Source organism: Gigantopelta aegis, chromosome 8 (genome assembly GCF_016097555.1).
Source record: "Gigantopelta aegis isolate Gae_Host chromosome 8, Gae_host_genome, whole genome shotgun sequence".
NCBI classification, from domain to species: Eukaryota; Metazoa; Mollusca; class Gastropoda; order Neomphalida; family Peltospiridae; genus Gigantopelta; species Gigantopelta aegis.
Window position 1 is genome coordinate 27,956,403 of NC_054706.1, and position 128,708 is coordinate 28,085,110.

A 128,708-nucleotide genomic window follows, 5' to 3' on the forward strand; every position below is an offset into this window, starting at 1 on the left:
ATGTGCTAACTCGAGACCTTTTTACCATGTATTGACATCATCCTAACCTCAAAATTAGTTGTAATCCATGTAGAAATGCGTAGTGATTAATTTGCAACCCTATACAGCCATTTGGTTGGAATGCTAATATGAATAAGCATCGTTATCCAGATTGGGGAAAATGGGGAGTCCGTACACTTACGCCTGTCTTCCACACTGTCTCCCAACCAGTGGGACCTCGAAGGGCATCCCTGCAGCTTTTTTCAGGAGTGCTTATGTGACAGGAAGGAAGAGAAAGTGCACATACAAAACATTCCCTGCAGCTTTTTCAGGAGTAGCTTATGTGACAGGAAGGAAGGAAACGTTTTATTTAACAACACACTCAACACATTTTGTTAGTTATATGGCGTCAGACATATGGTCAAGGATCACACAGATATAGAGAGGAAACCCGCTGTTGCCACTTCAAGCTTATGTGACAGAAGCAAGTTTTCTTTTTCTTGATGAACAATAATTATAATTATGTTAGATATCAAGGAATTTTCATAAACCATCTTATCTACAATGAAAATAAAAAATGATGTTGATATAAATTTTCACAACTTGAGATAGGGTGCAAAATATATACTCAAGGATCCTCAACCCCCTACCCCAGGGATTAAAGTATATATGTATTAGATCATGAACACCTATTATGTGACGGCTAGTTAAATATAATAATGGCCACCAACAACTTATTTTAACTGGCCCTGCTTGCAACCATGATTAAGTTTCACGCCCGAAAACTACTATAAATACTACCAACTTATAGTCAGGGTGGATAGCTGCTTATTCTTGAAAAACAACAACAATAAACATCAAAATTGTTACGTCTTGCGGGTGGGGGGGGGGGGGGGGGGGGACCACATCTTGTAGTGGCTTACAGATAAAATTGTTAACCACGTAAATTTATTTTTCAATTCACGATATCTACAATAAGATGAGTAAGGACTTTGTCAGACCTGTCCTTTTTTATTCTTTTTTTTTTTCATTCACTGTAGATGAAATATTGATGCACTGGTTTAAAATGAACACTCCAAACATTAATGAGTCACACATGCAGATAAAAATAGTAATAAAAATTAATAAAAATATATATAAAATGAGCTGGGGTGTTTTGTCTATTAAAAAAATGTTTGTATTTTGTATTTTTAACAGATAGTCTGTTGAATCCACATTTTAAAAGAAGACCAAGTAAAAGTTTAAAATATTTTTTTTTCATTTTAACAGTAAGACCCTTCAAATCATCAATCTACATGCATGTGGTATAGGTGCACACAGATAGTCTGTTGAATCCACATTTTAAAAGAAGACCAAGTAAAAGTTTTTTAAAAATTCATTTTAACAGTAAGACCCTTCAAATCATCGATCTACATGCATGTGTTATAGATGCATGGTTCTTTGTAACACGGTCTAAAACTTAGTTCTTGACTTTTTTTCTTTCTCTTTTTTGTATCTACCTGTAGTCATGTGAAATGTGTTTCTCAAAATATAATCAAGGGATTGTGAGTCGGACACCCTTGGTGTTTTACATCACAGTTATTGTCTGTTCATTATCTTTGATGCATTACAGGATTACAGATGGTATTCCTTAGACTTCATGTTGCATTACCAGTATTTTCTATTAAATAAGCACTTTATTGGAAAATTACGGTGCAAAATATTACATTTTAAAAATTCACTTGTAAGTCCGACAACTGGGCATACCAATTTTAACAAATCTTTTTTATATTTAGAGTAAAAATTGCTGACATTATGTGACATACAAGGACATAAAAGTATCTAAATAGATACTGTAATATTGTAGACAAGTCAGGTTCACATAAAGTTCCCATTATATCCCCTGCCTTGGTGGTGCAATATCTGATATCACGTCAGAGATTCTGAAATAGTGTGCCATGCAGGGCAATAGAACGTATTTCTAAATAGTATGCACACAAAAAAAATCCAGTGCCACCAAAATTTGTGTGTGTGCCGAACATCCAAATCATGACAGTGTTGGAATGTTTTTTGGACATTAGGACAGCCAGAAATGCACCAGATGTACAGACATGAATAATGTAAAGATGAATCTGTAAGTTTCAGCCAGCACTAGAGTACAATGTTTTTAAGAGAACTTTGTACTTTTAAACAGTGAGAAATCCTGCTATATTCACAATTACGATTATATTAAATCTAAAAAATGTCTTGATGCTTGTAAATATTAAACCTACACCTCAATAGTTAAAAAGTAAGTATTTGACTAGACCCAACTGCCATTGTTTGTGACCAATATCTTCCATTACACAGCAAACTGATCTTGTGCCACAAGTTTCCGGCAAAATTGTAAAATATCTTCCAAGATGCTAGAAATATTTTTGAAATCCTTTTCAGATCCTAGGAAAATTAAAAGGTTTAACCTTTAAAACTCTTCTTCCTTGATGAATTAATTAGTTTTTCTATATTGTCTTTCTTTATTCTTTTTGTTTTTAATCCTAGAATGTTCATTGTAGGATGTTATACGACAGATTTGTATTTTCTTTCTGAAAAATAGTCAATCTGCTTGCGATGGTGATGTGTGTGTGATGTTCTTCCCTCTTTCAGATTCACCCTGTGAATAACCAGATTAGTCCATTACAAATTTGGGAGAATACGAAAAGGCTGTTAAATAAACATAAATTATATACTGAAAATGTTTTGTTGTGACCTAAACTGAAGAAAGGCACATCAGGGAGAAAAACTGTTGATGATCTATTCTAAAAATTTAATCAAGATTTACTAATTTCGTATAACCGCCCTCAGTGGTGTCATGGTTAATCCATCGGACATAAAGCTGGTAGGTACAGGGTTCGCAACCCAGTACTGTCTCCCACCCAGAGCGAGTTTTAACAACTCAATGGGCAGGTGAAAGACCACAACACCCTCTTCTCTCTCAGTAACCACCAACAACTAACCTACTGTCCTGGACAGACAGCCCAGATAGCTGAGGTATGTGTCCAGGACAGTATGCTTGAACCTTAATTGGATATAAGCAGGAAAATACGTTGAAACGAAATAAAAATTTCGTATGATTAGCTACTTTTCAGTATTTTAAAAACAAAAATGTGGAATTTATGAAAATGGACTGAAATGAAATATTTTTCAGAGCGAATCCTGCTGAGTGTTTTGGTGTTTAGTTTTTCTTTATGTAACATTCTCTGTGACGCTTTCCTGTGATTCCTCCTGTTGATCATGTGAATGGTGCCTTGACCGCTTCGTTCTCTTACTAGCTTTTTGCGGTTCGTTCTGGGGATTGGTTTGATGTTTATTCTCCTGGGCCTTCTTCTGTGCCCTCTGCTGCCGTGTATTCTGAGCCACCGCGCTGACGTGGGGGAACAGCTTCGTGGTGTTCCCTACCGCCTTCGTTCTTCCCTCTCGGAACACCATTCTCATGCCAGGCTTAAGGTATTCGGGATTTTTAATGAAACGGAAACGCACTATCGCTTTGTCACCAGTTCGTAAGTGTTCTCTCGTCATTTTGAGAATTGTTGCCGTTTGCCGAACACTTCCAACATGAACTGAAATTATAAAAATGGTTTGATTTAGATGGAGAGAAGAACGGCCACGGTTGTTTATTTATGATAAAAAGTGAACAAAAATGAAGTTACTTTGGATGTCAAGACAAATAGGTTTTTTTTGCACATATAAATGTATTACCGGGAGAGGTCAACAAAAGCTTTAGTACAATATAATTATACAGAAATTAAATTGGCAATGGAGATATCTTTCCTTGCAATAACTTTTGACCTCAGTCAAATAGGTATCTTCATTTTTAGCAAACACCAACATTAATTATCAATTTACAGTGTACATCACTTCTTTTATACAGTGAAACCCCTCTAAACTGGACACCCTCAGGACCAAGTAAAATGTCTGGTTTAAAGAGGTATCTGGTTTAGAAAGGTTAATTTCTGTACTGAGTTTTAAAAAAGGTCCATGAAAAATGTCCAGTTTACAGAGGGTCCAGTTTTGAGAGGTTTCACTGTAATTAATATTTCTGTAAAACGTTTACGGTCATTTTTATTAGAGCATGGCTGTACTACGTTCCAAACAATGAGGTTACACATCAGCTGTTGACTTGGAATGCAGTGAAGATTTAAAAAATAACTACTTTACTGACTAAACATTTTTAATATAGAGTTTTAATGGCTGAAATGCAGAGATGTAAAGCTGCAACACTGACTTCCCTGTCGCTAACCACCAACAACTGACCATTAATTCTCAACATGGGCACACAGTCCACACAGATGAGATAGGAAGGAAATGTTTTATTTAACGACACACTCAACACATTTTTATTTACGGTTATGTGGTGTCAGAAATATGGTTAAGGACCACACAGATATTGAGGGAGGAAACCCGCTGTCACCACTTCATGGGCTACTCTTTTCGATTAACAGCAAGGGATCTTTTATATGCACCATCCCATAGACAGGATAGCACATACCACAGCTTTGGATGTACCAGTCGTGGTGAACTGGCTGGAGTGAGAAATAGCCCAATGGTCCACTGACGGGGATCGATCCCAAACCGACTGCACATCAAGCAAATGCTTTACCACTGGGCTATGTCTTGCCCCTTGACAGATGAGGTATGACCAAGACATGGTGCTTGAAATATAATTGAATAAATATCCACAAACAATTTAAAAATTAAAAAACCTCAGTGAATATTAATGAAAGTTACCCATAGCTTGATATCGAACACTAATTGTTGTTGGATGATGTAGAACAAGAATTTCTCCTTCAAACTCCCAGCATGCCTTGGGTTCCAATTTTGGTGAAACCATTACCATTCCTTTTCGTATAGACGATCTTTTAATCTGTTATAAAGAGACAAACAAACACAACATATTTATAAATCTTATTAAATTTTATTTTATTTTTTCAAAGCTAATGCAGAAACATTTATTTTAGTTTAGTTATTTTACCATCAGGTAGAATTGTAAACATATGTATAGTAAGCCGATTGTGAGTTAACATTACCTTTTTCAGAGCAAACGATGCTGTCTGGCCCCCTCGGACTTCCTTAACAGGCATTCTTTTTCGATGTATGCTCTTGATGACGATTGGCTGGAACTGGCCGAGTGCATCAGGACCCAGTAATAACGTGTCATTCAGCTTAATGTACCCTTGTAGCAATGTGCCAGAAACCACTGTTCCCACTCCCTGTAAAGATTACCAAGAAATAATATTAATATTTAATTATATTACAACTAAAGACAAAGTTAATTTTCATTATGGGTGTGAAGTAAGAAGCTGTTTATTTAAAGTATGTAACCATGTTAAACTTGTTCCTAAACAATGTAATCATCTATAACATAATCTATAAAATGTTGGCTGCAAGGAAGTTACAATTATAGCTGATGAAATTTGACAGTTTAAGAGTTACTGGAATATTTTGAGAAGCCCGACATATCCACACGACCAACATACCCTTGAGACAACTGCCACACATGACCATAATCCTTCCCTGAAGAAGCTGGACGTCCCTCTATCCCATGAACTTTAGTGGTACGGTTAAATAAAACAGACTTAAGAAGGAGGGAAGGAAATGTTTTATTTAACGACGCACTCAACACATGTTATTTATGGTTATATGGCATCGGACACATGGTTAAGGATTACACAGATATTGACAGAGGAAACCCGCTGTCACCACTTCATGGACTACTCTTTTCGATTAGCAACGAGGGATCTTTTATATGCACCATTTCACAGACAGGATAGCTCATACCACGGCCTTTGTTACACCAGTTGTGGAGCACTGGCTGGAACAAGAAATAGCCCAATTAGTCCACCGCAACTTCAGAGCAATCACCACATCAGCCCTCCGTGGCACACGGATCACAAGATAGATCATAGAGAATTGTGCTAAACTTAATGGATGAAATTAAAGTAATTTTTCACTAGCTACAAGAAAACCAAACTTACCCTTACCACATGCACTAGCTTAGTCAGAGATTGGTCCTGGGAGAGACGCTGTCTACTAACAGAATTGCAGATGATCAGGGCTAGTTTTGCCACTTTAATTTGGCGAGAAACAATTCATGCAATAATTGATATTTGCTTGAAAATAACTGAGTTTTGCATTTTTGGACATAATTTAGTGAAATGTTTTGGACACCCAGAGATAGCCCTGGACGATCCGCATCAAAAACATTACATACTAGAATGTCATCACAAGAGATATCTGTGTACTTACTGGGACCGAGAACGTGTCATCTATCTGGAATTCTGGTGGTTTTGACATGTCACACTTCACTCTTGTGGACAGAAGGTTGAGAAACATTTTTAACAGATCTAGATTTAAGCCTGTTACATTGGACACCTGGAAAATTGGACACATCCTGAAACGAAAACATTTTAATTTAAATACTGCCCATCATTTCATTTCAAGTTATTTCCGTGCTTATATCCAATTAAGGTTCAAGCACGCTGTCCTGGGCACACATCTCAGCTATCTGGGCTATATGTCCAGGACAGTGGGTTAGTTGTTAGTGGTTAGTGAGAGAAAAGAGAGTGTAGTGGTTTTACACCTAGCCACCGAGTCGCTCTGGGTAGGAGCCGGTACCGGGCTGCGAACCCAGTACGTATCGGTCTTATGTCTGATGGCTTAACCACAATACCACCGAGGCCGGTTTTTCCCATCAAATACAGTGATAACATTATATTCTTTGTGCTCAAGTATTTTTATTACAAAAAATTTAAAAGTTCCAAATGATTAAAACATCAAGTAAGTCTCAATATCTATAATATTAAGCACAAATTTAAACTTACCTTAATTTTTAGTACAAACATGTGTGTGTGCATAGGATGAAGAGAGACAGAAGGATTGAGAGAGAAAGAGAGACTGAGAGACAAATAGATGGAGACACATAATGAATTAATTCAGTAATATGCTAAGACATTATGTTTTCTCATTTATTTTTGAATAAACATTTTAGGATGATCTGGATTAACAGTAAACTCCAAATTTTATTTAGAAATAAATACATTCTGGTTTTAAAAGATTATCCTTCACAGTGCAAAACAAACAAAATTAGTGGAATAATAAGATTACTCAATGACAAAACAAAACAAAATGTGAATAAATGCGTACCTCTCGGACGTGAAGTTTGTTGCGGAGACAACCACGTCATCTTTGTTGTGGACTAGGACGGGAATCTTGCGGCAGCCCGGTGACTTGAGGATCCGCTGCAGCAGTTTTAACGTGTCGTCCAGGACGTTTGGTGGGCACATGTCGATCTTGGTCACAACAACAAATACTGGAACATTCAAGGCAAGGGCCAGTCCTAGATGCTCTTTCGTCATTCCTATAACACCTGCATTAGACCCAATCTGCCAACAAAAATAACACATGAAATTTTTAAACCAGGCCTGGTGCTTATAAAACTTTTAGAGTCTAGACTCGAGACTAAACAGAGTCTGAGATACTAATGTCATGACAACGCAATACAAATTGTGTGTGTGTGACGTCATTAAAGATTGAGTCTGGACTCTTTAAAAGTGTTATAAACATGGGCCTAGTACATAATATCAACAGTGATGAAAGATTGAAACAGGCTAACATATTTAGCAGTTTACCATAGGAGGACAACTCCAGGTATGTCTTAAAGTAGCATATAAAGCAGAAATGAGAGTACTCTTAAAGAGACAGACTCTACTTTTTAAATACTAAGGCATATTTTTCACCTAGACCCAAGTTTCAACCAGTGAAAATGGACACTAAGTTTGGTTAATTTACAAACCTGTAACAAATTTGGATAGGTCTACAACAGAATGAAACAAAGAGTCTGTGATGTTGATATATATACCCTTAAATACGGACTAAAACAAGACTCCATAATCATTACTTCTGACACACGTGTGTTTTTACAAATATGAAAAATGCATTTTGTGGTATTAGAACCACTAGGATGACCAGAAACACTTCGGTTGTACAGAAATGAATAAATTAAACAATAAAATGTAAGTAAAGTATGATTTCAGTGATCATAAAGGGCTCTAATAGTGAATAATATGCCTTAGTGTTTAAAAACTAGAGTCAGTCCCTTTAATGCAATACATGTCCTCTAACCGGCGCTAAGTTCAAAGTGTTAACTCTGTGAAACATTTATAAAAAGTGAAAATAAAGTCAAATTTAATCTGTAACAGGACATGATAAGGCTATACACTAAATTTCAGCTCAATATCTGGTGGAATTAAAAACCCACAAGTCCGGAAAACTGTAGGCCTATGTGGAACAGATTGGCAGACCGACAAACAATAACAGAGATGAAACCTACAGTCCCTTCTGGTAAGGGACTAATAATCCAGCCACTGTGTAAACACTTAATGGAAAATCAAAAGAGATTTCTTGAGGCCACTATTGCAGTCTGTCATTCTTAACCAGCCTCAGTGGTACGGTGTTTAAGCCATTTGAGACATGAGTTAATTTTCATGCTTGTAAGTTACCTAAGATTATTTTAAGACTTTAAAAAAAAAAATTCCCCCAACATACCGGTACTTGCATCAATTGCGGGGTTTTTCTTCATTTTACCAGTGGTTCAGAACAATCTGAATCATTTATCTGTGGTAAATATATAATTACTGACCGACCTTTCACAGTCAAATTAATTCCTTATATAGCTGCTGAACAAACCAGACAGATTATCAAGGCATAATTTTTACATTTGCAATGTTTACAAGTTGTCTGGAAATGAATTGGACTATATTTAATGGCATATACAAAACTAATCTGAAATTAATATACAGGTAAGACATTTATGTGAAGGGATATAACTCCATTCAAAGGGAGATAAGTCTGATGTAAAAAGCTAGCTAAGTAAATTGTATGCTAAATGTATTGGGCTAACTATGCTGGATATTCATCTAGGAAGGGTTATACAAATTGTAATAGCTCAGTTTATAGGTGTAAGACCACTATGCTGACTTTTCTCTCACTAACCACTAACTTCTGTCTGTTGTTAAATAATAAAGCCAAACTTATGAACGGAGTAAAGAACATGCAGACAATTTTAACAATTATAACTAATTTTTATGGAAATGTCAATTTGCAAGACAAGATTGAATTTGTAAGCATAAATATTAAATGGAAACCCACGCTAAGTATTTTTATTTATTAATGTAGCCAACATGTAAACTGAACAATTGTTTGTTTCCTTCAGTAAAATTTGATAATCTTTTGACATAGATGTTTTTCTTGATATTAATAAACAGTCTATTTTCAACAATGGTTCTTTTAAAAACAAAATTCAGATCAAAATGTAATGCCATATTATAATTAATTTAAATCTAATTAAATCTGGTAACAACATAACTCATCCCAAATCATCTTCTTACCATCAACATAGCGAAGTCTGGAGCATGGCCTGTCATTCCAAATACTGTGGTTTTTAAGTATTTTTCGTGACCAGCTAAATCTATAAATGTGATCACCTGAAAAAGAAAGCGATTTACAATTATCAAACAATACCTAGTTATACAGTTTTATCAAACAATACCTAGTTATACAGTCTTATAAAACAATACCTAGTTATACAGTCTTATCAAACAATACCTAGTTATACACTTTTATCAAACAATACCTAGTTATACAGTCTTATAAAACAATGCCTAGTTATACAGTCTTATCAAACAATGCCTAGTTATACACTTTTATCAAACAATACCTAGTTATACACTTTTATCAAACAATACCTAGTTATACAGTCTTATCAAACAATACCTAGTTATACACTTTTATCAAACAATACCTAGTTATACAGTCTTATCAAACAATACCTAGTTATACACTTTTATCAAACAATACCTAGTTATACAGTCTTATCAAACAATACCTAGTTATACAGTCTTATCAAACAATACCTAGTTATACAGTCTTATCAAACAATACCTAGTTATACAGTCTTATCAAACAATACCTAGTTATACAGTCTTATCAAACAACACCTAGTTATACACGTTTATCAAACAATACCTAGTTATACAGTCTTATCAAACAATACCTAGTTATACACTTTTATCAAACAATACCTAGTTATACAGTCTTATCAAACAATACCTAGTTATACACTTTTATCAAACAATACCTAGTTATACAGTCTTATCAAACCATACCTAGTTATACAGTCTTATCAAACAATACCTAGTTATACAGTCTTATCAAACAATACCTAGTTATACAGTCTTATCAAACAATACCTAGTTATACAGTCTTATCAAACAATACCTAGTTATACAGTCTTATCAAACAATACCTAGTTATACACGTTTATCAAACAATACCTAGTTATACACTTTTATCAAACAATACCTAGTTATACACTTTTATCAAACAATATACAGTCTTATCAAACAATACCTAGTTATACACTTTTATCAAACAATACCTAGTTATACACTTTTATCAAACAATACCTAGTTATACAGTCTTATCAAACAATACCTAGTTATACACTTTTATCAAACAATACCTAGTTATACACTTTTATCAAACAATACCTAGTTATACACTTTTATCAAACAATACCTAGTTATACAGTCTTATCAAACAATACCTAGTTATACACTTTTATCAAACAATACCTAGTTATACACTTTTATCAAACAATACCTAGTTATACAGTCTTATCAAACAATACTTAGTTATACACTTTTATCAAACAATACCTAGTTATACACTTTTATCAAACAATACCTAGTTATACACTTTTATCAAACAATACCTAGTTATACAGTCTTATCAAACAATACCTAGTTATACACTTTTATCAAACAATACCTAGTTATACACTTTTATCAAACAATACCTAGTTATACAGTCTTATCAAACAATAACTAGTTATACACTTTTATCAAACAATACCTAGTTAAACAGTCTTATCAAACAATACCTAGTTATACACTTTTATCAAACAATACCTAGTTATACAGTCTTATCAAACAATACCTAGTTATACACTTTTATCAAACAATACCTAGTTATACACTTTTATCAAACAATACCTAGTTATACACTTTTATCCTGCAACCACCAGTTCTACTGACAGAATATGATGACGGATAAAGCAGTCATATCCTACTACTAGCAGGATATGACTTGACGTCACTCACATGATGTCACATGCATAGCTACATTATAATATCGCTCAGTTGACCTCTAGGTCATCATAAAATGTGGCCGAGATAACAGAAATAATAGCTTTTCCAAATAATTTTTATGGTCTGCAGGATAAAGAAAATAACTAGTTAATGACGTCGGATATCGGCTTTATCCTGTTCATGCTGAATGAGAATTTCCCATTCTTACCTTCACAGGATAAAGCAGATATCTGACATATAAGGATTTTTTTTTTTTTCTCTCTTCCTACCTTCTCTTCTCCCTCTTTCTCTCTACCTCCCTCCCTCTTTCTCTCTACCTCCCTCCCCATCCCTCCTCATGCTGACCCTACTGTTAAAAAGGTGGGTTAAGTGACAGAAAACTAACATCTGTTTTAATTAGTGTAGAACATAACCCACTCACCTTGGCTGCCTGTTCACATATTTTAATCCAATCTAAATGTCCATGGTCTGGTTTATTCACCACATTTCCGTACGTGTCGAATCCTAGAATATCGTTCCCAACACTGCTTGTTCTGCCGGACTCCATTTCGTGTTTGTGTCGGAAGAGTTTCTGTCGAGCCACACCTCTGCCATTGTCGAGTTCACCGTGGGTTAACACTCCTAGTAAAGTACTCTTCCCAGCATCCACGTTGCCGACAACTGCAACTCTAAAATGGCGAAAAATACATATATATATATTTATTCAAGAATCTTTGCTGTGATGATGCACAATATAAGGACATTTATGAAATGGATAAAACTGTGTTATGTCACCTTACACCTTCATGGTGATCCTAGATGTGAACTCATTAGTTGAATCACAAAAAAACATTCTCGAAACAGAAGTTATGCTTGCTATTTGTAGGTAGCACTAAACCAAATAACTTCTGGCTGGGTCAAAGTCTGAGGTGCACCAAACTTTTGACAGAGAAGTGAACACCACAAGTCCTGTGATTGGTTATAAATGTGTGTTGGTTGTAAAAAAATATTAGTTTCATCTGGGCTAAAAATGTATACAATTTTATTTGATGTAGTACCACCATGTCAAGTAGCCTTGTGCTTGGAACATGTATGGGGTACCTGTAAAACAAAGTACTCAAAAGTACTCAAATTTTGTGCGAAACTAGGGGTGTTGTGGAAACATCTGGTTATACCGAAAATGAAAGGTACCATTTTCTGCAGTTAATACTTTGAGGTAGGGGTTGTAGTACTCATAGTTTGGTTGATATATTGCATATAGTGTTTTTAAACACAAACATTAACATGGTTGCCTATGGGATTTTAATTGGTATAGTCCAACCTGTAGGTACATGTAGTGATAACAAACTGAAGGGGAGACAACCAATGTCATCTTAATAGGAAGCACAGAAACGTTGGTTGTCAAAATAGACATGTTTATGCGACTGTCCAGATGTCCTAAAAAATATTGGATAATGTAAACCTGTAGGTACATGTAGTGATAACAAACTGAAGGGGAGACAACCAATGTCATCTTAACAGGAAGCGCAGAAAAGTTGGTTGTCAAAATACACATGTTTATGCGACTGTCCAGATGTCCTAAAAAATATTGGATAATGTAAACATGTGACAAAGGATATAACGAATGACTGAATGAATGAATGAACGTTTAACAATACCACAGCACAAACTATTGGGTGTCATAAAAGGTAAGTACAGTCAAACCTGTCTTAAGCAGTCACACAAAGGAGTAGAGAAAAGTGACAGGTGGCCGCTGATGACAGGTTACCACACATAGAAAGAAATGAAAGAAATGTTTTATTTAACGACGCACTCAACACATTATTTTACGGTTATATGGCGTCAGACATATGGTTAAGGACCACACAGATTTTGAGAGGAAACCCGCTGTCGCCACTACATGGGCTACTCTTCCGATTAGCAGCAAGGGATCTTTTATTTGCGCTTCCCACAGGCAGGATAGCACAAAACATGGCCTTTGTTGAACCAGTTATGGATAACTGGTCGGTGCAAGTGGTTTACACCTAACCATTGAGCCTTGCGGAGCACTCACTCAGGGTTTGGAGTCGGTATCTGGATTAAAAATCCCATGCCTAGACTGGGATCCGAACCCAGTACCTACCAGCCTGTAGACCGATGGGCTGCCATGACGCCACTGAGGCCGGTACCACACATAGAGTCTTACATTTATTGATGTTTCTCTCTCTTTTTATTTTACTGTCTGTACTGCTTATTAATGGTTGTCTGCTCCACAGTTGACTATAAATCAGCTTTGAACATATCGCCTCCTTCAGAATTTATACGGTATTTGGAATGTATTAATTTAACCGTTCTCAATAATTTTGTTTTCTTTTTCCATTTTAGCAGTTGGTAAAATATCCTTTTTATATAATAGTAAACATTCACTTAATAGAGGAATTTTAGCGATTTGGGATCCGATTTAGGTGGCTGTTGGTCATGTTAGACAGGTGACTGCTTATTAAAGGTGCATTTACATTAAAAATCGTTTGGGAGGAAAAATGTGGCTGCTTAAGGTAGGTGACCGTTGATTACAGGTGGCTGCTAGGACAGGTTTGACTGTACATGAAAATATTATTTATACAATTATGTAAAACCACAGTTTATGGTGCTGTGGGGTGGGTGGGGGAGGGAGTATAATACAATACATAAATCAAGATAAGTATATTTTAAAATTTTGTATAGAAATTAAAGTGATTTAAAAACTTTAAAATTAATTCTTGGTAGAATTTAAAAGATTCCAAAACATTTTTGTTGCCAAATATATCATTTCTCGTGGGCTTGAGATGATCACACTCCACCAAAATATGCCACACAGTCAGTATACACTGACAATGTTCACACTGAGGAGGAGGGTCCTTTTGCTTCTGAACAGCTTTTGCTGCCCGTTTTTGAGCCGTCTCAGTATCCGATATTTCCTTACACCGATCAACACCATTAGGCCAGGTTAAATCTGTCTGAAGTGAAGTGCTTGTAGTAGAGACCTTAACTTCTGCAGCATAGTATTTCCCCACTGCAACAGTTGACTTGGTCTCCACCAACATTCTGGCTTCAGGAAACAACAGATCTTTTTCAACTCTAACCTGTTGTATCCATTTCTCCAATTTCCATCTTGGGCACTCCCGGCAATACGCAAAATGGTTTCCCTTGCAGTTGATACATGATATATCAAACTGAAAATGACCGCGACATGCCGCCATTGTTGTCAAGCAAAAATACTTGCCGAAAACCACTTTTTGACCTCAAAATTCCAAAGTATTTTTCACTGAAAAACAATAAACAAAAGCCACCACCGTGTCAAGTAATCTGTTTGCTGTATTATATATTCCTTTCTGGTGAGTGCTGCTTGCAAAACAGCGGGAAATATGAATCGGGGAATGCACTGTATACAGTGTACAGTATGTCGACTGGCGTGATGTCGGGCAAGAAGTATTTCAGAATGAAAAAAAAGAAAGGATCGGAAATGTGTGAACTATTTCTAACCTGATTTCCATGAAATCTTGAGGTTCAAGTCTCTTTCTGAGCAGGAACTCCCCCACCTTGCCCTCCTCCAGGATGCGCTCTCTAAGAACAACGCACTCCATCTGTAGAGTTTCTGTTATGCTCCTCAGAGTAGCCACAGACGCCTGGTAGTCTTCCTCTTTCAACCCCGGGGTCTCGCCATCAGCTACAAAGAAAAGAAAGAAAGAAATGTTTTATTTAACGATGCACTCAACACATTTTATTTGCTGTTATATGGCATCAGACATATGGTTAAGGACCACACAGATATCGAGAGAGGAAACCCGCTGTCACCACTTCATGGGCTACTCTTTTTGATTAGCAGTAAGGGATCTTTTATATGCACCATCCCAGACAGGGTAGTACATACCACGGCCTTTAATATACCAGTCGTGGTGCACTGGCTGGAACGAGAAATAGCCCAATGGGCCCACCAACAGGAATCGATCCTAGACTGACTGTGCATCGAACAAGCGCTTTACCACAGGGCTACGTCCCGCCCCCCATTAGCTACAAAATACAAATACAACAAGCATTTTTAGAGTACTGCTAAAGCTATCTGACCCAACAAGTTTTCATATCTCCTAATTTCAAGGGCCAAAACTCTGTCAAAAATGGGTAAATTGCCATGGAAGTTATTAAAATTCATCTGTAACAGTACATGATAATGTTATATACAAGATTTCAGTTCAATATCTCAAGGCTTTCTAAAAATATTTTCACACTGCCTAAGTTCAAGGGCCATAACTCCGTCAAACATGGGTAAATCACCATAAAAGTCAAACTTGATCTGTAACAGTACATGATAAAGCTACATGTATACACCACATTTTTGCTCAATATCTCAAAGCCTTCTGCAAAAAACATCCGGAAAACATGTGGGACAGACAGACAGACAGAAAGACGGAGATGAAACCTATAGTACCCTCCGGTTGGACCGGTAGGGGACTAATAAACATGAGAAAAAATACACCAATATAAAAATAACAAGAGAACAAGCAACAGCATGTCACTGGTAATTGGTAATTACTGCATTTTGTTATATCCAATTCCTTTGTAGATCTTTAGATTAACTTGGAGCATTTTAAATTTCATTGTGTGTCTTACACTTTACAGGTTTTGCATATTTTATTTGCATTCATTTTTGAATAGCAGTGTGTAAAGATGAAAGGTCACAACTATATTACTATATAGTCCATCAAGAAAGTAAAAATTTAGTGAGACTAAGGTGTTATGTTATGTACACACAAATAAATGAAATTTAGTTTTCTTTTCAAAATTGCTTGCAACTTATATAATTTATAGTCCCTAAATTTACAATTTTTATCCCAACTTCAACTATTGGTTTTATACATCACACTGTATAGAAGATACAATGATGTCATGTCTAAAATGCATGAAAATAACACACACAAAAAACCTAATAAAAACAAAGAGAATATAACTCTACCTCCAATGCCTATTTCATACATTGTCTCCCCTTGCCCATCTTCTGCTCTGAGTTGAATGCTGTCCATCAGCATTTCATATTCTTCACTGTTGGGACTCACCAGAATGTTCTGTTGATAAAATAAACATCAAACAAATAAGCCCATAATTTAACATCCATTTACTTCAGGGCTAGCTCTGGAGTGAGCAGAAAATGTTCCCAAGTTATCTTTAGAAATATGCAAAACCTACAGTTACTTTTTAACAAAATTACAATCATTATACACATTTTTAGTACCAAACTAAAATAAAATTTACAAATTGTTCTTAAAATTCGCTTCATGGTATCTCACTCAGGTTTAACAGAAACGTATTAGTGGGAGATAATCCAGCTATAAAACTTAGTAAAAAAAATAAAAAAATATGAATCATTAATATGGTGTTATGCAGATATCCCCATTCACTGTAAGTACATGTAGTTTAGAAACACATTTACAGCATTTCATTGATTTTGCAGCATAACTTTAAAAACTGTCTCAAGTCAGTATTATGCAGAGACACAAGACTGATTTAAAAAACCAAACAACATTTTTATCAGTGGTACATAAACAGTTACAAGGTTTTATGTTATTACAAATTACAATTAGTTTAATTAATTTAATGCATAAAAATTATTAATATTATTGTATACTAGTATATGCAACCAAATCAGTACCAATGAAGAGGATTATCTAATAATTAATATTTTATTGAAAAATAACTGTGGGTTTCTACAATTTTTAAAAGTTTAATAAATAATTTAGTGAGATTTTCAGCTCGTACTCAATTTGTATCAGCATTTGCACTTTCAGGAAAAAAAACAAAAAACATGTAGATATGGTAATTTAAAGGTAGGGTCAACTCAAACAAGAGCCTTATGTGTTGGAAAGATGCATACCTGGACTATCAACACATACTGACTTTAGCAAATGAAAAACGCGTAATTTTAGAGTTAATAAAAAACCATGATTATTCCTGCTAACTGGGGGCAGCCATTTTGTTTTGTTTTTGTGACGTCCGGTGGGATAGCTTGAGGCGAAGTGACGTCAGCTCCTGACCATCTCCTGTATGTACAGTGTAAACAAAAGCAGTGATTTTTGACAAGGCGCTTCTCTTTGATCAACCTGACTTGTAAAACAGCATAAATGACGTAATAATATAATAAACTATTTAACTAAATGTATTTCAAGTTGCATTAACGGAACAAAATGGGGTTATAGTATTTTTCTCTGTTAAATAATCCAAAGGAAAAATGTACACTATTAGGCCTATTGATATGCTACATTGGAGCAAAAACGACAACCCACGATACCCAAGTGATAATTTTCTTTTCTTTGGGACTACGTAATTGGTCAGTTCTGTGGTTTTACATGGAATAGTCTACTTAATCAGTAGTTTTACAGAACTATTTACAGTAATAAACCATGTCCATTACAATTTTAGGGGCGACAGGTAATATTCCACAATACCGGTATGTATTTTTGTGTCTAGACAGCATCAATTAATTGGCTCGTCTGATTACCAAACAAATACACACCTGCCAATTAGGAATCACAGGTAGAAGCGACTAGCGGCATAGACCAATTAACTAAGAAAACACTCTGTGTATCATTTCAGTACGTATGTTAATGCATGGGCAAAACATTGTTAATAGTTTCGACTTGTTGTGTAGCCACTTTGACAATGGTATTTTATTTTGTATTGAAAAATAATATATGTATATATTGATATACTTATTGCTGGCTTATTGGGGATGTGTATTATTACAGAACATTGCAATGCTTGACTATTTATCATCCCGCAAAAACCAGGTAGATTGTGTTTCTCTAGTTCTAAGGCTCATTCCTGACGTTACGCGTTAAGTATTACGTAACCACCAGCTCGCCAGAGGGCGTACTCTCTGTGAAGGTACAAAATGGTTGCGCCTGTTATATATAATAGCCGTCACATTTAACCATTTTATTAATTAACTATACGATTATACATATTCATATTAAGCAATAATGTGCATTATATATTGTTGAATATGCATACAAGGCATACAAGGCCAAATGCCGTAATTGTCCTCTCCTTTAATATATATCTACAAACGTGCTACATGAGGTAGTTTATACTTTATACAATATACATACATGCACAGCTCACCCACTGTAATGGTGGTTAATCTAAGGATTCATCGACTAACCTTGGAAGTAAGACATGATGTGTCCATATCAATGTCAAGCTCTTCATCATCGTAAAGGTTGACTTTCTTCTCAACAGGCGATTCGAGGCCATCAAAATCCACTGCATATGCCATCTTCTTTTTTTTAAACAGAACACTTTCAGTTGCAGAAAAGGTTCTCACTAAATTATCAAAGAACTTTATTTACACTTAGATGAATATTTCTTAGGAGTGGTTGAAGTTGATTAGATGTTCATATTCTTAAAATCATCTTCTTTGCATGTGCCTATGACTGGTCAAGTTAACCAGCTTGTCATCTTGGGGCTTCTTAATTTCTAAGAAAGAAAAAGTATTTAAGGTTAGTCTCTAAACATATATAAATTTACAATGGGCATTGCAGTATGAAACCAGGCTATGCTACAATTATCTACATTACTTTGATAAAAATGTTTGACTTTTTCATGTCATCATGATTGAATTCAAGTTATCCCATCTGTCACGTATGCACATTTGAAGTGGACGCACGTTACTCTTATCTCTACACTTCTCATAACTATAGTATTAATTGCAGTGGATAGAGCAGTTGTTTTATAGATTTTAGAATTTAGTAATACTGATGCAATGTCACTTTAACCTACCATAAACAATATCCTTGGTTACACAACTGCTTGCAATCTATTTCGGCAATATGTCATCAGTAGTTTTTTTAAACCCGGAAGTTAGGATGAACAGGTGCGAGCTTACAGATGTTAATAAAAGAAATTAATAAAACGTGCCACAGATTTCACATATTCTGTATAATGTATTAACAAATACATTTTAAGCACATAAAAAATACTAGTATTTTATTTTTTATTAATGTTTAAAATATTAACTGCGTGACTGATACACTGTCAAAAATTATTTCCGGTTCCTTTTTCGGTGTCAAAAACAACTGTCAAAAGATTTTTGGTTATTAGAAATGTTTTCAATTAATAATCTCAACCTCGTCTCAACATGATGCTACAACGATTGTGTATCTTACATTTTTCGTAAATTGGTGTAAGCATCAGCATATATTTTTATAAATAAATTACCTTGACTTCGAGAATATTACCACAGTGACAGTCACCTGAATCATCCTGAATTATGATTCCCATCATCATTTTGACTGGAAGGACTTTCCTATGGCACTGTTACTAACCCTAACCCTAACCCTAACTCTATGATAAGTATTTATAATGTGCTTTATACGTGACGGTGCCAAAGGTAAGTCCTACCTTTTGGATTTATACTCAGTAAATATAACTGTGTCTTACTGTAATTTCACTTCACATTCATATTTCGTAATTAGTACAATTTCGTTATTACAATATTGTCTTTAAAAAAACTGTGAGAATGAGATTTGGTTCAACTTCCAGGGTTGTAACTTAAAGTTAATGGTGGCTTCAACACAACAGCAACTATTGTCCGAACCAAATTGTTAACAACTACGAAAAATTACTCTCCTACCTTTAATTGCCGTTAGATTTCCTCCAGAGTTTGTCCAGACACAAATCGCAAAAAAGCCACTACAAATATACAGATTCCACACACGAGACTGCAACGATATCGCCGATATTGTCTTTGCTGAGATTGCATCTAGGGAAAAATACATGCAGTTTTCTGCCGTCTGCCATCTTGCTTCTTTATGGAATACTCTTCAAGAGGGGTGAAAGCCTCCAAAGTATGTGACACAATTAATATGAAATCGATGATCTCTAGTGGTATCATTAAAATAATAATAATAATAATTTAAAAAAATAATAATAATATGACGTCATCACGTTTGCTTTTATATCATAACATATTATGACGTTGTTAGATTAAGTCCTGTCCTTTCACCCCTCTTGAAGAATATTCCATAAAAAGTCAAAATGGCAGCTGATACAAAATTACATGCTTTTTTCCCTATGCGCTCTCAGCGAAGTCGATATAGGTGACATGGTTATCATCTGGTATGTGGAATCTGTGTCATTGTAATGGGTTTTTTCAAGATTTGTGTCTGGACAAACTTTGGAGGAAATCTAACGGCAATTAACGGTAGGAGAGTAATGTTTCGTAGTTGTTAACAATTTGGTTCGGACAACTACCATAGCTGCAATACAATATATGAATTACCATAGACTGGGTTTTACGGATGGAAGTTTCTTACTAAGGAATATTAATTATTGCCATTGATTGAAGGGATTTATTATTTTAAAAAAAAAATTGATTTTAATTGTGTGTTTATTTGTTGCAAAAGGGCAAGATCAAACTGTAATGGAAAGACATTTTAGCTATTTTTATATATGTACATAAAATTGTTCATATTCAATTATGTTTTTGTCATAACAACTTACTTTTGGATTAATTTTATATGTGATAGGTTCGTTTACACTGCTGCATAAAAAAAAAAAAAAAAAAAATGCAACTCTTGTGTTACATGTAATTGTCATAAATGGGGTTTTAATATTCAGTAATGGTGAGACATGAAATGATGGGCCATTTGTTTTTTTTGTGTTTTTTTGTTTTGTTAAGTCTGCTCTGCTTGGCATCCAATATTGGAACTACTATAACAGAAATCAGGCTAAAATATGTTTAAAACAATAATATAAATCTGAAATACATCACTCAGTAATGATATTTTTAATAAAAATAAATTCATGATAACAGAGAGACTGTCTAGTACTTTCTAGAAAAGGTACATTTAACAAAAATTTACTCTCGTTGAAGCCTAAAATATTGATTTGCTAAAATACAGTGTAGGCATAACTTTGGAATGACTTCGTATATCTAAGAGTTGTAAACAGTTTTGGAAACTAGATATTAATAGCTTTTTGATCATATTGATCCTCCAAGTTACTGAATTCACAAATAATAAAATTTCAAATATGGCACTTTGCTTTATCGTGCCCTAAAGTTACTTTAAAACTGCAGTACCATGTGCAGACTCATACTTACCACAAGTGAGCATTTTGCCTATGGCAAAAACTTTTCAAAACTGATATCTACGGTCGACGACAGCAGGGAATAATTTGTACAGAAAAAAATGGTTAGCAGTTGCTGCTAATCATTTTGTGATTTGATTAGCACATTTGTAAATTTAATTAGCAGTTTCCACGTAGGCTCAAGCATGTAAGTTATGGACATCAGAGCCCAAGAGATTTTGTGATCTACACGTCTTCAGGATGTATTCTAAGCAATAAGATATATTGCAGAGTGTGAATAAATCATCATTTGATGTGTACCGTAATAAAATTATTTGTGTACCTTGATTGAAAGTTCCAGTGTTATCAGTTTTGATGTACATGCTAAGTATTAGAGGACATATCAACTTCTCCCTTGGGTCAATTTCGTGAATCCATGTGCTTACCGTTGACAAATTAACAACCATTTTGATCCATGTTTTGCACAAGTGATGTCAGCACAAAAGTTATTTTTAGAACACAGAAAGTCAACTACCGGTATTAATTCCGAGTTTTACCGAATACACGTGACGTCATTGAAATTTCGATTGAATACTGAATGTGACATTCTAACATTGAATTATTCAAGCCGATCTTTGCCAATTGAAAGAGTGAAAAAAACACAATGGTAATTTTGCTACAACCGCGAAAACGATTAGATTGTTTGGTTCGCAGTAACAGCGATCCATAATGCGAAATAGGTTCGCACGTGAGCTAGAATGACTAGCAAACTGTGATGCGAACCCCAACAAATTATTCCCTGCGACAGTCACTTTTTCCACCCTTGTTTTGGCTTCGTACACAGTAAATAAAACATCCAACGGTAATTTTTTGATATGATATATTTGACAAAAGGTACTTTTTATTTCTTTCATCTTTTGAAACTTAAAATTAATATTTTGTCCAGAATTATGAAAAATAACAAAATACCAACCTGTAAACAACGTCGTCCGCTTGTTATAGAAATTTGACAGGGGTCAATGTTAGTAGACCAGTTTTTATTTTAATGTGGCAAAGCATTGTAATAATATAGCTAATTTTGAATTTGAATGACGTCAGTATTCCAATGACATCACTTTGAATCGCCTTACAATAACCATACACTGGGTACATGACGTTTCCGTTTTAAGAATGCTGGAAAAATTCCAATGCAAACTTGCTATTGAAATTTTTTTGTTTGAACATTACTAATGTATCTGAATGTGTTTGAAGAAAATCTTGTGATTAAAAAATTGTACCTTTTACGAAATATGGATTTCAAGTGAAATTATGGTAAGATATGCTATATTTATTGTGTACGGACCCAAAACAAGGGTGCGAAAAGTGACTGTCGTTGACCTTGGGTAAAAAACTCTTAAGTTTGTGCCCTGAGTTCATTCCATTACTGTAAAATGTTTGGTAAAGATTTAGTTTATTTCATAAAAATGTGCAAACACCTATCCAAAAGCATCCAAATTTAACTAGTTCATTCAATTCATGCAGTCTCTACCAGGTGTCTGACATCTAACAGCTGATGATTAATAAACCAATGTACTTTAGTGGTGTTGTTAAACAAAAAACAAACTTTGCTCTAAATTTAGGAGAGTTATCTACCATTCCTCCCCCATGAGATCTGATGTTGCAAAGATCCTTGATCTTCATAAATTTTTGTGAAAATCTCTTAGACCAATAGTCGCCATATTAATTTGTGTTTTAGAATGGGCTTACACATTGCTCGTTGTCACTGTGGAACTATGAACGGTCAAGATGAGAAGCCGGGAAATGGTACCGATAGCGGAATCTACCACGAACGCCAGCAGAAGGAACTGTGTGCCATGCATGCACTGAACAACCTCTTTCAAGTACAAGGGGCCTTCACAAAGAAGGATCTAGATGAACTATGCAACAAGTGAGACATTTTAGTAAATTATTCAGGTAGTAAATGTTTACTGCAAGTCTTCACCATTTGCAGCAGTGGCGTCGTGGTTAGCCATCGGTCTACAGGCTGGTAGGTACTGGGTTCGGATCCTAGTCGAGGCATGGGGTTTTTAATCCAGATACCGACTCCAAACCCTGAGTGAGTGCTCCGCAAGACTCAATGGGTAGGTGTAAACCACTTGCACTGACCAGTGATCCATAACTGGTTCAACAAAGGCCATGGTTTGTGCTATCCTGCCTGTGGGAAGCGCAAATAAAAGATCCATTGCTGCCTGTCGTAAAAAGAGTAGCCTATGTGGCGACAGCGGGTTTCCTCTCAAAATATGTGTGGTCCTTAACCATATGTCTGACGCCATATAACCGTAAATAAAATGTGTTGAGTGCGTCGTTAAATAAAACATTTCTTTCTTTCTTTCTTTCACCATTTGCAAAAATATAGACACGTTGAAGATCACTTTCTAGAAGTGATTCTAGGCGAGCAGTCACGTGAAGGGTCAAATAAAATGTATTTACAATTTTATTGTAAGGCAATCACTTTGCTGCTCACCTAAAACTTTTACAGATGAATATGGAGAGGAGCATTTACCTTTCCTATTGAAAACTGATCTTTTAAAAAAAAAACTACCGGCCTTGGTGGCGCAGTGGTTAAGCCATCGGACTACAGACTGGTAGGTATAGGGTTTGCAGCCCGGTACTGTCTCCAAACCTCAGCGAGTTCTTAAGGGCTCAATGGGTAGGTGTAAGGCCACTACACCCTCTTTTTCTCTCACTAACAACTAATCCACTGTCCTTGACAGACAGCCCAGATAGCTGAGGTGTGTGCCCAGGACAGCATACTTGAACCTTAATTGGATATAAGCATGAAAGTAAGCTGAATGAAATGAAACAAAAAAACTTGTTATTATCCTATAAACCTCTCATTTGAAGCGGCCATTATCGTGAGAATTAACTTTAAACATTTTATTGTACTGAGGGCAGTTGTCCACCACCACTGGATGTTTAGTTAATCTGGTTGAAATCATATTAATATTATAATAAATAAGTGTCAGTATTCACAATGGGTTGTCTCCGGATGTTTAGTTAATCTGGTTGAGATCATATTAATAAATACATGTAAGTGTCAGTATTCACAATATGTTGTCTCCAGATGTTTGTTAACTTGGTTCAGATCATATTAATAAATAAGTGTCAGTATTCGCAATAGGTTGTCTCCAGATGTTTGTTAACTTGGTTCAGATCATATTAATAAATAAGTGTCAGTATTCGCAATAGGTTGTCTCCAGATGTTTGTTAACTTGGTTCAGATCATATTAATAAATAAGTGTCAGTATTCGCAATAGGTTTGTCTCCAGATGTTTGTTAACTTGGTTCAGATCATATTAATAAATAAGTGTCAGTATTCGCAATAGGTTGTCTCCAGATGTTTGTTAACTTGGTTCAGATCATATTAATAAATAAGTGTCAGTATTCGCAATAGGTTGTCTCCAGATGTTTGTTAACTTGGTTCAGATCATATTAATAAATAAGTGTCAGTATTCGCAATAGGTTGTCTCCAGATGTTTGTTAACTTGGTTCAGATCATATTAATAAATAAGTGTCAGTATTCGCAATAGGTTGTCTCCAGATGCATTCTTCAACCCCCACCGCAGCATCCTTGGTCTGGGCAACTATGATGTGAACGTCATCATGGCAGCGTTACAGAAGAAGGGATACGACACGATTTGGTTTGACAAGAGAAAGTGAGTCACAGCTGTTTTACAGACAGTAAAACCTATTTCAAGACCTCTACATACAAGAATAATTGTAATAATTTATACTAAAATTTTGACTAATACACAATTAATTTTAAATTTAAATTTAAGAAAAAAAAGAGTAAAGTTTGTTTTATTTAACGACGCCACTAGAGCACATTGATTTTTTATCTTATCATCGGCTATTGGACGTCAAACATATGGTAATTCTGACACTGTTTTTAAGAGAAACCCCGCTGTCGCCACATAGGCTACTCTTTTATGACAGGCAGCAAGGTGTCTTTTATTTGCGCTTCCCACAGGCAGGATAGCACAAACCATGGCCTTTGTTGAACCAGTTATGGATCACTGGTCGGTGCAAGTGGTTTACACCTACCCATTGAGCCTTGCGGAGCACTCACTCAGGGTTTGGAGTCTGTATCTGGATTAAAAATCCCATGCCTCGACTGGGATCTGAACCCAGTACCTACCAGCCTGTAGACCGATGGCCTAACCACGACGCCACCGAGGCCGGTCTTAAATTTAAGAATGACAATTCTTAAAACATAAAACCACCATATACATGTATCCCAAACAAATGCAAGAACTGGAATAGAAAGAATTAAGACTTTAAAGAGGGAGAGAACAAACTGTATCCAATAAGAATACTTTTTAGACAACACCATGACTGATGATGGAAATGAGAATTTCACCCAACCATCAATGCATCTCAGAACATTTTAAACTATGACTACTCTATTTGGTGTCAAACATGAGTATTTTAACATTTGGTCAATAGAAAAATACAAAAACCCCTCACTGCTGCTATATAAACAGCCCTTTCCAATAAAGCTGCAAGGGATTTTTACATGAAAATTTTTACAGACAGGGTAGTACATACCATGGCCTATAATGTACCAGTAATAGGGCACTGGTTGGGATGGGGGGGGTGGGGGGAAGAATCCCCTGAGGGCGATCCATTGCACCTGAGTGGGTGTTTATAATAATAAATTGTTTATTTAATGTTGGTAATAATATAGTTATAAGCTAATTTTCCCTGAGGCCTCCTGGTGTGAAATTTGGCAAATTACATCATTTTGGCAATACTTGTACCTTGTACATTTTAAAATTAAAACACATGCTTTTTATGATTATCATTTCAAAATTATTTCACTCGGGACATAAACGTTATACTAAATGAAGCTCATTTAATATCCTATCATTCTTAGTAGGGGGTCATTGGCTATTGTTTATTGGAGCAGAATCCCAACAAAAACATCTACAAAAATGAAACAATTACAAGCACAGGTTTTCTGAAATCTATGTTAATTTTCATCTTTAAGGAGTATCGACTGTCTGCAGTTTGAAAACATCATGGGCTTCATTCTGAATATCCCGACGGAATACAAGTGGGGCTTCGTCCGACTTCCCATTCACCGGAAACACTGGATCTCCATCAAGTGCATCAACAATCAATACGTGAATCTCGACTCGAAGCTCGACTGTCCTGAAATCATTGGCGATTCCGCCGCACTCAAGGAATTCCTCCACAATCAGCTGATGGACAATGATAAAGAACTGTTGCTGGTCGTCGCCCAGGAGGTGGGCGAGACCGGCGCGTGGCGCAAGGAATGCTGCGTGTTTCCTCCGGTGGCCACGGCCGATGCTATATGTGATTCCAATGCCGAAATGACTTGCGTTTCCAACGGATCGATGAAACAGAAATCTCAGGAAACCTTTCCAGGCTCAAATTAACAAATAATTTACATAATACATTATTATTATTATTATTATTATTATTATTATTATTATTATAACTATTATATGCATGAGTGCCAACCTAAACCCAATCATGTGGATTCATTTGTGTTGTTGACATCATTTTTCTTCTCTATCTAGAGGAGAGTATGCGAGCAGGATTTGTACAAAGCATGTGTTCCTTAGCTTCTTCTGCTTGACAGCGTACTAATCTATAACTTCCAGACGACAGTAGCACTAGATGATACTTAACGATACATAGTACTTTATACTAGTACTAATACTACTTTATTTTTAAAATTCAAATGCTGTGGGGAGCCAGGGCCCATATTTTCGAAGCCATCTTAGCACTACGAAATCGTAAAACTGTCGTAGGTTGTGACGTCACTACAACACACGCCATAGTGATGTCATAGCTTACGACGATTTTGCAGGCTAAGATATCTTCAAAAATATGTGCCCAGGGCTAGCTCTGGCACTCGACAATTGCGAATTTTGAAAACAGTTGGCGAATTTTATTTTAGTTTGGCGAAATAATTTCATGTAATAATTGACATTCGTTTAAAAAATAACTTGACAATTTCTGCTATTTTTAAAGTTTAATAGACAATTTGGCGAATTGTTTGCTCACCCAGAGCTAAATATTGCTCTCCTTGAACTGGTCTCAGGGGAGTGATGAGGAACCAGAGGGATAGCTCCCCTGACCGGTCTCGCTAGTGTCGTGGTTACGCCATCGGACATAAGGCTGGTAGATACAGGGTTTGCAACCCGGTACTGGCTCCCACCCAGAGCGAGTTTTAACGATTCATCAGTGGGTAGGTGTAACTGTAAGACCACTACACCCTCTTCTTTCTCACTAACAGCCCAGTTAACTGAGGTCTGTGCCCAGGACAGTGTGCTTGAACCTTACTTGGATATAAGTACGAAAATAAGTTGAAATGAAATTAAATGAAATAGTTCCCATTAAATGGCGAGAAACATTGCCAAGGGTGAACATTTAAATGCATCTTTGTGCCCCCTTTATAATTACCGATTATAGATAATTATCAGGATAGATAATGTAGTAGTTGCTGATTTATTTGTTTTAGGAATTGGAAGATATCAGCAATGGAAGGGTGGGTGGGGTAATTCACCTTACAACACGGGGGGGGGGTGGGGATGCATGATCTTTAGGTTTATGAAGTCCTAAAAATTAGCAGCCTACAAACACGAATGAATTCACTAATAAATTGTATAAATATTTCCCACATTTTGTGTACTAAATGTAGTTTGTAACTGTGTGCACAATGAGGGCCGAATTTACAAAGCCTGTTTATGTCTTGCACGCGTGTAACTACATACATTTACAATGCTTAACCACCTGTTTATGTCTTGCACGTGTGTAACTACATACATTTACAATGCTTAAACACCTTTTTATGTCTTGCACGCGTGTAACTACATACGTTTACAATGCTTAAACTCCTGTTTATGTCTTGCACGCGTGTAACTACATACGTTTACAATGCTTAAACTCCTGTTTATGTCTTGCACGCGTGTAACTACATACGTTTACAATGCTTAAACACATGCGTCTAAGAAAAACACGCTTCGTAAATTTGGTTCTATGTTTTCTCGACACATAATAGGTGTATTCTTCAGGGGCCTAATTCACTAAACTCTCATAATTTGCAAAGACAATGCGATGTTGCTTAAGACAGCTTAAGAGAGTTTTGTGAATATGGTTGCAGATTATTGTAAATATATTGTTATTAACTCCTAACCAGAATACTGTATATATATATATATATATATATATATTATACAATCATGTATGTCACTAGTATTGTGTTAGCCTGTTAAATTCAACATGATCATTTGTGTTAGTATTATGGACTCCTGGAGTTATGCTTTATTTTAACCACCTGTGTTCATAGATAGATCAAATCTAAGTCATAACATTGTTTATTTTGTAAATCTTTTTATTTTGACTCAAAACTGGAAAAATGTCAGGTGGTTCACATAAAGATGAAATGTTAAAAGATGGCTTTCATTTCCTTCTTGTATACCACGAGGAACAGACATGAATGTTTGTTTAATGACATAATTAGAAAAAAAATACAATATTGCTGTGGCTTTAATGACACCTTTTTAAACTAGGTCTCAGGCCCTAATCTTGCCAGCAAAATGAGCTTTTCTTTTTGCCGAAAGTCAGCTCAAGTCGCCAAGCTATTAGCAGTAGTGAGAAGTCGAAATGGCCATAATATTCGGGACCTAATGCAAATCACGCCGTGTGCTGCAACTAGTCAAGCGTTGTTAATCCTCGGTCATATGTTCATTTCAGTCATGCCAGAAATGCTAAATTAATTAACACTTTAATTTTAATTTTAACGTAACGGTACATTACCAACTACTTAAGAATATCATGTTTTTAATGAAACATACAACTGTTTTGTTTAAATTTTATTATCAGAGTAGTATTTTATATAGAAATATTACCATTAGAACTGAGTGTAAAATTCTGATTTTTTTTTTTAGTGAACACGGAAACTGGCCAAACGTTACAAAATGTACCGATAAATGTTCACTTCACCAATTTTTATCAAACATCTCCCCTATTTTCTGGGAAGGGAGAAGTCACTTCTCCTACTTTTTTAATTCTAGATCAGGGCCTGGATTTGGTTATAAAGATGCAAGAGATCTTTTATATGCACCTTCCCATAAGCAGGATAATACATGCTATGGCCTTTGATGTACCAGTCAAGAGTCACTGAGTGAGACAAGAGTCCACTGAGGGAAATTATTCTTGCAACCCATTGCAATTGATGAGTATACAGGGCTGTCCTGCAGTATATGGGGGATGATGGGGTGTCAAGAAATGTTTTTATTACTCATATGGGCAGTGAGATGCAGGTGAATATATTTTCTATCTTTCTTCAGGGAAAGATAGAAGCTATCTTTCCCCACTGATGTCATGACGTGAGTTTGGTGATGTCATCAGTTTCCTCGACTGTCAAGTCTCTCGTTGATGAGATTTTACAAACAACAGTGAATGTTTAGATAAATAAATTTAAAATAAAACAAATCAATGGCATACACCAATATTTATTTATTTCGAATGGTACCTTCCCACTAGAAACATCAGTTCATTGCAAATGTGACGTCTCTTGCTTACATTACATTAGATTTGTGTACCTAAAGATAGCAATTGATGTCATTGCTTTTCTTTCGTGACGTCGTCAGTTTCCTCAGACTTTCACTTCTTGTATATTTATATAGCTTGTGTCATGTAAGAAGTTTAAGTTTCTAACCTATTTACACTATGGGTAATAAATACAATAACCCACTCGATACCTGGAATTACAGATTATCTGTCCCTCGTGAAATTAATGTTGTCGCTAAAGCTCGTGACTGACAACATTAATTTTACTTGGGACAGATAATCCATAATTCCTCGTAACTCGTAAATTATCGTCTATGTCCCAGACCAGTTTAATGAATAAAGCCTCACTACATACTCTGCTATGGAGGTACCGATTTGTGAATTTTTTTAATGCTATCATGATTGTAATTGAAACATGGCACCATTTCACTTTACATCTTTTCACTAGTTTTGAGGAATAGCTCAATACATTGTGTGTGTGCAGGTTCACATATTGATGGACTTTTTGTTGTTTTTATATCACATAATATATTGACTTGAAAAGAAAAACATAATTTATTTTTAAAATGTACACTTTGAATTTAGTCTTTAACATGTTATTAAGACAACTAACATGTTATTGATCCTTTTCGTTCTTTTCTAAGATTAAGTTGCATCTTTAATCATGGTTTCTAGATTATGGTAGCCCCACTCCCATGGCTAGTGATATTCAGTGTTGGGCTAGTAAATAACTACTATTGCCATGCCTGACAGTTAGTGAAACAAATGTTGCAGTTAAGTCTATTTTGTAAATATGTATCCTGCCCCCAGCCCAACCCCCCAATGTTAGTGTTTTTAAGCTCTATCACCCTCTTTAGGTGACAAATCTGATTATTGCTATTATTTAGTAAAATTGTATTAACTTAAAGTAAAGTAGGGCTAGTGAATTTTTAATCATGGCTAGTATTTTTTTTAAATCACTGATCCCAATGGCTAGTGGATTTTATAAAAATTCTAGAAGCCCTGTTGATATTAGATAGGTTTTTTGTTGTTGTTTTTAAAATGTCAGCAAATTTGAGCTAGCAATTCGCACTAGAGTCTATGTGTATTGTTGCTTTGTGAATTATGTATTTGTATATGCAATGTAAATACAGAATTATATTTGAAAGTGAATTACGATAATTGCTAAATTATACTGCTTTCTGAAAGCTGTTATATTTGTGAGATCTGTTGATATAAAAAAGAAACAATATTTTCAAATTTATTTTCCTTTCATTTGTTTGAAGAAAAAGTTGTACAGTTACTGAAGATTGTGAATTACTGACAGCTTTATTTCAGAAAGCTCACACTACCAGCCATCAAGTCTGCCAAAACATCGGAATCTTATTTGTGGCAAACCATTTTGTAAAAGTCATTTGTTACTTTTACCAAGTTTATATGCTACAGTATGCTCTATAGAGTATCTTATTTTAATTTTAGGAAAAGAATATAAAGATTTGTGAATTTGCTTGAGAAGTTAAAACCACATATACAATTAGTATAGTCTTGCTTCAGCAGTTCACATTAAATTGTTGGGTGGGTTTTTTGGGGGGGTGAGGTTGTTGTTTTTTGGAGATGATATGACAATTTTTGTGATAAGATATCACTTTACTATGGATTTGTTATTTACATCATTATATAACCTATGTAAAAATTAACAAACCTTTTGTATATACCTGATTCAGTCACTAAGTGAACTACATTGTTAGACTAGGCTAGAGATTACTGTAGATATGCATCCCAGTCAGGAAAAAGTGCTGCCCATAAGACAAGCATGGTTCGTGATTTCATGAGCATCACATAGTAGCACAAGTAATTCTTATCATTTCAAACCAACAAAAATAATCAATTTATATCAAACTACAGAACAAATATCAAATTGTGTACATGTTTGTACTAATACTAAATCAATGTATCACTAAATGTTATATAATAAAGTTATTTAATTCATTTTTAATTTTATGTGGATTGCAGGATAAATAAAAATCAAATAGCTGGTTACTGTCTTAAGATATAAGCTTTATCTTGCTCAGGTCGAATGGCGAATGTTGCTTGGCAGAGCTTTGTGGCTTTCACCATTCTAACTTTCGAAGGATATTGCTGATATCTTAAAACAGTAGCCAGTTATTCTATATATTTGTTTTTCTCCTGTAGTCAGTATCTGAATGTAAGCAGCTGTTTGACATAAAAATGTTAGTCTCTTACAAATAATAGTGCTACGTGGATGACAACATTAAAAAAAATTCTGTTTATGTTTGAAGTATTGGCAAAACAAAATCATGAATAAATATGATTCCACTCTTTTGTCTGTTATGGATAGTGTAGGTAGAAATCAGGTAACTGGTTTATAGCCGTTTAATATTGGTGTAGAAGCTGTAACTGTGCAATGGGGACTCTTCCTCTGACTGATGTATGTTTAAAATCTCATGCGAGACAAACTTTTCTCCCATCCCTAGCCATGCAAGACACCCATTCCATGACGTCAGCCCATGCAGAATAAATCTGTCTTGCATGGGCTATTTATCGAATGGATGGGAGAAAAAGACTCCATCATATGCAGTCATGTGAAATAGAAAAAGTACACCCTCGGTGGTGGAAATTTCGACCCTGGGACTCTGCAAGTCTTATCCCGGGTTGAAATTTCCACCATCTTGGGTGTGCTTTTTCTATCCCACATGACCGCACATGATGGAGTCTAATAGTCTGTGCTGATATGGATCATAATGTTTTTTCATGCATTGGTAAATGTCATTTTTTTAGACTTAACCTGACCTCAAACTAATGGCATCTTTCGTTTAGACTTAACCTGACCTCAAACTAATGGCATCTTTTATTTTTAGACTTAACCTGACCTCAAACTAATGGCTTCTTTCGTTTTTAGACTTAACCTGACCTCAAACTAAGGCCAAATAAAACAAAAGAGTTGGTGATCGTCCCTGCCTGTACCTGAAAAATGTGCCCGCCCCTGAATTAATTTTATTTTTGATTTTGTTAAAAACTTAAAAATGCGTCGAGATAGCAGCAATTCAACTTTCGTAGGCACCGTAATGGGTTAAACCATCACCAGGTCCATCTGGCGGCCAGTGAAGGAACAACAACATCCAGGCGCATGTGCTGTTGGCTGCTACTTCCGCAAACAAAATGGTCTCCAGGGTTTTATAAAGTTTTTCACACAAAAAAACCCCAAAAATCCCTCCCCCTACCCTGATTTGTGTGATCAAAAGGACGATCACCAACTCTTTTTTTTTTTTTTTTGGCCTAACAGCATCTTCCAAGTTTTTATACAGATCTTTACATATAGGAAAGGAAAGGAATATTTGTTTAACAACTCATTTTAAACCATAGTTATTTAACATGTATTTTGTATCTAACATATGGTTATTTCAATACTTGGCCGAGAGAGCAAAAGAGAGAGAGCGAGACACACAGAGAGCTTACTGCCACCTCATAGACTACATGTACCAAATAAGCAAAGGATCTTTTATATGCCCTTTCCCACTGACAAATCAATACAAGTCGTATCACACATTTTGGTATACAAGTTATGCAATACTGGTTGGGACACAGAAAAATCCAAGTCAATCAACAGAGATTGATCTTACAACCTCAGGCAATCGCTCTCTCACTGAGTTACAGCCCAGCCTGCATCTGTGTTAACTTAGGGGCGGGATTTAGCTCAGTCGGTTGAGTGCTCGCCTGAGGTGCTTGCATCGCAAGGATCAAATGACCTCAGTGGATCCATTCAACTGATTGGGGTTTTTCTCGTTCGAACCAGTGCACCACAACTGGATAAAGGCTGTGGTATGTGCTTTCCTGTCTGTGGGAAAGTGCATATAAAAGATCCCTTGCTGCATTAGAAAAACTGTAGCGGGTTTCCTCTGATGACTACACTTCATAATTACCAAATGTTCAACATCCAATAGCCGATGATTAATTAATCAATGTGCTCTAGTGGTGTCGTTAAACAAAACAAACAAACTTCTGTGTTTATCAAATCATAAATGTATTTTTACTATTTAAGTATTAAACATCCACTTTTGATTTCTTGCATTGACTCACCATTTTTCAATTTCTGCTGCCTGACCGTGCAAATTCAGTGTTTACTATATTGATACTCATGAATGGTGACATACCTCTGACCTGTTCAGTTGGCTTAAACATTGGGGAACCCATTTGGTTTTCCCCCGTCCCAACCAGTGTTTCATGACTGGTATGTCATAGGCTGTGGGGTTTGCTATCCTCTCTGTGAAAAAATGCATATATAGAGATTATTATACGAGCTTTCGTGTCATACTGATTTTACGAATTGAGTGTCGGGATTCTTGTATTTCCCTTGTGAGAGCTAGGGTAATACACGAATCCTAAAACAAATTTCGTAAAATCAGTATGATTCACATGCGAGAGTAATAATTTCATTATTATCCACATTATCCATAATATTATTTTATGATTAACAAGGACCATACATGTCAAAATGTTTTAAATGTAAATAAAAGGAGATGACATAATGACATCATTTTCACAAATGACATCATTTTAGTAAGATTGCTCAAAGCTATAGGATTGGGGAATCCTCATTGTGTTATGGCGTTGCTTTCCAAAATTACGTCATTTGTTGTGTATATGAAATCATTAGGACACACGTGTCATTCTGGTTATATTTCCCTGTATATCTTGAACTATGTGGATAATATAAATGATTTCTTCCTATTAATGGGAAAATGTGTCGGATCTCATCTGAAGACTGTGAGAATTACCAAATGTTTGACATTGTATGGCTCATGATTAATTAATCATTGTGCTCTAGTGGTGTCGTTAAGCAAACCAAACTTTAACTTTGTATTTAAAAATGGTAATGCTATCCATGTATTTGATGGTAATGAAAACACACAAGTTTGTTTATGCTCATAGTTGTGTTTTGACATTCAGCAGATGATGATTAATTAATCAATAAGCTCTAGTGGTGTTGTTAAACAAAAGATACATGTATTTTAATTTTGTATTTAAAAATGGCATTGAGAAAATGGCAATGAGATATCTTTTGGTAATGAAAACACAAGTTTGTTAATGCTGTTGAGTTTTTACATCAACTACCCTGTAGCTGACGATTAATTAATCAGTGAGGTCTAGAGGCGTTGTTAAATAAAGAAACTTTTAACTTTGTATTTAAAAATGGCAGTGAGATATCTGTTGGTAATGAAAACACAAGTTTGTTAATGCTGTTGAGTTTTTACATCAACTACCCTGTAGCTGACGATTAATTAATCAGTGAGGTCTAGAGGCGTTGTTAAATAAAGAAACTTTTAACTTTGTATTTAAAAATGGCAGTGAGATATCTGTTGGTAATGAAAACACAAGTTTGTTAATGCTGTTGTTGTTATTGTATAAATGATGTTAACTGATGGGTAAGCAACACCAGGAACTGTACAAGTATTTTTAGTGTAGACTTTACACAATATCCAAAGTGATGGTTTTACATCACTTAATTTTTGGGGCTGTAATTAATTTTATCCTGCGATCACTGTATGCATTGTCAAGGTGACTAAATAACTTTCTATATTTTTCAGCCACGGACAGAAAAAAAGGAGAAAAAAAAAGCTTTTTTGAGCTGGAACTTCTATTTAAAGTTATTGTTTTGATGTTTAAAAACACTTTTAAAAACTATTTTTAATTTAAAGATTTAAATTCCATTGTTGTTATTTAAGAACTATTTTGTTTCGGTGTATTGATAACGTAGGCAACAAGGCATTCAACACATGTGGACATTCTACTGTGGAAAATGGAAAAGTTGTGAAATAAAATGGTTCATTGAATTAATGTTTGATTATATATTGATTGCGGGATAAATAAAATAATTGGTTTCTGTCTTAAGACATTGGCTTTATCCTGCAGAGCTGTGTGATATTCACCATTCTAACGTTCGCAGGATAAAGCTGATGTCTTAAGTCAGTAACAACTTATTCTCTGTATAATTATATTGTATGATGTTTTGAGATATTCTTCAGGAAGATTACACTAGATAAGTAATTTTCATTGGTGGTAAAATATAGAATCATGTAATTGTAGACAAGCTGATCATTTGTATTCCCGGTTTTCTGTTTCACTTGGTTGTGTAAAACATTTTAATACACATATGCAAGCATGTACTTTATACTTACAACTGGAAAGAAGATTATTGGACAATCTATATTTTTCTTTCAATGCATTAGAACTGGGTACGTTTCTACATTATGGATAGCTGACTATTAAACTGTTTTCCCTCAAATTGCTTGGTTACTTGACTCTCAGAGACTAGAGTCATTGAGGAAGGTACATGATCACACTTTATTGGTGCCACATGAACATTATTTAGATATACTTTACTTTGCATAATAGATAGTATTTAAACTTAGTTCATATTTCATATTGCTTACAATTAATGTCTGATGATGTGTCATCTGGGTTTGGGGGGTGGTGGTGAGAAGGGAACATACAGATGTAGAAAATACCAATTTTGTTATACAGGTATATGCTGGACTATTAAGCACACACAGAATATGTGCAACTAAACAGTTTGGACCAAAAACTGCATCTACTCAAAAAGTATTTTATGCCAAGTTAGAGAGAGAGAGAGATAGAGAGAGAGAGAGAAAGAGAGAGAGAGAGAGAGAGAGAGAGAGAGAGAGAGAGAGAGAGAGAGACACACACACACACACACACACAGACACACACACAGACAGACAGACAGAGACACAGACAGACAGACAGATAGATATATACATGTATATATATAATATATACATTTTGTATATATATGTTATTTCATATAGATACTCCTAACGAAAAAGCAGCACTGACTGTGGCGGGGGGGGGGAACCGTCTCCATCAACGGTGATCGATCATGTGACCCACCACACCTTAGTCCAGTACTGTACCACTAAATGATATATACACACACACAGTCACACACCACCGCAGTCAATAAAAATATGGGTTATCTCAGAATATTTATCCTGAAACAAATAAGGGAACTATTGGCATTTGTAGACCTAATTTAATTCACTGATAGCATCCTAATGTCTGTAAAATACAAAGATGTAATATGGGATTGTAGAATGTAAGTAATGTGGGATTGACATCCAGTAATGTGGAATTAACATCCAGTAATGTGGGATTGACATCCAGTAATGTGGGATTGACATCCAACAATGTGGGATTGACATCCAGCAATGTGGGATTGACACCCAGTAATGTGGGATTGACATCCAGTAATGTGGGATTGACATCCAGTAATGTGGGATTGACATCGAGTAATGTGGGATTGACATCCAGTAATGTGGGATTGACATCCAGTAATGTGGGATTGACATCGAGTAATGTGGGATTGACATCCAACAATGTGGGATTGACATCCAGTAATGTGGGATTGACATCCAGTAATGTGGGATTGACATCCAGTAATGTGGGATTGACATCCAGTAATGTGGGATTGACATCTAACAATGTGGGATTGACATCCAGTAATGTGGGATTGACATCCAGTAATGTGGGATTGACATCCAGTAATGTGGGATTGACATCCAGTAATGTGGGATTGACATCCAACAATGTGGGATTGACATCCAGTAATGTGGGATTGACATCGAGTAATGTGGGATTGACATCGAGTAATGTGGGATTGACATCCAGCAATGTGGGATTGACATCGAGTAATGTGGGATTGACATCGAGTAATGTGGGATTGACATCCATTAATGTGGGACTGACCATCCATTAATGTGGGACTGACCATCCAGTAATATGGGATTGACATCCAGTAATGTGGGATTGACATCCAGTAATGTGGGATTGACATCGAGTAATGTGGGATTGACATCCAGTAATGTGGGATTGACATCCAGTAATGTGGGATTGACATCCAGTAATGTGGGATTGACATCGAGTAATGTGGGATTGACATCGAGTAATGTGGGATTGACATCCATTAATGTGGGACTGACATCCAGCAATGTGGGATTGACATCGAGCAATGTGGGATTGACATCGAGTAATGTGGGATTGACATCGAGTAATGTGGGATTGACATCCATTAATGTGGGACTGACCATCCAGTAATATGGGATTGACATCCAGTAATGTGGGATTGACATCCAGTAATGTGGGATTGACATCGAGTAATGTGGGATTGACATCCAGCAATGTGGGATTGACATCCAGCAATGTGGGATTGACATCGAGTAATGTGGGATTGACATCGAGTAATGTGGGATTGACATCCATTAATGTGGGACTGACCATCCAGTAATATGGGATTGACATCCAGTAATGTGGGATTGACATCCAGTAATGTGGGATTGACATCGAGTAATGTGGGATTGACATCCAGTAATGTGGGATTGACATCCAGCAATGTGGGATTGACATCGAGCAATGTGGGATTGACATCGAGTAATGTGGGATTGACATCGAGTAATGTGGGATTGACATCCATTAATGTGGGACTGACCATCCAGTAATATGGGATTGACATCCAGTAATGTGGGATTGACATCCAGTAATGTGGGATTGACATCGAGTAATGTGGGATTGACATCCAGCAATGTGGGATTGACATCCAGCAATGTGGGATTGACATCGAGTAATGTGGGATTGACATCGAGTAATGTGGGATTGACATCCATTAATGTGGGACTGACCATCCAGTAATATGGGATTGACATCCAGTAATGTGGGATTGACATCCAGCAATGTGGGATTGACATCGAGTAATGTGGGATTGACATCGAGTAATGTGGGATTGACATCCAGTAATGTGGGATTGACATCCAGCAATGTGGGATTGACATCGAGCAATGTGGGATTGACATCGAGCAATGTGGGATTGACATCGAGTAATGTGGGATTGACATCGAGCAATGTGGGATTGACATCCATTAATGTGGGACTGACCATCCAGTAATATGGGATTGACATCCAGTAATGTGGGATTGACATCCAGTAATGTGGGATTGACATCGAGTAATGTGGGATTGACATCCAGCAATGTGGGATTGACATCCAGCAATGTGGGATTGACATCGAGTAATGTGGGATTGACATCGAGTAATGTGGGATTGACATCCAGTAATGTGGGATTGACATCCAGCAATGTGGGATTGACATCGAGCAATGTGGGATTGACATCGAGCAATGTGGGATTGACATCGAGTAATGTGGGATTGACATCGAGCAATGTGGGATTGACATCCATTAATGTGGGACTGACCATCCAGTAATATGGGATTGACATCCAGTAATGTGGGATTGACATCCAGTAATGTGGGATTGACATCGAGTAATGTGGGATTGACATCCAGCAATGTGGGATTGACATCCAGCAATGTGGGATTGACATCGAGTAATGTGGGATTGACATCGAGTAATGTGGGATTGACATCCATTAATGTGGGACTGACCATCCAGTAATATGGGATTGACATCCAGTAATGTGGGATTGACATCGAGTAATGTGGGATTGACATCCAGTAATGTGGGATTGACATCGAGTAATGTGGGATTGACATCCATTAATGTGGGACTGACCATCCAGTAATATGGGATTGACATTCAGTAATGTGGGACTGACATCCAGTAATATGGGACTGACATCCAGTAATGTGGGACTGACATCCAGTAATGTGGGATTGGCACCCATTGACATGGCTGATACCCTATGAATGAGGGTTTTGGTTGAAGTCATATTTTGGTGTTAGTGTTGGTATCATCCCTTCTTTTCTTTTTTCTGTCAGTACAGATGAAGATATGCAACAAACACGGTCTGACCATTCAATTGTTGCAGTTCAAATGTCCAGGTTAATATACTAGTGGAAAAATTGCATTTAATTGAAGTCTGGTCATGAAAATTTCAAAAAATTATTGTGTAATGATTCCCTGCAATATTCCAGAGGTGTTCTGTCAGTTCTTATGATAGGACTGCAAGACGATTGTATCACTCAGAAAAACGCTTTTGGTGGTATCTGATGTCACACCTCTCATAAAATGGACATCTTCTAGCGATTGCTATGCTTGAAGGTGGAATGGCACAAAACATTGTTGTTAGACATTGTGATGTCCATTAGTGTTCATCAGAACACCATACACTGTATGTTGAGATGTTATCAACAGTTAGCAGTATACTACAAATCTTCTGTATGTAAGGAGCCTATGTATGATGTCACAGAATCATACCTGTGGAATCATTTAGAAATAAAAATCTAACATCCCGAAATATCCCTCAATTACGACCAATTAGTGGAAGAACTGTACACAACTGGTTACGTGATTACAAAAAACAACCAAGACTGTTCAGCAATATGTTGTCCTGTTACATCATTGACAATGCATCAAGCATGGTGTAGACTGCACTTTAGGTTCAGAAGTCACCGTACTTTTAACAGATAAATAACACATATATGGCAAAGAAAAGGTTTTGATTTATTAAAAAATATAAGTACATTATATATTACTGAGATTTTAATGATGCATAGAAACTTTTTTCCATTAGTAGGCCTACATGTACATGTATATTTAGCTTTATTATTTTAACAGCACATATTTTCACTGTCTAGATGAATGTACCAAGTCTTTAAAAACAAGTGTGTACTGTTAATTGAGAAAATAATACATGCATTTAAATTTTGCAGCATTCAGGTCCAAACTCAAGTTGCAAAATTTACATGCACACATTATTTTCACTGCACATATGCAACACCGAATAGCCGATGTGTGTTTTTGTGCTGGGGTGTCGTTGAACATTCATTCATTCATTCTGCACATATGCATTGCAGATACCAACAGTTGTTTGCAAACATCCTCAAAGGTGCATATTCGGCTAAAAAACCAAAATCCCACATTGCGTTATTAATCCACTTAATAGTATGGGGATTAACAAATTATTTCTGTTAAAAAGAAAGTTTTAAGAATGTTAATGTGTCAGTATTAAAAAAATAAGGCCTCAAATACCTCCATCCTATTTATTAGTCCCCAACCTGTCCAACCAGAGTGGACAATATGTTTTGTCTCCATCTATCTATTTGTCTGTCTGTCCATCTCTCCTACATACAGTTTTCCACCTTTTTTTCCCTCCTTTTTTTTGTGCAATATTTCAAGATATTGCGCTGAAATTTTGTATATAGCTTTATCATATACATGTATTTACAGATCAAGTTTAACTTTCTTGGGAATTGGCCCATTTTTGACAGAGTTATGACCCTTGAATTTAGGAGACCTGTTGTGCCCCGGTAGAGGACAGGTATTGCTTTGTCAGTACTCTCAGAATGCTTGTTAAAACAACTACATACACTAACACTTATTGCCCATATAACTACCTCCCCACCCTCCCTATCACATCCACTCCCATCATTTCTGAGACAATATATTTTAATTACACATTGTTTTATTTAAGATTAATGTTCCTACAACAGTATTTTTAAAAGTGTATGCTTTTTTATGCATTTACAGATCTACAAGTTTATATTTTAACCAAATTAACATCTTATTTGAATTTTTTAAAATGTTTTTTGAATGATCAAACTTTTCATAATCATATTTTAACCATATTCAATATTAACTTTTTCTCTGTCTTTTTAAGAATCCACATTGTGAATATCTCATATATATATGTATGCATGTGCATCTCTATGCATATATATGAACATGTATATAGCTCACCAATGGTTGTGAATAAATCTGCTTTTATCTACATGCATATATTGCATGCAAACTGATTTTTAATGAGAGTCAATCATGAATTTTTAATAGAAAATTCTGAGGCAATGTTATAAGGACCTAAACAAGATAAAATGTGCCAACAACTGTGGACTGTTTTTGCAGTGATATGGTTTTATAAGAGCCGTGATGTGCAGTTTTGTGAAAGCCAAGTAGAAAACAAAGATGGTTCTCATCCAGAATTTTATTTTTCGTAAAAGAAAGATGGAGGCCAAGCAGAGAAGGAAGAAAATGTTATATTTAACGACGCACTCAACACATTTTTATTTATGGTTATATGGTTAAGAACCACACAGATATTGAGAGAGAAAACCTGCTGTCGCCACTTCATGGGCTACTCTTTTCGATTAGCAGCAAGGGATCTTTTATATGTACCATCCCACAGACAGGATAACACATACCACGTTCTTTGACATACCAGTCGTGATGCACTGGCTAGAGTGAGAAATAGCCCAGTGGGTGAATGCTTTAACACTGTGCTACACCACGCACCACCAAGCAAAGAAGGCTCATATGGTTGCTGGCCTGCTAAGGGTTTTGGCTGCAGTCAGTATTTGCTGTTGCTATTTAATGTGTTCCCTTATTTTTTTTCCCCCATCAGTATATACATGAATGTAGCTGTAAATCAAATAAATTAAATCTTTCATTTTCAGTTAATGCTAGTTTGAAATGTTTTTTTCCTTTACTTGGAATAATATATAAATTTTAAATTAATTTTTTTTTTTTAAATTAAAAGCTGTTAATTATCTTTGTTGAAGGAGGACAGTATGGCTTATCTTTAACAGAAGCTGTTACTTTAACACAAAGAATTCATGACTGATTCTCTTTAAGTGGGATACGGTGTCATGCTAAATGTATGTCCTCATGACGTACAATTACAGTATTTTTAATTCAGTCTTAATCCAGTTTGGCCATATGTTTTGGCATCTATGTTACATCATGTTATAATAACATCAATAAATTTCTAATATTCACATTCTCTTTATCTTATTTTAAATATGTACATTATATGTGTATGCTTATACATTCCTGCAATTTATGAGCTTTTTGTGACATTGAGTCAGCAGCATAAGACAAGAAGGATAGAAGGAAATGTTTTATTTAACGATGCACTCAACACATTTTATTTACGGTTATATGGCGTTGGACATATTGTTATAGACCACACAGATATTGAGAGAGGAAACCCACTGTTGTGACTTCATGGACTACTCTTTTCGATTAGCAGCAAGGGATCTTTTAAATGCACCATCCCACAGACAGGATAGCACATACCACAGCCTTTGATATACCAGTTGTGGTGCACTGGCTGAAACGAGAAATAGCCCAATGGGCCCACTGACAGGGATCGATCCAAGACTGACCATGCATCAAGCCTGCACTTTACCACTGGGCTGGATCCAGCCCCCAATCAGATGAAGTCGGATCAGTAATACTTATGACATAAAAGTGTGGCAACTACTAGTGTTATGCTGAATTGAGGAATTGTCATTTATGCATAATTTTGTTCATTCATCTTAAAACTAAATCACCAACTGTTTTTGTCTTTGTTTTTTTGTTGATATAGAAACTACATGTACTACAAGAGTGATCATTAGATATTATTAGTCATGAAGGGGACTATGGATTTCATCTTCATCTGTCCATCCGTCTGTCCCACATATAGTTTTGTGTATAGCTTTATCATGCACTGTTACAGATCAAGTTTAACTTTCATGCCTATTTCAGCCATTTTTCGCCCTTGAACTTAAGATATACACTTTTTTTTTTATGACTCTTTTTAGCATGCCTTGAAATAATGAGTTCAAATTTTGTGTATAGCTTTACCATGTACTGTTACAGATCAAGTTGGACTTCCATGACGATTTACCCATTGTTCACACATTTATGGCCATTGAACCTAGTAGATAGGAAAGAGTTGTTAGGCTTGGTAGGGGACATGGATGTATTGCTTCAGCAGTACTCTCAGAATGCTTGTTTATCTTACAAATTGTTTAAAAAAATACATGTATCTCACAAGTTAAAGCGAGTGGGTATCTTTTTGATGAATTGTAAGGTAAATGGTACCTAACAAAGATGAATGTAGCATCCCATTTCTTACATATAAAAAACCCACAAATTTGAAAAGAAATTTAAACTTCTCTTCCTTACAGCGCTTATGGTTTATGTTAACATGTCACAGAGCATTCTGTGTCAGTTTGACTTTAACGTCAGAGTAATCAACTGGGTCATCTCCTAGGCGCAACCAACCATATATCTTTAAATTGATAACACACATTATTTCCATGTCATATATTAAATAATTAATCATGTTCTCACCACAGGGTCTGTAAGAAATGTATTTAATCCATAAAGTGTAGTACATGCAATATGCCTTTCCTCTACCCAGTGTAAAATGGTATTCTTGTGTTTTAATGCTATTAATGGCACACAACCGGCCTCGGTGGTGTCATTATTAAGCAATCGGACATAAGGCTGGTAGGTACAGGGTTCGCAGCCCGGTACCAGTTCCCACCCAGAGCGCGAGTTTTAATGACCACTACACCCTCTTCTATCTCACTAACAACTAACCCACTGTCCTGGAAAGACAGCCCAAATAGCTGAGGTGTGTGCCCAGGACAGCGTGCTTGAACCATAATTGAATATAAGCAGGAAAATTATTTTAAATGAAATGGCACACACTTGTAACATAATACTCAAAGCAAAATCTTTTTAAAATTTATTTAATTTTTGTATACATTGTGTAATATATAATTTATATTACAGGTTGATAAATTATCAAATGATACAAAAATTCAATCTTTTTATTCCCGACATTTTTTTTACACAAATTCATACAAACAGTAAAATACATAATCATGTACATGCATCTTTCAATCATTTGATAAAATTAATAAAAGTAAAAGGTGCACAATTTCCAAAACATTAATGCTCTCCGTCCCACCTCTCACCCCAGAAATTTATATACAGAACTGATTCCATATTAACATTGAAATTAAATGGTACAAAACTGCTTAAACAACAGCCATTTAAGCAGGGCTGGTTCTGCCACTTGCCAATTACAAATTTTAAAAACAATTTAAGAATTTTAGTTTAATTTGGCAAACAAAAATTGTGTAATAATTGATATTTTGTTGGAAAATAGCTGTAGGTTTTGCATTTTTTAAGATGACTTGGCATAATTTTCTGATCGACCAGCCCCCGTGCTTTTAAACCTTAAAGTCTAGACTTTAATAAAAGTCCAGACTTTAACGTGATGGCAACGCCATTCAAATAGCATCACGTTAAAGTCTGGACTAAGTGTAGACTTTAAGTTTTATAAGCACGGGTCCTGAGCTAGTCTGGATTTAATTGACAAAATGTGACCTCTTAAGACAGTTGGTTCTTTAATACAGTCAGTGTGGAATAGTATGGGTGAATGTTGTATGGCCTAAGGTTATGTGGTAAGAAACAAAAGCAGATTTTGTCATGATTTACCAGTTATGACATTAAACAAACTGCTATCCTTTATAGTAAAAAATCTTCTCTGTGTTTGCACACCTGATACAAAGTCATTTAAAGATTCTTCAAAAATCTGTATTTTATAATTGGTAGAAAAGTTCTAAAACAAAACATTATGAGAATTTAGCACAATGCATTTCTAAAATGTAGACTTCATTTCATACAAAAGATTGGTGACACTATTCGTTCCATAAAATATTTTAAACTTTGCGGCTATAACAAACATCACAATAACCAGCAATTCTAAATACCGGTACTAATATCCTGAGTAAGAATCTATAAGTACTATAAAATTGTGAAAAAATGTTGTTCACACCTAACCTGTATCATGTATTCGAAACTGATGCAGAGAATGTATCCTAAAGATTTCGAAGAGACGAGAACGCATGCATGCATGATCTCATTCTTAAATACCACACTACCTCGCATAGTGGTGTGACGAGAACCTTCGTGAATGCAGTTTCTAAGTTGTGTACTTTGTAAGCAGGCATTATTTTCATTGCATCTATGCACTTCAATATTGAATTTTTATCTTGATGTTGAACAACACTTAATGTTTTGCATTTACCATAGTTTGACATCCAATAGCCGATGTATTTTTTGTGCTGGGGTGTTGTTAAACATCTATTCTATTTTATGCACTTCAGATACAAATGGTGGTTTGCAAAATTTATACATTGGCTAAGACTAGCTAATTGCTTTGACACTAACAATATTTCAATATTTCAAGACACATTTGTTGCTTGACTTTATATAACAATGCATTTTTAATTCTCAGTATGTACCAAAACATCAAGCTAAGTATTCATTGCGGTATTATTAAACATAGCATATAATATACATTCATACAGAATATTTATATTACATTTTGCTATGTCTTTAAGCATCATTTGTGAATCCATAGATTAATTTGATATGAATCACAATATATCAACTGTTACAGTATTCTTTCACCCATTTTGCTAATGCATGATTTTTTTATTATTATTTGAATTATAATTTTAATATTTAATATCAATATCTATAGAATCTGATGATCTACTGAGAGATCACTTGTTATGGCAAGCATGCAAGCAAACAAAACAAAAAACAAATAAACAAAAAAACAAAACATCCAATGATCTCCATTTAATCCTGACTTCTACTGTAATAATATTATGTATTGGTATTTTTGAAGTAGAATTTTCATAACTATTTTAATTATAATATTATATATTATATTATTATTTAGGTGTTTTTTTGTTGTAATTTCATTGTTTCTGCACATGAGATGAGAAAGTCATTTATCACATATTAACACGTTAATTTTTATCATATTTAATTTTCTCATTTTTCACATTGTCGAAAAATATTTAAAAATCATTGTAGTTACAGTAGATTTGACCATGTTTTTATTCACAAACTATAACAATGCATGTATATTTTGTGATGGCAGGACAGTACTCATATTAATGTTAATACATTACTGGTGTCGTAAGACTGTTCCAGTTAATACCCCAGTTTCCACTGTAACACGTGCAAATCCAACAAAATATACAGCTTATAATTATATATATATAACATTCATATTGCACAACTATAAGTGAAACTACAGGGCACCAGGAAAGATAATCGTAAAATTACCCTTGAAGCCTGTATTTTCAAAATTAAACCTCAATTTCCACTAAAGAGACCAATTTCAAACTGGTTCATTCCATTTTAATGGGAGGTATTCTGAACTGAACAATCCATCATAGCAACATCAGTAGGTAGTGGATCCATGGGTCCCCCCATTTTGAAAACCAACCATAACCTTTAAGGGGAAATGTGATTATATTAACTGTCCTGTGAAAAAGGAGAGATCAGTCATCAGATTTGGACCCCACCCCCACCCACCCCTTCAAAAATCCTGCATATCCATGCCTGGTCCGTTCTGATTAAATTGCACTGCATTAATATTTCATGATATGGTACAAGAGTACTGCAACATTAGCCCTCATTGTACTATCATTAATATTTTGTCATTTACATAAGTACAAAAGTTTGGCATAGCAACATTAACCCTCAATCTACTATCATTAATATTTTGTCATTTACATAAAGTACAAAAGTTCAGCATAGCAACATTAACCATCAAATTAATGTACTATCATTAATATTTTGTCATTTACATAAATACAAAGATTCAGCATAGCAAAATTAACCATTAATGTACTATCATTAATATTTTGTCATTTACATAAAAGTACAAAAGTTCAGTATAACAAAATTAACCATCAATGTACTATCATTAATATTTAGTCATTTACATAAAGTACAAAAGTTTAGTCATTTACATAAAGTACAAAAGTTCAGCATAACAAAATTAACCATCAATGTACTATCATTAATATTTTGTCATTTACATAAAGTACAAAAGTTCAGCATAGCAACATTAACCATCAATGTACTATCATTAATATTTTGTCATTTACATAAAGTACAAAAGTTCAGCATAGCAACATTAACCATCAATGTACTATCATTAATATTTAGTCATTTACATAAAGTACAAAAGTTCAGCATAGCAAAATTAACCATCAATGTATTATCAATAAATTGTTTTCATAACAGTACAAAGTCCAGAATAGCAACATTTATCCTTTAAAATGCACTCATATATTTTGTTATTTACGATACAATACACAAGTCCAGCATAGTACAACTGTAATATCACTAATATTTCTTAATTTACATTAATGTTGATATAAACAAATTTGAAAGTATCGACGATATTATTTTCACATAACTGTCAAAAAAAACTAAATGGAATATACTTAGCAAGTAAACCAATTCATAAATGTAAGCAATGGCCAGTTATAACAGTTACTATGAATACCCTGCAGGGACCTACCAACTGAAATTGTACAAATACTATAGTCCGTCCCATCATTAAATAAAAAAACAATTTGCAAATATTTTCTGTTTGGTTTGACGTAAGAAGAACAGTAAAAGTGTTTTGAAAATAACAATAAAGTACTATTTTTGTGTGCAATTTACAAATCAATCGGCTCAGAAATAAATAACCTGTAGTAAATTCCATAGTATGAAAAAAGGCGTTCCCTTTAATGATAAAAATTAACAAATCTTTGGAGGATAGGGGGAAATTATGCAGAAGAATTGGGCTCAGCAAAAGCATACAATTGTTTTGAGGATTAATTTCATTATACAATAGACAGAACCACATACCAGTTGTTTTGTCATATTATTTACCACACAAGCTTATAGTGCAAAAGAATACTATATTTTACGAACTACAAATGAGTGCAATAAATAACATGGAAAAACAATGTTACTTCGTCAGGAAAGTTGGTTGAATTTTATGGAATTGACCGAATGCCGAGCATCCTGGCTAGGAACATGACGTCATTTGGTTAAACACCAAAATATTTTATATTGAATGGTCAGAATTGTCTTTATTACTATAGTAAGACTAAATGGGTATGTAATAAAACGAAAACAGGAATGGCTGCTTTGCAATATATCTCAGCACAATATATATATATATACATATATATATATATATACATGTACTGGTAATTAGTCACAGAGTCATGTAATAAATAAGACTTCATCCATTTCATCCATGCAAGTAAGCACTTTCAATCAAACAGAATAATAAAAAGCAAATTCTGAATCCATGTGCATGTACAAACATAGTATGAACAAAAAATAAATATGCAAATACAGTGGACTCTTTATCTAAAGCAAATTCAAGAGGGACTGACAAAATGTGCTGAAATACACAAAATGTGCTGACACAAAGTGTACTGACATACACAAAATGTGCTGACACAGTGTACTGACATACACAAAGTGTACTGATATACAGTGTACTGATATACACAAAATGTGCTGACATACACAAAGTGTAGACATACAAAATGTGCTGACATACACAAAGTGTAGACATACAAAATGTGCTGACATACACAAAATGTACTGACATACACAAAATGTGCTGACATACACAAAGTGTACTGACATATACAAAATGTGCTGACATACACAGTGTACTGACATACACAAAATGTGCTGGCATACTCAAAGTGTATGATAGACAGATTTGACCCAGACAATTATCACTGACTGGGACTCCCTGATCTTGTCAGTTTACACAGAAATCCACATTACACAAGAGTCCACTGTATGTGTACAAGAATCCAACATTTCAACTTGCCAAATGGAATGTTCACATGTTAAACTTAAAATCTGCGTACACATGAAATAAAAAGCTAGGTTCATATTTATTACGTTTAGCCTCATATTTCCATTCACATGTAAGACATCCACAATTTATTATAAATGCTTAAAGCTACACATACAAAAATATCTTGATTTATGTAGAAAATACCACACAGTGCACAGACAGGTAGCACTTTTGCAGGGGTTTCCACTCATTTTCTGCAATCAAAATTTAATTTATTTTGATATATTAAGATGTTCCATAGTATTTACTACTATTATTCTCAAAAATATTTTTTCCATCAAACAGCCATGATTAACTATAACTGTCAATTATTACAGTTAATTCTAATATTAATAGTTTTAATAATTATTACAAACATGAATAAATTCAGAATAAATTTCACAAACTATCTATTAAAAAATCAGGTTTTACTGGAGTATTACTTGATGACTTTCATGTTTTCCAGGACCAGTGGAATCCTGCTTTAACATGTAAAGACAAAACAAAAAGCATTTTACATACATCGAAAATTACACGTGATTTACTTTCTTAACATATTATAAAAAAATAATTTACATTCAAAAGTAATAGAACAAAAAGGAATATTTGTTTAATTACACCTCGGTCAATTTTTAAATTCAAAATAAAATGAATTTAAATTTTAAAAATGGATTTATGAATATTTTCATCCAATTTGTTTTCAAAATAGGAGTGGGAAGTGAAATTTTATTTAATATTTTCAAAACACAAAAAAATGTCAACAAGTATCATATATATTTAAAGGACAAAAAACAAAAGAAAAAAAGGCAGACTTTAGCCTCCTGCAAGTGAGATGACAGTCAAAGATTTTTAAAATTATGACATTAATAAAATATACCGATAAAGGTACTCTGTGTGGGGTTTTCATTGAATTTGTTTCTATGCACTTATCCAGTTAAGGTTCAAGCATGCTGTCCTGGCACACACCTTGGCTACCTGGGCTGTCAGTCCAGGACAGTGGGTTAATGGTGAGTGGTTTGTTGTTAGTGAGTGCTTTGTTGTTAGTGAGAGACTAGTTGGTGTACTGGTCTTGAATATCACCTCATAGCTGTGGTGGAATCTTGTGAACGAATGAATGAACGAACGAACAAACGAACGAATGAATGTTTAATGACACCCCAGCATGAAAAACACATTGGTCAGTGGATGTCAAACAAAGGTAAGTACATTTTTATGGGTGGGTGTTTGACGTGCTTTTGATATCAAGGTTATTTCAAGTCATAATTGCCCATTATGAAATCATTTTGTATTGAATTTTTTTTTTTTTTTGTGACCTTGACCTCTGGTAGTTAGGTGCAAGCAATTGGTGCTAGCCTTTATCTATGGTATATGTATGAAATGTGGCTGAAACAGTACGTCTAATCATTAAAAACAAGATGGCAGCATGAACTGCACAAATAACCTATGTTGATGACACTGGCACAGTAACTGGAATTTAGATCAAAAGCCCCTAAGACTGTTATTTTCTTGTATTACCGTATCAATGATTTGACTAGACCTAACAAAATGTAACATAACTTGATGTCATTGCCATTGGGGGGTTACTGGACTAGCTATCTGACTAGACCTGATCAAATGTAACATAACAACTTGACGTCACAAGTCAGGAATCAAGTCTATATGTTATGTTATTGTACAAAAATAATAATGGATTTTATTTATCAAATTTGTTTGACATACAAGTCTTAAGCACAATCTCTTGGTTCCCATGAAAAAACTTTTGTTTTGTTTGACGACACCACTAGAACACACTGATTTATTAATCATCGACTATTGGTGGTTAAACATTTAGTAATTTTGATATAGTCTTAGAGGGAAACCCACTGCATTTTTCTATTAGTAACGAGGGATATTTTATTTGCATCATCCTACAGACAGGATAGTACATACCACAGCCTTTGATATACCAGTCATGGGGCACTGGCTGGAACGAGAAATAGCTCAATGGGCTACCAAAGGGAATCGATCCTAGACTGACCGTGCATCAGGCGAATGCTTTACCACTGGGCCACATTGCACCCCTTGGTTCCCATGACAAGACCAAAAGTCTCCTTTACCAGTACATAAAATAACTGACAGTGACACCGACTTCCTGGAATCTATATTGATTTGATTTACACTGGCTTGTTCAAACTGTCTAAATGTCCACTTGTACATACACTGTACATAAACAGATAGTTATAATGACTTTTATATCATTTCAATTATAATATTTTGAAACAATCCAATTTTGAACAGCAGGTAAAATTTTCTACTTTACATATTTTCCTAATCATATGAAATGTTTATTATGGGTAGAAATTACATGTAGAAATTAATTTTTGATGAAATCTAAATATAATTATCTTTCATTTATCAAATACATGATTTGTGTGGTGTTTTATAATAAAAGGTGACAACACTTATATAAGAAACAAAAAACTAAAATAACATCAATAGTTGAGCTGATAAGACACAAAATCATGAAACCATCATTAACAGCATGCATACATTAATGACGCCATTAAAATAAACCGTGATAGCAATCTATCAAGTGCACTGTATATTCATAAAACCATTAAAATACACTGCAACAGACAGGGGCGTAGCGTGAGTTGCCAGCGCCCAGGGCAAGGCAAGTATTGTGCCCCCTAACCAGTGGACCGTTAGTACTGCCCTGGTGGCCCCACCCATGCTACGCCACTGGCAACAGCAACAATCAACCAAGTGTTTTTTCAATGAACCATTAAAATCCACTGTGATAGCAATTGAGCAAGTATATGTTCTTGACACCATTAAATACAAAATACCCTGAATGTGTCCATTATGTCATTAAAATACACAGTCACAGCAATCAACCAACATAACCAACATCATTAAAAACACTGTGACAACTGTCAACCAAAAACACATCCATAATGTTATTAAAATACACTGTTAGGGTAGCAATCAACCAAAGGTGCATTCGTAACCAACCTTATTAAAACGCAGTGACAGCAATTGACCAAAAACACATCCATAATGTTATTAAAATACACTGTTAGGGAAGCAATCAACCGAAAGGTGCATTCATAACAAACTTCATTGAAACCAGAGACAACAATCGACAAAAAATACATTCATATCATTAAAATTCACAGTGGTAGCATTCAAACAAAAGTACAATGTTACCATAAAGTCATTACATACATTGTGGTAGTAACAAGCAACCAAAAGTGCATCCATGATGCCATTAAAATACACAGTGATAGCTTTCAAACAAAGGTACAACGTTACCATAAAGTCATTACATACACTGTGGTAGTAACAATCAACCAAAAGTGCATCCGTGATGCCATTAAAATACACAGTGGTAGCTTTCAAACAAAGGTACGTTATCAAAATGTCATTACATACACTGTGGTAGTAACAATCAACCAAAAGTGCATCCATGATGCCATTAAAATACACTGTGATACCAAGAGTGCATTCATACAATAAAATTATTTTCAAATTGGTAGTTCAATCTCAGTGAAAAAATATATATCATGTCGTTTTATATTTTTAAGGTTCAGAGGATGACTGACACGATTATGACACCGAGCCACACATAAATGATCCCATCCTATCACAGGAAGTGATGTCATAGGCCGTTGTAATCTCCAGAGGTAGAGGGCACTTCAGACAAGGGTTCTGTGGGTGCGGCTTCCAGCTGACTGGCAGCGGGTGTTTTGCTCTTTCTTTTACCCTTTTTACTGGTAGTCTCTGGCTGATCACTGAAACAAGTAAAATAAAATAGGTATCATTATATTCTAACATGAAAGAAAACAGTCAAGATATGACAATACATCCCATGGCCTTTGATGTACCAGTCGCGGAGTACTGTTTATGACTGGATGGCGAGGGAGATCGATCATGTGACCCATTTCAGGTGATGACAGGTACATGTGCAGGAGGGGAGGGATGAGGGGGGGGGGGGGGGGAAGAGAGGTTGGGGAATGAACACATCCAACCCTGCTAAAACAAAATTTTGTTCACCTTTTTTTTTCAATTTTCCAGGAGTATGATTCAACGCACCTATAAACTTTGTTTGCCAGTCTAGAACGTGACCAACCCCAATCCCCCAGCCCCACTAAAATTGCCGCACACATGCGTGGATGGAGCTATAATGTAGTGACTCACCAGAAAAATGGAATAATTTTGGACAGGTCCTCCTTGCTCACATTGTTAGCCATGTCTGGGTTCTTCTCCACCAACAGGTTGATCACCTCGCGCAGGTAGTTCTGCAAAATCCTTCGTCTTGATTCGACAATTTTCGCATCCTGCACAGAAACATACATGATTGAAGATAGATAACCATGTTCATAGCATATTTTGAACAGTTACGATGTAATATTATATTATTGGTATTTTTTGTATTTCATTTTGGAGAGACAGATTCATTGTAACAGTGCTTTGCTATATTATTACATAGAGGATTCGTCACGAGTATTTTTTAATATAAGAAATATCAACCAAGTCTATGTTAACCGATTAACTAGAAGAGGTTGATATTTTACATATTAAAAAACACGAGTAGCGAATTCTATTTATCCTATAACACTTCTAAAATACCATTTTAATTTGATTTTTAGTAAATCACAGTATTAAAATTGCCTCCATCAATAATATGACATCATCACGATTAGCACAAATTAGTATGTCACACATTTTTAACTAAATCTTATGAAAACATTACACTCAGGTATACAGGTCTTGTTGGCTTGTAATCAAAATGACCCATTCACAGCAACATGCAACATATCACCTATTTGCAAATTTGTATATACCTTTAAACTTGCATACCATAATTAACCGGGTTATTACACTAAATTATCACATGGATATCATGGGTAAGATATAGGATAAATGATTTTATACAATTTGTGACTGTTATACATTGATATATTCTCTAAAAATTAGAAATGAAAAATTAACAAGCATTCTGGAGTACTGCTAAAGCATCACATGTCCCCTACAGGGCTCAACAAATTTTCGTATCTCTTAACTTCAAGGGCTATAAATCTTAAAAATTAAAATTGGGTAAATCACCATGAAAGTCAATCTTGATCTGCAACAGTACTTAATAAAGCTATACACAAAATGTCACCTCAGTATCTTGAGGCATTTAAAAAAAACACCCCCAAAAACCTGTAAGTGAGACAGATGAACAGATGGACAGAAAGACAGACAGATGGACAGTGAGGTGATGAAACCTATAGTCCCCTCTGGTTGAAGACACAGGGGACTGAAAATTTAGAAATATCTGAATTTATCACCAACCTTTTTACCAAAGTTTTTCTTGGGTGGAAATTCATATCTTCCAACAATTGGGTAAACCTTTTTTAACTTTGAATGAAGTTCATGGAACTCCCTGTACCTCCGATAGATGTTCCACTCCTCATCTTTGATTCGTATATAAACCTAAAACAATAAAAAATATGAAACATTTCTACTTTTATTTTCTCAAAATAGAAAAGTAGATAAATACAATGTATAGCAGTGATAAATAAGTACTGCCAATAAACCCCTAAAAAAAAAAAAAATGAAAGGAAGAGAAAAAAAAAACAGAAAAAAAGGAAAAATAACAAAAGTTAAGGCAAGTTTCCTAAACAAAATGGGCATGCGGTCGGGAAGTACTGTAGGCTAATTATTACTGTTTATCTGGTTGGTCTGCCATGTCCCTACCCCATGTATACTTGGTTTTAAAAAAAATTAAATATTTTGTCGGTGGGTGGTTGGTATATTTGTTTATTAAAAAAGAAAAGAAAAAACGTCCCAGTCCCCATCCCTGCCACCCTGCAATCAATTCAGGAATAACTCAAAGCATGAACTTTGATTACATCATATTTTTTCACCAAAGATGCCTTGGTCTTGACAAAGCATTCTGAGAGTACTGCTAAAGCAATACATGTCCCTTACTGGGACCAACAAAGTTTCAAATCTCCTAAATTCAAGGGCCATAACTCTGTGGAAAAATGGGTAAAACACCACGAATGTTAAACTTGATCTGTAACAGTATCTGATGCAGCTATATACAAAATTTCATCACAGTATCTTCAGGCATTGCAAAACCAAAAATGCCTGAAAAACAAATTTTCATATCTCCCAAATTCAATGGTCATAATTGTGAAAAATGGGTAAATGGGTAAATACTTAGACATTATTTTGTGTATGTTTTGTTTTGACTGCAAATACAAGTGTTCACCACGTAAAGTCTACTGCACATGGACCTATGTATCTGTTACTCGAACCATTACCTGATACACATGGTGAGAATTGGTGGAAGAACCACGGAGAAATGCTGAAGGAATCCAAATGTTGATCAGAGTCCGCGACTGTACACTGAAACTGTAAAATCCACATACAACTTAGCACTATTTACTTTTTATGTAAAGTTTCTCAATATACAGTTAAATAAAGCTTATTTGTATTACCATTACCTCTTTATTTTTAAAGAAATTCAATGTATTTTATTGCACCTTGAATTGGCATAATTCATAGAAAGAAAATAAGCCTAAAATGACTGAAGAACAAAACACATACCCCTCAAATGCACTCGGAACACTCATTTCAGAAAGTTGGCCATCATGTGGTAACTGAACAAAAAAGGAAGAAAAAGCAGGTCATTAATATATATTTTATCATCAATTTCTATTTGTTTTACTCGAATCTAAATTGGAAAGGTTGTTTATCAAAAGCTGTTATGTGTCACGAGTTAATTTTTTTTAAATGTTCACAATTAAAAAACCCAACAAAAAATGCAACTTTAATACCTAATACATGATAAAATTCAAGATATCAACTGATACTTCATATTATATGATACTTTATGAAATGATAATTGGCATAATCTTTTAATGGGCAGAGACTAAAACATTTTAAACCTCATGGGTATTAATATTAGTACTTTATCTAGTTTTCTTAAGGGCCGTCCATAATTTCAACATTTTCACGAGCATACAAACGGTACACTTTTGAAACCCCCCCCCCCCACCACCACCACCACCACCCCTAAAAGTGTACATCCCAAAAATGAAAAATGTTGATCGACATTGTTCATTTTCAAAAAAAGTGTACGCTGGCCCCTTAACTTGACTATAAGTGCTAGGGCCGTACATAGGTTTTAGTTGGAAAATGCGTTTAAATTTATTTTAAAACTGTTTTCTGAAGATATGTAAGTAATAGAATACTACATTTGTGTCTATCAGATACCATTTATTTTACAACTCGTTGTTTAAAAACGTATCCATCTCGTTTTCGCTCATTATTGATATTAAGATACATTTTAAAACAACTCGTTGTGAGATAAACAGTATCTAACGGCCGCTTGTGTAGTATTCCCTATTTCAGCAATGCGGTCAGCACAGTGGACTCACCGGACCCCTGAGTTCGATGAGCTCCTGTCTGAGTTGTCGTAGATGCAGATCCTTCAGGTTGAGCTGGCGGTGTAGTAACTCATTGAACTCCATCAGCTCACCGTGCATTTCCGCAACCTGAAAATCGAACAGTAAACATACGGCTTTAGTAGAGGAATTTTTCATCATCACAAGCCAAACGGCATATTCTGTACTGATACTTCATGGAGAATGAGAAAGGAATATAATCTGTGACAAAAATGAAGAAGTTTGTTTGTTTAATAACACTACTAGAGCACATTGGCTATTGGATGTCAAACATTTGGTCATTTTGACGTATAGTCATTGAAAGGAAACCTGCTATATTTTCCCATTAGCAGCAATGTATCTTTTATATGCACCATCCCAAAGACAGGATAGCACATACCACAACCTTTGAAATACCAGTTGTAGTGCACTGGCTGGAATGATGATGATGATGGTGACATTACTATTATGACAATGGAAAGTACTTTAAAAGATCCCTTGCTGTTTTACTGACTGGAGTAGCCTACATGGTGACAGTGAGTTTTGCGTGGCTCTTTTTCTTGCTCAGGAGTTGAAATAACCATACGTTAAGACATCAAACAGCATTGCCAAAGTATTGTTAAACAAATATTCTTTTCCTTTCTAAGTCACCTAATTTATCAATAAATTGTTTTTAAACTAACCTAATCATGTACAAAATTAATAGTCAACATTTTATATAGAGACTAGCACATAAAGGTGATGAAGAACAGCACACGGTAAATAAATAACACTGACCTGTATGAGTTTCTTTTCATACTCAGAGGCTTCAAAACTGTAGTCGATGTTGGGTTTCTCAGGAGGAATCACAGGCTGCGGCTCATCCAGCTGAATCCCCAGACTCTCATCTGAAAACACAGCACACAGTACAGTGTCAACAGATGAACATGTGTTGCAGGATAGTCATTTATTTAACCTTTGTCTCAAATGCTGGCAACAGAAACAAAGATACGAGGGACACTCAAAAGGTTCGTAGAATTAGATACCATAGCTTGGTACACCATCGTATATTTAAGTTTTTCTGAAAGCTTGTTCTACAAAAATTTACAATCACTTGTGTGTATTACGCTCATTTTTGAAAAAATTTATAAAAAGTAATCAAGGAAAAAACCGATGGATGTCTGCAGTTGATGTCCTGCTGTACCAGAATAATGCTCAGCACCCCGTTCCACGAAGCGATCTTAGCCCTAAGATCAACTTAAGTGCATAGGGTAGCTATGCGCTTAAGGTAATCTTAGGGCTAAGATCGCTTCGTGGAACGGGACCCTGGTGCACAAGTTCATGATTTCTCAAGCAGTTTAACCAGCCACTCTACATAATTTTACAACATACACTAACATACCCTTCTTATTGGCTGCCTCGGTTCTCAGCATCTGCACTGCACTCACGTACTTCCTGAGCTGATGTTTCAGCAGCTCATTCTCTCTGATAAAGAGGAAGCAAAGAATTAGTCTTGTCTTTTCAAAAGTTTAAGGAATACATTCCCCGCACCAGAACAGAGTTTCAAATACATGCTAGATTCATGAATGCATCGCAACATTTCCAGAGCCTACTTATCAATAATTTTTCAATGAAAACATTAACATAAATTTTTTTTATTAATAAGCTTCACAATGGCTGTCATAAAATGTCCCAGAATGCACCTAAGAACATCTAAAATTCAAGCATCACCCACCATCACCCTTCTCCATGTAGCTTGTGGCCAATAATTTATATTTATGGACACTCCAGTTCAAATTTCACTATGATGGGCTTGCATAATAAGAACATTTTGACCTAAATTATTAAAAATATAATATTCATGACTGCAGGTAATTTATTTTATCATATTTACTGCTCACTGGCCTGATTTGATTTACAGCAACTAACAACTGACTAACCATGGTACATCTGGGCTTGTGCTAACAAAATAGTTTAAATGTCCATACTTTTGTACTGCACTGCCAAAAAATTAAAGTCTCCAAACTATGTGGAAGCCTAAATCTGAACTTATTTAATAAGCAGAGTACCTGAAGATTAATCTTTCTCTCATCCTTAGGTATATGGAATAGAGCTATTTTATAAAAGAAAGCTATGTAAGAAATTTTTATCTTACATGGGATATCACACACTTGCGTTTAACATGATGTCGTTGGTAATATACGACGTCATATTAATATGACATAGTGACGTGAGGTCATTAGACACAATTATAAATTAATATTTTGTTATTAAAACCTTCATTTTAAAAGATATCTAGTTAATTTGAAGTGTTAAATTTTATTTAATACATGAAACAAACATGGCAAATACGACAATAAGTTTATTTATGATAAAATGGTCAAATAAAAAAGTTACTTGTTCAGCCACCTTTGTTGGTGTAAAATAATGGTTTATTTACTGAATGAATGAGAGAAAAATACTCCATCATATGTGGTCATGTGGGATAAAAAAAGTACACCCTCAGTGGTGAAAATTTCGACCATGCCTCGTCCCGCGTTGAAATTTTCACCACGTCGGGTGTACTTTTTCTATCTCACATGACCGCATATGATGGAGTCTTATAATCCAAAATGGCTCACTGGTAATTCATTAATATATTCAACATGGTGGCCCATGTCTAATATGACCAATCAACTACATGGTGACCTACTTTTGCAGTGCCTGCATCTTAGCAAGCTCCATCTCCTGTCTAGCCAGCCGAGCGACTTTCATGTCTTCAATTTCTGCTCGTAACATTGTGGAGGTCTCCATCTCGTGGTCCATCATTCCTTTCAGTGTCCTGCACGAGAAAGCAGAATGTTTTGTTTTATGTGCAATGTCACAGGGCTCGAACTTAAGAATTTGTCTCCCACAACAATTGTTAAATGAATTGCTATGGGTGAAACTGCCCATTGATGGCACATTTTGAGCCTGCCTATGGCAATTTTTCTTTAAAGGTTATTTTGCTGTATGTAGACATATTTCAAATGTGAAAATATTAAATATTGACATATTATGTACACCAGGTGTATACATATTTGCCATTGTTGAGAAGCTTTACCGACGGCACAAAAGTGCCATTGGTGATGATCTCTACCTATGTCAATATACATCTTAACGATGGCAATTGTTGTCGTAAAATTTGAGCCCTGATGTCACGTCAAGAGAATATTTTTTCCTCTTTTTTTTTTCTGTTTCCCCCACCCCAAGTATGATTTATATCCCATCAAGATACGTTTACAATCACATCACAGAAGTTGGGATGACCCCAGTAGTTTGCTAGGGAGTGGCAAGACATAATGGCACATGTTTAGCTGACACTAAAAAATATATATCTAAAAATATTTCAGATACAGATCCAGAGACACTTGCCTCCATGGACACCCATGAGTGTGATATCAAATTTTAGACACCACAAGATATGATATAAATCATATTTGACAAAACAAATCATTACAACTTTGTCTTTTTATTATATCTAACATATCTTACCTTTATTCTAAAAACAATAGCACAAAAAAAAATAACCGGTTACTGTTTTAAGATATCTGAATATCCTGCAATGGCCGAATTGGCGAATGCCACTCAGCAAAGCCACGTCGCATTCACCATTCAACTGTAGCAGGATAAATCTGATCTCTTAAGACAGTAACCAGCTATTCTTTATATAAAATACAGAAATGCCTGTTCGAATCTTTCTTTCATTATTACAAGTAGGCCATTCTCTGGTGTATTTAAATAACCCAGTGTTCTGTTATTTGCTATTTTTATTACTAACTGATAACAACTGTGCATGTGATATGCTGCCACTTACATAACAGCAAAATGAGCACACCAAAGATGATCTATCCTAGACCAATGACACATCAGATGACAGCTTTTCCACTGGACTACATTCTGCCCCTTCATTTGGACTGACGAAATAAAATATTTTGAAAAAGAAATATACTGAATGTACAGCTCTCACCGATCTATCCCAGGAGAATATAAAAAAATTAGGTTTTGTTTAACGACACCCCTAGAGTACATCGACTATTGGATGTGAAACATATGGTCATTTTGACACATAGAGATGACACCCACTATATTTTTCCTTTAGTAGCAAGGGATCTTTTATATGCACCATCCCACAGACAGGATAGCACATACCATGGCCTTTGATATACATGTACCAGTCGAGGTGCACTGGCTAGAGCAAGAAATAGCCCAAAAGCCTCACCGACGGGGATTAACCCTAGACTGACCGCACATCAAGTGAGCGTTTTACCACTGGGTTACGTCCTACCCTCCAAGAAGAATACGATCTACTACAAATTAACCAACTGCACTGCAATACAAGTATACACACTGCTTCTTACTTATTCTGTTCTTCTACTTCGTCTTTCCTCAACATCATAGCAATCACAGCCTGTTTCAAGTCATCTGTAAAAAAAGGTAACTTACATAAGAATAAAGGTCTCAAAAATGGTTTTATCTTTCAACTACATGTATTAACAAGTGAAGAGTTCAGGCGCAAAACGTGATATAAACCATTTTCTTTCTTTTTTTAGTTAAAGCCATTATTGAATGTCAGTAAGGGTTAATCGTAGGCCTGCTGATTTGCTGCAAAATGTGATTGATCCTTATGAAATTGTATTGGGTAAATGCCTTTTTTTATATTTATGAAAACGCGATATATGCCAATTAAAAAAAATCACTTTTACTGAAAATGAAAAAATGGATATATCGCATTTTGCGCCTAAACTCTTCAAGTATTTTCTCTGCTCAAACATGAATTTAGATTTTTTTTAGTTTTAACTAATTTTCTGAGTTTTAAAAGACTTGAATAATTTTTGTAGACTTTTGTTAACAAATACATACTATTAGCATTTTCTCTAAAATTAGTTAAGGCATGATAGTGGCATTGTCAACGCAGTTTTTATGCCAAAAAACAACAACAACTAAATCTAATCCTGCACTCATAGGTTGCTGTTCCATACTAAGTATTGATAGTAGTTGATTATCATTTTCTAATTAGCTGTGAAACTGTAATCGGTATACATAGCTGTACATTTGCTGGGCGTTTTATAATGAATTTTAATTGTTTAATCTCAGGGTAAAATAGCACTGATGGTGTGCTAATTAGAGCAAAATGGAGCTAGACTTTTAAGGCATGGTGCCACGCCATGTTAAAACAAGCTAGGAAAAACACTATTTATCATAATTTCATTTCAATTAAGGTTTAAGCACGCTGTCCTGGGCACAGACCTCAGCTGTCTGGGCTTTCTGTCCAGGACAGTGGGTTAGTTGTTAGTTGGTTAGTGGTTAGTGAGATAGAAGAGGGTGTAGTGGCCTTACACCCCTACCCATTGAGCCCTTAAATACTCGCTCTGGGTTGGAGCCGCTACCGGGCTGCGAACCCTGTACCTACCAGCCTGTAGTCTAATTGGTTAACCACTGCACCACTGAGGCTGGTTTTATCATAATGAACAGTTTTATCTCTGTCGCTACTACTCCATCTGAGACATAGTTCATTAGCACCATATGTTTAACACAATCAATAAAAATACAATCTTAAAATAAACCAGGATAGATGATTACCGTATTTGACCAGAAATAAGCCCAGGGGGCCAAGACAACTCATTGTGAGCTTAGCATGGGGTGGGCTTATTCCCAGACAAGGGGCCAGTTTTGTTGAGAGAAAAAAAGAAGATAATAATTAAAATAAATAATAATAATTAAATGAACTAGGAAGAAAACAAAAAAACGTTCAGTAGCATATCTATTAATTAGTGTTCCATTTGTTATTAATAAATAATAATTGTTTATTAATTAAATTGTGGGTTTTTTTACTAGTACTAATTATCAGAAACACACCTTCTATGTTACAATTACTTACCAGTGCTGTTTATTTACATCCAAAATTTAATGCTGAGAAGACTTAAAACAACAGCAATTAACAACAAATTCAATAGCGTATACACACATTTCTGACACTACAAAAAATTGTCAATCTAAGGTTATTGTTCTTAGCCAATCAGAATATGGTATTTGCTTAATTAGCATTAACTGCGGACCCAGTGTGGTGGTAAAAATAGACATTGGTTTTTAATTCATACTTGGGCTTGGATACTTCAAAGAAATACTGAAGGCATGAAATTGAAAACAATGTTACACACTGTTATTGTTAGACTGCTAATTCTCACTGGTGGTAAAATATTGTGTTACATTTGTGTTTAATTATCTGCAGGAGGTATGACCTTTTAAATGAACTTTGAGCAAACTTGCAATTTCGTGTTATTTATAAGGTGACGAAGTTGGGGGTGGGCTTATTTACGAATGAGGGTCTAATTTCTTAAATGCTATCAAAACGGAGGGGGGCTTATTCAAAGACATGGGCTTATTTCCGGTCAAATACGGTATGTGAATCTGTAAATGGACAGCTAACACATGGGTGTATGTGTGTGACTTGTGAGTGACTTGTGAGTATTAGGTATCACACTGGAGGTATCACACAGTGAGGAAAGCTGCGTATAGATATTTAAAAAGCTTAAAGGAAGGAATGCGGAGCATAATCATTATTAAAAAAAACTTAACTTAAATTTTTAATTAACATTTTGGAAATTTTTTCCCATGCGTGAAATGAACAATAGAATTATCATTTGTTGATTATATTTATTGTACGGAAATCTAAAAAAAATAAAAATTAATTGAAGAAAATGGCTGATGTTTTAAAAACAATATTTTATAGCAGATTAACAATAATGAAAAACCTATCATCACCATAAGAATTTTAGTGTTAAACATGATTTTTGTTTCTTAAATATTTACCATCATACAACCTGTTTTCATTATTATGTTCTATTTTACATGATGTTAGCTATTTCATGAAAATGTGATAAAAAAAATTTGGTGACCATAAGCTTTACACAGGAATATCAAAGATTTTCAAATTGATATTTATACAGCTTAACTTCATATATGCCACTGTACATAAATTACCTAATGCCACTGTACATAAATTACTTAACACACTTTAAAATTACTTAACACTTACACACTACCAGAGATAATTACTTTCAATGAACTAACATTCAAAAATGTGTGGAATATTTACAGTATCCCTATAAAATGATAAGATCTGTGCATAAATTATTCTAATTAAAGCCTACTCTGGAGAGTGTGTCCTGCAGTTAGTGGGTAAAAATCATTTCTGATTAATGAATAGTTGTAAAATAACTCAAAAGCTAAATATGTGTTAATATTGTAGCAGTGTTAGTAACAGTTAATATTACAAATTGAGATGAAAGTCTTAGAATATATTATTAAGTTAGAATAGATTAGAATAGAAGTTAGAATAGATTAGTAAGCTTGATTATCACTACAAATAAATAATAAAGACTGCGTTATTATACGTCAACATCTGAATATCTCACATTGGCATATGGGTGTGTGTTCAGGACTTGGGGGTGGAAGATTGTCCAGGGTAAACATACGAGGTGTCTCGCCGCTGAACTTTGGGTCATGCATCTCATCAATACTGCCCCCATCACCAGCAGTTCGAGGACTGTGGAGAAATAAACAGTAGTTTAAACAAGCATTCTTGGAATACTGCTAAAGCAATACATGTCCCTTACCAGGGCCAAGATATTTTTGTATATCTCCTAAGTTTAAGGGCCATAACTCTGTGAAAAATGGGTAAATGCCTCCATCACCAGCAGTTCGAGGATTGTGGAGAAATAAACAGTAGTTTAAACAAGCATTCTTGGAATACTGCTAAAGCAATACATGTTCCTTACCAGGCCCAAGATATTTTTGTATCTCCTAAGTTTAAGGGCCTGAAAAATGGGTAAATTGCCATGAAAGTTACATATGATCTGTAACAGTACATGATAAACCTATACACAAAATGTCAACTCCACAACTTAAGACATTATGAAAAAAACATCTGGAATTTGTTTTCTTCATATTTTCAGTTAAAGGGCCATAACCCTGTCAAAAGCAGATAAATCGCCATAAAAGTCACACATGATCTGTAAAAGTGCACAATAAAGTTATATACAAATTCTAGCTTAATATAGGCATTGAACGGTAGGGGACTAATAACTAAAATTCCAAATGAGGAAAAAAAGGTAAATTTAACCACCTTGATATGCTTCATGCTGCTATATTAAGCATGTACAAATGTAGTTAATATAACTAAAATTTCAAATGAGAAAAGCAAAAAACAAAAATGAAAGGTAAATATATATAAAAAAATTTAAATTGGTCAAAAACACTCTCATGATATTCACTAATTATTTAATAACTATTCTTTATAAAATATATTTCTAAGGTTTCAATTTTAAAACTGTGAAGTCAAAACATTTGTGCCAGTCCTTGAAGAAGAAATGATCACTGATCCAACCTTTGACTGAGACCTTTCTGTGCAAGTGCCAAAGCTAAAACGGCCGTCTCCACTTCCTGGCCAGAGTAGTTGGTGATACCAGTCGAGTCCGCTGCAAAGAAGTTTCATAATAATTAGGCAATATTCTAATTCAAAACATTTGTAAGAATGAATCTGATTGAATCTCTACTAAAATTTAAGGTAGTAAAACCTGTGATTTACCAGATGCAGATTTTTAAGTCAAACTAAGCCAAAAACCTGAGATGTTTTATAATGGCATCATAAAGACAATTTCACATGCATACATAATTATGTAAAGAATTCTAAAAATATTAAATCATTTTAAAGTCAGAAATGAAAATGTTCTTTAATTAATTTTGATCCATAAACAAGAGTTGACTAAACATTGGCGAACATTTTGTTCAGGATTGCGTCACGATTCACTATGCAAGTTTCAGAGATCACTTCACAATTTAAAAACATTAAACAATAGTTGCTAATCAATTTTCAATTGACTAGAAATATTGCTAATCAAGATATTGAAAACAAAATGTTCCCTGAACATCTTATATTACACAGCCTATCTTAGAACCACTAACAGCTCAACCCCCAACAGATAGTTGAAATTAGAAAAGGGATGACCCATTTAATTTTTCCAATTTGCCAACAGATTGGTGGTTTTACTGTCACAATTAAAAGGTCATATCTGTAAATACAGTGTTTGTACATATGGTTTTTTCTTTAAATCTTTCAGTACTAGCACAAGAAATTAAAAACATTATCAAATCTCACTTGTAACATAACTTTCAGCTGATTTTAATTTGGGTAAACACCAATTTGTTTTCAATATTAAACTGAACAAACACTGCTAATATCTGTTTTCAGTGTGATCAAGTCTAAGCAATTAATGCATGTAACATTAATTTCTGTTGGCAGGAAAATAACAACCATCTACTGTGTAGATCAGGTGCCTTTATTTACAGGGCTAGCTCTGAGTGAGCAAAACAATTCACCAAATAGTCTATTAAATTTCAAAAACTGCAGAAAGTGTCAGTTATTTTCTAAAACATGTCAATTATTACATGAAATTATTTTGCCGAACTAAAATAAAATTCGCCAACCGCTTTCAAAATTCGCAATTGGCAAATTTAGCGAGTGCCAGAACTAGTCCTGATTTACATCTTAGTCAAGTTGATTGAGGTTACAATCTTAATGTTATTAAATACATTTTCACATTTAACATATTTAATGATTAATGAAAATACAACTGACTACAAGTCTACAGTACCTATTTTCTTGTCACTGGTTTTCACTTCTCTTATAGGAGCAATGTCCGATTCCACTGGATGGCCTGATGGTGACAGCGGTGTGAGTGTTACTGAACTCTCCCTGAAAATTCAAATAAACAAAACATCATTCAAATAATAAGTCTGTATTATTTTAGCAGTTCTTAAAAAATATATAATATATAACTATGTTTGTCATTAACAGAAAGAACAAAAAGTAGTAACACTGCACCACACCACACGACACTGTTCTGTTTTCGGTTTGACATAAAGCTCAGCATAATTGTAAGCTATGACAATTTCACTTTAATTTTGTTTAATTGCATTATATTTACAAACATAAATTAAAGTAAATATTACGAGACTTCTAAATTACTACCCTAAGCATGTGAACTCAAAATTCGAATGATTGCCCAACCACCATCATATTATCAGCAGCCTTTAATACAGAATATTCATAAATAAAAACAAACTACACTAGTAAAAAAGAACAAAAATATTTATAAATATTTACAAAAAAACCACAAGGACATCAGATGGCGTAAGTCTTTTGAATCATGGAAGTCCAAAATTAAAGAAATTGGTAAATTATTACAATTTCAAGATGGTCGCTTTATTTAATTTTGAAAAAAAAAGAAATAACTACATCCTGGATACATTAAAACTAACATCAACTCCAATAGACTGGTAAATGAAACCTATTAAAGGATGTGATCAGATTAGTCTTTAGAAGTAATATCTGAACTACTAGTCCTACCCAAGATCATCGACATCAGCGGAACTGAATGATCCGTGACTAGACCGTGAACACCGATCTGACGACAGAATGTCTGACGATGCCATCGACACCGAACTCACTGTACTCGAAACACGCTCTAACGAGGCTTGTTTTGAACTGCTCCGAGACGTGTCAACATGCACACCATCCGCGCTGCCATCCTGGACACTGTCTGCAGGTTTGAAAACGTCTTCGCTCCCAACAGAGATGTTGTCTTTGTCGTGTTTCGGATGATGATGCTTCGATTCCACAACCGTTTTGCCTTCATCATCATCGAAACTCACAATGTGCGCCATCTTTTTCTTCTTCTTCTTTTCTTTTTTCTTTATATTTTCAACTTCAACTTCATCTGAAAGACAAAACCAGAATAAAAAATGTACATTTAAAGGAAGAAAGGAAACAATGTTTTATTTAATGATGCACTCAACACACAGGTTATATGGTGTCGGACATAGGGTTAAGGACCATACAGATAATGATAGGAAAAACCTGCTGTCGCTACTCTATGGTCTTTTCAGTTAACAACAAGGGATCTTTTATATGCACTACCCCACATATAGGAAAGTACATACACAGCCCTTTTTTTTCACACAAGGTTTGGTGCACTGGCCAGAATGAGAAATGGCCCAATGTTTGTTTTAATTAATAAAATATCATTTGAAATTCCATGAAACAGATGTCATACTCTTAAAATGCTTCATTTATGCTGCTTTTTTAACCAATTTCCTTTTTAAATGCACATACAAATAGCTTTTTTTGTTATTTCCAAAGCATTTTTTCAAATCAAAGTGAAATCATACAACGAAGACACTGTTAGTGGGAGCTGGAAGAAGGTATAAATTAATTCAATTTTATAATTAGTTTCATGCTTGTATCCATTCAAGGATCAAGCAAGCTGCCCTGGGCACACACGCCTCAGCTATCTGGGCTGTCTGTTTTGTTAGTTATTAGTGGTAAGTGTGAGAGAAGTCAGTGTGGTGGCCATACACCTACTCACTGAGTCATTAAAACTTGCTCTGGGTGGGAGCCAGTACTGGGTTGCGAACCCAGTACCTACCAGTCTTAAGTCTGATGGCGTAACCACTAAACCAGTGAGGCTGATGGTATAAATTAAATACAACTTACTACTGTGCAAGCTTTCTGCTGCTATCACAGGGCGGGGTTCTTCGTCCAGGTTACAGATAAGGTGAGGTGCAGTGCTGCTGATGTGTACGCTGTTTTGAGCAAGTGACTTGTTAAATTCCTGACGGTCTATGATGATGGCAAACAGAATAGACCCAAGACCTGTATGTGGCAAAATGGTAACTGTAACTACAATCGCACTATTTCACACAAAATTTATGTCTCTCCCTCTGCTCTACTTCTTTTGTGTCCTGTTTCTCTTTAATCTGCAGTCAATTTTGTATCATAACTGACTACTTTATGGGCAATGGGCAACTACATGTAGTTTTACGTGCTCATGTACCACCAGGGGTTTCGAACACGCCTATTACTTTATGTTCAATTATCTACAGATGTTGTTACTACTACTATCAGTTAATATAAGTATATGCTACTAATGACTGTCATCTTGTTTAGGTGAAAGTATCTGTTCTAAATTCGTAGGGAAAGGTCCTAATATAGGCCTGTCGACCAATCCCTACCACCATGAAAAAGACGGAATAAATATTGTTTAAAACAAACGAAACCTCAATGAAAAGGACTGCATGGAATGTCATAGATGCATGCATAGTTTGAAAAACAGCAATAAAAATCTGTAAATGTTGCACTTATGATAAAAACTAAACTGGCCATTTCCACCTTTTCTAAACATTTTATTTTACAATTGACACAATTATTACATTAAATATGTTCATCACTTCATACAGTGATAATCATTTATTTAATGCTGAAAAAAATCTTTGCATTAGGTAATCGTGTTTCTATTCTTTATTTTCATTGATTATCACTGTCATACCAACCACCTTTAACTGTCACAGACAGCAAAAAGAAATACCTAATGTATAGTATACTGGAAAGTTTCAATTCACATTTTTCTAACAATGGCTAGAACCAAAGTCCGCTAATTTCTTTCCACCACTATAATTGTTGACATAACTCACCAGCAGCCATCATGGGCAACATACTGCTTCTCTCTTGGTCCCGAATAAATGCCCAGTCTTCATAATAATTACTAAAATACACAAAACATTGGTTATTATATAATATAACTAATTAACATTTGATGATATCATGCAATAAGTACAAGTGAACCATTGACAATTTAAAAGGTGCATAATTGACAATGATTGTTCTGTCTGCTTGTCAATTATGCACCTTTTAAATTCACATGCAAAGAATGTTGGTTACATGAGGAACCATTCCATTCTAAAACCAAAGTTACAAACTTAAGGATTACTGGAAGTTTATTCATACAGTATATTATAATAATCCATGGATTCTAAACATTTTCCAGTCTGAATTTTGAACACTTGATACATCGAAAAATAATACCGTATTGCAATATGAGTTTATTTTAAATACATTACAGGGAACATTTTGTTCAGTATCGTGTTGCAATTTGCTATACAAGTTTCAGAAATCGCTACACAATTTTAAAACTGTTACAGTAGTTGCTAATCAATTTTCAATTGACTAGAAATGTTGCTAATAAAAAAAAAATGTTCCCTGCATTACAAGTACAACATTGACTATAGTACAAAACTGTAATATTAGTTTGTTAGGGGGAGGTAACTCAGTGTTTATGCATGTAGCTGTAAAATGTGTTACCTAGAAAAATGTGTTACCTATTAAGATTTTGTAATATTGTCCTCTTAGTGTTTAATAGTTCATTATCTTTGGAAATGCTGTTAGTTCACGTTAGTTGATGGCAGGTGACAATAATCAGTAGCTGCTGATTAAACAATGTCCTGGGGTGTTTATTACTAACTCAGTATATATACAATAATTTTTATGTTCTTACCTTTTGTTTAAAACCAATAGCCGATGTGTATTTTTGTGCTGGGGTGTCATTAAGCAGTTTATTCATTCATTCATTTCATTTCATTTCATTTCATTTCATTCATTCCATTCATTTCCATTCATTCATTCATTCATTCATTCATTCATTCATTCATTCATTCATTCATTCATTCATTCATTCATTCATTCATTCATTCATTCATTCATCAAGTACATATACAAAATATTTTGAAAAATTGAGGAACAACAATGTTGTGACTAGAGAGGTGAAGTATAAAAAGCTGATTAAATCACCGGAGAATATCTTCGCTGTCAATCATCATGTGCATGTAGCGTTCGAGGGTGTGTTCATTGAACGCGGCTCTCAGCCAGGCGCGGCCCCGACCTATGTCTGTGTTCACAAGCTTCAGGTTCTGAAACCTCTGTACATCGTGATGGGCAAGGTGTTCCTTTACACACTGCCAGAAAACTAAATTTAAAAATAAAATATATCAATTTATATTCTCGTCAGAGATTCTTATCAGACTATGAACAAATCAACTTGTTCAAATTCTACTTTACTTCATAAAATAATAAAACAAAAATATGTCAATATTGCTACCATTATCTGCTGAACCAACCTCATCATCAGATTCATCAAGTAACGAAACTACTTTATCCACAATTTTTTCTTGGTATTTTTGCACTTTCATATCATCCGCCATTTTGTTTACATCACTACCTAGAAATTAATGCTTCTTGTTAAATCAGTGACTGTTACAAATACACTCACACACAATGTAGTTAAATAACATGTTAGATTAACAAGACTATTAAAATGACACAGATGTCACTTTCCTCATAAAACGCTAAGTAACATTTACTTGACACTCAATAACCTTTGTTTTTATTTTTGTCAGTAACTGTGTTATATTGTCATTAAGTTGTTTAAACCATCATTAAGTACAATCTAGTTGAAATCAGACTTACCACCACTTCTTGGTCTCTGCTAGGGCTGTTTGAATGTAATTATAGGATATTAAATGAGCTTCTGTTTCGTATTACATTTATGTCCCGAATAAAATAATTTTCAATTGTCACAAGCTTTAGCAAGTGACCATGAAACTTATTTCACGAGGGACATAATTAATCTTAATTTGTATCACTCAACTCGTTTAGCTGATATTCCTGTATGGTTGTAGTGTGCCAATCGATGACATCATTTTGTGATGTCTAAGTATTACGTCCTACTTAGCATTCTAATGGGACATATCACTTTGATATGTACCAAGATATTTTTAACCATATGGGTAGTAATAATAATTATTATTATTTTATGCCTGTTTAGTCCAAATCAAATTTTATTTGTGGGTGGTGGTCAGCTGTTGTCTCTCTCACATGATGAATTCTGGAACAGCCCTTAGAAGATCTGACATAAGCCAATACCATTCTGTGTCCCAGTGATCTTTCATTGCCAACATTATTTCTCAATATATTACAGCTTGTTAGAATGGTCTGGGTTTGCTTGCCTAGCACCATTTGAGGACAGTGATCTTTAGTTCACTTTGATTTTACTTGTAGTAAAGACTGAGTTTTAAACTACATCCAAACAATAGTGCCATTTTCTGTACTCAGGTAAAAAAAACCCACCAAAGGTTTTATTGAAAAAGACTGAAATAAAGACACATCATTCTTTTTACACTACAACACACTACAATTTTCTGACAGCAACTCTTCACTAGAAGACTTAGTCTAGTACCTGGCTCTGTGTCCATGTTCTTTATTTCGGAGAAAAAGTCTGTGACTTTACCGAGCCCTGCCCTCTCAGTAACTTGTCTGAAACATAAAAGATACATTGACAAAGACCAGTTCCAAAGGCACATTTTAACTGTAATTTGTAAGAATGACAAAGTTTAATTGGTAGTTTTAGACATGTTTGAAAAGACAATGTGTACATACTGGCTCACAGCCACATTATATTTGACTCCACTTATTATTAACATAAACTGGTACATGAAAAGAGAGATCATTGATGTGAAATGACCATTAGCTAGAGTTCAACCTGATGCATTAATTCACATGGGAGCGAACAGACAAATATACCATACTCAACTAGTCTTAGCTATTAATTTTAAATTTCTGTTTATACTAGCTGTAACATACATTACACAACCAATCTATTAATTTTAGATTTCTGTTTATACTAACTGTAACATACATTATACAACCAATCTATTAATTTTAGATTTCTGTTTATACTAGCTGTAACATACATTACACAACCAATCTATTAATTTTAGATTTCTGTTTATACTACCTGTCACTTACAATACACAACCAATCTATTAATTTTAGATTTCTGTTCATACATTTGTACTAACGTTATTAACCAAAAATTATAACTTGTTATCAGTTTGACTATCAGATTCTAGTCAGTCATATTTTTATATAAACAAATTATGTATTTCATTGTAGACTATATGTTGTCATGGTTACTGTTACCTAAGGGCAAGTTTGGCTCTATTGTTACGCCGAAGGCCATGTTGCAGAGAGGCTTCCCAAGCAGCACACAGGCAGGACACTCTGAAATATTTCGGAACACATAATTCAGTCCAACATGGCAAGATAGTGTGAAACATTATGAAAACAAATAATACTTTAACAGCTATATTAGCCATTTCTTTATAGCTATAAGATAGAGGATAATATATGACTGACCAATTAATATCAAATTTATGTCCCAAGTAATTTTCACCTCTCACAATGTTTCAGCATTGACAAATAAAAATTATTTTATGAAGGACATACATTTGGTACCAAAGTTCTTTCTGTTCAAAAACTCAATAATGTATTGTATTAAGATAAAATTGTATTACAAACTTTAACAGTGGAAACAGAGAGGCATAAAAGCAAAGTAAACTGCTCATTTGTATGTTTGCCACATCATGATGATGTCATATTTAGTATTGGTTTGCAAGCACCAAATCGTCCAATAATATTAGACATTACATCAATGCATGATAAATTTCCCAGTGAGAAAATACTTTTTATTGCTCTGGTTATGAGAGTCCACTGGTGAGAGTCCACTGGGGTAATAAACAAACAAACAAACAAACAAAACAAAACAAATAAATAAATACGAGTGGTCATTGTATACCACACATATCTTACGTGCTATTTTAAAATGTATCTAAATAGCAAAAGCAAGATGGATACATTTTTAAACAAACTGTCAGATATCATAAATGGACAAAAATGTGTGTAGTCTTTTATTCCTTACTTATCCTCAAAACAAAAACCACATTTTTAAAGAAATTTATAAAACTAAAACATATTTTAAACTATGTTAAATAATACATCAATTGGTTTTGGTAATGTTAATTTCAGTGGATGATCTGGAAATGATGTCTATGCCATCACCATGGACCAGCCAATCTAATATTTTTAATAGATCTCAATATCACACAGTGGTCTCTTAAGGTAGTATTAAACCAATAACTTTTGACTGGGTCAAAGTTTGAGATGCACCTAACTTTTGATAGAGAAGTGAACACCACAAGTCCTGTGATTGGTGATAAATGTTAAATGATTCATCTAGGCAAAAAATGTATACAATTTTATTTCATCTAGTACCATTATGTCAAGTAGCTGTGTACTTGAAACATGTATGGGTTACCTGTAAAAGAAAATACTCGCATTTTGTGCGGAACTACACTGTAGGGTAGTCATAGACGCTACCTATTATCTCAGAAATTAGCAGCTTGAGCCCCAATTTTTTGTGATTCATTTTAAGGGTGAGGGATGGTAGTATTTATATATATGGCGTTTATGTTGATTGATACGCTGCAGGTAGGAGTTTTAGCCACATATGTTACTATTGTCATTTATGGGATCTGATTTGGTAGTATACACCCTTAAATGGAGAAGAAAAAATTAAGTAAAACGAAACATTACATGAGTCTATGTTCGATACAAGTATGTTGAATTTCATTTTAGGCTAGTATTTCTGAAATAACTCCTTCTTAATGTTCTTGTTACCTGCTGTCTGCATCTGTGGCCAACTCAGAACGCCCTCCGAACCGAACCTGACACTGAAATTTTAAAAGTAAATACAAATAATAATAAAAAATACAATTAATTTGTGGAAATAATTATGAATTAAACAGCCACTCAAGTAGCTGTTTGAATGTTCTTATGAGAAATGGAGATAAATACAAAACTTTGTTGTGCTAAACATATTTAGGTTGACACTGTCACCGCTGAGGACACAGTGACCATTGGAAAAGTAATGTACTGCCAGGGTTAGTTCTGGCAGTCGTCAAATTCGCCAATTGCGAATTTTAAAAACAACTGGCGAATTTTATTTTAAACTAGCGAAATAATTTTACTATATTTTATCAGAAAATAACCAATTTTCTGCCATTTTTGAAGTTTAATAGATAATTTGGCGAAACTTTATGTTCACCCAGAGCTAGTCCTGACTGCCTTTGTTAATTATAATCGTAATACCGTGCTACACGATTTAGAGATCTAAACTTCAGTGTCCAAGATAATGTTTTGATATTTAAATCTGTCCAGAAATTTATTAACAGTAAACATTTGAAGTGAAATTAAACATTATGTACAAAGTAAATCAACAAAATATGTTAACAACCATTCCTCTTGTTTTATATTTCTTCTCTAGCTTTTCTTGTTCTTTTTTCCCTTTTCTTCAAGGATGTCAAAATTCTAGAGAAACCTGCATCTACATGTCATGGTGTAATACCTACAAGTACATCTCACCTTTTACCTTAATAAAGGCAAGACAGTGAAAAACATGAACCTATTAGTTTTGAAGTTCCCCTTTTGTCCACCTGGAGAAGACCCATCTATTAGTGATAAAAGGCTTTTTCTGCCACCAAACTTATTTTAGGCTACATGTATGTTAAACATTTTTTTAGATGTACACATGTTTATTTACTCTAATGTACCTGTTTCACAGCATCAAGGAGTCGTGTGAGAATACTTTGCCTTTCATTGAATCGGGGATCATCTCCTGAAATAATAATAGTAGTTAATATACACAATTGTGATACTAATATATGTTGTAATAACAATTGCTTGATGTATAACCCTTTAAAAAAGGATTTAAAAACTCTCAGAACAGTAAATTATGATAAACCAAGGCTCAAAATTAATTCTGTCATGTGAGAAGACTCTCAGAAACAATGTTTGCTTGTCAGACTTTAATTTGGAAGCAAATACCTGAAATTAAGAAGCAATTCTAGATCATAGACACATGTATTACATTAATTTTTTTGCAGGGCTCACCTTGTTAAAGAAAATACCAGTCTTAGTGGTGTCGTGGTTAAGCCATCTGAAATAAGGCTGGTAGGTACAGAGTTCGTAGCCTGGTACCAGCTCCCTCCCAGAGCAAGTTTTAATGACTCAGTGGGTAGGTGTAAGACCACTACAATCTCTTCTCTCTCACTAACCAATAACCATTAACAACTAACCCACTGTCCTGAACAGACAGCCCAGATAGCTGTGTGTGCCCAGGACAGCGTGTTTAAACCTTAATTGGATATAAGCACAAAAATAAGTTGAAATGAAATGAAATTATCAAAAACAGGATTTTTGTTGCATGCAGTTATGATTAAAATGCTTTCCTCAAAATTAATTTGAGCAGTAACATACAGAGCATATAATTAAACATCAACATGAAAATACATATTTTTCAGCTACTTATGTACAAACTAGAATAAAACCAAAAGCAGCAACGGTATGTCATAATTTCTATATAAATTTAGCTTAACATAAAATATGTACAAAGATCTGAGCAGTTCATCCATAGATCAGTTGCAGTCAGAACTCTGCATCAACATTCATGATCACACCTATATGAAGAAGACAGCACTGATGGAGGAGTTACGTGCGCTACAACAGCTTGCTCTGAATGTGTACGTAAAGCCCTATGACCTGACCTGGTGGAGGAGTGGTGCAAGTTATATAATAACTTCATTTTGAACTAGGGGGCAAAGCATCATCTTTGAAGATGGAGATCAGTGCCCCCTGCCACCAATCCCCCTCCCTTTCCCTCCCTATTGTTTTTCACAAATTGATATCAAAATTTATTTGTGTATGACCTATTCACGGCTTTTGAGACTGATTTTGTTGATAGGCAAGTGGTCCATTGTTGGTGTACATGTATGGGTGCACCCCTGCAAGATGGAAAGTAAAAAGCCGCTTGTCAAACCAACTGTCGGAAAGTAATGTATATTGGGAATTTTGAGCAGCATCTGCCACCTGTCCATTTCAAGCATTGTAAACATGTTTGTTTCTTGGTTTTAGTTTTGGTGACAGGTTGGGGGTTATGGTTCGTTATGAATTAAGAATAAAAAATTTCTGTTTTAACTAAAATACTACTACTAATAAACAGTCAACCAATTTTTATCCAGGACTATCAGATTTCTTAACCTGTAAAATGTTATGTTACATCAATCATTTAATGATGCTAAAACAATGTTTGCAAATTTTGTAATTGTAATTATAGAGACCAATGCTACAATATAATAAATGAATATAAATTTACATTGTATAATAATGTATTATTATATAGAGAGATTTACAAATGTAAAAGTACTGTTTTCCAAAGTTGCTAACACTTTCCTGAGAACACTGCTTTGATAACATATAAACCCATCTATAGTCCACCTTTATCTTGATGACTTGTGTAGACCATCTATATGATACTATTACTATGTCCATCCAATTGTCATCACAAAATTAACTAACTAGACTAGTGCTATAAAACGTTATTTAGCTACCCTTAGTACTGCTGTTGGGTTAGGGTTTGAGTTTTAACGTTATAATGATAGCAGGAGTATCTAAATTTGTAATCCAACCGAATCTCGGTCATTGTGTTAATACATTAGTGTCGTCAGTCACATCATCGTCACTGTCGCAGTGTCAAGTCGACAACTGACAAGTGTCAGTCCAAACAGGTCGCTAGCACACTAGTAAAATAGATTTTACTTACCATTCATGATCATAAAAGAATGGGGTTGAAAAGGGCCACCGCTGATGTCATTTCTGGGTTAAAAATGTAAAAAGATAGTGAAAATAACAACATTACCATCTAAAACAAAACAAAAACATTTGATAAAAGACTGGGAGGTGATTGCCCAGATCACATGACCAGAACTTCCGGGAGGTTAGAGTTCTTTCCCTTCAAAGGTATTTGTGTGAGTTGGGTGTTTCTAGCGTTAATCTTATTTTATCGCGTTACATCGGTGTTTGATTTGATAGTTTGACGAAATGGAGATTTTAGAATAAAAATAAAGTTGTCCAATAATTGAAAAGCGTCAGTATTTTTTTTTGTTTATAAACGATTTTGTTATTTTCAGGTACAAAATGGGGCGACGACCCGCTCGTTGGTAAGTTACACATGTAAACTACAGATAGAAGTTTCATTCAGTTATGAATATAAGTAGGCTACATTAACAGTAAATCTGTACTCACTGTAGTTGGTTTGGTGAGTGGGAAATGTGGTTCAGTGGTAGAGATTTTGATTACGTTTCATTCATGGGGCCATTAAATCAGCAAATGTTTAAAATCTGTTCGGAAGGACCCATTTTCACAGTTTGAAACTTGTGTTACATGTCTAGTGACATCACAACGCAATATTGTACCAAATATTCCCTGTACAGTATTCAATGTTCGAAATGAGCACTTGTCTGTTTGTCCTGACAAGTGTTTGGACAAGCAAAATGTGCCACAGTGGTTGTCCAGTGGACAAGTAAAAATTTCCAGTGCAGTTTCATTTTTAGTAATCTCAAACATCATCCTGATACTTGAATAAAATAAACCATTCATTTGAATAAGTGAAAATATTGGTAGACAAGTAGATTTCTAGATGTATTTGTCCGTTGGACTAGTATAAAATTCTGCATATTTCTATCACTGGTATTGAGTGTGAAATTAAAAAAGATATAGACCCAATATGTTTTTAATAATTCCATATTCAGTAGGATTATCATTTTAGGAGTTGGGGGGGGGGGGGGGCGGGGGGCACCTTATATAGCATAAAACATGGTGTTAAATATAGACTATATAGGCCTATAAAATTGGAGTGAAATGACCCAAGGAATATAGAAAAAAAAGAGGTAAAACTGTAGGGTGTGAACAGTTTACGGTGAAACAACCCGGATTTGTTAGGAATAGTTATGTAGCCCTAACATTTAACTAAATTTGTATGTTCACATTATAATGTATTAATTGGTGTTTTTGATTTTGCAGTTACCGGTATTGTAAAAACAAGCCATACCCAAAGTCTCGTTTCTGTCGAGGTGTACCAGGTATAGTATATTTAGATTAATTTTAAATTTTGTATCACCTTGACAAAGTAAAAACGTGATTTTGTTTTCAAAATCTTGATTAGGCCGGAATTTTTTTTTTTACTTGTTTCCTATTACATGCTGGAAAAATATAGTGTAGGTAGGTAGGAAAAACATTTTATTTTGGAAAATAATTTTATTTATGGATATTAAATAAAGGTGTTGACTACTGGTATCCAAAATAACCTCTGCATGTATAGAAATGCATTATGCAAACCAACAATACCATTCATCAGAGTGTTTTCCCTAGAAATGCAGTAAGGCGTGGTAAAGTGACGTTTTGGGGGCATATTTTATGTGCAGTTTTAAATAAAAGGGCTTTTTTTTTTCCATTATACAATTTTCAAAAGGATAAAAACCTTATGGCCATTTTATTTTCTATATCTATTTCATAACTTAATTTAAGAAAAAGGAAATATGTAGTACTATCCACATAGGTGTGTTTAAAGGCTTCTTTTTACATGGGCAATTTATAAATTTATTAAAGGCAAGGCATTTTGATTTTGAGGGGAGGGTACATGTATACAAAAGACCCCATGCTGTTTAATAATAGGCAGAAGGTTTACTCTCATACTAACACTTAACTTAACTTCTGTACTGGTCCAGGACAGACTTGGTTGAACCTTAATTGGATAGAAACCAGTAAATAAGTTATAACAATTTCTTTTAATGGAAAACTGAAAAGAAGGGTTCTATATTAATCTGTCCAACAATAACATGTTATGAATATTATCTTTCCTAGTGTATCTAAGAAATGGTAGACTTACCAATTTTATAATTTGCAATGTTAGTTTTATTCTGTATGCATCCAGTATTAAAGTACACACTTGGTTTGAAGCAATCAATGAATAGAAATCAATTAATAGAAATGCAGTACAAATGCTCAGGATGCTCAAACAAATGTTGAAAAGTAATGTTTGTTTTATTTAACGACGCCACTAGAGCACATTGATTTTTATCTTTAATATCATCGGCTATTGGACGTCAAACACATGGTCATTCTGACACTGTTTTTAGAGGAAACCCGCTGTCGCCACACAGGCTACTCTTTCAGAAGAATGTTGATGTAAAACTTAAATCATGTTAGAATTATTAACATTATTAATCAGAACACCTCGCTATGCTAGATGTAGAGTAAATCGGAAAAGATCGCATATATTCGTGAAAACAATTGTCCGACTCTTCGCCTAATATCTCACGAAAGTTACCAAACTTCAATTTGAAGGGAAGTAACTTCATCAATCAATTGTTAGAAGAAAACATTTCATGGCTAACGGGTCGCCAATAAAACTAAATTTGCGACAGTAAAAGCACTGATATACATGTACGTCCGCAAATCGGGAAATGACACCAAATTAGTTTTGGAATGTTTTCGTGGAAATCGTTCTTATATTAAAAAAACATTTTTGGATATACCAAAAAGGTTTTAGGGTCGGCAGGTTCACATTAGGGTTGGTCGGGTAACCGGAAACAAACAATATTTTATGATATGCCTTAGCGATATTTCTAGGCAACTGAAAATTGACTACTGGTTAATGTGTTAAAATTGTGATACTGAACAAAATATTCCCTGGATGGGGTATTACTTTTTCAATGGCCTCAACGTTTGTAGAGGGAATGATTTTCTGCGAACACGGAAAAACGGACGGAATTGCAGAATTTAGTAACAAACGGAATTCTCGATTTAAAAAAAATAACCTTCAAAAGTTGTATTTCTGGTTCAAGCACCATTATAAACCTTTTTGGTAGTTTTAAAGCCGCACACCCTAGTTCCATCCAGTGAAAATAAATCACGTTTTTATCTAATGGAGTGAAAAAGCAGGTTTTATATCGATAAATACCATGGGAATCCCCATGTCCCAATTGCTTAAATAATTTTGAAAGTTAGTATTCTGATGTCACCGGTAGATGTCGCTCGAAGCACAACAATGCCTACGTCACGACAAATTTCACAGAGTGCACACAGACTAGGGGTGCGTTCTTTTCACCTCTCCTGGACATGTTCCAACTGTTCTGTCCTGGTTGTATCCCCTCCAGATATCGTAAGACTTAGCAAAATTATTGGTTTTAAGGGTTTGTAACGTTTTGTATTGAGACACTTACTTGTCTGAACTTTGTTGCTGAAAATGTTCATGAACTGTGAAGAAAAATCTCACAAATGAACAACGACAAATCAGATGTTGATTGCGTGAACCGTGCACGAGAAAACAAACCGAACCAAAATGATAACGGTCACGTGGTATACCAACATCTGTGACGTTTACACAGGAAGATTCCCTCTAAAAATAGATTGGACCTCGCTTGCTTAACGTTTTTTTTTCGATAGACGTCTTGTGAAAAAATGCATTTCGTGGTTTTACAAACATCAGGATTAGCAAAAAGCACTTAAGGTGAATGGAAATGTGTATTCTAAATAATAAAATGTAAGTAAATTGCAATTTTATTTGTATAAAATGGGATTTAATAGCGAAAAACAACGCCGTAATGGTTAACAAATAACTGTAACTAGGGTGTGTCCCTTTAAGATTCAGTATTGATAATATATACATAGTGTTTTTTTATGCCAACTTTCGTGGACCTTAAACACTTTCCTAACAGTTCATTCTCGGAAGTTTCACTTAATTGCCGTAAGCTTGCAACAAAGCATGTGACTGTTTACTCGTGTCACTTTACACAGTGTTAACTTGAAATATAAAAATAAACATGTTCTAATACAATTTTAGAATCTTGATTAAATAATAAGATTTCTATACATTCAATTTCAATATTTTTTAATAATAATTGTTATGATTCGTAAGCATAACCAATTTACACTATGCTTTCATTGGAACACGTAATTTCGTATAACTTCGGGCATATTTGTTAATCTGTACGAAAGCATTTCACATTTATAGTCAGTCCCACGAGGAACACCTTTTTTCATGCTATGGAATTCATTACAAGTTATTTTATTTCTGAACCGATTGTTTTCTAAATTGAACACAAAAAAGGTATTTTACTTTTCTTCTTGCCGGTTTATTCTAGTACCACGATTCAGGTTGTCCAGCTGTGATGTGTACATTTTCCCCATGTCATTTTTCTCCTCTCCCCGAAAGGTTTGCAAAATATATATCTTGGGAATTGGGTCCCGCTGTTATTTGTGCTATAGGCTCTGAATATATAATTCTCGGCAAATATATTTATTTAAAAGCTGCTGTTTAAAAGTTACAAAACTATGTCGAAACTGTAAACGATCGACAGGATAATGCTTAGTTTCGGTTCACTACCACTGGGCTATATCCAGCTTGACCTGACCTCGTTTGAATGCATATGTAGAACGTGTATGTTGAAATCGTCTAGCCCTTGTGTTGCACAGATTTATGTAGCCCTAGGGTCAGGCAGATTTTTTTAGCACCGTGTAAAAGCTGGATAACCCTGTCCAATGGGTAAGAAATGCAAAATAGTTAACTAGCCCGCCAGATCAGATACCAACTAATATTTACTAACCCGTCAGAATTCCTACTAGTCTGCCAGTCTATAGAACAATATGATAATATACAATGTCTTCACTTCAAATGATATGAATATATAATATAGATAGATATACTGACAAAACATTATTAAGAACACTTGGTAAGTGACCAACATCATCTGGCAAACGAAATCAGAAAGACAAGAAAAGTCTGGTCATCGGACTAGTAGTTTCATTTTTTAACTTGTCCGTCACAATTTTACTTGCATTTGACGAGGGTGCGAGTACTTCCTGCATCCCTGTTTATTACATCATGCTTTAATTCCAATGGAATACTATTTAAAAAAAAATAAAAAAAACCTAAATTCAATGCCTGGTGTGCTTATTTCTTTCAGATCCCAAGATTCGTATCTTTGATCTTGGACGAAAGAAGGCGTGTGTTGATGAATTTCCACTCTGCATCCACTTGATTTCGGACGAGTATGAGCAGCTGTCGTCTGAAGCTCTCGAGGCTGGTCGTATCTGTGCCAACAAGTACTTGGTGAAGAACTGCGGTAAAGATTCTTTCCATCTGCGGGTGCGCTTGCATCCCTTCCACGTCATCCGAATCAACAAGATGTTGTCATGTGCCGGTGCTGATCGGTAAGTGGAGTATATTTTGTGAATACCTACTCTTGTGGATCACACCAGATTTAAAAAAAAAAAAATTGTTTTAGCTAATTTTCAGATATGTAGGATATTTCCTTGAAAATTCACACCAGGGATCACACTGGAATTTGTAAATTTTAGACAATTTTCAGGTTTGTGGGATATTTTCTTGAAAATTATTATTTTAAAAACTTAATTAAATTTGTTTTTAGGCCGATTTTTTTTTTTTTTTTACTTGTTTCCTATTACATACTGGAAAAATATAGGGTAGGTAGGAAAAACATTTTATTTTGGAAAATAATTTTATTTATGGATATTTGATAAAATGTTGACTACCGGTATCCAAAATAACCTCTGCATGAATAGAAATGCATTATGCAACCAACAATACCATTAATCACTGTGTTTTTATTAAAAATGAATTAAGGCATGGTAAAGTGATGTTTTGGAGGGCATATTTTATGTGCAGTTTTAAATATACGGGCTTTTTTTTCCATTATACAATTTTCAAAAGGACAAAAACCTAATGGCCATTTTATTTTCTATATCTATTTCATAACTTAATTAAAAAAAGGAAATATGTAGTACTATCCACATAGGTGTGTTTAAAGGCTTCTTTTTACATGGGCAACTTATAAATTTTATAAAAGGCAAGGCATTTTGATTTTGAGGGCAACATGGTGCTAACCTATCTGGGAGAGTACTTACAAAAGACCCTTGGTGTTTAATAATAGGCAGGTTTACTCTCATACTAACGCTTAACTTCTGTACTGATCCAGGACAGACTTGGTTGAACCTTAATTGGATAGACACCAGTAAATAAGTTATAACAATTTCTTTTAATGAAAACTGAAAAGAAGGGTTCTATATATATCTGTCCAACAATAACATTTTAATTTTTTTTTATGAATATTATCTTTGCTAGTGTATCTAAGGAATGGTAGACTTACCAATTACAGTATGGACTTTTTTAGCGGTAACCCACGAAGTTCCCAGTGACCACTTACAAAAAATAACGAAACGCATCAAAAAAAAAGAGTAAAGTTTGTTTTATTTAACGACGCCGCTAGAGCACATTGATTTTTTATCTTATCATCGGCTATTGGACGTCAAACATATGGTCATTCTGACACTGTTTTTAGAGGAAACCCGCTGTCGCCACATAGGCTACTCTTTTTACGACAGGCAGCAAGGGATCTTTTATTTGCGCTTCCCACAGGCAGGATAGCACAAACCATGGCCTTTGTTGAACCAGTTATGGATCACTGGTCGGTGCAAGTGGTTTACACCTACCCATTGAGCCTTGCGGAGCACTCACTCAGGGTTTGGAGTCGGTATCTCGATTAAAAATCCCATGCCTCGACTGGGATCCGAACCCAGTACCTACCAGCCTGTAGACCGATGGCTTGCCACGACGCCACCGAGGCCGGTCGAAACGCATCAAGGTCTTACTGACATATTTAATTATTTGATTTGGCAGTAAACTCCCATCAGTATTGGTAAACATTCCCTCCCCTAGTTTATCAGAAGGTCACTAAATTTCTATACGGCCAGTTTGTCGCTGGAGTAGATCATTATCATTATTAACATTATTAATCGGAACACCTTGCTACGCTAGATGTAGAGTAAATCGGAAAAGATCGCATATATTCGTGAAAACAATTTTTTGACTCTTCGCCCAATATCTCACGAAAGTTACCGAACTTCAATTTGAAAGGAAGTAACTCCATCAATCAATTGTTAGAAGAAAACATTTTGTGGCTAATGGGTTGCCAATAAAACTAAATTTGTGACAGTAAAACCACCGATATACGTCCGCAAGTCGGAAAAACACAGTAGGGTTGACCCCAAAATGACACCAAATTAGTGTTTGTGATAGTTTTGGAATGTTTTCGTGGAAATCGTTGTTATATTAAAAAAAAAATTTGGATATACAAAAAAAGTTTTAGGGTCGGTCGGGTAACCGGAAACAAACAATATTTTATGATACGCCTTATTAGCCAACTACTAAATGTATCCATTTTGTATATACAAAAATAAATTGGCTAATTTGGCTATATGATTATTAGCACTGCCAGATCCCACCCTTCTTCTCTCCTCTTTATATGGCACCTGCAAAATTTCATTAACACTATTCTTACAAGTTAGATACCTGGGCCCATATTTTCAAAGCTATCTTGGTGCTACAATATCATAAAATCGTTGTTCTGTGGCAAGAGATATCATTGCTTACAATATTTTTACGATATCTTAGTGCTAAAGATAGCTTTGGAAATCTGTAGCCGTGAACTCGGTGTTTGCTGTTAAAACAATTTCTTTCTTTTCATTCACTAGTTACTGTTATTATTTTTTATTCCATTGTATTCTTTTCTTCCCATTCTGTATACATTATTAGAATTCTATTAAATTTCAAAAGTGTGAGGATGTTTTCCGGATTAGAATGCTGTGTGTACACATCTCAAAATGACTGATTATTTTATTGTAAGAATGAAGTTGGCAAACTAGTTAGTCGCTATGAAGTCGTCGTCTTGTCTCATTAGTTCCTAACTGGTCTTGTCCGGAGAGGATTGCAGGTTTTGTCTAACTATTTGTTTGCATATTATATTTAGGACATAACATTTAAAAATTAACGGGTTACACAGAAAGAAAATGGGTTACCGGAATTTATTTTGCATGACTGCAAATGTCCAAATCTCAAATCTCAGAGACCGTTGATTATTTTTGTTTCTTGCAGACTTCAGACCGGTATGCGTGGAGCATGGGGCAAGCCACAAGGAACCGTTGCTCGTGTGAACATTGGCCAGCCAATCATGTCTGTCCGTGCCCGCGACCAGCACCAGGCCGCAGTTATTGAGGCTCTGAGGAGAGCCAAGTTCAAGTACCCTGGACGACAGAAGGTAAATTTTATAAAATCATCTTAGTTCCTAATTGATGAAATAAAAGATTTAATTGTACTAAATCTTGACACGCTGTCCCCTTTTCTTTTTTTTTCTTCTGTTTTTTTAAATTTAGATGGGGTTTTGGTTATTTTGTCTTGCCTAGGTCTGCTGAACCCCAATCAGTAATACATTTATTCTCTTAATATATAAATTTAATACTAATTTAATTGCAGTATCTTGCCCCCCAAAAATTCAGTCACTGATACAACACTGGTGCAGGGGTGTAGCATTCTCTTTGAGAATGGCCAATACAGCACAAATCCCCTTGTTTTCTTCGAGATACAATTAAAATTTTGAGTAAAAGTCAGTATCTATCTGTATTTTTGGACAGTTCTTTATACTGTGTTTTTATTTAACTGTTGAATTTTTATATTGATGTTGATCATCACTTTAGATTTGCGTTTACCATAGTTTGACACCCAATAGCCAATGTATTTTTCGTGCTGGGGTGTCGTTAAACATTCATTCATTCATTCTGATGCAACATAAAATAACAGTTGTATTGTTCTCTTGTTTTCAGATTGTTGTGTCCAAGAAGTGGGGATTCTCCAAGTGGCCACGAGAGAAGTTTGAGGGGATGAGGGCTGATGGAATCCTCATCCCTGATGGGGTCAACGTCCAGTACAAACCCCCACACGGCCCACTCAAGGCCTGGATGGACCGCACAGCCGCCATCCACAGAGCTAAATAAGCCATAAAACATTGGGACAAATAAACGTGGACTTGACATAATTTGTGTATTAGTGATTATTTGTAGACTGGATCTCAGTGGCTGGATGAGGTACATGCTTAACCTGATGCAGGTTGTTTGCGTCAGAATATAGTCTTTCATCTTAGTTGTCCTGCTGCACAGTATTTTAAAATCTTGGGTCCCTTAGACTATTTTTAGTTCCTAGCTTCTAGCCTGTACACCACGACCAAAGTCTGGCTTGTGTGCTGTCTTGTCTGTGGGATGTTGCATCCCTTGCTACTAATGAAAAGTGTAGCTGGATTCCTCTCGAAAACTCTCAAAATTACTAATGTTTGACTTCAAATAATAAATGAATGCACTGTAGTGGTGTCGTTGAACAACAAACATCTGTTAAGTTCATTGGCCGAGTAGGTTTCTGCTCTTAAGAGTTGAAATAATCTTATATTAAACGCCAAATAAAGTTTTTGTTTAATGACACCACTAGAGCACATTAATCATTGGGTATTGAATGTCAAACATTTGGTAATTCTGACTAGTCGTCGGAAGAAACTTGCTAAATTTTTTCATTAATAGCAAGGGATCTTGTATGCAGTTTCCCATAGATAAAAAAAAAAACATACCACAGCCTTTGACCGGTTGTGGTGCACTGGTTGGAACAAGAAAAAACCCAATCGGTTGAATGGCTCGATCGAGGTGATGTGATGCAAGCACTTCAGATGAGGACTCAACTGACTGAGCTAAATCCCACCCCCCAGATACTGAATAGGCTGTTTAAAATTTTGGGAGGTGTGAAATGTGTTCTTTTGATTTTCCTGAAACCAATATATGTGATAGGTGATGTCGTATAAGCACCATATTGATTAATTGGCACCAAATGCTGAAAGTACATTGATTAATTGGCACCAAATGCTGAAAGTGTCTTTGGCGCACAGAAAGATGCTTTGAAATTATGGTCATCTAGCACAAAATCTTGTCACTAGTGCATAGTATTTGTTGGGAGGGCTATTTAGTCGGGTATTTGATCTCAAACGGACTTCCAAGATGATTGATATAGCTTATTTAGCTTTGCTACTTGTGTAATTAGATTTTATTTAACGTTAATTTGTTTTGTTTAACGACACCACTAGAGCACATTGATTTATTAATCATTAGCTGTTGAGTGTATCGTAGATGAAACCTGCTAATAGCAAGGGATCGTTTATATGCACCATCCCACAGACAGAATAGCACATACCTATTACCACAGCCTTTGATATACCAGTCGTGGTGCACTGGCTGGAACGTAAAATAGCCCAATGGGCCTACAGACTGGGATCGATCGTAGAGGGCTTTACCTGCATCTTTATTTAAAGATTCGAATTTGACTTTGTGTGTCGTGGACAGAACTCCCTGGCGAAGTCTGAGGTTGTGCCCCCGACAGGCGTGCTTGAACAGTTCTCTGATGGAAGCATGTCAAAAATTACCCACACACCCACACTGTTTAACCATTTAAACTTTATCATCTACATTATTGTTTCTTTTGAAACACCATTCTATATACTAAAGATGCAGTTTCTAATTTAGGTAACAAATAGACCTCTTTCACATTCACATTGCGCATGTGCGCGAAGAGTACCGTCCCTTGCCGAATTGGACGGTATCCAGGCTATATACAAATGGTGGGGGGGGGGGGGGGGGGGATGATTGACAGTTGTCATGAGCGGCGCGAGTAGGAAAGAAAGAAATTTTTTTATTTAACGACGCACTCAACACATTTTATTTACGGTTATATGGTTAAGGACCACACAGATTTTGAGAGGAAACCCGTTGTCGCCACTACATGGGCTACTCTTTCCGATTAGCAGCAAGGGATCTTTTATTTGCGTTTCCCACAGGCAGGATGGCACAAACCATGGCCTTTCTTGAACCAGTTATGGATCACTGGTCGGTACAAGTGGTTTACACCTACCCATTGAGCCTTGCGGAGCACTCACTCGGGGTTTGGAGTCGGGGTATCTGGATTAAAAATCCCATGCCTCGACTGGGATCCGAACCCACTACCAACAGCCTGTAGACTGATGGCCTAACCACTACGCCACCGAGGCCGGTCTAGCTTCGTAGGAGCTGTGAATCTCTTGCGACTAACGTACATATTTCGTATACGATGTTAAAATGGCTGCGAAAAACGGTCTACTAAAGTTTACATCCGAATGGTTTAAGACCAAAAGCAGGGAAACATTAACTTGGACGAGGTCACTGGAGCCGCCTGTCAAAGGTATTTTAACAACGCAAAATTAAAAGATGCATACAATAAAATTAACTTCAGTGAAATGTGTTTGCTACTTTTAACAATTAGAATAATTGTAGTTAAATATTCACGCGGATTTCCAGTGATGTTTAATTCTCCACATGTATCAGTACTTTAAATTTAATCAAATATGCCTCCCTTTCGTCTAAAAAACTTACAAAACCCGTAACTCACATTGACCTTTATCACAGTTCTGTTTTCCCCTTATCGTTTCATTAAAAAATGGCAGTCGTACAACTACTAATCAGTGTTTACATTATTTATTTACTTATTTATTTATCTTATTTTATTTTCACTATTATTTATCAGATACGAGCCGTCACACGCGAAAACCTACCACTTAGTATGACGTCAAAAACGCGGCTCAAAGTTTGACATCTTCTTTACATGAAGTAAACTTGTATCTATATGTACAATAGTGTTTGGTTACTATTTTGTATTTTGTAAAATTGTTCTGATACACATACAAGCATAGGTAAAAGTCTATATATCGATATGGTATGCAAGTAGGCATATCACACGTTTTTATAACGTACATGATTATACATAACATAAAGTTCAGCAACCTTTCCAGAAGTTAAATAGAATATTCATAAGTTAGACAAAACATAAAATTAGGATTGTATCGGGTTGCATGGGTCTACCACTCGGTTAGGCTAACCTGTTCTGTGGACTACAATCAACACCACTATTCCTACTTCTGTTTCTATTTATATAAACTAAATACTGAAAACTAAATCATTTCCTACAAAAAAAAAAAATATATATATATATAGATATAGATATAGATATAGATAGATAGATAGATAGATATAAACAATACTGTAACAATACTACATTTTTAGTTATTTATTTTACCATCGTTTGCAAACAAATTTACTGTCATCTGCACACACATTGCGATACGGTAACAGAAACGTTTCATTTATATTATACGTCATGATGACATTGCATAAGCTGGTCTAGAGATTAACACGCGGAGGTATAGTAGATCAATTCTCGAAAGGTTGTTTCTCCCTCAACCAATTTTATTATTATTATATTTTTTGTGTGTGTGTGTGTGCGTGTGTGTGATAATTATTATAATATATGTTCACTTTACTCACTTCACATCATTTGTATAGAAGGAGTTGTTTTTCTTTCCTTACAGATGTATATTTTAATTGTACAAGAGCCTGAAGTAGGCCTACTCTTTGAGGCACATTTTGGAATTCAAAATAGAAGACCATGACTAAGAGCAGTGGAAACGGAAGAAACAGTATCTGTATTAGATGATGAGCGGGACGTAGTCCAGTGGTTAAGCGCCCACCTGCTGCGTGGTAGGTCTGGGATCGATCCCCGTCGGTGGAGCCACTGGGCTATTTCGCGTCCCGTCCAGTGCACAACGACTAGCATATCAAAGGCCGTAGTATGTGCTATCCTGTCTGTGGGATGGTGCATATAAAACATCCGTTGCTACTAATAAAAAAATGTAGCGGGTTTCCTCTGTAAGATTATAGGTCAATATTACCAAATGTTTGACACCCAATAGCCAATAATAAATCAATGTGCTTTAACTTTAACTGTATTGGATGAATATGATAAATACAGTCCAGTAGATGTTGACAATAATACTGAACATAGAATCAAACACTTGTCTGATGATAACACCAGTTAGCAGAATGACACTGAACCTGATCCAATTAGCACAAGATACAGAAAGGATGCAGTGGATTGTCTTTTAGAAAATAATCTGAAAATCAAATTTATGACCATATTTTGAAGTTGAGGGAAATGGAAAAAGAGCAGAAGGAAAAGTAGGCCTACATAATCTCGCTGTGTAAAAATTAAAGGAGGGCGGAAGCCCCCTTCCACCCCCCACCCCCCATAAAATGCAATAGCGGGCAGACCGCCCCGCTTAAATGGAGCAGCGAGAACACTTGTCACAACAGAAAGAAAACTAAATATAAAACCATTCGACCCTTTGTCCGCCCTAAGTAGACCTACCTGGCTCCTTGCTTATAAACCTTAAAGTCCAGACTTTAACGTCATGGCAACGCCATTCAAATAGCATTACGTTAAAGTCTGGACTTTATTAAAGTCTAGACTTTAAGTTTTATAAGCACGGGCCCAGGTTAGGCTTACAACATGCCCACTACCAACCGAAGAATGAAACGATATCGTTCGACAGTACGACACCAACAAAATATGGATACAGGAATATGAATAAAGTGGGGTGGGGTGCAATATGTGACAGAAAATTGAAAAACATTGTTGCGAAATGGTGTAGTTCGCTAAATTTCATATCTCTCATTAATTAGTAAATACATTCATGTATGGGATCTGTAGAGTTATTTAAAAAAATTAAATCAGAATATATCGCTTTAAAAATCTTTTTTAAAATCGGAATATATACTCTTCAAAAAAAGAAACGCAAAAGGGTACAAATGGGTTATAACTCCGATTTTATGTTTCCTACCGGTTCATGCTTTGTGAATATACGGTCATTGCATGTCCCAAACACATTTCCACGGTTACATTCGATAAAAAGCAGCTACTGTACAATAAAGTTCCAAAATGTGAATATTCGTAAAAACGCAGCCACGTGCAAACCATGTCACCACTGCACGTGCGTTGTCTGCACGTGCAACATGAACACCGACAGTATAAAAGTGCAGGGTGTTCGCTTGCCTGGCCTCTGTATCTGGCCGACAGTTGACAATCCAGGACATGCCACGTCTCGGTGAACCGCAGAGAAACAATGCCATCGGCCGACTAGACGCAGGCGAATCCAGAACGGCCGTTGCCAGTGCATTTCATGTGTCCCCAAGCACCATCTCCACACTGTGGGACCGTTACCAGCAACATGGATCAACACGTGACCTCCCTAGATCCGGTCGACCACGGGTCACTACCCCCGGGCAGGACCGCTACATCCGGGTACGCCACCTTCGGGAACGATTGTACTGCCACCTCCACAGCCGCACAATACCAGGTTTTGCGCAGGATATCCGACCAGATCGTACGGAACCGCCTACGTGAGGTAGGAATTCGTGCCAGACGTCCAGTTCGAGGTGTCATCTTAACACCACAAAACCGTCGACTCCGACTGCAGTGGTGTCAGATTCATCGACAATGGTCTCAACTGCGATGGAGACAGGTGTGGTTCAGTGACGAGTCCCGATTTCTGCTCCGACGTCATGATGGAAGATGTCGCGTGTATATGCGTCGTGGTGAACGTTATGCGGCAAACTGCGTGCAGGAAGTGGACAGATTTGGCGGGGGGTAGTGTCATGGTGTGGGCAGCCATCTCACACACTGGCAGAACTGACCTGGTCCACGTGCAGGGCAACCTGAATGCACAGGGCTACATTGACCAGATCCTCCGGCCACACATCGTTCCAGTTATGGCCAACGCCAACGCAGTGTTCCAACATGACAACGCCAGGCCTCACACAGCACGTCTCACAACGGCTTTCCTACAGAACAACAACATTAATGTCCTTCCTTGGCCATCGATATCACCGGATTTGAACCCAATTGAGCATCTATGGGACGAGTTGGACCGACGCCTCCGACAGCGACAACCACAGCCCCAGACCCTGCCCGAGCTGGCAGCAGCCTTGCAGGCCGAGTGGGCCACCATCCCCCGGGACGTCATCCGTACTCTGGTTGCTTCAATGGGCAGGCGGTGCCAGGCAGTTGTCAACATACGCGGAGGCCACACCCGGTATTGACTCCAGATGACCTTGACCTTGGTGGTGTGTCCTATCACTTACTCACAATGGACTAGAGTGAATTGTGAACAATCCTGCAACTTTGGTAATTATCGGACTCACCATTCAATAATTAAATCAATTCTCCAAATGTTACGACAATGTGGTTTTGCGTTTCTTCTTTTGAAGAGTATATAACTTAAAATACTGGGTAAAAATAAAATGAAGAAAGTACCGATTCCAAATTAATTGATTTCATTTAAATTGGGCGGGAAGTAACCTAGAATACGGTAATAACGTTGAAATTTCATTTTGACGCCGTCTACTTTGATTTTGAAAACGTGATGTCATTAATGCTGTATTTTTACCAGATATAATTAAGATAGAGCCCAAATACCTGAGATCTAGTTTTGTAATGTTATTACCTGTTATTTACCAAAAAATAAGACAAACTCTTTTTTTGTGTGTGCTAAGTTGTAGGTTTTCCCATGTGACGGCTCATATATGTTTGTTTTGTGTTTTTGCGTGCGTGCGCGTGTGTGTAGCGCCGTGACCTTATTTATTATTTTATCTATCTTATTTTATTTATTTTATTATATATCTTTCTTTCTTTCTTTTATTTACTTTTCACCATCACTTATATCAGTCACATACAATTTTATTTGAAATATCTGGTATTTACGAAGGTTAAATTTTTAAAATTATTATTTACATTTATTTATTTATTTATTTATTATTCAATTTATTTTCTTTGTTTGTTTGATTCTTTCTTTATTTTCATTTCACCATCAGTTATATTAGTTATTACAACAACTTCATATGAAATATCTAGTATTTACGAATGTTTAAAACTATTTATTTATTAGGCCCTATTTCTTCTTTTTGATTCACCATTATAATTATTTCGGCTTAAATTCAGACTTGGCCTGTTTATTTTTGTTGATTGTCCGTCGTCCGAGACTGTCATGATATTTAATATGGTTGCTTCAAACATTCAAACGAAGTACCTTATGACTGCGCATAATAAACCCTCATGAGTTTATAATAAATAGACTATCCTGAGTTTGTAGCTATATTATCAAGCTGTCGGCTAGTCTAATCTGTTATAAATCAAACTTACATCTTTCTTAGGTTAAATAATTTTGCTTCGAATTTAAATAGCTGTATATGCAATACAGTTACATTTCTGACCATTCTCAGGTCGGTAGCAACCGAGAAGTCGAAGGGGGAGGACTTATAGCCCCACTTTTATAAACCCGGTTTTTTATTTCGTGATAAGCAATAATTCACAAATGTCTCCAATAAGTCTTGTTGGATGTCAACAGAATTTTCGGGTTCCCAACTGATAGAATAATTAATCGTTGGAGATATTCACATTCCTATTGCGTGGCCTCCTATTGTCTATGCCCCCCACCCCCTCCCAACTTGTCCACAGGTCTATTTCTGCGAGATCTCGCGTGAGTTCGAAGGTTTGCGTCCTCGAGTTCTATTGTGCAGGTTATTTTATGTCGTGTGTGCAAAACGAACACTAATAGACTGGCTGGTATCTGGTTTTATACTCGTTCATGTGGAACTATCATTTCTTCTTTTTTGTTTATCTCTCCTACCCTCACTCATAAGGACGGGGTGTTTTTTCGTTGGTTTTTACCACCCCACCCCACCCCACCCCATCCCACCCACCCCACAAATATGTATCTAACGTAAGGAGTTTTTAATCTATATGATCGGTTTTTAAAATAAGATCAATTAACAAGTCTCTCGTTCTCTCTCTCTCAGTATGTCTCTGTCTGTCTGTCTTGCTCTCTCTCTCTCTCTCTCTCTCTCTCTCTCTCTCTCTCTCTCTCTCTCTCTCTCTCTCTCTCTCTCTCACACACACACACACCACACACACACACACCCCCACCCACACACACACAGTAGTGTACTGCCCGGCCCATACGGCGGCAGGTTGTTGGTTTTTGCCTGAAGTAAACGAAAATGCCCTAATCTGGCTAATAACATTTATTTATATAATCATTACTACCAAACAGCTATATAGGGTTACAAACGAATCACTATACATTTTCTCCATGGATTATAGCTAATTTTGCGGGTAGAATGAAGGAAATACATGGTAAAAAGGTACCAGATTAGCACGTTTTTGCTCGAATTTGAGGATTTTCTCCAGCACTAGTGGAGCATTTTCCTTCCCTGCCCGCCTGTCTCGTACGTTTATGATATGGCCAATATATTGTGAGACAAGCTTATAATATAAACATAAATCGTAAAAAGTAATTTCCTCCTTTTTTCTCGAGAATAACAAATCCGATACTTTTCGTTAATGTATAAATTCTTATAGTGTCCCAAAAAATCGACAAAATCGTTACTAATTAATATCGCCTACTCTGCTCTCCAGCTGCTACGTTACATCTGTGATCTTGTTTATGGTGCGTACAACGTTCCTGGATGAATTGCATCTCGGCGGCGGATCCAGGGTTGTTTAAAAAGGGGGCGAGTGTCATAACGAAGAAAGGCAACTGAAGGGCTATAGTTGCATCATTTGTTTTAAACTAGATTGCTGTTGATTGTCTGGAAAGAAAAGAAAGAAAGAAGTGTTTTATTTAACGACGCACTCAACACATTTTATTTACGGTTATATGGCGTCAGACATATGGTTAAGGACCACACAGATTTGGAGAGAAACCCGCTGTCGCCACATAGGCTACTCTTTTACAACAGGCAGCAAGGGATATTTTATTTGCGCTTCCCACAGACAGGATAGCACAAACCATGGCCTTTGTTGAACCAGTTATGGATCACTGGTCGGTGCAAGTGGTTTACACCTACCCACTGAGCCTTGCGGAGCACTCACTCAGGGTTTGGAGTCGGTATCTGGATTAAAAATTCCATGCCTCGACTGGGATCCGAACCCAGTACCTACCAGCCTGTAGACCGATGGCCTGCCACGACGCCACCGAGGCCGGTTGATTGTTTGGAAAGACTCAAAAGGACGGTGGGCACCTCTTCACTTGGACTTCGCTCTGGATTTAATTTTTTATACGTGTACAATGCACGCTGCATAAGTTATCAGTAATAAACTAGTTCATCAAGTGATATGTATATAGTACTTAGTATCAGGGTCGGGTTCAGGATTTTATAAAGGGGAATCAAAAAATTCTAAAATTAGCAAGTTTTCCAAAGGAAAATAAGTCGAGCTCACAATGGGTGCGAAATCTGTTTGGAGTTCAAGGCATGCTGCTCGTGATATTTTGAAATAAAGATGCCCAAAGAAACACATTCAGGACAGTTTAGTGTTGTATATTGTGAATGATAGGCCTACATTCTTTAAAGGGACACTTCAAATGGGCTGGGAAGGGAGGAAATGTTTTATTTAATGACACACTCAACACATTTTATTTACGGTTATATGGCGTCAGATATATGGTTACGGGCCACTCAGATATTGAGAGAGGAAACCCGTTATCGCCACTTCATGGGCTACTCTTTTCGATTAGCAGCAAGGGATCTTTTATATGCACCATCCCACAGACAGGATAGTACATACCACGGCCTTTGTTACACCAGTTGTAGAGCACTGGCTGGAACGAGAAATAGCCCAATGGGTCCACCGACGAGGATCGATCCTAGACCGACCACGCATCAAGCGAACGCTTTACCACTGGGCTACGTCCCGCCCTTGGCTGTGAAGGGAGTCACGAGATTCATGCGACTCCTCTCTGGATCCACCAATGGGTATACCCTCCCTTCAAAGTTTATTGATTTATTTATTGTGTAATCTCTAGAACAGTAATTACACTTGTGCAAAGCCAATTCTCAGTTCGTACAAAAACGTAAAACGTTACCGGATCCCGATTTAAACCTACATACACTGAAGTAAAGCATCATGTTATTCATTAAGACCGCCAGTGCGTCGTTAAATAAAACATTTCTTTCTTTCTTTCATTAAGAACTCCAAGCAGGGTTAGCTCTGGATGATCAGAAAATTTCGCCAAATTATCTTTTAAAAAATGCCAAGCCTAGGCCCTTATTTTCCAACAAAATATAAATTAAACACAATATTTTTCACGAAATTCGCAAATGGCGAATTTGGTGAGTGGCAGAGTTACTAGCCCTGCCGCCAAGGCCTACTGGATGAACAGTGAAACCGTTCTATTTGATTAACAGTACGACGCTGGCAGAGAGATTTCCATTTACTTGTATGGACATGACGTCAACGGTTACAATCCTCACAGTCCAATTGTGCTCCGGCAATGTGAACGGTCTTTTAAGAACTATCGATAGAACTGTGCGCTAATAATTAAACAGCTGTGGGTGGTGCATGCTGAGCTTCTACCGAGGTATTATATTACAGCTGCTCTGTTTAACTAGAAGGTTGTTGTTATACATAAGTGACGAAATCAGAACGGTCCCCAATTTCTCATGTAGTGGATTTAATGTTATATGGGATTTCCCGACACGGTAAGTGGTGTTTATTGTTGCATGCACTGTAGAGGGTTTTCCCTTTTGGTCGCTACAGAGGGTTGGTTGTCTAGACCCAGGTGTTCAAAGGCATAGTTAAATTAAAGGCATATTGTCACAGACTACTGACTGATTTAATGGTCTAACAAAGTATTACCTGAACAAAAATTATTTGATTTGTCCCTAAATGTACTTTATTCAACCATCTTCATAACCACCATACTCCATTTATTAATGATATTTTGTAAAAAAAATATTGAATTATGGCCATGGTCCATAATTCAAAAACTAAAATTGCCGAGTGGGTTGGCATGGATTTCACTCCATCATGGTCCAGTTAAGGTGATGTGATGGCTAGATTTGGTTTCCATCAATTAATGTAATTTTTATTTATTATCAATTTTTAGAGAAATAAGGTCTTTAAATCTGTGACAGTATGCCTTTAACCCGCGGTTATATTTTCATTGTAATTATTTTTGCACTGATATAAAATAAACTTTATATTTGATTATGTATGGATTCCTTTGGTCGTCCTAAATCAAATATCAACATGTTTTCAGTTGTTATTTGTATTGATTCAGTTATTGGTTTTGAATATTTCTGTTGACCACTGGTCATGTTAACCAGCATCTGAACCCCTGGACAACAAATAGGAAGGAAGGAAATGTTTTATTGAACGACGCATTCAACACATTTTATTTACGGTTATATGGCATCAGACATATGGTAAAAGACTACACAGATATTGAGAGAGGAAAACCGCTGTCCCCACTTCATGGACTACTCGTTTCAATTAGCAGCAAGGGATATTTTATGTGCACGATCACAGAGACAGGGTAGTAGATACCACGGCCTTTAATATGCCGGTCGTGGTGCACTGGCTGGAACGAGAAATAGCTCAATGGGCCCACCGACGGGGATCGATCCCAGATCGAGCGAGCTCTTTACCACTGGGCTACGTCCCGCCCTCTGACAACAAATAGGAGTACGTTAGTGTAAAAGTGCGCTTAGATGTCGATAAACAAATAATCAGGGCCGTTCCTAGCCTAATAAAGTAAGTTGGGTGGTAGTACTATAAGTATCGGGACAAAAACATAGAGGGTCTTCTCCATGTAGACCCCGCCCCCCTTCCTCCCCACTAGGTATGACCCTGATATTCCTTTTCTTTCTGTTTCATTCAGTTCCATCGCATAAAATACAGTGCAGTAATCCGAGTTAGTCCAATGTCGAACCTACAAATGTTTAAGTTAAATCCATGCCTGTGATGTCATCCTATTGTTCTATATGTAGATCATATCTTTAGGATAATACCTGACTGAGGACAGGGCACTGCAGACTCCATGCACATCTCTATAAACTCAAAGTGGTAACAACACTTCATTGCCACTGTAACACTGAACCCCAAACTCCAGAGCATGTACAACATATGACAGTATCAGAGAAAACATCTGACCACAACCCAGAACAATCGGGGAAAAAAAACTCTGGGGCGAAAGAGACGACCTGCTGCTGACTGTGGTGTTCATGGCGGTAAAACTCACGATTTGAATTCAATGAGCATAAAGAAACTGAACGCAGAAGAAGAAAGTTTATTTTGTTTAACAACACCACTAGAGCACATTGATATATTAATCATCAGCTGTTGCATGTGAAACATTTGGTAATTCTGACTCGTAGTCAATAAAGGAAACCCGCTACATTTTCATACTGCACCTAGGGATCTTTTATATGCACTTTTCCACAGACAGGAAAGCACATACCACGGCCGTTGATCGGTGCACTGGTTGGAACGAAAAAAAACCCAATCAGTTGAACCGATCCACTGAGGCGTTTCGATCCTGCATCGCAAGCACCTCAAGTGCTTTTTTTCGATGACGTCATATTTAGTACCGACAACGTCAGTGGTTTGTAAGCGCCAAATCGTCCAATAATATTGTACGTTACACCAATGATTTTTATTTCCCTGGTTAGGACATCTTCATAAATCAAGGCTAATATTCGTTCCTCGTATTTTGCCTTGATACATGTAGTCAAGATTACCGATATCCACTACTAGCGCCCTCTATTGGAAGAAAATTTGTAACACCGATTGTGTCCCTTACACGATGACATCGCTGACCAATCACAGCATCGGTAACATGTGACAATCTTGAAAGCAATATCAAAAATTAACCGCCGGACGCTGACGCTGCCATCTTTGTTTACAATAACAAGGGAATCTATAAGGAGCGTTGCGATTCGTTGCAATCAGATCTCATCGCATCCAATGAAATTTAAGCATTTTGTGGCACGATTTCTTGACGACATGTATCATGGCTGAATACGAGGAACAAATATTAGCCTTGATTTATGAAGATGTAGTTAGGAGTGCCCGCTGGGGTTATAATTTTAAGGAATCAACTCCTGTGAAACTCTTTGTGTGTTCAGGTCAGGGATTTGAACCCACCACTGAACCCAAACATCTGCATTATCAAATAAACACGTAGGCCTAATTTAAGCCTTATAAACCTGGGTTATTGGACCCTTACCGGGTAAACTGGGCAGCGGTGGGGGTTGGGGGTGGCTTGAGGGGTGGGAGTGGTGTGGGGGACTATAGGTTCCATCTCCGTCCTGTCTGTCTATTCGTCTGTCTGTATTTCTGGATGGTTTTTTTCACAATGCCTTGAGATATTGGGCAGACATTTTGTGTATAGCTTTATCCAATCTAATTAAAATTAGCTCCACTATTACATGTGGATCTAAAGACAGCCAGTTGGAGCTCATGTCCACCAATCAAAACCTTACTTGCAGAATCCTGCCAGTGATTTAAAAATAATTTGAAAACATTCCGAATTATCCTGAGGGTATACGACATGTTTCGTGTGAATTACGAATGCCTTAAAACATGATTTATTTTATAAAACAAATAATTTGTAATGTAAAACTGAAGACTGATTTAGTTTTTTTTTAAATTTTATAAATAAATAAATAATTTTTAATGTAAAATTGAAGACTGATAACCCACCCGATACGTATTGGTATGGTTCGCTGTACTGCGGCCACTAAAATAGACTCGCCCGATATTTTTAGAATTTGTATGCTCCCAAATAACGTTATAAAAGGCGAAGTGTGATTGGTCAATATTTAAATTATTATTTACAGACGAAATGTTACCTGGACATTGGGGACTACGCAGTGTTGTTAGTTTTAAATCACTGGCAGGATTCTGCAAGTAAGGTTTTGATTGGTGGACATGAGCTCCAACTGGCTGTCTTTAGATCCACATGTAATAGTGGAGCTAATTTTAATTAGATTGAGCTTTATCATGTACTGTTACAGATGGACTTTGACTTTCATGACGATTTATTCATTTTATGACAGAGTTATGGCACTTGAACATAGGAAATACAAAAAAATTGTTTTTATGACCGGTTTTCTTCTCTTTTTTTTTTTTTTTGCATTGCCTCAATATATCGAGCTCAACTTTTGTGTATTGCTTTATCATGTTGTTACAAATCAAGTTTAACTCTCATGGCATTTACACATTTTTATGTTATGGCCTATGAATTATATAAGAAAATTATTTGTGCCCGGTAGGGTACATGTTTTGCTTTAGCAGTACTGTCAGAATGCTTGCTAGTTTTGTAAATATACTTTGTCATTTTAACCAATATATTCATTAAAAATATATATAATAGAAGTTAATTTAACAGTCAACTATATTTTTTTGTTTTGTTAATGAATTTGAAGTGATTGAAGTTGGAGAATGCACTCGGAAGTGTAGATTCATTAAATATAATTAACTCGCCCGTGAATTATATTCCACGAATCTGCACCTCCTCAACATTCTTCTATCCAGAACTAATATCCAAGTGCATAATACGTTGAAAGGTCGTAGAATTCATTGTCCTCAGATGACCTGTGTGGATTATTTCTTTATTATAATTTGTACATAAAAAGTGTTATGTGTCATTATGGCTGAAGTAAACCGCAAATCAGACACGGCTACTCGTTGCTAATGGGACATAACAGTACGTATGGCAGCAGCAGGTTTCCTTTCACAAGAACTCAATTACCGCTGTACTTGGCACGCGCGCAACTTCAGACGTCCTAGAAAATTGTGTATTGGTTGGTTCAGCTTAAGGTGCGTGTCGAAAAATGAGCAAATTTATTATTATTATTTATTTATTATTTATTTATTTTTAATTAGCAACAAGGGATCATTTATATCCACTTTCCTTTCCTACACTTAGTGGCGTAGCGTGGGCGGGGAAGCCGGGGCGGTTGCCCTGGGAGCAAAAATCTGGACTGGTGGAAGGGACTCGGGGAGTGCTAACGATCCATTTGTTAGGGAGCGCAATACTTACCTTGCCCCGGGCGCTGGCAACCGGCACAGTGAAACGGTATATACCACGGCCTTTGATATACCAGTCGTGGATTGGAAAAGAAAACCCCCAATAATTATTGTGTTCACCCAGTGGTAGATCCAGAAAATCCATTTGGGAGGGGGAGGGGAGGTAGTGACATGAGGTGGAATGCCAAGGGAACTTTGAGGGAGGATTGGAGAGAGATCGTAAAACAAAAGAAGAAAATTAATATATAATAAAATTTTAACTATCGCCTCTGCCTCCCCCCACCCCACCCCTAGATCCGCCTCTGTCACCGATGGCTATCGATCGTATGACCCAGCGGAGCACTCGACTACTAAGTTACACACCATCCCAAAGTTCATTTAGCAAACGTTTCACTAACGTTCACAAACTATATATTTGATTGGTTACCGACATGGCCATTTGAAAGGAAGGAAGGAAGGAAATGTTTTATTTAACGACGCTCTCAACACATTTTATTTATGGTTATATAGCGTCGGGACATGGCCATTTGGCTTACCGCACGTGAATCGCATAAACCAGCCTCGCGGACATTTTCCTGCTCGGTCTGGTTGGACTAATGGATCCTATGATACAACAAGAGCATTAAACGTAAATGTTATCCATTTAAGTGATTGGGTTTTCCCCCCATCGGTCCAACCAGTGCACCACAACTGGTCAAAGGCCGTGGTATTTGCTTTCCTGTCTGTTGGGAAAGGTTAGTTTGTTTGTTTGAAAGAAAGACATGTTTCATTTAACGACGCACTCAACACATTTATTTACGGTTATATGGCGTCAGACATATGATTAAGGACCACATAGATATTGAGAGAGGAAACGCGCTGTCGCCACTTCATGTGCTACTCTTTTTGATTAGCAGCAAGGGATCTTTTATATGCACTATCCCACAGACAGGGTAGTACATACCACGGCCTTTGATATACCAGTCGTGGTGCACTGGCTGGAACGAGAAATAGCCCAATGGACCCACCGACGGGGATCGATCCCACACCGACCGCACATTGAGCGAGCGCTGTACCACTGGGCTACGTCCCGCCCCAGTTTATTTGTTTAATGACACCACTTGGCACTAGAGCACATCGATTTATTAATCATCGGCTGTTCAGGGCTGATACTGTCATGCATGTTAATTATGTATTTGAAAATGTCCTCTTGTTACACATTGTAATGTGTCTGAGTGTTGTTTAATAAATCTTGATACTCGGAAACAAATTTGGTTTAGCCAATTTTTCGGAAATGTAGAGTATTGTCTTGAAAATCATTAAAATGTGGTTAATTTGAGGAATATTTTATTAGCCAAAGTCCAAATTTTGTAGCCATTTTAAATAAAAATTATTCAATTGGCTAATTTGGAAATATGCAGGATGAGACCTACTGGATGTTAAATATTTTGTAATTTTGACTTACTGTCTTAGAGAGGAAACCCGCTACATTTTTCCGTTAGTAGCAAGGGATCTTTTATATGCACCATCCCACAGACAGGATAGCGTATAAACCACGACCTTTGTGGTGCACTGGCTGGAACGAGAAATAACCCAATGGACCAACCAACAGGGATCGATCCCAAATCGATCGCGCATCAAGCGAGCGCTTTACCACTGGGATGCGTCCCGCCCCTTGTCTATTGGAAAAAGTAAAGTTTGTTTTATTTAACGACGCCACTAGAGCACATTGATTTTTTACCTTACTATCGGCTATTGGACGTCAAACATATGGTTATTCTGTGGTTTGTTTTTAGAGGAAACCCGCTGTAGCCACATAGGCTACTCTTTTACGATAGGCAGCAAGGGATCTTTTATTTGCGCTTCCCACAGGCAGGATAGCACAAACCATGGCCTTTGTTGAACCAGTTATAGATCACTAGTCGGTGCAAGTGGTTTACACCTACCCATTGAGCCTTGCGGAGCCCTCACTCAGGGTTTGGAGTCGGTATCTTGATTAAAAATCCCATGCCTCGTCTGGGATCCGAACCCAGTACCTACCAGCCTGTAGTCCAATGGCTTAACCACTCCGCCACCCTTTCTACAATGGAAACAAAAAATGTAGCGGGTTTCCTCTGATGACTACGAGACAGAATTACCAAATGTTTGACATCCAGTAGCCGATAATTATTTAATCAATGTACTCTAGAGGTGTCGTTAAACAAAACAAACTTTAAACATAAATGTTGAACGCTTCGGAAGATGAGACACAATGTATAGTAGCCTATAATAAAAGCTACAGTCAGATCGGCGGCTAATATTAAATTTTTTTTAGGTAATCAAATGTCGATTCATATTATTTTCTGTTTTTACCCAGGTAACCAATTGTTCAGTTACGTTACTGGTAATTATATGTGCGTAACCTAATCAAACGTGGTGCGCTGGCTGGAACGAGAAATAGCCCAATGAGTCCACAGACGGGGATCGATCATAAAAATTAAATGATTTGGCTTTGTCGATCTGGCACGTCTGAGATCATGTGACACGCATCGAATGTTAATTCATTTTCCATTTTAAAGGAGCGGGATTTAGCTCAGTCGGTTGAACGCTCGCCTGAGGTGCCTGTGTCGCAGGATCGAATCACCTCAGTGGATCCATTCAACGTATTAGTTTTTTTGTCGTTCCAACCAGTCTACCTCATCTGGTAAAAGGCCATGGTATGTGCTTTTCTGTCTGTGGGAAAGTGCATATAAAAATGTAGAGGGTTTCCATCTGATGACGAGTCAGAATGACCAAATGTTCGTACTATGTGCTCTAGTGGTGTCTGTAAACAAAACAAACACTTCCATTAAAACTCAATTTCTACGTGTCAGTCGAGTAAGGCAGGTATAATCTACGCTCAGTCTTAGACAGTGGTTAAGCATGGGACAGAAGGGTAATTATCTTATGGGGAAAGGGGGAACTATTTTGTTAAAGGCGTCTGCCAAAAAGATCTAGTATTATAAATTTTGATATATATATTTATTAGATGACGCTCTAATTTTGATGGGCATTCTAAACCATAATATTATTCAATATCTTCTACTCTTAAATTAAGCTCTGGAGGATTGGTACGGAAAGACGCTTATTTAAAATAATTCAGTGGTGCCAATCATAAGCGTATGAGAATGGGCAGACGATTTTTCTTGTAGATGGTGATTTTGTTTGTAGCCAACAAATTTTTAAATTGAACATGTTCGATCTCTCCAACAATTGTTGGCAACGAATGTTTATTTGTAAAAAAAATAGCAGCACACGACCAACATTTGTCGGCCAACATTGTATAACTAGGATATCCCATGTGTCCAGTTTTTTTTACTAATTCTATTTTTCTTCGTGTCATTCCAATTTAGGCTCTTCACATTAGTTGGGGCGGGACGTAGCCCAGTAATAAAGCGTTCGCTTGATGCGCGGTCGGTCTGGGATCCATCCTTGTCGGTGGGCCCATTGGGCATTTCTCGTTCGAGCCAGTGCACCACGACTGGTATATCGAAAAGCTATGGTATGTATTACCCTGTCTGTGGGATGGTGCATATAAAAGATCCCTTGCTGCTAATCGAAAAGAGTAGCTCATGAAGTGGCGACAGCGGGTTTCCTCTCTCAATATTTGTGTGGTCCTTAACCGTATGTCTGACGCCATATAAAACCGTAAATAAAATGTGTTGAGTGCGTCGTTAAATAAAACATTTCCTTCCTCCCTTCCTTCTCACTTGCTGAAAGTATGGAGAGTATTCTACATTTGACGTCTCTGTTTTCGATTAATCACAGGGGACTATGCTAGTTATTTGCATGGGTCGATGGAATTATAAAACCTTACTGAACAATAATGTTTCCCTGAAGAATATTTTGTCTACAACATTCGAATTGGTGGTGGTGGGGGGGGGGGGGGGGGGGGGGGGGGTTGTTGTTTGATCAAGTTGAATATATATATTTTTTTTATCCAAGACTCTTCTTCTTTAAACGTTAATTTAATTACATCACAGTAATACTGGGTAACCCTAAAGACTAAAACACGCGTATCTTCGCAAGTTTAAGTTGGATTTTCTATTGTAATACATCTTTTTCAATGTTTTTGTAGTCAATAAATCCATCTAGAGAGGTTACAGAGCAATTGGAGTCCACTTAGTGCCTCAAATAATAGATAGTGGCAAAATTATGTCCAAAATTGCCTTCACAGTGAAGCGCAAAATAAACAAACGTATATGTATTGGCCAATTTGAGCCCGACCCCTCCTTCAATTATCCCATTATCATATACCATTCAATTAACCTTGTCATTTAATCGCTGTTCATTATATTCCTCATATTGCCATGGACAGTTCTGATTTCTATTCATCATCACCATCTTCATTTTCCTATTCGTCACTGTTTGCTGGGGTATTATTGTTTATTGGATTTTCACAGTTTGCTGTAGGCATGATGGAGCATTTGCGAAAAAAAAAAGAGTACGTTATTCCAGTTCCACGACATGAACACTTTTGACTAAAACATGGTCCAGGTATAGTCGCAGCGGACAATGCAACAGGCAAAAGAGTCTTAGTGGCATGGTCAGCTAACCACCCATAGTCCGCGACATCTAGTACAGGTGGGATCTAATGCAGTCCTCCATATGCATGCCTGGTGATAAGCCCGTCTCACATGGAGCCCAAAGGTTTCCGAAGTAGGTGGAAGAGATGGCAGCTTGAAAGATGTGCCTTGCTGCGTCCTGTATCTCAAGTATCTCAGACATGGTTCCGCTGCACTTACTTCCAAAGCAGGCTGCAATGAACTCAGTAGCTCCACTTACTATGGTCTCAATATCTATCTGGTCAATACCTAATGGTGGTGGCACGTGACCTTTTTGGAGTGCCTTTACTTTCCCAACACCATAGATTGAGCTGACGGTGTCGCAGCCAGTCAAAACATATGCGGCATGATTTCCTCATGCTTCCTTACTGTATCAATGTGCTCTAGTGGCGTCGTTAAATAAAACAAACTTTACTTTTTGCTTCCTTACTGTGGTGCCAATATTAGCCACATTCCTAGTCTTAGAACTTGTTGGCACCGTAACTAATTCATTGGTAATGTTCATGTTTTTTGTAGAAATGTACAAAGGCATCTGTATCGTCACATACAATGTGAATGGTTTTGTAACCCTGTCTCCTGTCTGGCTACAGACATCACTTGACTGACGATGATGACGTCTGCCTCCTCATGACTGTTAGCCATGTCATACGCGTGTCTTTCGGGTTACGCCAGCCGCCATCTTGGAAGCCATCTTGAAAAAAATCCCGCCATTTTGGTAGTGGTATACGAAGTTCAAGCACGTGTCATACGGTTTAGGTTGAACCCCTTGTATACACTGGTGGCACCTAAGTATGCACACCTAAGCATTTGTGTTATATATTTAAAGTTAAAATCTTTCTTTAAAAATATTTGTTTAACCGCCACAGTACAATAGAACAAACGATTTACTACTGAAAGTTATTTTTAAACTCAAGTAATGAGCGCATTTTTAGTGGAACCCCTGTATTTACTGACTTGCATGACGGCACATAAGTCTGCACAGCAAACATTAAAACAACCACTTCTGTCGCTAATGTTTACAGAAACAGAAAAATATAATGAATCCGACTTTTTTATCTTCTAAACAACAAACACTAAGACATTTCTTCAGAAATAAGAAGGGGCCTTTTAGACGGCAATTTATAGGTTCATTACTTGATAGGGGCGGGGAAAGCGTCATTGCGTGTTCGCGCCAGTTGTTTTAACGTCATTCGTACAGCTCTTGGCGATGGTGTCTGGCCCTCCGTATGACGAGTTAACCACATACCCCGTCACACGTGATGCAAGGTTACACAAACTTTCAATAATGGCTGCCAATTCGCATAGGTCGATAGCAAAATCAACCGATCTGCTGATTAAGTTTTTGCCTTAGTTTATTTAGAAATATCTTTGTTTAATTAAAAAGCCGACAAGAGGCTACATTCAAGTATTTCACTACAGGGTACAATTACGACGACAACGTGATTTAAATCGACGAAACCATTTTTACTTAAGTAAACCGAAGCACAAGAACACGGGAGTGACGAACGTCGAATGCAACCAAAACAACATTTAAAATATCCCATGATAACTTTTCTTGTCAGGACTGATCAATTAAAATGTCTTGTTTGTTTCTTTTTCCTTCTTCTTCTTTTTCATCTTAATTTTTGTTGTGGAATCCCGTTATGCCGATTAACAAAATTATATAGTTCAGGCGCGGCGACGACCCGGCCTTGACTTGTTTAAAACTGTGGCGTCTTTATTTTTGGTCGGGTTGCGTTATATTTTTTTTTTTTTTTTTTTTTTTTTAAAGAAGTGGGAGAGGGGACGTGAACAGTAACATTAAAATACAAGGCGTGGGGGGAATGCTAAAAGTGTACCATAAGTTTATGCACGAAAGGTTACAAAACTATATAGCAGGATACAGTCGCCTGTGCAAAAATTATGAAGGCAGTGATTTAAATTGTGGGATTGCGAAGTTTATGGGGATGTATTCTTACATAACTGCACTGCTTGAACCAACCGATATACGGCACTTACCCTATTTATGATACCAAAGCCATACACGAAATTATATATAACAAAATCACAACTGGCGTAGCCAGAGGGTGGGTTGGTGGGGACCACATCTTTGGTCCTCCAGTTATGTATAGGCCTACTAACATATTGGCCAGTCTTCGTTCTGACCTGTACATGCAATAAATTTAATTGAATTGAAATTATCTACCGTGAAAGTATCGGCGTTCACAAATAGTTCGAGATATCGTCATTGTCTTGATTCATGCACTAGACACCTGGTGACAAACCAATTGTCATTTTAAAAAATAACTCCTTCGAGTCCTTGGCTATCACTAAGCTTAAGAATTTACTTCCTTTTCCAAATAATTAATTTAAGCCTGGAACTGTACAAAACCAACAACCGAACTGCGCGCGCGGATACACAAGGGAATTAACTATACTTCCTAAGATACAATGTATTTTCAACAAAATCCTAATTACGTATACTATCATTTTGTTTTTATTATTTTAAACGTAATTTCCCAGATGTCAAACATATTTGTTTTTAATTCAGCACCTCAAAATCAGGTTAAATGTATGATAGATACAATCCTATAGAAATTATCGCACAAAAATACTTGAATGTAGCCTCTTGTCGAGGTAAGGGGCACCCTATTATAGTGGGTGTAGTGGGTGTAGTGGCACTCAACACATTTTATTTACGGTTATATGGCGTCAGACATATGGTTAAGGACCACACAGATATTGCGAGGAAACCCGCTGTCGCTACTCCATGGGCTACTCTTTTCCGATTAGTAGCAAGGGATCTTTTATATGCACCATCCCACAGACAGGATAGTGCATAGCACAGCAATTGTCACACCACTTGTGGAGTACTGGCTGGAACAAGAAATAGCCCAATGGGTCCACCGACGGGGCCACCATTGGAGTCCAGAACTACCTGGTATCTCCTTCCCATGGAAGCAATGAATGAATGGATGAATGAATGAATGTTTAGCAATAAGATTACGAATTACACCATGTGAAATGGGGGCTCGCTCTGCATGTAGTTTCAGTACAAATTGTGGAAGATTATGTGGATATCTGTCAGAGCTGCAACGATTCATTCACGTATACGGTGCCCCAAATACAGGCTATCTGCGATACATATTCATTATTCGGTAACCACAGAACTGAATATATTTGTGTTTTTCTATTTTTCTATATATTTTTTTTATCTTTATTATTAATAATATATAATTTTTGATAGACCAGTTTGCAAGCTGTATACTACTGTACACATAGAAGTACATGTATTTTAAGCAGTCTACTATCCACTACTCAACGTACTCACGATGGCCAAAGTACACCAGTCACACAATGTTTTCAATAGCGAAAACTGGTACATCCTCTGTATAATGTAGTTGATTGTTATTAACATCATAGCCAGTGCACCACGACTGGTATATCAAAGAACTGTTTACAGTAATAAACCATGTCCATTACCATTTTAGGGGCGACAGTTAATATTACACAATACCGGTATGTAATTCTGTGTCTAGACAGCAGCGTCAATTAATGGACCTGTCTGGTTACCAAACAAATACACACCTGCTAATCAGGAATCACTGGTGTATCATTTCAGTACGTAGGTTAATGCATGGACAAAACATGGTATAATTATTTCGACTTGTTGTGTAGTCACTTTGACAATAGTGGTTTATTTTGTTTTGAAATATAATATATAGTTATTATCCTATAAATTACCCATGATATCCATATCATAAACCCATGTGACAATTTACTTTATTAACCAGGTTAATAATGGTATGCAAATTTACAAGGTCTCTAGGTAATGTGTTGTTGTGGATGGGTAATTTGCTTTACTGGCTTATTGGGATGTATATTATTACAGAACACTGCAATGCATGACTATTTTATCATTCCGCAAAAAACCCCAGGTAGATTTGTTTCTCTAATTCTAAGACTCATTTCTGACATGACGCGTTAAGTATTACGTAACCACCAGCTCACCAAAGGGCGTATTCACTGGAATGGAACAAACTGGCTGCACCCGTTATATATAATAGCCGTCACGTTTAACCGTTTTATCAATTAAATATAATAATGTACTTGTTAATATTAAGCAATAATGCGCATTATATATCGCTGAATATGCATACCAGTCCACAAGTCTTGCTTAAGTTCCTCGTGATGTGTAAAAAAATGGTTTTCAAACATCACAAGTTGACATAAAAATCGTATTCGAAAAAACACCATGAAATAGTCTATTTATTATTGGGAAGATTTGGGTAATTGCGGACATCGGTAAAATGCGAACAATCCCGACCATACTGCCGCTACATTCCATATTCGTACATTAAACATTTCATTTTATTGTCTGATCGGTAATTACGGATGAACCGGAAGTAATCCGGAACTGGCGCATCACCTATAGGCCTACATCTTTCCTAATTTTTGACAATACCTTTCGCATATCCTATCGATAACACGTAGGTCTCTGGAGCATAAAATATTTATCATTACATGAAATTATTTTGCCAAATTACAATAAAATTATCCAATTGTTTTTAATCTCGCGAATTTGGTGAGTGCCAGAGCTAGCCCTGGGTAAAGATGCAGCTGTTACCAGTATTCTGTATTCACTACTATCGAACGTAATTGAGTGAACCGAAACTACAAATATGTAATTTATATCTTTACTAATGGATATAACCTCTTTCTTTTTTGTTGTCTACCGATACATTTTACATGTTTATATGCAGGCGCGCGCAAACATACATGCACGTACATGTAACATCACGAGCACAGGAAGGTGCCAAAAAATGTGAATGTGTGTGTGTGGGGGGGGGGGGGGGGGCACACTTTTATATTTACACACTTACACTATTATAAAGCAAATATAAAGCAAAATATCTGAAAAGTGTGGGGGCACATGCCCCCTTGCTCACCCCCTCCGCTTCCTACGCCAGTGAACATTACAATATATAAGTAGGCCTATATAGAGGATTCGTCACGAGTGTTTTTTAATATAGAAAATGTCAACCGATTAACTAGACGAGGTTGATATTTTACATATTAAAAAAACACGAGTAGCGAATTCTATTTATTTTATAAAACTTCTAAAATAACATTTTCATTCGATATTTAATAAATTACAGGACTAAAGTCGCCCATTGATATGACGTCATCACGATTACCACAAATTACTTTGACGTCATGCACTTTAATTAAATCTTATGAACACGTGAGGGTCGAGGTTTATACAAATACTTTTAGATTAGCTTAGCTAGTACTTAAATATTTATTTTTATGTGCTGAGTAGAAATACATTTGCATTCACACTCTATTCCCATTTCGTCAGTTGCTGCAATTGCCCAATGTGTCACTACTCGCCCGTTCACGGAAGGAAAAGAGTCCGACCGGAATCCGAAGAGATCGATAGCACCGCAGGTCTTGAATCTCAGGAACTTAAAGGTATAATTATTCCTGTTTAAAATTCTCAGATGTACTGACCTCTTCGTGATCTCTTCTTGGGAAACAACAATTATCGACCATTGTAAAACGATTAGGTTCTTAAACCGTCCGTCTGAACGTTACAGGTCCGTCGAAGAGAAGACGGAAGAGCGTGTAAATAAATTAATGAACTTATAAGTTGTATTAACGGAAGGACGTCAGCTCTTTCTGCCCCGGAGGAACGATTTCTAATTGGGGCATAAGTCATTCATTCTTTGTTATGTTCGTGCTTTTGTCCAATTAAGGTTCAGGCACGCTGTTCTAGGCATACAGCTCAGTTATCTGGACTGTCTATTCAGGACGGTGGGATAAGCCAGATTTTAATGTTTAATGAGTGTGTGTGTGTGTGTGTGGGGGGGGGGGGGGGTCAGTACATTTTTATCCTTATCCTCAAGTGGGGAAGACGTGTGCCCCTCTCCCCCCGGTTCCTAAGGGCATGTCTTGGATATGCAGGGACAGATCTGCGATTTGACCAATGGTTGAGAGGACCCTCATCGCAAGTCAAGTTAGGGTTCTATTCGGTACCGATTCTGTACTATACGTGCTGTTCATATATATGGACTATCAGTGCGGAATAGGCCTAGGACTATTATGGGCTTTCGATGACAATGGAGAATGTGCTGGGATTTTTGTAACAGTTTGTTTTGTTTAACACCGCTAGAGCACATTGGCTATTGGATGTCAAAATTTGGTAATCCTGACATAGTCTTAGCGAGGAAACCCGATTCATCTTTTTCCATCAGAAGCAAGGTTTTTTTATAGGCTATACATCATCCCACAGACATGATAGCACATACCACGAACGAGAATAGCCAAATGGACCCACAGACAGGGATTGATCCCAGACCGACCGCGTATCAGACAAGCGCCTTAGCACTAGGCAACGTCCCGTCCCAGGGATTTTTGTGACATTCTTAGAGCCGTTTTTTCGTGTGCGCATTTTTAATTTTGTTTTTTAGCAATTTCATTTTAACTGTCTTATTTTAAATACTGCACTCACGTTTTTAATTTTTAATTTGTTCCTGATGATTTCAGTCGTGGTTCATTTTGTGGTTTTAAACAGACTTTAGTTTGATCACTTTAAATTCAGAAATAACGTTAACAGGGCTACCTACATAGGAGATTGCCTAGTCAGTTGGCAAACTTGTGTCTAATCCTTTTGTTGTTTATGTTTTCAATCAGTAACCTATATAAAAGTGATTATTGTTCTTTAGCTAACTGTTTTCTTCTTCTTCACACGTTGTTTACAGAGAAAGCGGCGCTGATCGTTGCGGAGGTGATTAAAACCGCGTCAGAACACTACAGAGGTATACCGCGTGCAACACCAGAAGTAGTTCCTGCATTGCCGACATCTCCTATCAAACCTCGGACATACACCAACAAGAATGTGTCTTAATAAAATATCTGTATGCTATTCCTATAGAACACAACTTGTCTGTTCAATACATTTTTTTTAAAAGGGCGCAGATAGGCTTTTTCAGTTCGACACATTGATTTTTTTTTAAATCATCGGCTATTTGATGCAATGTTTTTACTGGTACATTTCATTTCAACTTATTTTCGTGCTTATATCCAATATAAGGTTCAAGCACGCTATCATGGGCACACACCTCAGCTATCTGGGCTGTCTGTCCAGGACAGTGGGTTAGTTGTTAGTGGTTAGTCAGAGAGAAAAGGGTGTAGTGGTCTTACACCTACCCATTGAGTCGTTAAAACTCGCTCTGGGTGGGAGCCGGTACTGGGCTGCGAACCCTGTACCTACCAGCCGTATGTCCGATGCCTTAACCACGACACCACCGAGGCCGGTAAAAAAACCCCAACAACAACAACAAAACAACCTGGTATATTTTTTCATCAGCAGATAGAGATTTTATATGCATTTTCTCATAGACAGGACTGCACATACCACGACCTTTGATATACCAGTCATGGTGCACCAGTTAGGACGGGGGAGGGACTAATCGAAGATGGGTCTATTGAGGTGGTTCGATCCTACGACAAGTGCTTTTTAGGCTCGAGTAATCTTGATGAATAATTTAGGATAGGCACAAACCTGCTGTGTGTGGTTTTCCTTTAATGTAAATTCAAGATTCGTGTGAAAGGTAAATAAAATATTAGTTATCGGTGTTAATCCTAGTTAACTGTTTGAAATAATTTGGTATTTTATTGCCATCTGATTTATAACGGAACACTACAAACCTAGTGCTACGACGTCTTAAGAATTGAACCTATAAGTAGCTAATGATTATGGTCCACGTGCACCCCCACCCCAAACTACCAGTAGGTCATACATTTTGACTTGATATAGTATACATGCCACTGACGAATGTGCAGTGGCGTAACCGGGGGTGGTCATGCCCCCCCCCCCCCCCCAATCCCGGGAAATTTTTACCTTTTCGCTTATTAATAAGGTACCTGTGTCATATCCCACTACACAGGTGCTCCCCCTCCCCCACCCCAATACAAAATCCTGCCTACGCCCCTGCGCATGTGTAAGAACTTTGGTGCACACAATTGAAAGGGTGCTGATTGTGGCATGACGTAAATGAAACAAACAACGTTTTTTGGGGTACTCTATGAAAATTGTTACCATGCCCCTATACCACAGAGGTTTCAGGCACCGGGGTACCCTGAAATATTTGTCATAAATAAGTAGTGGATACCAGTTTGTTTGGTAGAGGGGGAGGTGGGGGGGGGGGGTGCACTCGGACATGGTGTAGTCCATGACCTATGTACAACTTCGGAACGTATCTTCGCAGTGACCAGTCTCCATAACACACGGTGCTTAACGTATCCAGCGGATCTAGTGGTTTGGAACCGTCTGTATGCCAGTACTATGCTAGTGCTGGAACAAAACCTCAAATTCGGGCAAAAATTAAAGAGGGATGCTAAACATTAATAGATGTAGTTGTTCAGATTCGAGAATGTTTGTATAATTCGGGCAAAAGCGAGGCCAGTTATTCCTGCGAAATTGTATTCCGTTTACACCCGTTCAAACATAGAATAAGTACACTTTGTCGGCGGAGAATAATGGTGGTAGGGGTATATGTACATTTGTGTGTATATATATATATATAGTATCACATCGACCTGGTCTCGGTGGCATAGTGGATAAGCCTTCGGCCTTAACATTGAATTGTAATGTTAAAGTTTTGTTTAATGACACCGCTAGAGCAAATTGATAGACCATAATTTATTAACCATCGGCTATCAAACGTGATAATGTTGAGGAAACCCGCTACATTTTCCATTTGCAGTAAAGGATCTTTTTATATGCACTTTTTTTTTTAGACAAGACAGCACATACCACGACCTTGAATATACCGGCATCGGTGGTGTAAAAGGTTAAACCATATGAAGGCTGGTAGATATACTGGGTTTGTATTCCAGTATTCTTACACAACCGTTGATGAGAACACCATGTGTTATTTTTTATAACACATAAGACATACGACCGACTGCTCCTAGGTGATGACTACACGATGGAAATCGATTACACTGTGACGTATAGTTAACCTCACAATCATGGGTCTGTGATGAGAGCTATCAGCTGAGCAAAAAGTTACTTGAGACGTTTTGCTCAGCTGATAGCTCTGAACAATTTCACCGCACACGATGAGACAAGTGCTAAACTACTTTGCTAACGACTGTAGCGATGTCGTCACTCTAACGCAATGTCCGTGTTTCCATTGGTCAGTTGTAAAATTCAGCTCCGCTGATAACTCACGTAGCCCGCACACGGTGAGATTTTTGCCACGCGTGGCCAAAAATATCAAAGACGATAGATATTTTCCTCGCGACCATGAGAGACGAAAAACTCAGCAAAATCGCCCGCACACGAGACCTATTAGCTGAGCAAAAATTCTCAAGTAACTTTTTGCTCAGCTGATAGCTCTCGTGTGCGGTAGGCTTAAGGTAGCTACAAGTGCAACGGCTGTAAATAACTTTTAGTGGAAAAAGATGTTAAAATTTGCTTAAAACTTGGTTTTTGAGGTTATCATAGGTAAGAAATAGAATAATATATTCGTGTCCGTAATACCCCCGTCACACCAGAGCTACGTTGCCACTGAGATCCCGCTGCGACCAAAAAATGTGGAAAGCGCGGGCAAAGCGCAGTAGGATCTCAAAGAACGTGTTGGGAACGTACTGGACGCTATCTAGAACGTGAGAGGTTCCCCATGAGCGCCAGACTTCCGCGCTTGTTTTGAGCAGGCTCAAAACAAGCGCGGGGGTCTGGCGCTCTGACCCAAAGCGCACTGGGAGCATAACGGGAACTACCTGAGCGCAACATGAGCGCAATGCAATCTATCTGAGCGTGTCGACAGCGTAGCAAGACCGAGTTGGTATCGCCGTCTGCCCAATCTGCGACTGAAGTACGTCAGAAGTAGGACCGCTATGCGCTTGTTCACGCTTACACTGCGTCCACACGGGGCTGCCAGTGTGACTATGTCGCTCCTGATGCGTCCATGGCGTTCCTACGAAGCTTGCTGTAGGTTAAAAGAGCGTTTACAGTGCGTTTATAGTGCGTTCTGACTTTGACATGCGATCTGGTCACGCGCGCACACACAAATGGTATAAATACAACCTCATCATCAGTGTCACCTCCTCTTCACCATGGCTGCAGACTGTTAGAAGTTGCTAATAATTGGACAACAGATAGCACATATCCAGCAACAACAGGCACATAATGATGTGGCTGCTCTGAACATCATCAGAAGAAGGCGAAGAAGGAGGAGGGCAAGGCCGAGGAGATGCTGGGTCCGACCATGGCTAGGTGAGAGGAGAAGAAGTCAGTTTGGCCACTACGACCGCCTTGTGCCCGAGTTAAGGCATGAAGATCCTGCATCCTACTTCAACTTCATGAGCTCTTTGCCAGACTTGGTCCACGATGCACGAAGCAAGATACCAACTATAGGAAGGCTATCGAACCAGGGATGAAGATTGCAATGACTTTGCGCCATCTGGCATCTGGTGAGAAGTAGACGAGTACAAGGATGAAGTCATGAACTGTCCAACCACCCCTGCAGAATGGGATCCCATTGCTGACCAGTTTGAATGTAGATGGAACGTCCCTCATGCCTGTGGAGACCTTGATGGGAAGCATGTCGCCTGCAGAAAGCCATCGAACAGTGGAAGCATTTATCACAACTATAAAGGCTTCTTTTCCATTGTTCTGATCGGTCTGGTAGACGCAGATTATAAGTTCCTCTGGATAGATGTTGGAGGCCATGGACACATGTCAGATGCACAGATCTACAATGAATCTGAGCTGAAGGAGTGCTTAGATGATGGGTCCATAGGTCTACCTGTCCCAGCCCCACTACCAAATGACGACAGAAACACAAAATATTTCATTCTCGGAGATGATGCCTTTGGGCTGCGGACATATCTGATGAAACCCTACTCACAGCGCTACTTGACCAAGGAACAGAGGATCTTCAACTACAGGATATCCAGGAGGTCGAGCTCGCTGTATTTATAGGCGGAGCGCGAGCGTGGTCCAAACGTAGGAGAACGTAGTGGCAACGTAGTGAGAGCGCAGCAAAAGCGACTTGGTCGCAGCGAGATCGCATAGAGCGTAGGGGAGCGCAGTGAGAGCGCGCCGATAATCAAACTGGGAACGTATAGGATCGCAGTGAGAGCGCAGTAAGCGAGTCAAGAGCGTACTGTGTACTACCTGCCTAATACATTTCACACATTTCTGTCAGTTTTTCCCACGATCACTCTGCGCTTTTCATGAAAATTGCAACGCATTGAGATCGCCGTGGGCTCACACTCCGGTGTGATGGGGGTATTAGATACCATTTATCTCACAACTCGTTTAAAAATGTATCGAACTCGCTTTTGCTCGTTAGATACATTTTAAAACAACTCGTGAGATAAATGGCATCTAGCAGCCACTCATGTATTATTCTCTATTTATCTCACACCATAATGACTGAGCGGGTAGGGATGGGATGGGAACTCTATTTGCGTGCCCATATCCACAGAGGTCCAGGCACGCCCACCTCGGATTTAGCCTCTGACTTCGCCAGTGACCAATTCCGAGGCAGGAGGAGAGCGGGTAGGTGTAAGACAAATACACCGACAATCTAATTAAAATTTAACTCCACCGGCATTGCTACACCGACTTCTGACATTAACCACTAATAACTAACTTACTATATACTGGGCAGACAGCCAAGGTAGCTTATGTGTGTCCCCATGACAATGCGTATGGACCGTAATTGGATATAAACCCGTACATAATTTACTATCAATTAATGAATGGGCGAATCTTAACCCACCCCCCCCCCCCGCCCCCCCACCAACCCCCCCCCCCCAAACAACAACCCAAAACAAGTATAATTTTAATTTTAAAATCTTTAATACACGTTATAATACAAAATCCATACATAATGTAATATGTTCATAATACAAAAGTCTTACATAATATAATAGCACCGATTAGCACCACTATTCTATCATAAAGCATACATGAAAATGTACAAACAGAATATTAATTATAACAAAGTAATAAATAAATATCTATAAACAACTACAAGTGAATTGCAGTTGTTATAATCAGTTCTTCATTTGCATATACAAAACCGGCTATCACGTTTATTTCCAGTTGAAAACAACAAATCTGAAAGTAAAATAGTATAATACTGCCCATTGTGACATTAGAACTATTGCTACGTGTATAGATCATGCTGTAAAATGTAAGCATTAACGTAAACATGTTTTATATGTACGTATAAATAGGATTACATCTGAGCACTAGTCCAATTTGTTAAATACATTTGTTAATGAGACTCGTAATGAATATTTAATGACACCTTGGCACGAACAAAACCCATTTGTCACATGGGAATTGAATCAATACAGCACAAAACATGAAACCTAACATGCATCTAATGTCAAAAGCTTGGTCACAAAAAACAAAACAAAACAAAACAAAAAAAACAACATTATTGCAGACGCTTTGCTAGTATGACAAAATCCTGAAGAAAAACCCCACCTCAATGGAATCTACAATACATTTCCATGTCTTATATAAAAAAAAAAAAAAAAAAAAAAAAAAAAAAAAAAAAAAACCCCCGTAACAAATTGTTAGATGATACAATAAATATAGCACTATATAAAGAAAATCACAGGTTATGCCCAGGAAAGATGCACATGAACATTCGTTGTATAAGGTCATTAATATACTGTCTTTCCGTGTCCATGTATTATCTTGGCCTTGAAAAAAATGTCACTCTAGATGTCGTCTGCATGCATAGTTCTCTTGTGTCTGGCCACATTTCCGGACTGCGCGAACGACTTTCCGCAGACGTCGCAAGTGAACGGCCTGTCTCTGGTGTGAACACGACGATGCTTCCTCCAGGTGGACCTGTCGCCGAAACTCTTCTGGCAGACGTCGCACTGGTAAGGTCGCTCACCCGTGTGAGTTCGTCTGTGGCTCCTCATCGTCCCGCTCTGGCTGAATCCTTTACCACAGATATCACAGACGATGTGCTTCCTCTCCCTCTTCATTGGAATAGAAGTCCTTCCCATCTTCTGCAGCTTGGAGAAAAGAGACGATTGTATGGCTCGAGCGTCTGTTGTTGTTGGCTGCCCATCAGGTTGTTTTGTCGAATCTGCTGCAACATCCCGAAAGGAAACAGAGTTTGATGGATGGATCTGCAGTGGAGTTTCACAACGATGCTGACTTGAGTTGGCAACACTCAAGAAGGCATCACATTCGTCTTTTTCCGGTCCAGCCCAGAGCTTGTTGGTTAAACTGGCACGATGCAACATGGCTTCAGGTTGACTTGGCGTTAAGTTTTCTGTTTCGTGTGGTCTCCAAAGCTTTGTGGATGAAATTGCAAGACTCAAGATGGCATCGTGATCATCTGGGTTCGGGATATCTTTTTCTTCTTTGGCCTTCCATGCAGATTTCTCCTCCCCGTCGTTCTCGTCATCTCTTTCGTCGATGTTGTCAATGGCATCATCAAGAATGCTCTCGTTGGGCGACTTCCAACTGATGTCTGGAATGCTGTGATACTTAATGGAGGACTCTTCCGTCATTATGCTCTCTGCTATATTCAGGGTGAATCGGAGATCGGGATATCTTGGCGCATACTGACAGCTGGGTAACGCCTGCAGGTGTTGCCTTTTTAGTATTCTCTCCATCAAATACGTGTTGGCTTCAGTAAACATTGCTGAATTCTTTGCTCGATGGCCTGGCGAATGAAAGTTGGAAGCTCTTTCTTGGTGGACTGTTTTAACTGGATACAAGCCGTCAAAGGTGAAAGCTGGACTCTCAGTTGGGCTTGGAGCATCAGGGGATGGAATGTAGAAGCCGTCGTAGCAGACTCTGTAATTCATCTTAGTCAGAACGTCAGCCACATCATTGTCACCACTAAAACAAAAAAAGTGAAATGGATGTAACATCTATATTAAACATAAACGCCGTCAATATATAAAATGTTTCTGCTACAGCATTTTACGACTCATTGGGTAGGTGTAATGCTACCACACCGACTTCTGTCTCACTAACCACTTAAAACTAACCTTTAACCCTCTGTCGTGGACAGACAGCCCAGATAGCTGAGATGTGTGCCCATGACAGCGTGCTTGAACCGTAATTAGATTAGTACGATAAATAAGTATATTTTCATTTCAACTTATTTCCGTGCTTATATCCAATTACGGTTCAAGCATGCTGTCCTGGGCGCACACCTCAGCTATCTGGGCTGTCTGTCGAGGACAGTGGGTTGGTTGTTAGTTAGTAGTTAGTGAGAGAGAAGACGTAGTGGTCGTACACCTACCCATCGAGTCGTTAGACTCTCTCTGGGTGGGAACCGGTATCGGGCTGCGAACCCTGTCCCTACCAGCCGTATGTCAGATGGCTTAACCACTTAAATAAGTATAAATGAAATTAATAAATTGAATATTAATATTATTTCTGAAAAAGAGAAAATATAATGTAAAATATAAAGACAAAATTTACCAAATAAATATTACGTATATAATACAATGTACAGATTTATTCAGTCAAAATCAATACGTCAGATCTTTTAGAAAACCTGCTGACATAGAAAATTAATAAAATCACTATTACCGATTGCCAGTGGCTAACAATGTCAAAAACGGTTGTATTGGTTTCGTGTTGTTGAAGAATATTTCTGTCATCCTTATGACGTAAGGGTCGTTATAGAAACTATCACGCGTGACAGACGAGTATTAAGGCGTTACAGTAGCCGCGTCATGGAACGAAATGAAATACTTCCAATCGGATCCACTGTTTTTTTCTCCTCCCAACTCGTGCTCCACGACTGGAATGTCAAAGGTCGCGTGTGCTGCCATATATGTGTGGAAAGTCCACTAATTTTTGACATCCAATAGCCTAATATGAATTAATCAATGTGCTCTAGTGGTGTCATTAAACAAAACAAACGTTATTAACACTTAGCAAACATTATGTAGTAGCCCACGCATTTATACTTTTGAAACGTCGAAACAAGAAAAAACTATTGCTGGTATTTTTTTTTTTTATTCTTGTGGAAGCAGCCCACACATTTATACTTTTGAAACGTCGAAACAAGAAAAAATAATTGCTGGTATTCTTGTGGAAGTAATTTCTCTCTCTCTCTCTCTCTCTCTCTCTCTCTCTCTCTCTCTCTCTCTCTCTCTCTCTCTCTCTCAATAAATAATAAACAACACTACTTACTATTTGTTACTGGTAAACTGATGATACGGCTGATACCTCTGAGAAGTCAATTTTAGTTGACCTGGACGTCTCAAACGGTGTCGATGTCTCATAGCATCACCTGAAATGGCAAACAAATCGCGTCAGTACACTGCAGTAACACAAAAGTACACTTACACGAAACGTTATTATAAATAGAAATTTAGTCTAAGAACCAAACCAAACCAAAGGTAAGATATTTTATAAATTTCACTAAACTGACATCATCAAAGATAATTTCCTGAATTACCGTAACAAACCGGCCTCGGTGGCGTCATTGTTAGGCCATCGGTCTACAGGCTGGTAGGTACTGGGTTCGCATCCCAGTCGAGGCATGGGATTTTTAATCCAGATACCGGCTTCAAACCCTGAGTGAGTGCTCCGCAAGGCTCAATGGGTAGGTGTAAACCACTTGCACCGACCAATGATCCATAACTAGCTTTCGAGGTCATGGTTTGTGCTATCCTGCCTGTGGGAAGCGCAAATAAAAGATCCCTTGCTGCTAATCGGAAAGAGTAGCCCATGTAGTGGGGACAGCGGGTTTCCTCTCAAAATCTGTGTGGTCCTTAACCATGTCTGACGCCATATAACCGTAAATAAAATGTGTTTAGTGCGTCGTTAAATAAAACACTTCTTTCTTTATTACCGTAACAACTGAACAAGTGAAGTGTCTAATATGCATATTATATACATGTATATGCATATGCATATGCGTGTGTGTGCGCGCGCGCGCGCGTTGGACGATGTTTTATTTGCCCATGTTCCTTATATATTCAATGTGTTAAGATGTAAGTAAACATGATTAAACATTAGGTAACGCAAAATTTGGCATCTCCCCTTGCAACACCATTGTGTGTAATTTGAGCACAATTATAGGATTTTCTGTTTGCATTTATATTTGTATGGTTTGGTAATAGACCCTAAATGTTTTATTTAAAACCAACCGTTAAAGTACAAAATAGCAAATTTTACTTTACATAAACAAACATTTGTGTAATCCTTGACAAACACACCCTCCCTCCCTCTCTACCCAATAACGTTTCGTAACTCCGTAATACCCCCCCCCCCCCCCCCCCCCCCCCCGCCCTTTACAAGTAACGCGATCGATAATGTAATATTTCGAGCCTTCATGTATACATCATGAGAATGGGTTTCCAATTTTATGTTTATGAAGAGGCCTTGTAATATTTATTGACACATTTGTTTAATTTTTTTTTATATCTAAGAATGTGATGAGTTGCAAACAAACCATAATTATATCATTGTACGATGATAATCCACTATAATAATACATAATATAATTTTTGGGGTGCCATTTTGTCATCGGTTCGTTTTTTATATATTAGGTGCAGTCGATTGGCCATTTCAGCGCCACCACAAAACCACATTAATTTATTAATCATCAGCTATTGGATGTCTAAATAATTTGGTAATTGACAAGTATTATTAGGAGAAACCTTTGGTCTATTAGTAGCAAGGAATCTAAACAGTATTTTGTTTGAAATGTTACTTTATTGCTCTTTGCCATACCAGTTGTGACACCAAACTCTATGGTGACAGAGGATAGCTGGAAAAGACAGCTCTTTTCATTTTACTGGTGTAGCTTTTAACCTACCTACCTACTCTTCCTAATAATTATTTTCTCATTTAACCGGAACATTTCTTTATTTCGCCTAATGAAATGTCGTTTGCTCAGGGAACTTGTAATTGTAATATTTATCGTTTTGATTTTATCCTACACACAAAGTAAAGATCTCTCCAACTAGTAGAGACGCATTAATACCAAACGAATCTTCAAAAATTAGCCGCATAAACTAATCAGGAATATATAGTTTCAAACCTCAGTGAGCAGACGATATTCTTCACTATGGGCGAGTATTGACAAAAGCGTTTGCTAGTAGGAGGTATAGTACCATACTAAAATTATAGTCCGTCCCACAAGGAACGCCTTTTTTTGATACTTTGAAATTTATTACAAGTTATTTATTTCTCAGCTGAAAGACCAAATATATTAATTGTTCTACTTTAAAAAAAAAAAAAAAAAAAAATTTTTTTACCTTTCTTATCAGCAATTTGCTTTGTTAAGCAGTAAACTAAAGTGACCAAACGATAAATGGATGAATGCCGTAATTTACAAAATTATATATTACAAAACCAATTAAAAACATAGCATTACAAGTAAACAATATATATTATTCCTTCTGACACATTAATTCGATTGGTCAATAAGCTATTATATGAAGACATATTTCTACTATTCTCGACTATCCCAATTCTATTCTATCTACTCTGTACCTTTTATTACTATATATATATTAAAAAAAGAAAATAATTATGTTAAATATTTTATGCCATTGGACATTGTTGTTATTATTTTTTTATATATATGATTATGAATATTGTCTGATGTCCATCTTGTTTAGGAGAGCACTTATATAGGCTCTTATATATTGCCTGTTGTGCAATCCTTTTGATTCTTTCTGATCAATAAAAAATCTCAAAACAAAACATATTTTACAGTTTTTCATTTTGTGTAAACCAACTAATAATAAACAAAGAAAAATACATACAATATTTAGAGAATAACTAACGAGCTACGAGGAATTATGAATTATCTGTCCCGAGTGAATGAATGTTGTAAACCCGAGCCTTTGGCGAGGGTTTTACAACATTCATTCACGAGGGACAGATAATTCGTAAGTCCTCGTAGCGAGTTGGTTATTCTCTTTATTACCCAGTGTCAATTTTAACTGATTTTTAATGTAAAAATTCCTCTGCAGTCTACAACAAAGCCATCAGCCATTACGTCATATAATCTTACGCACATTACATGACGTAATGTAAGTGACGTCATAGCATAACGGCGTTCTTTTTACAGCCAAATATTTACAGTACAAAATAATACGACTGTATTTGCATTTGAAAATAATTATTTTTATATATTACTAAAACCGCTGCTTATGAAAATATACCATTTCATGTTTACGAAACAAGTGAGTCCATTTGTTTTTGTAAATCTTTGTATATCATATAACGTATGTGTAATCTGACTCATGAATGGAAACATTATATGAATGAAAGTGAAGTTCCGGCCATGACAAGCAACCAACCAAACATCGTGATTTTTAAGCCAGCCAATCAGTGGCTGTAGAAGCAATCTGCACACTGTGCAGAGATCGAAAAAATATTACCCCGTATATTTGAGCCCATATGGGTAATAAATATATATATATATTCTTATTGAATTATATTATTTTCATGATTAGCTAATTATGTGTAACATTATAACAATTCATTGATGGCACTGGTCACTGTAACCGTTAATATAGATATTTGATAGTGTTATCAAAATACATCTACAATATTTGTATGGAATTCAAAAATGAAAATGAAACATACCTTCATTGTTCAACACAGTAATATCCATTCTGCTTCTCAAAAGCAATCCTCAATAAAGCAATTTAAAACTAGCCAATAAACTGAAAAAAAATACCAATTTCCAGTTTATATATACCGTATGTTGTTAACGCTTTGTTTTTACAGCCCGTTAAAGCAATTGGATGAAAGCAGATGAATACATTTCATGAAGCAATTTGATTGGCTGTAATTATAAACGGTAAAATGATTGGCTGATTTTTTTTTAGCCGCCTGTGACACTTGGTGAGTGAATAACGTTAAACAGATTTCATTGTGTTATTCTTCAATTAAGACACATTTCATGAAGCAATTTGATTGGCTGTAATTATAAACGGTAAAATGATTGGCTGATTTTTTTTTAGCCGCCCTGTGACACTTGGTGAGTGAATAATGTTAAACAGATTTCATTGCGTTATTCTTCAATTAAGACACAATCAACCTGTCATAAATATCTCACTTAACGATTTTTACTCTACAACACTTTTTTCATTTATAGTATTTATGTCTAAAATTGTATACTGAAAAATTGTTATGAGTTTTTATATAACAGGGTAGAAAATTATAATGAGAAAAATTAAGCTTATTATGTTAAAAAGGAACTGATTAATTTAGGTTTTGGTGAAGTTTGGCTTAAACAAGAATTACATTCATTGTACTTACCTGTAATCAAGCAAAGAACCTTAGATCAAGCATCGCAATATATCAGGAGAGAAATTAATATTTCACCAAAGTGTACTTTTCACAGATACTTGTAATCTCCAGTTTTATTTACGTAAGTCAATTCCAATAGTGTAAAGAAAGTTTTATAAAAATAAATAGACTATCTCTCACATGTTAGCAACTGAAACTGGCAAATACTATCACATTGAAAGACATTTTAACGCAGTACATAAATATATAGCTGAAAGTAAGAGATTCGAGTTGAACTAACTTATTATTCTGCTCTTACTGCCCCATATAAGGTTAGCTCCAACAATAGAATCATTACTATATTTTTCTCGACTATCCCATTTCTATTCTATCTACTCTGTACCTTTTATTACTATATATTAAAAAATATTAATTATGTTAAATATTTTATGCCATTAGACATTGTTATTATGCTTTAGATATATATGATTATGAATATTGTCTGATGTCCATCTTGTTTAGGAGAGCACTTATATAGGCTCTGCCTGTTGTGCAATCCTTTTGATTCTTTTTTGATCAATAAAATATCTCAAAACAAAACACTGAAAGACAGAACAGATTATGTTTATATTGTTTAAATGCTGTTGAAGATGAATGTCATTATATTTTAACATGCCCTTTATATTCGAAAAATACATCGGCTATTGGGTGTCAAACTATGGTAATGAAAACAAACAAGGTGATGATCAACATCAACAGAAAAATTCAAGATATAAACAAAAACTGTGCAAAAATACAAATACAAATATTACAGATAAGATACTGACTTTTACTCTAAACTTCAATTTGTGCTGTATTGGCCATTCTCAAAGAGAATGTTACACCCCTGCACCACGGTGAGGTTACAGCACGCGCAGGGGAGATAAAGAGAAAGTGAGGTGGGAAAATACAGCAGTTTTACAAAGGTACATGTACTTCGTTACATGTGACATACTGTAAAAAATACAGAGATGGTAAAACAAAATGGTGAAGTATGTGGACCTCAGAATATCTGTCGACGTGTACCTTTGTTTGCCTTCACTTCTGGCACCGTGTACGGCGAATTTTGCTAATTCACCAAACTGATGGCATTCTGCCGACACATACGTAGGCTACTTTGAATATGGTCCTCAATAGTGCCTACATCGCATACCACTTGAAACCAGAACACGTTTCAGAACCGTTTTGGAAATGTTTTAACAACAAAAATGTTTGGTCGTTCCTATACAGTGCTGTTATAACGTTGTGAAAACGTTTCAATCAAAAAGCATCTGGACAATTTTCACACCGTTTCAGCTAAATCGGATAAGCTGGAACAGTTTAGGTATTAAAATTAATGTGAACGCTTTGTTGCATTTTAACTAAGTTGTTACATCTTGGAATCAAATATGACGTAATACTAATAACGTATTGAGTGTGAATGTTAAAACGCTTTCAAAACGACGTAAAAAGGCTTGTGGGAACAGCTAATAGATATTGATTTAAAATAAACAACAAACAGTTTTCATGAAACAGTTTGCGGATTGTTGATGTCAGTTCTGGATAGTGGAATTATGTTTTTCTTTTTCTTTTTTTTTCTTTCTTTTTTTTGTTGGCTAACACGCAATAACTCCATTAATTTAAGTGCATAACCCCTTTGGCATCGAGGGTCGGGACGTAGCCCAGTGGTAAAGCGCTCGCTCGATGCGCGGTCGGTCTGGGATCGATCCCAATCGGTGGGCCCATTGGGCTATTTCTCGTTCCAGCTAGTGCACCACGACTGATATATCAAAGGCCGTGGTATGTACTACCCTGTCTGTGGGATGGTGCATATAAAACACCCATTGCTGCTAATCGAAAAGAGTAGCCCATGAAGTGACGACAGCGGCTTTCCTCTCTCAATATCTGTGTGGTCCTTAACCATATGTCTGACACCATATATCAGTAAATAAAATGTGTTGAGTGCGCCGTTAAATAAAATATTCCTTTCTTTCTTTCTTTGGCATCGACAGGATTGTGAAATAGGGTAGGATATTCAAACTGACTTTTATATTGTGGAGTTAGACCTATGCACTCTCCTTTTTATATAATAGGCCTATCTATGAATCATAAAAGTGAACTACAAGTAAATCTACATTAACTTAGTTAACTTTGAAGGAGGGATGGGATGTTTTATTCAACGACGCACTTAACACAATTTAAATACGGTTAAATGCCGTCGGACAATTGCTTAAGGACCACACATATAATGAGAGAGTAAACCCGCATTCGCCATGCGAAGAGTTACCTTTTCCGATTAGCAGCAAAGGATATTTTATGTATTTATGAATGAATGGATGTTTAATGACACCCCAGCAAACCCCCCCCCCCCAAAAAAAAAAAACACACAAAACAAAACCCCACCCCACTAGCTAGGGATCTTTTATAAGCATGACCCCACAGGCATAATAATATATACCACGGTCTTTGTTACACCAGCTGTGGAGCATTGGCTGGAATGAGAATAGCCTAACGGGCACACCAAAGGGAATCGATCCTAGGCATATACAGATGCATAATATGCATATTATGTGATGTAAATATTTTCGCGGATCGCCCTATATGGAACATGTATTGTACAGGTAGGCACATTTACAGCGGATGGGGGATAGTGTTAAAATACATTTTAAATGAATGGAACTGCCTAATATTTTTGTTTTGTTTGCTTACTTAGTTGCTTCAGGAATTAATTTGCATAGTATTGCTATTCCATTTTCCAAATTTCTTCTTCTTTTCCTTTAAGAAAGATAACATTTCAGTAGTGATGTTTGTCAGTACCGTAACGGAGGTCAGTACTGTAACGTGTAAGTGAGTACAGGGAATAAAATCATTCACGTGTGCTCCAAATTTTATTTTATTTCATAAAGTATTGATGCATCATCTCGTTTCAAACGAACTGCTTTAATCGACGGTGAAAATGTTGTACTGCATAGAAACTATCTTGAAATTTTTAAAAAGTATTCATTTTGCACATTGTTTTAAAAAAGTGTCACTTTAAATTCATTATTTATTATTTAAAGCCATTAGAAAAACAAACAAGAAAACCTTTCAAATATAGTTAGGGATAAAAGGTTTGATGATGTATATTTTGTTATTAATTTCTGATTAATTTACGATCACATAATGGTACTGACAAAATTACGTTTTTGGAAGAAAAGTGCGCTGCTAACACTGACATATGACCCCCTGGTGTTTATTCTATCAAGTAATTTAAACAAAAATAGTGACTTGTTATTTTTGAAAGTACCTGAATTTGGGATTTTATCTGATAATAACCCATATATATATATACTCTTCAAAAGAATAAACGCAAAACCACATTGTCGTAACATTTGGAGAATTGATTTAATTATTGAATGGTGAGTCCGATAATTACCAAATGTTGCAGGATTGTTCACAATTCACTCTAGTCCATTGTGAGTAAGTGATAGGACACACCACCAAGGTCAAGGTCATCTGGAGTCAATACTGGGTGTGGCCTCCGCGTGTGTTGACAACTGCCTGGCACCGCCTGCCCATTGAAGCAACCAGAGTACGGATGACGTCCCGGGGGATGGTGGCCCACACGGCCTGCAAGGCTGCTGCCAGCTCGGGCAGGGTCTGGGGCTGTGGTTGTCGCTGTCGGAGGCGTCGGTCCAACTCGTCCCATAGATGCTCAATTGGGTTCAAATCCGGTGATATCGATGGCCAAGGAAGGACATTAATGTTGTTGTTCTGTAGGAAAGCCGTTGTGAGACGTGCTGTGTGAGGCCTGGCGTTGTCATGTTGGAACACTGCGTTGGCGTTGGCCATAACTGGAACGATGTGTGGCCGGAGGATCTGGTCAATGTAGCCCTGTGCATTCAGGTTGCCCTGCACGTGGACCAGGTCAGTTCTGCCAGTGTGTGAGATGGCTGCCCACACCATGACACTA

The 128,708-nt window shown here is 36.4% G+C and overlaps 6 protein-coding genes across 8 annotated transcripts; 3 read left to right on the forward strand and 3 right to left on the reverse strand.

The window, feature by feature from the left end:
- Nucleotides 1-2,912: 2,912 nt before the first annotated feature.
- LOC121378804 (GTP-binding protein 1-like) lies at nucleotides 2,913-19,000 on the reverse strand. The gene is made up of 11 exons (XM_041507128.1): nucleotides 18,909-19,000; nucleotides 18,292-18,605; nucleotides 16,090-16,198; nucleotides 14,622-14,805; nucleotides 11,563-11,809; nucleotides 9,381-9,476; nucleotides 7,138-7,376; nucleotides 6,241-6,385; nucleotides 5,022-5,204; nucleotides 4,723-4,858; nucleotides 2,913-3,554 (listed from the first exon to the last, which is right to left on the reverse strand). The coding sequence occupies exons 2-11, from the start codon at nucleotides 18,403-18,405 to the stop codon at nucleotides 3,181-3,183; spliced, it is 1,827 nt and encodes a 608-aa protein (XP_041363062.1). The 5' UTR covers nucleotides 18,406-18,605; nucleotides 18,909-19,000; the 3' UTR covers nucleotides 2,913-3,180.
- Nucleotides 19,001-19,185: 185 nt separating this feature from the next.
- On the forward strand, nucleotides 19,186-27,480 carry LOC121379890 (josephin-2-like). 2 transcript variants are annotated; one of them, XM_041508558.1, is made up of 4 exons: nucleotides 19,186-19,311; nucleotides 22,933-23,124; nucleotides 24,755-24,892; nucleotides 26,227-27,480. In XM_041508558.1, the coding sequence occupies exons 2-4, from the start codon at nucleotides 22,934-22,936 to the stop codon at nucleotides 26,636-26,638; spliced, it is 741 nt and encodes a 246-aa protein (XP_041364492.1). In that variant the 5' UTR covers nucleotides 19,186-19,311; nucleotide 22,933; the 3' UTR covers nucleotides 26,639-27,480. The 2 variants fall into 2 exon arrangements, with proteins under 2 accessions (XP_041364492.1, XP_041364493.1); XM_041508559.1 differs by having other exon boundaries at nucleotides 24,767-24,892.
- A 23,711-nt stretch (nucleotides 27,481-51,191) lies between these two features.
- On the reverse strand, nucleotides 51,192-77,245 carry LOC121378864 (sorting nexin-29-like). The gene is made up of 22 exons (XM_041507217.1): nucleotides 77,063-77,245; nucleotides 75,015-75,079; nucleotides 74,083-74,135; nucleotides 72,547-72,627; nucleotides 71,804-71,880; nucleotides 70,360-70,534; nucleotides 69,207-69,277; nucleotides 68,230-68,388; nucleotides 67,084-67,453; nucleotides 66,329-66,429; nucleotides 65,062-65,152; nucleotides 64,091-64,221; nucleotides 61,034-61,097; nucleotides 59,347-59,475; nucleotides 58,057-58,139; nucleotides 57,453-57,562; nucleotides 56,670-56,786; nucleotides 55,837-55,889; nucleotides 55,551-55,641; nucleotides 54,574-54,714; nucleotides 53,434-53,573; nucleotides 51,192-53,027 (listed from the first exon to the last, which is right to left on the reverse strand). The coding sequence occupies exons 1-22, from the start codon at nucleotides 77,073-77,075 to the stop codon at nucleotides 52,895-52,897; spliced, it is 2,448 nt and encodes an 815-aa protein (XP_041363151.1). The 5' UTR covers nucleotides 77,076-77,245; the 3' UTR covers nucleotides 51,192-52,894.
- A 184-nt stretch (nucleotides 77,246-77,429) lies between these two features.
- Nucleotides 77,430-86,189, forward strand: LOC121378865 (60S ribosomal protein L10-like). The gene is made up of 5 exons (XM_041507218.1): nucleotides 77,430-77,459; nucleotides 78,322-78,380; nucleotides 82,266-82,512; nucleotides 85,253-85,415; nucleotides 85,978-86,189. The coding sequence occupies exons 1-5, from the start codon at nucleotides 77,437-77,439 to the stop codon at nucleotides 86,146-86,148; spliced, it is 663 nt and encodes a 220-aa protein (XP_041363152.1). The 5' UTR covers nucleotides 77,430-77,436; the 3' UTR covers nucleotides 86,149-86,189.
- A 10,243-nt stretch (nucleotides 86,190-96,432) lies between these two features.
- Nucleotides 96,433-112,401, forward strand: LOC121380033. The gene is made up of 3 exons (XM_041508758.1): nucleotides 96,433-96,588; nucleotides 110,825-110,937; nucleotides 112,227-112,401. Exons 1-3 carry the CDS (start codon nucleotides 96,449-96,451, stop codon nucleotides 112,370-112,372), a joined length of 399 nt encoding a protein of 132 aa, XP_041364692.1. The 5' UTR covers nucleotides 96,433-96,448; the 3' UTR covers nucleotides 112,373-112,401.
- Nucleotides 112,402-117,324: 4,923 nt separating this feature from the next.
- LOC121380106 (zinc finger and SCAN domain-containing protein 4-like) lies at nucleotides 117,325-124,338 on the reverse strand. 2 transcript variants are annotated; one of them, XM_041508869.1, is made up of 3 exons: nucleotides 124,091-124,338; nucleotides 120,674-120,773; nucleotides 117,325-119,362 (listed from the first exon to the last, which is right to left on the reverse strand). In XM_041508869.1, the coding sequence occupies exons 1-3, from the start codon at nucleotides 124,116-124,118 to the stop codon at nucleotides 118,219-118,221; spliced, it is 1,272 nt and encodes a 423-aa protein (XP_041364803.1). In that variant the 5' UTR covers nucleotides 124,119-124,338; the 3' UTR covers nucleotides 117,325-118,218. The 2 variants fall into 2 exon arrangements, with proteins under 2 accessions (XP_041364803.1, XP_041364804.1); XM_041508870.1 differs by lacking the exons at nucleotides 120,674-120,773; nucleotides 124,091-124,338 and adding an exon at nucleotides 120,065-120,200.
- Nucleotides 124,339-128,708: the final 4,370 nt, after the last annotated feature.

What these genes read in the sequence shown, in the direction of transcription:
- LOC121380033 (XM_041508758.1), top strand. Translation starts at nt 96,449, where the DNA reads ATGCTGAGCTTCTACCGAGGTATTATATTACAGCTGCTCTGTTTAACT. An exon ending in ATATGGGATTTCCCGACACG is followed by an intron (nt 96,589 to 110,824) that starts GTAAGTGGTGTT and finishes CCATTTCGTCAG; the next exon opens with TTGCTGCAATTGCCCAATGT. An exon ending in TGAATCTCAGGAACTTAAAG is followed by an intron (nt 110,938 to 112,226) that starts GTATAATTATTC and finishes CGTTGTTTACAG; the next exon opens with AGAAAGCGGCGCTGATCGTT.
- LOC121380106 (XM_041508869.1), bottom strand. Translation starts at nt 124,118, where the DNA reads ATGGATATTACTGTGTTGAACAATGAAG. An exon ending in TACTGTGTTGAACAATGAAG is followed by an intron (nt 120,774 to 124,090) that starts GTATGTTTCATT and finishes TTGCCATTTCAG; the next exon opens with GTGATGCTATGAGACATCGA. An exon ending in CAGTTTACCAGTAACAAATA is followed by an intron (nt 119,363 to 120,673) that starts GTAAGTAGTGTT and finishes TTTTTGTTTTAG; the next exon opens with TGGTGACAATGATGTGGCTG.
- LOC121378865 (XM_041507218.1), top strand. Translation starts at nt 77,437, where the DNA reads ATGGGGCGACGACCCGCTCGTTG. An exon ending in GGGCGACGACCCGCTCGTTG is followed by an intron (nt 77,460 to 78,321) that starts GTAAGTTACACA and finishes TTGATTTTGCAG; the next exon opens with TTACCGGTATTGTAAAAACA. An exon ending in TCATGTGCCGGTGCTGATCG is followed by an intron (nt 82,513 to 85,252) that starts GTAAGTGGAGTA and finishes TGTTTCTTGCAG; the next exon opens with ACTTCAGACCGGTATGCGTG.
- LOC121378864 (XM_041507217.1), bottom strand. An exon ending in TCCTTGATGCTGTGAAACAG is followed by an intron (nt 74,136 to 75,014) that starts GTACATTAGAGT and finishes TTAAAATTTCAG; the next exon opens with TGTCAGGTTCGGTTCGGAGG. An exon ending in GAACATGGACACAGAGCCAG is followed by an intron (nt 70,535 to 71,803) that starts GTACTAGACTAA and finishes TTTTAAATTTAG; the next exon opens with TTTTCTGGCAGTGTGTAAAG.
- LOC121378804 (XM_041507128.1), bottom strand. Translation starts at nt 18,405, where the DNA reads ATGGCATATGCAGTGGATTTTGATGGCCTCGAATCGCCTGTTGAGAAG. An exon ending in GTATGAAATAGGCATTGGAG is followed by an intron (nt 14,806 to 16,089) that starts GTAGAGTTATAT and finishes TTTTCTTTGTAG; the next exon opens with CTGATGGCGAGACCCCGGGG. An exon ending in TGTTCGATATCAAGCTATGG is followed by an intron (nt 3,555 to 4,722) that starts GTAACTTTCATT and finishes TTATAATTTCAG; the next exon opens with TTCATGTTGGAAGTGTTCGG.
- LOC121379890 (XM_041508558.1), top strand. Translation starts at nt 22,934, where the DNA reads ATGGGCTTACACATTGCTCGTTGTCACTGTGGAACTATGAACGGTCAA. An exon ending in CTAGATGAACTATGCAACAA is followed by an intron (nt 23,125 to 24,754) that starts GTGAGACATTTT and finishes AATAAGTGTCAG; the next exon opens with TATTCGCAATAGGTTGTCTC. An exon ending in ATTTGGTTTGACAAGAGAAA is followed by an intron (nt 24,893 to 26,226) that starts GTGAGTCACAGC and finishes TTCATCTTTAAG; the next exon opens with GAGTATCGACTGTCTGCAGT.